This window comes from Salvelinus namaycush, unplaced genomic scaffold, assembly GCF_016432855.1.
Source record: "Salvelinus namaycush isolate Seneca unplaced genomic scaffold, SaNama_1.0 Scaffold127, whole genome shotgun sequence".
In the NCBI taxonomy this organism is placed as follows: Eukaryota; Metazoa; Chordata; class Actinopteri; order Salmoniformes; family Salmonidae; genus Salvelinus; species Salvelinus namaycush.
In genome coordinates, this window is record NW_024057975.1 from 234,386 (window position 1) to 378,564 (window position 144,179).

General features: G+C 43.2%; 3 protein-coding genes across 3 annotated transcripts; all 3 read right to left on the reverse strand.

Annotated features, from left to right (window-relative positions):
* Positions 1–57,149: 57,149 nt before the first annotated feature.
* LOC120036258 (zinc finger protein OZF-like) lies at positions 57,150–72,718 on the reverse strand (the record flags this gene model as incomplete). Its single annotated transcript, XM_038982738.1, has 2 exons — positions 72,497–72,718; positions 57,150–58,559 (listed from the first exon to the last, which is right to left on the reverse strand). Coding segments are annotated over exons 1-2 (1,632 nt in total), but the record flags the coding sequence as incomplete, so codon positions are not given.
* A 1,627-nt stretch (positions 72,719–74,345) lies between these two features.
* LOC120036259 (protein Ycf2-like) lies at positions 74,346–94,419 on the reverse strand. Its single transcript, XM_038982739.1, has 3 exons — positions 93,723–94,419; positions 91,897–91,996; positions 74,346–74,358 (listed from the first exon to the last, which is right to left on the reverse strand). Exons 1-3 carry the CDS (start codon positions 94,171–94,173, stop codon positions 74,346–74,348), a joined length of 564 nt encoding a protein of 187 aa, XP_038838667.1. The 5' UTR covers positions 94,174–94,419.
* A 2,455-nt stretch (positions 94,420–96,874) lies between these two features.
* On the reverse strand, positions 96,875–106,542 carry LOC120036253 (zinc finger protein 3-like). The gene is made up of 2 exons (XM_038982733.1): positions 106,329–106,542; positions 96,875–98,178 (listed from the first exon to the last, which is right to left on the reverse strand). Exons 1-2 carry the CDS (start codon positions 106,498–106,500, stop codon positions 97,658–97,660), a joined length of 693 nt encoding a protein of 230 aa, XP_038838661.1. The 5' UTR covers positions 106,501–106,542; the 3' UTR covers positions 96,875–97,657.
* Positions 106,543–144,179: the final 37,637 nt, after the last annotated feature.

Below are 144,179 nucleotides of genomic sequence, written 5' to 3' on the forward strand. Positions count from 1 at the left end.
ACCAAAACATCAGCCAGGAAGCATAGGAACTGAGAACTGGTCTGTGGTCACCACCTGCAGAACCACTCCTTTATTGGGGGTGTCTTGCTAATTGCCTATAATTTCCACCTTTTGTCTATTCCATTTGCACAACAGCATGTGAAATTTATTGTCAATCAGTGTTGCTTCCTAAGTGGACAGTTTGATTTCACAGAAGTGTGATTGACTTGGAGTTACATTGTGTTGTTTAAGTGTTCCCTTTATTTTTTTGAGCAGTGTATATATATATATGATACATATTTTTTTATATATAAAATCAAATATGTAAATACACAGTATCATTCAAGGGCTTTTATTTATAAAATGTTCTACATTGTAGAATAATAGTGAAGACATCAAAACTATGAAATAACACACATGGAATCATGTAGTAACCCAAAAAGTATTAAACAAATCAAAATATATTTTAAATTGAGATTCTTCAAAGTAGCCACCCTTTGCCTTGATGAGAGCTTTGCACACTCTTGGCATTCTCTCAACCAGCTTCATGAGGCAGTCACCTGGAATGCATTTCAATTAACTGGTGTGCCTTTTAAAAGTTCATTTGTGGAATTTCTTTCCTTCTTAATGCATTTGAGTCAATCAGTTGTGTTGTGACAAGGTATGGGTGGTACACAGAAGATAGCCCTATTTTGTAAAAGACCAAGTCCATATTATGGCAAGAATAGCTCAAATAAGCAAAGAGAAACGACAGTTCATCATTACTTTAAGACATGAAGGTCAGTCAATGCGGAAAATTTCAAGAACTTCTTCAAGTGCAGTCGCTAAAAATATCAAGCGCTATGATGAAACTGGCTCTCATGAGCACCGCCACAGGAAAGGAAGACCCAGAGTTCAGTCTGCTGCAGGAGATAAGTTAATTAGAGTTACCAGCCTCAGATTGCAGCCCAAATACATGTTTCACAGAGTTCAAGTAACAGACACATCTCAACATCAACTGTTCAGAGGAGACATGCATGAATCACTGCAAATAAACCACTACTAAAGGAAACCAATAATAAGACGAGACTTGCTTGGGCCAAGAAACACGAGCAGTGGAAATCTGTCCTTTGGTCTGATGAGTCCAAATGTAAGATTTTTGGTTGCAACCACCGTGTCTTTGTGAGGCGTAGAATAGGTGAACAGATGAATTCCGCATATGTGGTTCCCACCGTGAAGCATGGAGGTGTGATGGTGTTGGGGTGCTTCGCTGGTGACACTGTGATTTATTTACAATTCAAGGCACACTTAAACAGCATGGCTACCACTGTATTCTGCAGTGACACGCCATCCCATCTGGTTTGTGCTTAGCGGAACTAGATGACCTGGCCTCCACAATCACCCAACCTCGACCCAATTGAGATGGTTTGGACCGCAGAGTGAAGGAAAAGCAGCCAACAAGTGCTCAGTATATGTGGGAACTCCTTCACGACTGTTGGAAAAGCATTCCAGGTGACTACCTCATGAAGCTGGTTGAGAGAATGCAAAACTGTCATCAAGGCAAAGGCTGGCTACTTTGAAGAATCTCAAATATATTTTCATTTGATTAACACTTTTTAGATTACTACATGATTCCATGTGTTATTTCATAGTTTTTATGTCTTTACTATTATTCTACAATGTAGAATAACTAACAGAACTCTGTGTAGTGTGGTGGAAATATACCAGTCTATCTTCCTGTCAACTAACAGAACTCTGCTGGTTGTCCTGGTAACAGATACCAGTCTATCTTCCTGTCAACTAACAGAACTCTGCTGGTTGTCCTGGTAACAGATACCAGTGGGCAGATATTTTATTTGTTCAAACTGAACTACAGCACTTACTTTGATGAGTCAAATCTGATCCTTTCTTCTCTTTACTTTTATAAGTTATATTCTCCAAGAATCAATGTCTAGATATGTGCACATTCTCTTCATAGACTTGTCCTCTGCTTTTAACTGCATGCAGCCTCACCTTGTCTGTGACTTAACCCCCCCCACCTACAGGTGATCCCAGCAGTACCTTGTGGGTGCTGGACTTCCTGTATGTCAAGTTCAACAACACAACATCCCTTCTTCTGTGTCGGGGGCTTCAGGGCCTCTATGATACATGGGACAAAGGCCAAGCGCATCAGAGGACACAGAACCTTTTCCTAGGTTTTGAGCTGCGGACCTCCTGAAGGAGATATAAGGTCCCGCTGTTCAGCAAGGATAGGAGCAGGGCAAGTTTCAGTCTGGCAGCCATTAGGCTGCTGAACAGTAGGACAGATGCAGGCCGATCAGGCTGCTGAACAGTGGGACAGATGCAGGCCTATCAGGCTGCTGAACAGTAGGACAGATAGGGGCCCATTAGGCTGCTGAACAGTGGGACAGATGCAGGCCGATCAGGCTGCTGAACAGTAGGACAGATAGGGGCCCATTAGGCTGCTGAACAGTGGGACAGATGCAGGCCGATCAGGCTGCTGAACAGTAGGACAGATAGGGGCCCATTAGGCTGCTGAACAGTGGGACAGATGCAGGCCCATCAGGCTGCTGAACAGTGGGACAGATGCAGGCCCATCAGGCTGCTGAACAGTGGGACAGATGAAGGCCCATCAGGCTGCTGAACAGTGGGACAGATGCAGGCCCATCAGGCTGCTGAACAGTGGGACAGATGCAGGCCTATCAGGCTGCTGAACAGTGGGACAGATGAAGGCCCGTCAGGCTGCTGAACAGTGGGACAGATGCAGGCCCGTCAGGCTGCTGAACAGTGGGACAGATGCAGGCCCATCAGGCTGCTGAACAGTGGGACAGATGAAGGCCCATCAGGCTGCTGAACAGTGGGACAGATGCAGGCCCATCAGGCTGCTGAACAGTGGGACAGATGCAGGCCCATCAGGCTGCTGAACAGTGGGACAGATGCAGGCCCATCAGGCTGCTGAACAGTGGGACAGATGCAGGCCTATCAGGCTGCTGAACAGTGGGACAGATGCAGGCCCATCAGGCTGCTGAACAGTGGGACAGATGCAGGCCCATCAGGCTGCTGAACAGTGGGACAGATGCAGGCCCATCAGGCTGCTGAACAGTGGGACAGATGCAGGCCCATCAGGCTGCTGAACAGTGGGACAGATGCAGGCCCATCAGGCTGCTGAACAGTGGGACAGATGCAGGCCTATCAGGCTGCTGAACAGTGGGACAGATGCAGGCCCGTCAGGCTGCTGAACAGTGGGACAGATGCAGGCCCGTCAGGCTGCTGAACAGTGGGACAGATGCAGGCCCATCAGGCTGCTGAACAGTGGGACAGATGCAGGCCCATCAGGCTGCTGAACAGTGGGACAGATGCAGGCCCATCAGGCTGCTGAACAGTGGGACAGATGAAGGCCCATCAGGCTGCTGAACAGTGGGACAGATGCAGGCCCATCAGGCTGCTGAACAGTAGGACAGATGAAGGCCCAATGCACGGTCAGACAGTAGGCCAGCCAAAGAGATGTGTGACTTGTGTACTAACTTTCCAGTTTTCCATACTGAATGTTTTCTAGTATATTGTGTTTGTGTACCTAAATGAATTATCATGTAAAATGGACAATAAAGTATATGGTATCATATAATTAATTTAAAAGTAAAAAATACATGTACCAATCACAGACAATCCTTCAATATTTCCTCCAGTACTGAACAACATATTCACGTGTAGAACTTCAGTAGAATGCCCCTTTAAAACCACACATTGGTTCAACATCTGCCTGAGTTTGTGGCCCTGTTTTAAAGACCGTACTCACTGGTGTTAATCAGGTCTTCAGTCTCCTCCCCCATTTCTTCCTTTTCTTTCACTCCCAAAATGGCCTCCTTTTTTATTGAGGGAGCCTCCTCTTCCACTCCAAACGGTTCTTTCTCTTCTTTCACTGTAACATCCTCCTCTTCTTCTTCTTTCACAGCAATGTTCAACCCCAGAGCTTCTTTCTCTGTCCAGCAGACCTCTTCTTTCACTGTGATATCCTCCTCTTCCACTGTGACAGCCTCTAACCCCTCTTCCACTCCAAACGGTTCTTTCTCTTCTTTCACTGTAACATCCTCCTCTTCCTCCTTTTTAATTCTGAAAGTTTCTACCTCCTCCTCTTCCTCTTTCATTCCAAACGGTTCTTCCTCTCCTTTCACTGTTACATACTCCTCTTCTTCTTCTTTCACGGCAATGTTCAGCCCCAGAGCTTCTTTCTCTGTCCAGCAGACCTCGTCAAAGGGGGAGTAGTTTAGCGAGCTCATGGTCAGGGATGTTAGCTAGCTAGCATTAGTGACTAGCCTAGTCTAAGTTCAGTATCAATCTTAACAATGTAGTACATTTAACAAGCAAATCACGTTTAAGTTAACTAAGAGACAAGTTGTGTTAAAAACAAATTAATATACAAATGATCAAAGGAGCTTCAATGCATCAGTTTAATGTTGGCTAGTAAGCTACCGAGGTGGCTGAAGTAGTTGCCATTTTGTTTTTAGGAAGAGTCCCGTTCACTAGATTATACGTCACGTAAAAAAAAATAACTGAAAGACTCATATCGCCATCTGCTGACTGGAGTTGGTAAAGCAGTTATTCACGACATTGTTTACTCTGGCAAAAAAAAAAAATAATAATTTCAAAATGAGCAAGTACATTTCAAATGAGAAAATACATTTTCTCTAACCCCTTAGACAATACTTTCCTCATCACAAGATAAGATAATTACTGTTTTCATGCCCATGGGGAAATGTATTGTGTACACACATATCAAACATACAAAAGGACATCAAGACAACTGCAGACAATAAACATGACAATAACAGATGAGCTTCTACTTTAGTCAAATTTACTGTAAAAAGCCTTTACATTTCTTACAAAAATAATAAGTCGTTTTATTGTTAGATTAATCATTTGTTGAATTAGATTAAACAAAGATGTAGGCCTACTCAATAACAAAAATAACTATTTTAGTGGTGACTCACATCTGTAGCCTATAGTACGGTGACTAGTCTAGATAGCTAATTTAGGAACATGTGATATTACTTTTCTTCCCCTTTTTAACATTACAAGTAACAATAGAAATCGACATCTCTGTCTGATTCCATCTCCATCGGTTTCTTTCTTGTAAAGCCTTTCCCATCCTGGAATCGGAGACCTTATGGGAATCTGTGGTAGGGAAGAAAAATTATGACAATTTGGCATAGACACTATACATTACGCCTAGTTATCATCATCATGATTTATATCGTTTAGGCATATAGCTAGTTACCTAGCTAGTGTTTGTGTTATCCAGTTAGCAATAACAGTGCTTGGTAACATTAATACGCTTGCTAGCGTTTAGTTACATCTAAAATGGGCAAACGTTACTCATAGTGTGTTGACCTTTAAGTCTTTACTGAAGACTCATCTCTTCAGTAGGTCCTATGATTGAGTGTAGTCTGGCCCAGGAGTGTGAAGGTGAACGGAAAGGCTCTGGAGCAACGAACCGCCCTTGCTGTCTCTGCCTGGCCGGTTCCCCTCTCTCCACTGGGATTCTCTGCCTCTAACCCTATTACAGGGGCTGAGTCACTGGCTTACTGGTGCTCTTTCATGCCGTCCCTAGGAGGGGTGCGTCACTTGAGTGGGTTGAGTCACTGACGTGATCTTCCTGTCTGGGTTGGCGCCCCCCCTTGGTTTGTGCCGTGGCGGAGATCTTTGTGGGCTATACTCGGCCTTGTCTCAGGTTGGTAAGTTGGTGTTTGAAGATATCCCTCTAGTGGTGTGGGGGCTGTGCTTTGGCAAAGTGGGTGGGGTTATATCCTTCCTGTTTGGCCCTGTCCGGGGGTATCATCGGATGGTGCCACAGTGTCTCCTGACCCCTCCTGTCTCAGCCTCCAGTATTTATGCTGTAGTAGTTTATGTGTCGGGGGGCTAGGGTCAGTTTGTTATATCTGGAGTACTTCTCCTGTCTTATTCGGTGTCCTGTGTGAATTTAAGTATGCTCTCTCTAATTCTCTCCTTCTCTCTTTCTTTCTCTCTCTCGGAGGACCTGAGCCCTAGGACCATGCGTCAGGACTACCGGGCATGATGACTCTTTGCTGTCCCCAGTCCACCTGGCCTTGCTGCTGTTCCAGTTTCAACTGTTCTGCCTGCGGCTATGGAACCCTGACCTGTCCACCGGACGTGCTACCTGTCCCAGACCTGTTGTTTTCAACTCTCTAGAGACCGCAGGAGCGGTAGAGATACTCTTAATGATCGGCTATGAAAAGCCAACTGACATTTACTCCTGATTATTATTTGACCATGCTGGTCATTTATGAACATTTGAACATCTTGGCCATGTTCTGTTATAATCTACACCCGGCACAGCCAGAAGAGGACTGGCCACCTCTCATAGCCTGGTTCCTCTCTAGGTTTCTTCCTAGGTTTTGGCCTTTCTAGGGAGTTTTTCCTAGCCGCCGTGCTTCTACACCTGCATTGCTTGCTGTTTGGGGTTTTAGGCTGGGTTTCTGTACAGCACTTCGAGATATTAGCTGATGTACGAAGGGCTATATAAAATAAACTTGATTTGATCCTGCCTTGCAGTCCATCATCAATATGAATATGTACATTACGGATAAATACTGTTGGAATAGGGATTGTTGTTTCGTTTCACATGTAGATGTGAACCATATATTCCCTTAAAGCCACACTGTAAGATACATAGATGCAACTGAAATGTAAACGATAGATGATGTGTAGAGGAATGAGGTACACTCAGTCACACAGACAAACACATAGAAGACCCAGAGGCAGAGTTTGTAAAGGACCATTTAATCACAGAGAGCGTACAAATTGAAACTGTCGCGCTCGCTATTAAAACTGACATACTTTCATTTTTCAATTCATGTCTTTAGATAAAAAGACTAACACACACATGTAATTGTGGAATAGGCTTTTAAAAGGCCCAGTGTAGTCAAAAAAACGTGTGTTTTTATAAATATTTACACACGAGGTTGGAATAATGATCATGCCTTTTTTAGTGTAAGAGCCGTTTGAAAAGACCGCCTGAAATTTCAGCCTGTTTTGGCAGGATGGCGTTTTGGCGTTCTTGATATCATCAATAGGCAGTAAATTAGTTATCAGATCAATAAGAAAGAGAGTTCAAAAACCTCTCTGCCCGTAACAGCCAGTTCAGTTGTTCCCTCCCCACTCAGTCCTATCAACATTCTTGCTTGAGAAATTGCTTTTTGCTAAGAAGTTATTTTTATTTTGACAATTTTAATTGAAAAGAATCAAAGTAAGGTACCTAATTATTACCCAGAAATGACTTGATATTTAAAAAAACGGCTGCATTTGACCTTTAAAGCTAGAATCCTTAGTTGAAACAATAACTAAACGGGCGCCCTGCCTCTGTTTTGGTAAAAGGCTGAGGGATGGGCCTGGAGAAATGTAACCACTATCAAATTAATAGACAGAGCTATGGATGCAAGTACTGACCATCCATAATATGAAAATTATAGTTTTAACTATGTTTTGAGGCTCTTCAATGTTTGTTTACATTTACATCGTTTACAAACATTGGAGCAAATCAAGCCTGTATTTTGAAATCTGAGTATGACAGTTGAACTAAGCTCTTGAGGCATTTATAAAAGTTATATTCATCAAGAATCAATGAGTATATTTATAAGTTTAAAAAAGTAGGCAGCAACTAAGGATTCTAGCATCGAACCAAGTTGATTTTATGTGACATGAACAAAAAACACATTCTCAGTCAAAAACATAAGTCAGAACATAGCTTCTTCGTTCTCTCATGTGCTTTCAGGCACCACAACCGGGTAAAACTCTTTCCACACCGAGAACAGTGGTATGGCTTCTCTCCCGTGTGTGTCCTCTCATGCTCCTTTAGGCTCCCTAACTGGGTAAAACTCTTTCCACAATGAGAGCACATTGGTTTTTCACCTGTGTGTATTTTTTCATGCGCTTTCAAATGACACCGTTGGATAAATCTCTTTCCACACTGAGAGCATTTAAAAGGCCTCTCTACAGAGTGTGTTCTCTCATGTTTTGTCAGGTCCCATGGTGATAAAAACACATTTTCACATTGGGAGCATTGATACGGCTTCTCTACAGTGTGTGATCTTTTATGCCTTTTTAAGTTCCCTAAATGGGTAAAACTCTTTCCACACAGGGAGCAATAGTAAGGCTTCACTCCTGTGTGTGTCCTCTCATGCTCTTTCAGTTGCCCTGGCCAGCTAAAATTCTTTCCACACTGGGAACAGAGGTATGGCTTCTCCCCTGTGTGTGTTCTCTTATGTGATTTCAGGGCTCCTGATGAAACATATCTATTTTCACACTGGGAGCAGTGGTAGGGCTTCTCCCCTGTATGTGTCATTTCATGCATTTTCAGTTTCCTTAACTGGATAAAACCTTTTCCACACTGGGAGCAGTAATAACACTTCTCCCCTGTGTGCGTTCTCTTGTGTTCTTTCAGGTGGCTTAACCGGATAAAACTCTTTCCACACTGGGAGCAGTGATGAGGCTTTTCCCCTGTGTGTGTCCTCGCATGTTCTTTTAGGTTCCATAACCTTGTAAAACTCTTTCCACACTGCAAACATTCGTAGGGCTTTTCTTCTGTGTGTGTAGTCTCATGCTTTTTAAGGCTCCCATACTTGGTAAAACTCTTTCCACATTGGGAAGAGTTGCGTCGTCTTGCTGGTTTGGATGTCTCTGGTTCTTCTGAAAGACACTTTTCGCTGTCAGCGTGAGAGTCTTGTCTCTCTCCTGCCAAAGACAAAGAGTATTTAGTTAAATACTAAACTGAAGACCTGAAACAAACCTGAATGATACCTAGGGTTTAATCCAGACTAGGTCTCTCAAAATCCTGAGTTCAGTTTGTAGAACATTTTAGAACATCCTGGTTGGGTTCTGGAATGCGTGGCTATATTTGAAATGAACGGACATCTTTTCAAATCATTGTCAACACATAGCCCAATGTTAAGGTGTGAGAGGTTCACTGTAGCGTAATCTGTCCGTTCACACTTCACCTGTGAGGAAGGAACATGGCTGCTCAACACCAGACAACAGAAGGAGTTGGTCACTACTCTCCAAGAGACTGTGAGGAAGGAACATGGCTGCTCTCAACACCAGACAACAGAAGGAGTTGGCCACTACTCTCCAAGAGACTGTGAGGAAGGAACATGGCTGCTCACCACCAGACAACAGAAGGAGTTGGCCACTACTCTCCAAGAGACTGGGAAGGAACATGGCTACTCTCAACACCAGACAACAGAAGGAGTTGGCCACTACTCTCCAAGAGACTGGGAAGGAACATGGCTGCTCTCAACACCAGACAACAGAAGGAGTTGGCCACTACTCTCCAAGAGACTGTGAGGAAGGAACATGGCTGCTCTCAACACCAGACAACAGAAGGAGTTGGCCACTACTCTCCAAGAGACTGGGAAGGAACATGGCTGCTCTCAACACCAGACAACAGAAGGAGTTGGCCACTACTCTCCAAGAGACTGTGAAGGAACATGGCTGCTCTCAACACCAGACAACAGAAGGAGTTGGCCACTACTCTCCAAGAGACTGGGAGGAAGGAACATGGCTGCTCTCAACACCAGACAACAGAAGGAGTTGGCCACTACTCTCCAAGAGACTGTGAGGAAGGAACATGGCTGCTCAACACCAGACAACAGAAGGAGTTGGCCACTACTCTCCAAGAGACTGGGAAGGAACATGGCTGCTCTCACCACCAGACAACAGAAGGAGTTGGTCACTACTCTCCAAGAGACTGTGAGGAAGGAACATGGCTACTCTCAACACCAGACAACAGAAGGAGTTGGCCACTACTCTCCAAGAGACTGTGAAGAAGGAACATGGCTGCTCTCACCACCAGACAACAGAAGGAGTTGGTCACTACTCTCCAAGAGACTGTGAAGGAACATGGCTGCTCTCAACACCAGACAACAGAAGGAGTTGGCCACTACTCTCCAAGAGACTGTGAAGGAACATGGCTGCTCTCACCACCAGACAACAGAAGGAGTTGGCCACTACTCTCCAAGAGACTGGGAAGAAGGAACATGGCTGCTCTCACCACCAGACAACAGAAGGAGTTGGCCACTACTCTCCAAGAGACTGTGAGGAAGGAACATGGCTGCTCTCACCACCAGACAACAGAAGGAGTTGGCCACTACTCTCCAAGAGACTGTGAAGGAACATGGCTGCTCTCACCACCAGACAACAGAAGGAGTTGGCCACTACTCTCCAAGAGACTGTGAGGAAGGAACATGGCTGCTCTCAACACCAGACAACAGAAGGAGTTGGCCACTACTCTCCAAGAGACTGTGCGTGAGGAAATGACCTCTGCCCTCGACTTGCAATTAAAACCTGATTAATTAATCTCTTGCAGTGCTCCCTTCTAAAGTGGATACCTAGTCAACTCAAGGTCTCGCAATGAACTCAAAATGGAATTGGTACTCAAGGGTACTGGATAACACGAATAAAGGCAAATCAACTGGATGGGACAGTATTCCTCCTGAGGTCTATTTAAAACATGTTGGTATCAATTAGGTCCACTATTGCCCAAAATGATTCATACAGCCATTCACAATGGTTCATTTGGGAGAGATGTGAATAAAGCACAAAATGTTCGCTTTTATAATCCTAAAACAATCATATAAATGCAACAATTTTAAAGATTTTACTAAGTTACATTTCATATGAGGAAATCATTCAATTGAAATATCATTCATTAGCCTCAAGAGACCCTGATGAAAGACTCTACTTATGGAATCCACACCGTTTCATATCAGCCCTACAGCCTCTAGAGACCCTGATATAAGACTCTACTTATGGAATCCACACCGTTTCATATCAGCCCTACAGCCTCTAGAGACCCTGATGTAAGACTCTACTTATGGAATCCCCACCGTTTCATATCAGCCCTACAGCCTCAAGAGACCCTGATGAAAGACTCTACTTATGGAATCCCCACCGTTTCATATCAGCACTACAGCCTCAAGAGACCCTGATGAAAGACTCTACTTATGGAATCCACACCGTTTCATATCAGCCCTACAGCCTCAAGACCCTGATGAAAGACTCTACTTATGAAATCCCCACCGTTTCCCATTTAAAGTATTTGGGAGTAGATCTATTTCCTTCCTTAGATAAAACCATTGACAGAAACTTTAACAGAACATTCAAATCAATTCAATCCGAGCTCTTCTAGGCAACTAGCATTTCATCCCCATCCTAAAATGGTGGAGACATGATTATTCTTCCCCTTGGTGATTGAAACATGGTTTCTCCTATTGTCCTGGAAGAGGTGGTCTCCACTGATATATCCCTTAAACAATGTAATATGGTGTCTCCTATTGTCCTGGAAGAGGTGGTCTCCACTGATATATCCCTTAAACAATGTAATATGGTGTCTCCTATTGTCCTGGAAGAGGTGGTCTCCACTGATATACCCCTTAAACAATGTAATATGGTGTCTCCTATTGTCCTGGAAGAGGTGGTCTCCACTGATATATCCCTTAAACAATGTAATATGGTGTCTCCTATTGTCCTGGAAGATGTGGTCTCCACTGATATATCACTTAAACAATGTAACATGGTGTCTCCTATTGCCCTGGGAGAGGTGGTCTCCACTGATATATCCCTTAAACAATGTAATATGGTGACTCCTATTACCCTGGATGAGGTGGTCTCCACTGATATATCCCTTAAACAATGTAATATGGTGTCTCCTATTGTCCTGGAAGAGGTGGTCTCCACTGATATATCCCTTAAACAATGTAACATGGTGTCTCCTATTGCCCTGGGAGAGGTAGTCTCCACTGATATACCCCTTAAACAATGTAATATGGTGTCTCCTATTGTCCTGGAAGAGGTGGTCTCCACTGATATATCCCTTAATGTAATATGGTGTCTCCTATTGCCCTGGGAGAGGTGGTCTCCACTGATATATCCCTTAAACAATGTAATATGGTGTCTCCTATTGCCCTGGGAGAGGTGGTCTCCACTGATATATCCCTTAATGTAATATGGTGTCTCCTATTGTCCTGGAAGAGGTGGTCTCCACTGATATACCCCTTAAACAATGTAATATGGTGACTCCTATTGTCCTGGAAGAGGTGGTCTCCACTGATATACCCCTTAAACAATGTAATATGGTGTCTCCTATTGTCCTGGAAGAGGTGGTCTCCACTGATATATCCCTTAAACAATGTAACATGGTGTCTCCTATTGCCCTGGAAGAGATGGTCTCCACTGATATATCCCTTAAACAATGTAACATGGTGTCTCCTATTGTCCTGGATGAGGTGGTCTCCACTGATATATCCCTTAAACAATGTAATATGGTGTCTCCTATTACCCTGGATGAGGTGGTCTCCACTGATATATCCCTTAAACAATGTAATATGGTGTCTCCTATTACCCTGGATGAGGTGGTCTCCACTGATATACCCCTTAAACAATGTAATATGGTGACTCCTATTACCCTGGAAGAGGTGGTCTCCACTGATATATCCCTTAATGTAACATGGTGTCTCCTATTGTCCTGGAAGAGGTGGTCTCCACTGATATATCCCTTAAACAATGTAATATGGTGTCTCCTATTGTCCTGGGAGAGGTGGTCTCCACTGATATATCCCTTAAACAATGTAATATGGTGTCTCCTATTGCCCTGGAAGAGATGGTCTCCACTGATATATCCCTTAAACAATGTAATATGGTGTCTCCTATTGCCCTGGAAGAGGTGGTCTCCACTGATATATCCCTTAAACAATGTAACATGGTGTCTCCTATTGTCCTGGGAGAGGTGGTCTCCACTGATATATCCCTTAAACAATGTAATATGGTGTCTCCTATTGTCCTGGAAGAGGTGGTCTCCACTGATATATCCCTTAAACAATGTAATATGGTGTCTCCTATTACCCTGGATGAGGTGGTCTCCACTGATATATCCCTTAAACAATGTAATATGGTGTCTCCTATTGCCCTGGATGAGGTGGTCTCCACTGATATATCCCTTAAACAATGTAATATGGTGTCTCCTATTACCCTGGATGAGGTGGTCTCCACTGATATATCCCTTAAACAATGTAATATGGTGTCTCCTATTACCCTGGATGAGGTGGTCTCCACTGATATATCCCTTAAACAATGTAATATGGTGTCTCCTATTACCCTGGATGAGGTGGTCTCCACTGATATATCCCTTAAACAATGTAATATGGTGTCTCCTATTACCCTGGATGAGGTGGTCTCCACTGATATATCCCTTAAACAATGTAATATGGTGTCTCCTATTACCCTGGATGAGGTGGTCTCCACTGATATATCCCTTAAACAATGTAATATGGTGTCTCCTATTGCCCTGGAAGAGGTGGTCTCCACTGATATATCCCTTAAACAATGTAATATGGTGTCTCCTATTACCCTGGATGAGGTGGTCTCCACTGATATATCCCTTAAACAATGTAATATGGTGTCTCCTATTGTCCTGGGAGAGGTGGTCTCCACTGATATATCCCTTAAACAATGTAATATGGTGTCTCCTATTGTCCTGGAAGAGGTGGTCTCCACTGATATATCCCTTAAACAATGTAATATGGTGTCTCCTATTGTCCTGGAAGAGGTGGTCTCCACTGATATATCCCTTAAACAATGTAATATGGTGTCTCCTATTGTCCTGGAAGAGGTGGTCTCCACTGATATATCCCTTAAACAATGTAACATGGTGTCTCCTATTACCCTGGATGAGGTGGTCTCCACTGATATATCCCTTAAACAATGTAATATGGTGTCTCCTATTGTCCTGGATGAGGTGGTCTCCACTGATATATCCCTTAAACAATGTAAACTACTCGTTGGTCCTATTATTGCTCACACTATTTCTATTTTGACGCAAAATCCAAATGTGGAATCCGTATCCTTACCGATATCATGGACAGTAATGGTTTGAGAACATTCCAAGATCTGAAAGATACACGTTACCAGGCAATTCTTGTTTTCTATATATATATTTACAATTTAGGGCAGAATATGGAGTCCTTTGGGAAACCCAACTACCGAACTATCCAATGATGAGATTTAATAAGTCATTTCGGGAGCCCAGATAATTTATCTCTATAATACATAAACAACTTTTGGAAAGCTCATATTCAGCCATTAAAAAAGTATTGTCCACAGATCTAATTTAATCCGATCAACCCTTTAACTGGAACAGAATATAGAAAAATAGGACCTTAGCATCCCGTAATGCGAACCATTAATTTATACATTTTACATTGGTTCAGAGTGTATCTAACAACAAGGAAACGTTTTACTTTGAAATCGTTCACTGTACCTCCTAAATCAGGTAAGCACATTCCTTCATATGATGTGAGAGTACCCTGCAGTTAAATGCTTCTGAGGCAAAGTTACAAATGTATTTCAAAGTGCATGAATATAAATATTCAGCGCTTTGCATGTATTATGTCACTTAACGACGATAGCGCCTTGAATCTCTCAATCACTCCGAAACGATTACTGCTGGCAGGCAGGACTGCTGTGAAAAATGTTTAGGTCTCTAAGATGGAGACCACCTCACACTCTCTTCCCATTTAACCAATGGATACAGTTCCTGTTTGAAGTTATACCATTAGAAATATCTACAGCGAGAATGAATGGTGCTCCTCAACTGAGACCAGGACAAATATACTTGACTCTGTAAAGAACAATCTCAGCTAAAGCCCCACACATACAATCCAGTTATTTAGACTTTGGTACTTTCTTTGCTTTCAGGCCCATGGTGAAGGGGTGTTACAGGGGGGGGGGGGGCCCATGGGGAAGGGGTGTTACAGGGGGGGGGGGGGGGGGGGCGTGGGGAAGGGGTGTTACAGGGGGGGGGGGGGGGGGGGGGGGGAAGGGGTGTTACAGGGGGGGGCAGGCCCATGGTGAAGGGGTGTTACGGGGGGGGGGGGGGCCCATGGTGAAGGGGTGTTACAGGAGGGGCAGGCCCATGGTGAAGGGGTGTTACGGGGGGGGGGGGGGGGGGGGGCAGGCCCATGGTGAAGGGGTGTTACAGGGGGGGGGGGGGGGCGTGGGGAAGGGGTGTTACAGGGGGGGGCAGGCCCATGGTGAAGGGGTGTTACGGGGGGGGGGGGGCCCATGGTGAAGGGGTGTTACAGGAGGGGCAGGCCCATGGTGAAGGGGTGTTACGGGGGGGGGGGGGGGGCAGGCCCATGGTGAAGGGGTGTTACAGGGGGGGGGGGGGGCGTGGGGAAGGGGTGTTACAGGGGGGGGCAGGCCCATGGTGAAGGGGTGTTACGGGGGGGGGGGGGCCCATGGTGAAGGGGTGTTACAGGAGGGGCAGGCCCATGGTGAAGGGGTGTTACGGGGGGGGGGGGGGGGCAGGCCCATGGTGAAGGGGTGTTACAGGGGGGGGGGGGGTCTCTGGTAGTTTTGGAGGGATGTAAGGGGACTGATAAGCTGGGGGGGCTAGGTGGGGAGGGAAACATGGTTTCTGGCTGTGAAGGGAGGATGTGGGCGGGTGGGTGGGGACTGGGTAACGGGTTGGTTATCTTTTCATGCAACTCTTTGATTGTTTTGTATCTGTAACCCTGTCAGATTTTTTGTTTGTTTGTAACAAAATAAAAGTTTGGTCACAAAAATAAGAAACAGTCATAATAATATTAATAATGTGGAGTTTCAACTCTAATCTTGTTCTCATGGAATGTCATGGTTACAGGCTGAGCAGAGCTCTATAATAATAGATAATGTCATGTTTACAGGCTGAACAGAGCTCTATAATAATAGAGAATGTCATGTTTATAGGCTGAGCAGAGCTCTATAATAATAGATAATGTCATGGTTACAGGCTGAGCAGAGCTCTATAATAATAGATAATGTCATGGTTACAGGCTGAGCAAAGCTCTATAATAATAGATAATGTCATGTCTTTAGGCTGAACAGAGCTCTATAATAATAGATAATGTCATGTCTTTAGGCTGAGCAGAGCTCTATAATACTAGATAATGTCATGTCTTTAGGCTGAACAGAGCTCTATAATAATAGATAATGTCATGTCTTTAGGCTGAACAGAGCTCTATAATAATAAATAATGTCATGTTTTAGTCATGTTTTAGGCTGAGCAGAGCTCTATAATACTAGATAATGTCATGTCTTTAGGCTGAACAGAGCTCTATAATAATAGATAATGTCATGTCTAGGCTGAACAGAGCTCTATAATAATAGATAATGTCATGTCTAGGCTGAACAGAGCTCTATAATAATAGATAATGTCATGTCTTCAGGCTGAGCAGAGCTCTATAATAATAGATAATGTCATGTTTATAGGCTGAGCAGAGCTCTATAATAATAGATAATGTCATGTCTTTAGGCTGAGCTAAGCTCTATAATAATATATAATGTCATGTTTTAGGCTGGACAGAGCTCTATAACAATATATATTGATGACTACAGTATTTCAATCAATGTCATTGGATGCATTCGATCCATTGTTTGTGTTTTGTTAGTGGCCCACTGTTTAATGGCATACACATCTTACATTGTAGCTTTAATAATTCCCACAGTAGAGTACACATTGAAGTATAGAACTTCAGTGGAATGCCCCTTTATAACCACACATTGATTTGTGTTTTTAAGATAGTACTCACGTGTGTTAATCAGATGTCCATTCTCACTGGTGTTAATCAGATGTCTATTCTCACTGGTGTTAATCAGATCTTCATTCTTACTGGTGTTAATCAGATCTTCATTCTTCTCGTCTTCCTCCTCTTTCACTGTGACAGTAATCTCATTCTCCTCCTCTTTCACTTTTTCAACTGCAGCCTCTTCTTTGACTGTAACATCCTCCTCTTTCACTCTGAACGCGTCTTCCTCTTCTTCGACAGTAACATCCACCTCTTCTTTCACTGAAACGTCTTCCTCTTTCACCGTAACAGCCTCACCCTCTACTTCCTTTTTAACTGTGACAGCCTCCTCTTCCTTCTCTTTCACGGGAGCTTCTTTCTCTGTCCAGCAGACCTCCTCTTCTTTAGCAGGTGGGGAGTAGGGTAGTGAACTCATGGTCGGGAACGTTAGACTAGCCTAGTGCAAGGCTAACTAAAACTGCTAGCTAGCTGACAACGTAAATATTAAAGTAAATAGAGTAACTAGTAAATTCGCAGACAGTGTGTTTAAAACACTGAGGTTAATATACACACAAATTGTCTAAATTTTACCGGTTTTATGTTTGCTAGCAAACAACCGAGGTGGTTTAATCAGTAGCCTGTTGTCCTTGTTGAAGAAGTGTCCCGTCCCGTCCCGTCCACTAGATTATACGTCACGCAAGGAGCCGTCACCTGAAAGACTCACATCCCCATCTGTTGACTGGAGTGGGTACCGCAGTTAAGGAAAATATTAACTACATTGTTTATATTGGCTAAAATATATAATGAACTGATATGTTTTCTCTTACTTCTTACAGGTAATACTTTCCTAAACACATATATAGAAGATGAATATAAATACATATAAACTGAATAAAAATATAAACACAACGTGTAAAGTGTTGGTTCCGTGTTTCATGAGCTGAAATAAAAGATATCAGAAATGTTTCATATGCACAAAAAAGCTGATTTATTGCACATTAGTTTCCATCCCTGTTAGTGAGAATTTCTCCTTTGTTAACAAAACGAAGGAGCTGATTGTGGACTTCAGGAGACAGCAGAGGGAGCACCCCCCCATCCACATCAATGGGACCACAGTGGAGAAGCCGGAAAGCTTCAAGTTCCTCGGCGTACACATCACTGACAATCTGACATGGTCCACCCACACAGACAGTGTGGCTGAAAAAGTTTGGCTTGGCCCCCAAGAACATCACAAACTTTAACAAAAGCACAATTGAGAACATTCCGTTGCGTGGTATCACCGCCTGGTACGGCAACAGCACCGTCCGCAACCGCAGGGCTCTCCAGAGGGTGGTGCGGTCTGCCCAACGCATCACCGGGGGCACACTGCCTGCCCTGCAGGACACCTACAGCACCCGATGTCACAGGAAGGCCAAAAAGACCAAGGCCATCAACCACCCGAACCACGGCCTGTTCACCCCGTTATCATCCAGAAGGCGAGGTCAGTACAGGTGCATCAAAGCTGGGACCGAGAGACTGAAAAACAGCTTCTATTTCAAGGCCATCAGACTGTTAAATAGCCATCACTAGCCAGCCTCCACCCAGTACCCTGCCCTGGACTTAGTCACTGTCACTAGCCAGTGACCACCCGGTTACTCATCCCTGCACCTTAGAGGCTGGTGCCCTATGTACATAAACATGGAATCACTGATCACATTAATAATGGAACACTGGTCACTTTAATAATGTTTACACACTGTTTTATTAATTTCATATGTATATACTGTATTCTACCCAATGCCACTCAGACATTGCTTGTCCTAATATTTAAACATTTCTTAATTCCATTATTTTACTTAAAAATGTGAGTGTATTGTTGTGAATTGTTAGATACTACTGCACTGTTGGAGCTAGGAACACAAGCGTTTCGCTACACCCGCAATAACAGCTGCTAAATATGTGTATCTGACCAATCAAATTAGATTTAATTTGAAGATAATCCATCCGAAGAGTTCCTACCTGATTCAGGTAATTAAAATGACATCGCACACATACTTATGTGTGCAGAGGCACTAAGTCATTTAGGTCCAGGTCCAGGTATAGCAGGGTTCCTCAACTGGCGGACAGCGGACCTGGTTTTATTTGACCCCCCAAGTTTTCAGAGCAAAATTGTTTTATATATATATATATATTTATATATTTTTTATTACTGTAAAAACACCAGGAAATCAGCTCCAAGGGATTTTAATGTAAGACAATCTGTTCCCAAGTATTCCAATGGATAATAGAGAGACATGTGATTGTATATCAAATGTAAGCAAGGTTTTAAATTATACATTTTTGGTCAAACATATCCGTTTGGGCCTCTTGGGTCATTTTGCAGTCTACAAATTATTTGTAATTATGCTCCGGCCCCGCGACCATCCATTCCAGAAACAAATCGTCCCGCAGCTGAATCCAGTTGAAGTTCCCTGGTGTATAGGTAAGACTTTGTCGTGAAAATAATATTTCAGATTTGCTGAGCACACCTCTGCCAGCCACACCACCACTGCCCTTGACAAGCTTCTCCACTGAGCCCATCAAGAGATGAGGTTCCCGTCTTCATCTTGGACCACGGCCAATGGACAGAGCCCATTAGAGCTGACAGTGATGTCCTACTGGTCAAGCACCACGGGGAGAAAGAGATCCTGAAGTGGGTGGATCTGCTCTGCTCTTAACACCAGCCCAGAGAAGCTCCTAGAGACACACAGCTGTGGTATTATATTACTGTGTGAAACGGTCAGTGTCCCAGTCACGCCCCCCCTGCCACAGCAGAAGGCATCACTAATTCAACAAAACCATTTGAGGATTTTACTGCCACTGCCAACTTTCAATGGGAGCTGGAGGCCTTGAAGCAGAGGGAGGCCGTGAGGAAGAAGCCAACAGAGGAAAGAGAACATCCTCAGAGCAGCATCCCTCCGGCCGTCTGTACATGTTCTGCCACCAGCCGCTGAAACAAGGCCCCAACAGCCATCTGTACAGTTTCTGCCACCAGTCGCTGAAACAAGGCCCCAACAGCCATCTGTACAGGTTCTGCCACCAGCCGCTGAAACAAGGCCCCAACAGCCATCTGTACAGGTTCTGCCACCAGCCGCTGAAACAAGGCCCCAACAGCCATCTGTACAGTTTCTGCCACCAGCCACTGAAACAAGGCCCCAACAGCCATCTGTACAGTTTCTGCCACCAGCCGCTGAAACAAGGCCCCAACAGCCATATGTACATGTTCTGCCACCAGCCGCTGAAACAAGGCCCCGACAGCCATCTGTACAGTTTCTGCCACCAGCCGCTGAAACAAGGCCCCAACAGCCATCTGTACATGTTCTGCCACCAGCCGCTGAAACAAGGCCCCAACAGCCATCTGTACAGGTTTTGCCACCAGCCGCTGAAACAAGGCCCCAACAGCCATCTGTACAGGAGTTGCAGGAAAATACCTACCTCCTAGCCAACGTGTTTTCCCTGTACCTGGCACAGGGCATTGGAGGGAGCTCCAACAGTCTGCCTTTTATGAGACTGAAAAAGGTAGAGGTGGATGGTGGAGAAGGGGGAGTGACTCTACAGGGACACACACAGAAATAAATAGGAGCTGACAATCTATTTCCATTGATGGAAGGTGTTTGGACTGTTGCTGAGTCTGCATGTATTCCCCCGGGTACTGTCCATTCTGTTACATGACTGAACGTACATGGCTGTATATCACTGTATGTATTATCGTTCATTGCCATTTTGTGTAAATGTTGCACAAAGACCAAACATTTTATTCTAATCCCGGTGAATAAATCTTGTATTATAAACCCATTTCTATAGTTAGTGTGTGAATGTATTTTTTGTTCTACAAAGGATTGCGCTACAACAGTAATGTGCTGAAAACTCAATCCAAAGATTAAGACAGAGAATATTTAAGATATAATACAAAAAAATATTGGATCTCCCAGAGTAAATGGTTCCATGTCTCTTATATAGCGAGGTAGATCCCTCTCTGATCTCAGTCAGGGAAGGAGATCCCAGAGTAAATGGATCCATGTCTCTTATATAGCGAGGTAGATCCCTCTCTGATCTCAGTCAGGGAAGGATCTCCCAGAGTAAATGGTTCCATGTCTCTTATATAGCGAGGTAGATCCCTCTCGGATCTCAGTCAGGGAAGGAGCTCCCACAGAGTAAATGGTTCCATGTCTCTTATATAGCGAGGTAGATCCCTCTCTGATCTCTGTCAGGGAAGGAGCTCACAGAGTAAATGGATCCATGTCTCTTATATAGCGAGGTAGATCCCTCTCGGATCTCAGTCAGGGAAGGATCTCCCAGAGTAAATGGTTCCATGTCTCTTATATAGCGAGGTAGATCCCTCGCCACTGCACCAAAACCGCCATAAAAAAAGCCAGACTACGGTTTGCAAATGGACATGGGGACAAAGATCGTACTTTTTGGAGAAATGTCCTCTGGTCTGATGAAACAAAAATAGAACTGTTTGGGCATAATGACCCCCTTTGATGCCATGGAAACCATAAGCATTACCATACATCTGAGGAGTTCTCAGACAGAATTTAAAACCCTCTGGTTTCTGGGAAGTTGGCATTTTACACAGAAAGGGGTGGTCTGAATGTAACTCCTGAAAGGTAATGTAATAATAATAATAATCTGGGGAAAGGGGAGGTTGATCTGAATGTAACTCCTGAAAGGTAATGTAATAATAATAATAATCTGGGGAAAGGGGAGGTTGATCTGAATGGAACTCCTGAAAGGTAATGTAATAATAATAATAATCTGGGGAAAGGGGAGGTTGATCTGAATGGAACTCCTGAAAGGTAATGTAATAATAATAATAATCTGGGGAAAGGGGAGGTTGATCTGAATGGAACTCCTGAAAGGTAATGTAATAATAATAATCTGGGGAAAGGGGAGGTTGATCTGAATGGAACTCCTGAAAGGTAATGTAATAATAATAATAATCTGGGGAAAGGGGAGGTTGATCTGAATGGAACTCCTGAAAGGTAATGTAATAATAATAATCTGGGGAAAGGGGAGGTTGAGCTGAATGTAACTCCTGAAAGGTAATGTAATAATAATAATAATCTGGGGAAAGGGGAGGTTGATCTGAATGGAACTCCTGAAATGTAATGTAATAATAATAATAATCTGGGGAAAGGGGAGGTTGATCTGAATGGAACTCCTGAAAGGTAATGTAATAATAATAATAATCTGAGGAAAGGGGAGGTTGATCTGAATGTAACTCCTGAAAGGTAATGTAATAATAATAATAATCTGGGGAAAGGGGAGGTTGATCTGAATGTAACTCCTGAAAGGTAATGTAATAATAATAATAATCTGGGGAAAGGGGAGGTTGATCTGAATGTAACTCCTCCTGAAAGGTAATGTAATAATAATCTGGGGAAAGGGGAGGTTGATCCGAATGGAACTCCTGGAAGGTAATGTAATAATAATAATAATCTGGGGAAAGGGGAGATTGATCTGAATGGAACTCCTGAAAGGTAATGTAATAATAATAATAATCTGGGGAAAGGGGAGGTTGATCTGAATGGGGAAAGGGGAGGTTGATCTGAATGAGGAAAGAGGAGGTTGATCTGAATGGAACTCCTGAAAGGTAATGTAATAATAATAATAATCTGGGGAAAGGGGAGGTTGATCTGAATGGAACTCCTCCTGAAAGGTAATGTAATAATAATAATAATCTGGGGAAAGGGGAGGTTGATCTGAATGGAACTCCTGAAAGGTAATGTAATAATAATAATAATCTGGGGAAAGGGGAGGTTGGTCTGAATGGAACTCCTGAAAGGTAATGTAATAATACTAATCTGGGGAAAGGTGAGGTTGATCTGAATGGAACTCCTGAAAGGTAATGTAATAATAATAATCTGGGGAAAGGTGAGGTTGATCTGAATGGAACTCCTGAAAGGTAATGTAATAATAATAATCTGGGGAAAGGGGAGGTTGATCTGAATGGAACTCCAAGGCAGTCAGACATGAGAACGGAACACAATCCCCTCACCAAGGCCATCAGGCATGAGAACAGAACACAATCCCCTCACCAAGGCCATCAGGCATGAGAAGGGAACACAATCTCCTCACCAAGGCCATCAGGCATGAGAACGGAACACAATCTCCTCACCAAGGCCATCAGGCATGAGAACGGAACACAATCTCCTCACCAAGGCCGTCAGACATGAGAACAGAACACAATCTCCTCACCAAGGCCATCAGGCATGAGAACAGAACACAATCTCCTCACCAAGGTCATCAGGCATGAGAACAGAACACAATCTCCTCACCAAGGCCGTCAGACATGAGAACAGAACACAATCTCCTCACCAAGGCCGTCAGACATGAGAACGGACCACAATCTCCTCACCAAGGTCATCAGACATGAGAACGGACCACAATCTCCTCACCAAGGCCATCAGACATGAGAACAGAGCTATACAGTACTTCATCATAGTGTCATCCAACAGATGCAGATCAGGGACTGCAGCTGGTGGTGATGCGGGGGTCCTTGTGGGACGGGCCATCACTGCATTATTATGGGAACTAGAACATGCAACAGATGCAGATAGAGGAATCATTGCAATATTTGGTCCAGATAATACTGAACTTTGGAATTGTGTTATATTAATTCAACAAAAGACAATGAGTTAATTTGACAAAAAAAAGGCCAAATCAGTTGAAATCACACTGTGAATGTATTAGACTTTTAGAATTGCATTGTGGGCATTCTTATATTTCACGGGATTGTGGATCAATGAAATGGGGTATCAGCCTACGCAGTAACAACCACAGAACACAACTATGTATAGTTTACACAACTATTAGCCTCGTAGGTCTTATTGCAGGACTTTGACTGTGGGAAATCAACTCAGTTGTGAACATTTCATGGACCTCAGATCCATAGACAAGGCTGTACAATGTTCTATGAAGTCTAATACATCCACAGTGCGATTTCAACTGATTACATTTTTTTTTGGGGGGGGGGGGGGGGGGGGGGAGTAAATTAACAAATGATTGTCTTTTGTTGTATTTATACAACATTCCAAACATGATCTGGTCCAAATATGGTTTGATTACACCATATGAATCTGTTTGCTTCAGTTTCAAAAATGTGGGACTTTTATTTTGAAGGCAAACCACAAACTCTACTATTGTGCAAAAGCAAGCAATCGAGCAAAGAGCTGTGACATTGATCAACCAATGGTGTGTTAGATACCACACACAGACAGACATTGGCTTGACACCCCCTCATTATCATATTGGAGGAAGAAAGACAGAAATAAGATGAATAACATTTATTGGAGATTGAAGAATTAGATAATAGATCATTACGGCAGGTTTTGTCCTCGTGATTCACAAATGGATTATTTTGATTCACATGATTCGATTCACCAGAATCCTAACTAATACAATGGCGAAGTGAATCATTTGTTTGCTACAACAACAAAAAAAACAGTTTAAATGAATCGTCCCAAAAAAAGTTTATAAACTTTGCATGGCCTTAACTCGCAAGTGTCGGTGGAACGTTTTTGGGACATGACGAAACCATGAATAAATGCTAACAGCTAAACAGTTAACGAGCATGAATAAATGCTAACAGCTAAACAGTTAACTAGCATGAATAAATGCTAACAGCTAAACAGTTAACGAGCATGAATAAATGCTAACAGCTAAACAGTTAACCAGATAGATAACTAGCATGAATAAATGCTAACAGCTAAACAGTTAACTAGCATGAATAAATGCTAACAGCTAAACTGTTAACTAGCATGAATAAATGCTAACAGCTAAAGAGTTAACCAGATAGCATTCATTCATGCTAGTTATCTAAAAGCTAAATTGATAACTAGCCAGGTTACAATATATGTTTTAAATTGGCTACCTGTTCTCTCATATTCTATAGGCCAACCTGCTGCTGCAACGTGCTACTGTCTCTCTCCCCTTGAGGGCCACTCCACAGTGCACGTGCAGGTGATGCGGTCACACGGCATTAAAGCATTCTGATCCTGGTTGATATGGTGATTTGTATGTGATTAATAAAATATTTACAAACTATGCCTAAATAAATGGCTAACAGAAGTTATTAAATTAACTTCCATTGACTTTTTGAAAACTTTTCAGATTTGATCCTTTTCCAAAACTTTCCCAGGCCTAGAAAACACAACAACAAAATCCATGACTTTTCCCCAGATTTTCATGACCGAACGAACCCAGAAAAACACCTTCCCAGTCCCCCCCCAAAAAAGTGTGGGAGCACTGTGTGTGTTATGAGATGTGAAAAATCTCTTTCCACACTGGGAGCAGTGGTAAGGCATCTCCCCGGTGTTTGTTCCCTCGTGGTCTTACAGGTTCCCTAACTAGGTAAATACCTTTCCACACTGGGAGGAAAATATATTTATCTTGTGTATTGTCTGTATTGAGTTTATTTCATCGAGGACCACGTTGGAAACAAGTCATTTTCCCTTTAACGCGTTATCCCCTGGGTTGTACTCGTACTCAGTGCATCCCCCCCCCCCCAATAAATTAATCAATAGTTGTTAATGGATATATTTTCAGGTGTACAAACCGTTTTTTTTCACACTGGGAGCATTGGAAATGCTGATCTCCTGTGTGTACTCTTATGTGTTTTTAGTGTGCTTAACCTGGTAAAACCCTTTTCACACTGAGAGCATTGGAACGTTTTTTCTCCTGTGTGTGTTGTCGTGTGATCTTTCAGATGTGATGACTGGATGAATCTCTTTCCACACTGAGAGCATTGGAACGGCCTCTGCCTCTCTACTAAGTGGGTTCTTTCATGTGATTTCAGGTCCCTTAATGTGGAAAAAGTATTTTGACACTGGGAGCAGTGATATAGCTTCTCTCCAGTGTGTGTCCTCTCATGCGTTTTCATGGACCCTAACTGGGTAAAAGTCTTTTCACACAGGGAGCAGTGGAAATGCTTCTCTCTTGTATGTGTCCTCTCGTGTTTTTTCAGGGCCCCTAACTGGGTAAAACTCTTTCTACACAGGGAGCAGTGGAAATTCTTCTCTCCAGTGTGTGTTCTCTCATGTGTTTTCAGGGCCCCTAACTGGGTAAAACTCTTTCCACACAGGGAGCAGTGAAAAGGCTTCTCTCCTGTGTGTATTCGCTCATGTGTTTTCAGGGACCCTATCCGGGTAAAACTCTTTCCACACAGGGTGCAGTGGAAATGCTTCTCTCCTGTGTGTGTCCTCTCATGTGTTTTCACGGCAACTAACTGGGTAAAACTCTTTCCACACAGGGAGCAGTGGAAAGGCTTCTCTCCTGTGTGTATTCTCTCATGCATTTTCAGATTCCCTAACTGAGTAAAACTCTTTCCACACTGTGAGCAGTGGAAAGGCTTTTCTCCTGTGTGTACTCTTTCATGAACTTTTAGGCTCCTTAAATTAATAAAACTCTTTCCACAATGGGAGCAGTGGTGTGGTCTCGCTGGTTTGGCCATCTTTGGGTCTGGGTGCCCTGAAGTACTCTGTCCGCTGTCCGAGTGGGAGTCTGGTCTCGCTCCTGCCAAAGACAAAAAAAGTATTTCGATTAATACTAAACATGGATGTTTTGTGACTATACAGTGTTTGTTTAAAATTACAAGCTTATATTTGAGGTTCTGAGATGTATACTACGACACTAGAGAGATCTAGTCAGGGTTTTCTAAAGCTAGCCAGCTTCAGTTAGCTTCACATTCCAGCTCAGGCTTCATCCCATATTACAAAAGGTGAATATTGATCCTGCAGCTGCCATGCACAAAGACCATAACACAAACAACTTTTAATGAATTATCTGAAAGCTGGTTAACATTTGCTGTACTCTTATTGCTGTTAATTAGCTCAACTTGTCTTTCTAAAGCCTGTTTCCAATCTCCCTCATCTACTCTTGTATTAGAGATGTACAGGTGGTGAAACACCCCAATAAACAGAATGGATGAAGGAAGGACAACAACCTAACAACTAACTGCCATGAGTAGTCGGCCAGTAGTCATCTTCTTGTCCTTCATTTGTTTGCCCACCACTTGTAGATCTTCTATCTCCCCCCCTGATATCCTTCAACCCTGATCTTCTTCTTCTCTCTCTGCATCAACAACTACCTGTCTACTCCAAACGGGTTGCAGAGAATACAGAGGTTTCTAGTTGTTCTTAATGATTTAATATAAAGGATCACTATGAATAATATGCATAACTGTAGTTTGAGTACTTTAATCAACTTAAATCTGAAGGAAAAATAATAATTGATGCTCAGGTTGATTGAATATTAGGTGATAAAACAGTTATCTCCATGTGTTTCAATGCATACTGGGCTTAATAGGAGCATACTGGGCTTAATAGGAGCATACTGGGCTTAATAGGAGCATACTGGGCTTAATAGGAGCATACTGGGCTTAATAGGAGCATACTGGGCGTAATAGGAGAACAGCAATGATTTATGGCATTAAAAGAAATACAGAATATCAAAATGTACTTAAAATATTTGGAAACCATTGGTCTGGGGTATAAATATACACTATATATTACAACATTACGCAAAGTTAGTATTGATCGTATTGAACATTATTTATTTATTTTTAATTTCCATTTTGTATAGTGTGCTTTTGTGCTACTGTACCCTTTAAGCCCACCTGAGATACATGTCTAATCTACACACAATACCCCACAATGACAAAGCAAAAACAGGTTTTTAGAAATTATTGTAAATGTATTTTTAAAAATACAAAAAAATACAGAAATACCGTATTTATATAAGTATTCAGACCCTTTGCTATGAGACTTGATATTGAGCTCAGGAGCATCCTGTTTACATTGATCATCCTTGAGATGTTTCTACAACTTGATTGGAGTCCACCTGTGGTAAATTCAATTGATTGGACGTGATTTGGAAAGACACACACCTGTCTGTATAAGGTCCCACAGTTGACAGTGCATGTCAGAGCAAAAGCTGATGCATGAGGTCGAAGGAATTGTCCGTAGAGCTCAGAGACAAGATTGTGTCAAAGCACAGATCTATGGAAGGGTACCAAAACATTTCTTCATTCTAAAATGGAAGAGGTTTAGAACCACAAAGACTCTTCCTAGAGCTGGCCACACTGAGGAATCAGGGGAGAAGGGCCTTGATCAGGGAGGTGACCAAGAACCCAATGGTTATTCTGGCATGGGATGGGAGAACCTTCCAGAAGGACAACCATCTCTGCAGCACTCCACCGATGAGGCCTTTATGGTAGAGTGGCCAGATGGAAGCCACTCCTCAGTAAAAGGCACATGACAGCCCGCTAGGAGTTTGCCAAAAGGTACCCAAAGACTCTCAGACCATGAGAAACAAGATTATCTGGTATGATGAAACCAAGATTGAACTCTTTGGCCTGAATGCCAAGCATCACATCTGGAGGAAACCTGGCACCATCCCTATGGTGAAGCATGGTGGTGGAAGCATCATGCTGTGGGGATGTTTTTCAGTAGCAGGGACTGGGAGACTGGTCAGCATCAAGGTAAAGATGAACGGAGCAAAGTACAGAGAGATCCTTGATGAAAACCTGCTCCAGAGCTCTCAGGATCTCAGACTAGGGATGAAGGTTCACCTTCCAATAGGACAATGACCCTAAGCACACAGCCAATACAACGCAGGAGTGGCTTCGGAACAAGTCTCTGAACTTGAGCCCGATCTCTGAAGAGACCTGAAAATAGCTGTGCAGCAACGCTCCCCATCCAACCTGACAGAGCTTGAGAGGATCTGCAGAGAAGAATGGGAGAAACTCCCCAAATACAGGTGTGCCAAGCTTGTAGCGTCATACCCAAGAAGACTCGAGGCTGTAATCGCTGCCAAAGGTGCTTCAACAAAGTACTGAGTAAAGGGTCTGAATACTTATGTAAATGTGATATTTCCTGTTCTATTTATTTTTATATACATTACCTAAAATTAAAATAACAGTTTTTTGCTTTGTCATTATTGGGTATTGTGTGTAGATTGATGAAGGAAAAAAAATCATTTAAATCAATTTTATAACAAGGCTGTAATAGTTAGTTGAACTAAGCTCATTGGGCATTTATCAGTTATATTCTCCAATAATCAATAGCTAGGCCAATATATTATTAATTAAAAAGTCAAAAAAATGCATGTACCAATGGCAGATTGCCCTTAAACAATTTCTACAGCACTGAATAACCTATTCAAGTATAGCACTTCAGAAGAACACCTATTTAAAACGACATATTACTTCACAAGTGCTAAGTTTGTGCCCCTGTTTTTAAGACAATACTCACTGGTGCTAATCCGATCTTCAGTCTCCTCTTCCTCCTCCTCCTCCTCCTCTTTCACTCCCAAACCGTTTTCCTCCTCTTTTACTGAGATAGCCTCCTCTTCCTCTTTCACTCTAAAAGGTTCTTCCTCTTCTTTCATTATAATATCCTCTTCTTCTTTCAATGTGAAAGCCCCTTCCTCCTTTTTCATTATCGAAGCATCTACCTCCTCTTCCACTGTGACAGCCTCTATCCCCTCCTCCTCTTTCACTGTGACAGCCTCTATCCCTTCCTCCTCTTCCACTGTAACAGCCTCTATCCCCTCCTCCTCTTTCACTGTGACAGCCTCTATCCCCTCCTCCTCTTCCACTGTGACAGCCTCTATCCCCTCCTCCTCTTCCACTGTGACAGCCTCTATCTCCTCTTCCTCTTTCACTGTGACAGCCTCTATCCCCTCCTCCTCTTCCACTGTGACAGCCTCTATCCCCTCCTCCTCTTCCACTGTGACAGCCTCTATCATTTCTTCCTCCTTCACTACAATGGGTTCTTTCTCTTCTTTCACTGTAACATCATCCTCATCTTTTAATATAACAGCCTCTTCTTCCACTCCAAAAGGTTCTTTCTCTTCTTTCACTATAACATCTTCCTCTTTCAATGTGATGCTGATAGACTCCTCTTCCTCCTTTTTAATTCTGGAAGCTTCTTCCTCTACTTTCACTGAGATATCTTCCTCTTCTTCTTTTATGACAACGTTCAGTCCGAGAGATTCTTTCTCCGTCCAACATATCGCCCCTTCTTTAGCTGGGGACGAGTAGCTTAGAGAGCTCATGGTTGTGGATGCTAGCTAGCTAGCTAGCATTAGCGACTAGCCTAGTGCTAGGCTCAGTATCAATCTGAACAAGTTTGCAAATGTAACAAGTACATTACGTTAAAGTTAACCAGTAGATACCTCAACAGAATAGTTTTTAAAACAACGAGATTAATATTCACAAAAATGGTCTAAAGAGCTTCAATGTTTCGGTTGCATGTTGGCTAGCAAGCTACCGAGGTGTTTTAAACAGTAGCCGTGTTGTGGTTCTTGAGCGTCCTGTCCACTAGATTATACGTCACGCAAGAAGCATTACCTGAAAGACTCACGTCGCCATCTGCTGCCTGGAGTTTAATTAAGCAATTTGACAGCAATTATGGCTGTGAGTCTTTGGGAAAATCTCTAAGAGCTCATTGTCCATTGTTTTGTTTTTTATTCTTCAAGCTCTGTCAAATTGGTTGTTAATCATTGCTAATGAACCGTTTGCAGGTCTTGCCATAGATTTTAAAGTAGATTTAAGTCAAAACTGTAATCGGTCAATCAGGAACACTCACTGTCTTCTTAGTAAGCAACCCCAGTGTAGATTTGGCCTAGTGTTTTAGGTTGTTGTCCTGTTGAAATGTGAATTAATCTCCCAGTATCAGGTGGAAAGCAGACTGAACCAGGTTTTCCTCTAGGATTTTGCGTGTTTAGCTCCATTCAGTTAATTTTTTTATTCTGAAAAAACTCCCCAGTCCTTAACGCTATGCTTGAAAATATGGAGAGTGGTACTCAGATTTGCCTCAAACATAACACTTTGTATTCAGGACAAAAAGTTAATTGCTTTGCCACATGTTTTGCAGTATTACTTCTGTGGCTTGTTGCAAATAGGATGCGTATTTTGGAATATTTATAAATATTTCAAATATTTGTAGTCTGTACAGACTTCCTTCTTTTCACTCTGCCAATTAGGTGGGTATTGTAGAGCAACTACAATGTTGTTGATCATCCCTGTCCCCAGCTCTCCTGGCACAGCTATAAAACAGTTACAGAGTTTAAAAGTCACCATCCCTGAGCAGTTTCCTTCCTCTCCGGCAACGGAATTAGGAAGGACGCCTGTATCCTAATTAATAACTTCACTATGCTCAAAGGGATATTTAATCTCAGATGTTAGATTATTTTTTTCTACCAATAGGTGTCCTTCTTTGTGAGGCATTGGTTGAATCTGTGATTGAAATTCACTACTTGACTGAGGGACCTTACAGATAATTGGTTTGTATGGGGTACAGAGATGAGGTAGTCATTCAAAAATCATATTAAACACTATTATTGCACACAGTGAGTCCATGCAACTTCTCATGTGACTTGTTAAGCAAATCTTTACTCCTGAACTTATTTAGGCGTTGCCATGACAAAGGGGTTGAATACTTATTGACTCAAGACATTTCAGCTTTTCATTCTTTTTATTTATTTATTTTTCCTTTTTTTATTGAATATCCGAAACATACAACATACTTGCAGTGAAGCCGATCAACAACTACACCATACCAGTCATCCAACAGACTCCCATTCAGAGATCAACAACTACACCCTACCAGTCATCCAACAGACTCCCATTCAGAGATCAACAACTACACCATACCAGTCATCCAACAGACTCCCATTCAGAGATCAACAACTACACCCCACCAGTCATCCAACAGACTCCCATTCAGAGATCAACAACTACACCATACCAGTCATCCAACAGACTCCCATTCAGAGATCAACAACTACACCCTACCAGTCATCCAACAGACTCCCATTCAGAGATCAACAACTACACCATACCAGTCATCCAACAGACTCCCATTCAGAGATCAACAACTACACCATACCAGTCATCCAACAGACTCCCATTCAGAGATCAACAACTACACCCTACCAGTCATCCAACAGACTCCCATTCAGAGATCAACAACTACACCCTACCAGTCATCCAACAGACTCCCATTCAGAGATCAACAACTACACCATACCAGTCATCCAACAGACTCCCATTCAGAGATCAACAACTACACCATACCAGTCATCCAACAGACTCCCATTCAGAGATCAACAACTACACCCTACCAGTCATCCAACAGACTCCCATTCAGAGATCAACAACTACACCCCACCAGTCATCCAACAGACTCCCATTCAGAGATCAACAACTACACCATACCAGTCATCCAACAGACTCCCATTCAGAGATCAACAACTACACCATACCAGTCATCCAACAGACTCCCATTCAGAGATCAACAACTACACCCTACCAGTCATCCAACAGACTCCCATTCAGAGATCAACAACTACACCATACCAGTCATCCAACAGACTCCCATTCAGAGATCAACAACTACACCATACCAGTCATCCAACAGACTCCCATTCAGAGATCAACAACTACACCCTACCAGTCATCCAACAGACTCCCATTCAGAGATCAACAACTACACCCCACCAGTCATCCAACAGACTCCCATTCAGAGATCAACAACTACACCATACCAGTCATCCAACAGACTCCCATTCAGAGATCAACAACTACACCCTACCAGTCATCCAACAGACTCCCATTCAGAGATCAACAACTACACCCTACCAGTCATCCAACAGACTCCCATTCAGAGAGACACAACTACACCATACCAGTCATCCAACAGACTCCCATTCAGAGATCAACAACTACACCATACCAGTCATCCAACAGACTCCCATTCAGAGAGACACACAGAAGCATCCAGGGTCAAGGCTCTGCTCAAGGGCACGTTGACAGATCTCCCACCAGGCCAAAAAACGTGAACACAAACCCTCCAAGATCCCCCCCCACAGTTCCCCAATAGCTGTCCCTCAACCAATCGAGACTCCTCCCACAGTCGTCGCCCCCCCCCCCCAAAGAAGAAAAATGTAAGTTAAAACTACAATTCATTCATATCAAAATTAAAAATACAATTAATTCCATCTGCATCGGTGTGTCCAGACAGCTAAGAACATTTTAAAGCAACAAGATTCCTTTGTGTGGTGTGCTTCCAATGGTTCCGGTTGTCAATAAAAATGGCTCCATCTGCATCGGTGTGGGCCTACAGCGGCTAAATGAGGGGTGTGTGAGGAAATACGCACTGCTAACGTTGGATGACGTCATTCCATTACAGGAGCCAAAGTGTTTTCTGGCTGGGTTCTGTGGGTTCTGTGGGTTCTGGCTGGGTTCTGTGGGTTCTGGCTGGGTTCTGTGGGTTCTGGCTGGGTTCTGTGGGTTCTGTGGGTTCTGGCTGGGTTCTGTGGGTTCTGGCTGGGTTCTGTGGGTTCTGGCTGGGTTCTGTGGGTTCTGTGGGTTCTGGCTGGGTTCTGTGGGTTCTGGCTTCCCCCTGGGTGAAACTAGCAAGAAGCTAACAACCTCCATTAAACCATTTTAAGGAGATACTGTTTTCACATACTTCTCTTTTGGAATAAATCAGTGCACCTGCAATATTCCAAAAGAAGATAACGGGAGCTGTTGATTGGCCTGGACGGAGTGAAATGCTACATGGACGACATTTTAGTTTATGGACGCTCAAAAGGAGGAGCACAACCGATAGGCTAGCAGAAGCCTTCAGAGTGATGAAAGCTTCAGGACTGAAGTTGAACAAGGAGAAATGACATCTAAAACCAAAGTGGGCACCGGATCTGCAAGGTTTGTTTTGTCAGCCCTGACCCAGAGACAGTAAGGGCAATGCAAGAACTGGTAAAACCACAGAACGTTACAGAGCTGAAAACGGATACTAGGCATGGTTAACTACCTAATGCAGATACTTACCAAAAACAGTTCCACTGAGCTGCAGCCACTCAACAAACTTCTGAAGCAAGATGTCGTCTTGTCCTGGGGAAGAAGCCAAGACCTTTAGAACAGTAAAGGGCATGCTAGTGTCAGCACTAGGGCTGCAACATTCCAGGACCTTCCCCCAAAATTCTCTGGTTTTCCAGAAAGCCTGGTTGGAGAATTCTGGATTTCCTGCTTATTCTGGGAAATCTCTAACCGGGACTTTGGGAAAATCTGAGAATTTATTGTCATTTTGCAACCTTAGTCATCACCAATATTAGGATGCTAAGATGTTTCGAGCGAGCGTTGATGCCAGCAGTTATGGCATTGGAGGGGTACTGTTACAAGAGCATGAAAGGAAAATGCTGCCCGTGGCCTTCTGCTCATGTACCCTCTCTTCTGCTGAGAGAAGGTGTGCCTAGATAGAGAAGGTATGCCTAGATAGAGAAGGTGTGCCTGAATAGAGAAGGTGTGCCTAGATAGAGAAGGTGTGCCTGAATAGAGAAGGTGTGCCTGGATAGAGAAGGTGTGCCTGGATAGAGAAGGTGTGCCTGGATAGAGAAGGTGTGCCTGGATAGAGAAGGTGTGCCTGGATAGAGAAGGTGTGCCTGGATAGAGAAGGTGTGCCTGAATAGAGAAGGTGTGCCTGGATAGAGAAGGTGTGCCTGGATAGAGAAGGTGTGCCTGGATAGAGAAGGTGTGCCTGGATAGAGAAGGTGTGCTTGGCGTCTGTTTGGGCTTGTGAGAAGTTCTCACGTTACCTGTGCGGCCTGGAGTCTTTAAAACTGCTAAACGGTCCACAAACCGTTTGGTGCCGTTAACTACGAAAATCTGGATGAGGTCCCTGTGCGCTGCCAGCGATCGCTTATCAGAATGATGAGGTTCAGCCCCCAAAGCTGAATATACCGCAGGCAAAACGCTGCTCATTGCCGACACACTCTCAAGACAACCGTCGGTCTGCCTGGAAAACTCAGACCTGGAAGAAGTCGCAGCCTTCGTTGACGCAGTGAACGAGCACAGACCAGTTTCATCACATTAATATGGAGTTGATCCCACTTTTTATTTTTAAAAGGAACATTGACAATTAAATGGACAATTGAAGAAAAGTTGAATGTTGGGACTTTAATTTTAGTTTGAAATGAATGCTCAGAAAGTTACTGTTGTTGTTATTTAAACTATGAAGAGACTCACAGTTTTAGTTCAGCATCCTGACAAGTTATTAAGTTTAATTTAATGTAAAGAATGTCATTATTTGCCAAGAGTGTGCAAAGCTGTCATCGAGGCAAAAGGGCGGCTACTTTGAAGAATCTAAAATATATTTTGATTTGTTTACCACTTTTTTGGTTATTACATGACTCCATATGTTATTTCATAGTTTTGATGTCTTCACTATTATTCTACAATTTAGAAGATAGTAAAAAAAATAAAAAATAATTGAATGAGTAGGTGTGTCCAAACTTTTCACTGGTTCTGTATATAAAGAACAGACTAGGTCTATACTGCTCCTACATGGTGTAACAATACATAGATGCATATAATGAACAGACTAGGTCTATACTGCTCCTACATGGTGTAACAATACATAGATGTATATAATGAACAGACTAGGTCTATACTGCTCCTACATGGTGTAACAATACATAGATGCATATAATGAACAGACTAGGTCTATACTGCTCCTACATGGTGTAACAATACATAGATGTATATAATGAACAGACTAGGTCTATACTGCTCCTACATGGTGTAACAATGCATAGATGTATATAATGAACAGACTAGGTCTATACTGCTCCTACGTGGTGTAACAATACATAGATGTATATAATGAACAGACTAGGTCTATACTGCTCCTACGTGGTGTAACAATACATAGATGTATATAATGAACAGACTAGGTCTATACTGCTCCTACATGGTGTAACAATACATAGATGTATATAATGAACAGACTAGGTCTATACTGCTCCTACGTGGTGTAACAATACATAGATGTATATAATGAACAGACTAGGTCTATACTGCTCCTACATGGTGTAACAATACATAGATGTATATAATGAACAGACTAGGTCTATACTGCTCCTACATGGTGTAACAATACATAGATGTATATAATGAACAGACTAGGTCTATACTGCTCCTACATGGTGTAACAATACATAGATGTATATAATGAACAGACTAGGTCTATACTGCTCCTACGTGGTGTAACAATACATCATGTAGATGTATATAATGAACAGACTAGGTCATTACTGCTCCTACATGGTGTAACAATACATCATGTAGATGTATATAATGAACAGACTAGGTCATTACTGCTCCTACATGGTGTAACAATACATCATGTAGATGTATATAATGAACAGACTAGGTCTATACTGTTCCTACATGGTGTAACAATACATCATGTAGATGTATATAATGAATGTCCACTAGTGACTAACACAGTTAAAACATATTCATTATCTTTTATCACATTTACGACTAAAGGTTCTAACAGGAGGGGCTTTAGCACTATGTTCCACCATACTGGCCAACTGACCCCCCCGCGCCCCCAAAGTTCACCTTGCCCTCAAATGTTCGATCCGCTGCAGCTGATCCGGGTTCAAAGTTGACCTTGCCCTCAAATGTTCGATCCGCTGCAGCTGATCCGGGATCAAAGTTCACCTTGCCCTCAAATGTTCGATCCGCTGCAGCTGATCCGGGTTCAAAGTTCACCTTGCCCTCAAATATTCGATCCGCTGCAGCTGATCCGGGTTCAAAGTTCACCCTACCCTCAAATGTTTGATCCGCTGCAGCTGATCCGGGTTCTGCATAGGGGGGGGGGGGTCCCTGTGCTGCAGCTGATCCGGGTCACGGCACCAATATGTTGCTGTCTTCATATGTACCACAGAAGAACCACCCAGAAACGAAGAAAGACTCCACTGCTGTCTTTTAGGGGTTTATTTAGTGTAGATCTGCACAACTACATGTCCCATAATGCATCAGTCTCCAATGATGATATATGAAGAGACTGGAACACATCAGTCTCCAATGATGATATATGAACAGACTGCGATGCACCATCTGAAAGGGTTGTTCTATAGAGGTGCATGAAGAAAGGTATCACATATCCTGTCTCTCATCTCCAATACATTGCTAGGTGCTTTCAGTGTTGACAGTATTAAAATACAACAACTCACGTACAGAAACACTAATACAACCAAGCTACAACGTGAAACTGCATTTATCCCCATTCAGACCTACGAGAGCTAAAAACTACATCTCCTATAATGCAACGCTAGCAAACCAGCCCGGCTAGCCATCGGCAACATGAAAGTCAAGCTAAAAACAGCAAGCTAGGCTAGCAATACATTTTAGCATTCTGTTAAACTCTGAAAGTTACATTGTTCTAGTCTCACAAACGTGTCTTACGATGCCCATAGCATTAACCTTGGGATGCTTTATTTACTAACTTTATGGACTTATAACAGGAGCGATTTGCAATACATACACTACATGACCAAAAGTGCTCGTCGAACATCTCATTCCAAAATCACAGGCATTAATATGGAGTTGATCCCACATGTGCTGCTACAACAGCCTCCACTCTTCTGGGAAGGCTTTCCACCAGATGTTGGAACATTGCTGCAGGGGACTTGCTTCCATTCAGCTACAAGAGCATTAGTAAGGTCGGACACTGATGTTGGGCAATTAGGCCTGGCTCGCAGTCGGCGTTCCAATCCATCTCAAATTTGTTCGATGGGGTTGAGGTCAGGGCTCTGTGCAAGCCAGTCAAGTTCTTCCACACACCGATCTGGACAAACCATTTATGTATGGACCTTGCTTTCTTCACAGGGGCATTGTCATGCTGAAACAGGAAAGGGCCTTTCCCAAATTGTTGCTACAAAGTTGGAAGCACAGAGTCGTCTAGAATGTCATTGTATGCAGTAGCGTTAAGAATTCCCTTCACTGGAACTAAGGTGCCCAAACCATGAAAAACAGCCCCAGACCATTAATCCTCCTCCCCTAAAGTTTACAGTTGGCACTATTCATTCAGGCAGGGAGTGTTCTCCTGGCATCCGCCAAACCCAGATTCGTCCGTCGGACAGACAGATTCATCAGTAAGGAAGTGCGATTCATCCCTCCAGAGAACGCGTCTCCAAAGTCCAATGGCGGTGACCTTTACACCATTCCAGCCGAAGCTTGACATTGCGCATGGTGATCTTAGGCTTGTGTGTGGCTGCTCGGCCATGGAAACCCATTTCATGGAAACCCATTTCATGAAGCTCGCGACGAACAGTTATTGTGCTGACGTTGCCTCCAGAGGCAGTGTTGCAACCAAGGACAGATGATTTTTACACGCTTCAGCACTCGGCGGTCCCGTTCTATGAGTTTGTGTGGCCTACCACTTTGCAGCTGAGCCATAGTTGCGCCTATATGTTTCCACTTCACAATACCAACACTTACAGTTGACCGGGGCAACACTAGCAGGGCAGAAATTTGACGAACTGACTTGATGGAAAGCTGGCATCTTATGACGATGCCACGTTGAAAGTCACTGAGCTCTTCAGTAAGGCCATTATACTGCCAATGTTTGTCTATGGAGATGGCTGTGTGCTGTGTGCTTGATGACTGTGTGCTTGATGGCTGTGTGCTTGATTTGATACACCGGTCAGCAATGGGTGAGGCTGCCTCTTAAACATCATCAGGCAGTACCAGAAGATCAACAAATACAAATAGAAACCAGAAGTAAAGTTCCTGGTGATCACAGTGATCTGGTTTCACCTTCGGTCTGAACTGGGAATATTCCTGTTTGTGGGCCACTGACCCTTGACCTGGGTGTTCTGTTCTATGGTTCTAAATAGGAATAACTTGACATTTGATAAAATAACAATGTTAACTCTCCTACACAGAAACGCAAACACAGTTAAGATTATATTTATATTTTTTGTTTTTGTTTTGTTGAATTTTTACCCCCCTTTTTCTCCCCAATTTCGTCCAATTGTTAGTAATTACTATCTTGTCTCATCGCTACAACTCCCATACGAGCTCGGGAGAGACGAAGGTCGAAAGCCATGCGTCCTCCGAAACACAACCCAACCAAGCCGCCAGCCGCACCAATATGTCGGAGGAAACACTGTGCACCTGGCGACCTTGGTTAGCGTGCACTGCGCCCGGCCCGCCACAGGAGTCGCTGGTGCGCGATGAGACAAGGATATCCCTACCGGCCAAACCCTCCCTAACCCGGTGTGTGATTTGTATTTAGTCTCTCATGCGTTTCCAGTTCACCTGACAAGTTAAAACTATTTTCATACTGAGAACAGTCTTAAGGTTTCTCTCCGGTGTGTATTGTCTCATGCATTTTCAGGTTCCCTAACTGGGTAAAACTCTTTCCACACTGGGAACAGTGGTAAGGCTTCACTCCAGAATGTATTCTCTCATGTTGTTTCAGGGAATTTAATGAGAAACATTTCTTTTCACACTGGAAGCATTGGAATGGCCGCTCTACTGAGTGTATTCTCTCGTGGATATTCAGCTTCCATAACTCTGTAAAACTCTTTCCACAATGAGAGCAGTGGAAAGGCCTCTCTACAGAGTGTGTTTTTTCATGCTTTTTCAGGGCCCCTGATGAGAAAAAACTCCTTTCACACTGGGAACAGTGGTAAGGTTTATCGCCGGTGTGTGTTGTCTCATGCATTTTCAGGTTCCCTAACTGGGTAAAACTCTTTCCACACTGGGAACAGTGGTAAGGCTTCACTCCAGAATGTATTCTCTCATGTTGTTTCAGGGAATTTAATGAGAAACATTTCTTTTCACACTGGAAGCATTGGAATGGCCGCTCTACTGAGTGTATTCTCTCGTGGATATTCAGCTTCCATAACTCTGTAAAACTCTTTCCACAATGAGAGCAGTGGAAAGGCCTCTCTACAGAGTGTGTTTTTTCATGCTTTTTCAGGGCCCCTGATGAGAAAAAACTCCTTTCACACTGGGAACAGTGGTAAGGTTTATCGCCGGTGTGTGTTGTCTCATGCATTTTCAGGTTCCCTGACTGGGTAAAACTCTTTCCACACTGGGAACAGTGGTAAGGCTTCACTCCAGAATGTATTCTCTCATGTAATTTCAGGTTTCCTAACTGGATAAAACTCTTTCCACACTGTGAACAGTGGTAAGGCTTCACTCCAGAATGTATTCTCTCGTGGATTTTCAGCTGCGCTAATTGGGTAAAACTCTTTTCACACTGGGAGCATTGGAAAGGCCTCTCTGCAGAGTGTGTTTCCTCATGCTTTTTTAAGCCCCCTGATGAGAAAAAACGATTTTCATACTGGGCACAGTGGTATGGGTTCTTGCTTGTGTGTGTTTTCTCATGCCTTTTCAGGTTTCCTAACCGACTAAAAGTATTTCCACATTCAGAGCATTGATGAGGCTTTACTCCAGACTGTGGCTTCTTTCTTGTGTGTATTCTCTCATGCATGCTCAGGTTCCCTAACCGGGCAAAACTCTTTCCACAGTGGGAGCAGTGGTATCTTCTCACTGGTTTGGGCGTCGCTGGCTCTGGTTCTCCTGAAGGCCTCTTCCCGCTATCAGAATGAGAATCTGGTCTCTCTCCTGCCAAAGAGAAAACAGAGACCTGAATGAAACCCCCCACATGATAAAAATGTATTTGTAGTATCTTAGGATGCTTCTTAGATTGATGACACCGGACAAGTAAGTATGTTTAGTATTCAAGTAATAGAAAGTGAGAGCGCAGACGCAGAGCAGAGCGGTCTCAATGTACAGTGTACATGGGGGCGAGTATGAACAAGGTGAATCCTTTCATTGTGGAAATGGGACTAAATGGACTTAAGGAACCGTTTTGAAATAAGACACAGGATGTAGCATCACACTGATTAACAGGTCCCAATTCAATGACAAGTGGAAAAAAGTTTAAGTGCCTAAACTGAGAGACACCCCTATTTAAACTCAAAAACATTACACGGGGGAGAAGATCACTGTGACTGGAGTTGCTGATGTTCAAGTGGAAAATCAAGGACAAAATAAATAAAAAAGTCTGCCTCTCTTAGTAGTGGAAGGTACTGGCCCCGGCTTACTAGGGAGAGGGTGGTTGAAGGAAATCAAATTGAACCGGGATTAAAATCAAACAGGTCACCAACAGAGATATTGACACTACAGCAGGTGCTTTTCAAAGCATGAGAGTGTTTTTAAAGAACAGCTAGGGACATTAAAAAAGGGGTCCAAGCTACCATTCATGTTGCTGCAGATGCTACTCCCAGATTCTATAGGGCAAGATCAGTTCCATATGCCATGAAGCCTAAAGTGGATGTGGAAATTGACAGACTCTTAGCAGAGGATTCAAGTTCTCTGATTGGGCAGCACCAGTTGATCCCATCCTCGTCGGCAAATATGTAGTATCTTAGGATGCTTCTTAGATTGATGACACCGGACACGTAAGTACATTTAGTATTTAATTGTAACTTAGAATAACATTCCTGGACCTGGCGTAAACTACTGGAGGTTTTCTCAAGCATGGTTATATGGCAGACGTAGAAAACGGCCACGAATAGCGGGAAAGCAAACCCCGTATTGAGTCCATACTGCCATCTATTGGAAAACATAATACTTAACATAAATATACCAGGTTGTTACAGTATTCTTATGAGGTTTAATCCAGACTAGGTTCCTCAATAAAAGAGCAGTGTGTGTCATCACATTAAACAACAAAAAAGCTGGTCATCTTTGTTTCTGTATTAAGCTGTGTGTTGGAGAAATGTAACCAGTGTGAATTACGAGGGAGCCTGAATGAGACCATGAGCTCTCTAAAGCTAATAGAAGCCAAACTATAGGAGGGTCTTAATATAGAACCTTTAACTGAGACACGGGGGGGTCTTAATATAGAACCTTTAACTGAGACACGGAGGGGTCTTAATATAGAACCTTTAACTGAGACACGGAGGGGTCTTAATATAGAACCTTTAACTGAGACACGGAGGGGTCTTAATATAGAACCTTTAACTGAGACACGGAGGGGTCTTAATATAGAACCTTTAACTGAGACACGGAGGGGTCTTAATATAGAACCTTTAACTGGAGACACGGAGGGGTCTTAATATAGAACCTTTAGCTGGAGACACGGAGGGGTCTTAATATAGAACCTTTAACTGGAGACATGTAGGGGTCTTAATATAGAACCTTTAACTGGAGACACAGAGGGGTCTTAATATAGAACCTTTAACTGAGACACGGAGGGGTCTTAATACAGAACATTTAACTGGAGACCCGTGCCTTTGGGAGGGGTCTGTTAATACAGAACATTTAACTGGAGACCCGCGTCTTTGGGAGGGGTCTGTTAATACAGAACCTTTAACAGGAGACCCGTGCCTTTGGGAGGGATCTTAATTTAGAACATTTAAATATAAAATGGACTGTTTGAAAATGTGAAGACAAATGTGAATACAGGCATTCCCAGTTTGAGAATACCTGTAATAGAAGAAAGATAATTGGTTTTGTCCAAAAAACTATTAAAACCTCACTAACTAGCTAGTTAGCATAACACAGAGACTTAAGGTAATTCCAGCTAACTAGTTTTATAAGACGAGGTATAAATAATATTATAGTGTATAGCTAGTATCAACAATATAGCCAGGAATAAATAGTATTATATAGTGTATAGCTAGTATCAACAATATAGCCAGGAATAAATAGTATTATATAGTGTAAAGCTAGTATCAGCAATATAGCCAGGTATGCATAATATTATAGTGTAAAGCTTGTATCAACAATATAGCCAGGAATGAATAATATTATAGTGTATAGCTAGTATCAACAATATAGCCAGGTATGAATAATATTATAGTGTATAGCTAGTATCAATAATATAGCCAGCTATGTTCATTACCTGGCTGTGTATGAACAAAAATATAAACACAACATGTAAAGTTTCGCTTCGCTCCACAGGTAGTATTACATTTCATTTCATTTCATTACAGTACAACGGTTTGATTTGTCTGATCTTAGCTAGCTACATAGCCGTCTTTGTATCAAAGATAATTGTGTAGTTTAGAGTAATTATCGAGGTTAGCTAGCCAGCTATTTTCGCACTTCTAACGTAATCAACACTGCTAGCTAGCCAGCTAGCCAACTTCTACCGAAGTTGCTATTCTCCTGAATAGCAGCACTGTAGAAACTATTACATTACAACGGAACGACTTGATTAGTGTAGTGTTAGCTAGCTACATAGTTGTCTTTGCTGTCTTTGTATCTAAGATAATTGTGTAGTTTAGAGTAACTATCGAGGTTAGCTAGCCAGCTATTTTCGTCCGCCGCGCCACCGTTCTCCTACCTAGTCAACACTGCTAGCCAGCCAGCTAGCCAACTTCTACCGAATAGCAGCACTGTAGAAACTATTACATTACAACGGAATGACTTGATTAGTGTAGTGTTAGCTAGCTACATAGTTGTCTTTGCTGTCTTTGTATCTAAGATAATTGTGTAGTTTAGAGTAATTATCGAGGTTACCTAGCCAGTTATCGAGGTTACCTAGCCAGCTACACTTTCAAACAAAGTCAACAACGCAGCCACTGCTAGCTAGCCTACTTCACCAGTCAGCAGTACTGCATCATTTTTATCATTTTAGTCAATAAGATTTTTGCAACGTAAGCTTAACTTTCTGAACATTCGAGACGTGTAGTCCACTTGTCATTCCAATCTCCTTTGCATTAGCGTAGCCTCTTCTGTAGCCTGTCAACTATGTGTCTGTCTATCCCTGTTCTCTCCTCTCTGCACAGACCATACAAACGCTTCACACCGCGTGGCCACGGCCACCCTAACCTGGTGGTCCCAGCGCGCACGACCCACGTGGAGTTCCAGGTCTCCGGCAGCCTCTGGAACTGCCGATCTGCGGCCAACAAGGCAGAGTTCATCTCAGCCTATGCTTCCCTCCAGTCCCTCGACTTCTTGGCACTGACGGAAACATGGATTACCACAGATAACACTGCTACTCCTACTGCTCTCTCCTCGTCTGCCCACGTGTTCTCGCACACCCCGAGAGCTTCTGGTCAGCGGGGTGGTGGCACTGGGATCCTCATCTCTCCCAAGTGGTCATTCTCTCTTTCTCCCCTTACCCATCTGTCTATCGCCTCCTTTGAATTCCATGCTGTCACAGTTACCAGCCCTTTCAAGCTTAACATCCTTATCATTTATCGCCCTCCAGGTTCCCTTGGAGAGTTCATCAATGAGCTTGATGCCTTGATAAGCTCCTTTCCTGAGGACGGCTCACCTCTCACAGTTCTGGGTGACTTTAACCTCCCCACGTCTACCTTTGACTCATTCCTCTCTGCCTCCTTCTTTCCACTCCTCTCCTCTTTTGACCTCACCCTCTCACCTTCCCCCCCTACTCACAAGGCAGGCAATACGCTTGACCTCATCTTTACTAGATGCTGTTCTTCCACTAACCTCATTGCAACTCCCCTCCTAGTCTCCGACCACTACCTTGTATCCTTTTCCCTCTCGCTCTCATCCAACACTTCCCACACTGCCCTTACTCGGATGGTATCGCGCCGTCCCAACCTTCGCTCTCTCTCCCCCGCTACTCTCTCCTCTTCCATCCTATCATCTCTTCCCTCTGCTCAAACCTTCTCCAACCTATCTCCTGATTCTGCCTCCTCAACCCTCCTCTCCTCCCTTTCTGCATCCTTTGACTCTCTATGTCCCCTATCCTCCAGGCCGGCTCGGTCCTCCCCTCCTGCTCCGTGGCTCGACGACTCATTGCGAGCTCACAGAACAGGGCTCCGGGCAGCCGAGCGGAAATGGAGGAAAACTCGCCTCCCTGCGGACCTGGCATCCTTTCACTCCCTCCTCTCTACATTTTCCTCTTCTGTCTCCGCTGCTAAAGCCATTTTCTACCACTCTAAATTCCAAGCATCTGCCTCTAACCTTAGGAAGCTCTTTGCCACCTTCTCCTCCCTCCTGAATCCTCCTCCCCCCCCCCCCCCCCCCTCCTCCCTCTCTGCAGATGACTTCGTCAACCATTTTGAAAAGAAGGTCGACGACATCCGATCCTCGTTTGCTAAGTCAAACGACACCGCTGGTTCTGCTCACACTGCCCTACCGTGTGCTCTGACCTCTTTCTCCCCTCTCTCTCCAGATGAAATCTCGCGTCTTGTGACGGCCGGCCGCCCAACAACCTGCCCGCTTGACCCCATCCCCTCCTCTCTTCTCCAGACCATTTCCGGAGACCTTCTCCCTTACCTCACCTCGCTCATCAACTCATCTTTGACCGCTGGCTACGTCCCTTCCGTCTTCAAGAGAGCGAGAGTTGCACCCCTCCTGAAAAAACCTACACTCGATCCCTCCGATGTCAACAACTACAGACCAGTATCCCTTCTTTCTTTTCTCTCCAAAACTCTTGAACGTGCCGTCCTTGGCCAGCTCTCCTGCTATCTCTCTCAGAATGACCTTCTTGATCCAAATCAGTCAGGTTTCAAGACTAGTCATTCAACTGAGACTGCTCTTCTCTGTGTCACGGAGTCGCTCCGCACTGCTAAAGCTAACTCTCTCTCCTCTGCTCTCATCCTTCTAGACCTATCGGTTGCCTTTGATACTGTGAACCATCAGATCCTCCTCTCCACCCTCTCCGAGTTGGGCATCTCCGGCGCGGCCCACGCTTGGATTGCGTCCTACCTGACAGGTCGCTCCTACCAGGTGGCGTGGCGAGAATCTGTCTCCGCATCACGTGCTCTCACCACTGGTGTCCCCCAGGGCTCTGTTCTAGGCTCTCTCCTATTCTCGCTATACACCAAGTCACTTGGCTCTGTCATATCCTCACATGGTCTCTCCTATCATTGCTATGCAGACGACACACAATTAATCTTCTCCTTTCCCCCTTCTGATAACCAGGTGGCGAATCGCATCTCTGCATGTCTGGCAGACATATCAGTGTGGATGACGGATCACCACCTCAAGCTGAACCTCGGCAAGACGGAGCTGCTCTTCCTCCCGGGGAAGGACTGCCTGTTCCATGATCTCGCCATCACGGTTGACAACTCCATTGTGTCCTCCTCCCAGAGCGCTAAGAACCTTGGCGTGATCCTGGACAACACCCTGTCGTTCTCAACTAACATCAAGGCGGTGACCCGTTCCTGTAGGTTCATGCTCTACAACATTCGCAGAGTACGACCCTGCCTCACACAGGAAGCGGCGCAGGTCCTAATCCAGGCACTTGTCATCTCCCGTCTGGATTACTGCAACTCGCTGTTGGCTGGGCTCCCTGCCTGTGCCATTAAACCCCTACAACTCATCCAGAACGCCGCAGCCCGTCTGGTGTTCAACCTTCCCAAGTTCTCTCAGGTCACCCCGCTCCTCCGCTCTCTCCACTGGCTTCCAGTTGAAGCTCGCATCCGCTACAAGACCATGGTGCTTGCCTACGGAGCTGCGAGGGGAACGGCACCTCCGTACCTTCAGGCTCTGATCAGGCCCTACACCCAAACAAGGGCACTGCGTTCATCCACCTCTGGCCTGCTCGCCTCCCTACCTCTGAGGAAGTACAGTTCCCGCTCAGCCCAGTCAAAACTGTTCGCTGCTCTGGCACCCCAATGGTGGAACAAACTCCCTCACGACGCCAGGTCAGCGGAGTCAATCACCACCTTCCGGAGACACCTGAAACCCCACCTCTTTAAGGAATACCTAGGATAGGATAAAGTAACCCTTCTAACCCCCCCCCCCCCCTTAAAAGAGTTAGATGCACTATTGTAAAGTGGTTGTTCCACTGGATATCATAAGGTGAATGCACCAATTTGTAAGTCGCTCTGGATAAGAGCGTCTGCTAAATGACTTAAATGTAAATGTAAATGTTGTTCCCATGTTTCATGAACAGAAATGATCCATATGCACAAAAATCTTAATTCTCTCAAAATGTTGTGCACAAATTTGTTTACATCCCTGTTAGTGAGTATTTCTCCTTTGTCAAGATAATCCATCCATCTGACAGGTGTGGCATATCAAGAAGCTGATTAAACAGCATGATCATTACTCAGGTGCAGCTTGTGCTTGGGACAATAAAAGGCCACTCTAAAATGTGCAGTTTTGTCACACAACACATTGCCACAGATGTCTCAACTTTTGAAGGAGCGTGCAGTTGGCACGACGACGGCAGGAATGTCCACCAGAGGTGTTGCCAAAAAGCATTCATTTCTCTACCATAAGCCGCCTCCAACGTTGTTTTCGATAATTTGTCAGTACATCCAACCGGCCTCACAACCGCAGACCATGTGTGTACCACACCAGCCCAGGACCTCCACATCCGGCTTCTTCACCTGCTGGAACGTCTGAGACCAGCTTATGAAATTGTGGGTTTGCACAACCAAAGAATTTCTGCACAAACTGTCAGAAACCATCTCAGGGAAGCGCATCTGTGTGCTCATCGTCCTCACCGGGGTGTTGACCTGACTGCAGTTTGGCGTCATAACCGACTTCAGTGGGCAAACTCTCACCTTCGATGGCCACTGGCACGCTGGAGAAGTGTGCTCTTCACGGATCAAATCACGGTTTCAACTGTACCGGGCAGATGGCAGACATTGTGTATGGCCTCGTGTGGGCAAGCGGTTTACTAATGTCAACGTTGTGAACAGAGTGCTCCATGGTGGCGGTGGGGTTATCGTATGAGCAGGCATGAGCTACGGACAACAAACACGCATTTTATCGATGGCAATTTGAATGAACAGCAATATCGTGACGAGATCCTGAGGCCCATTGTCATGCCATTTATCCGCCGCTATCACCTCATGTTTCAGCATTATAAATATACGCATGGATCTGTACACAATTCCTGGAAGCTGAAAATGTCCCAGTTCTTCCATGGCCTGCATACTGAGCAGACATGTTACCCATTGAGCATGTTTGGGATGCTCTGGATCGACATGTATGACCGCCTGTTCCAGTTCCCGCCAATATCCAGCAATCAACAACCTGATCAACTCTATGCGAAGGAGACGTCGCGCTGCTTGAGGCAAAGGGTGGTCACACCAGATACTGACTGGTTTTCTGATCCACGCCCTTACCTTTTTGTAAGGCATCTGTAATTCCCATTCATGTGAAATCTTAAATCTATTTCCTTATATGAACTATAACTCAGTAAAAGCTTTGAAATTGTTGCATGTTGCGTTTATTTTTTTGTTCTGTTTAATAGTTAGGACGTTACATAAATGTTCGTAACAGTACTGTAGGGTCTGCTAAATGACTCAGTACTGCAAGTCTCTCTGGATAAGAGAGTCTGCTAAATGACTCAGTACTGTAAGTCTCTCTGGATAAGACTGTCTGCTAAATGACTCAGTACTGTAAGTCTCTCTGGATAAGAGAGTCTGCTAAATGACTCAGTACTGTAAGTCTCTCTGGATAAGAGAGTCTGCTAAATGACTCAGTACTGTAAGTCTCTCTGGATAAGACTGTCTGCTAAATGACTCAATGTAAATGTGCATAGTGTAGGTCTAAGCTCATTGGGCATTTCTAAGTTGTATTCTCCAAGAACCAAAGCCTAGGCTATATCATTCATTTAAAAGTAAATCAATGCATGTACCAATCGCAGATTGCCCCTTTATAAATGAATACAGTACTGAACAACATATTCAAGTGTAGAACGTCAGTAGAAAGCTCCTTTAAAAACACACAGCCTAGTTCAACAACTGCATAGTTTGTGTCCCCTGTTTTTATGACAGTACTCACTGGTGTTAACAGGATCTTCAGTCTCCTCTTCCTCCTCCTCTTTCACTCCCAAAACGTCTTCCTCCTCTTTTATTGAGATAACATTTTGGAGTAAAAGAGGCTCTTCCTCTTCTTTCACTATATTCTCTTCTTTCAATGTGATATCTTCCTCTTCCTCATTTTTAATTCTGAAAGCTTCTACCTCCTCTTTCACTCTAAAATGTTCTTCCTCTTCTTTCACATTAACATCGTCCTCGTATTCTTCCAATGTGATATCCTCCTCTTCCTCCTGTTTTATTCCGAAAACGTCTTCCTCTCCTTTCACTGTAATATCCTCCTGCTCTTCTTTCACGATAATGTTGAGCCCCAGAGCTTCTTTCTCCGTCCAGCAGACCTCCTCTACTTTAGCAAGGGGGGAGTAGCTTAGTGAGCTCATAGTGATGTTAGCGAACTAGCTAGCATTAGCCCAGTGCTAGACTCAGTATCAATTGAACACATTTGCAAAATGTCATTTAACAATGAAATTACGTTTAAATTAACAAGTAGATACGTAAACATAATTATGTTCAAAACACTAAGATTAATATGCACAAGATTGGTCTAAAGAGCTTCAATGTTTCGTTTTTATTTTTGCTAGCAAGCTACCGAGGTGGTTGAATCACTAGCCTGTTGACGCTGTTGAAGAAGCCTCCCGTCTCGTCCATTAGATTACACGCAATACGCACATCGCCATCTGCTGACTGGAGTGGGTAACGCAGATTGGAAAAATATGTATTACATTGTTTAATCTGGCAAACAATGTCATGAGAAGTAATTTAAAAACAACCAGATGTTATGTTTTCTCTTACTTCTTACAGCCAATACTTTCCTCCAGGGCTGGCCTGTCCATTAGGTAGGATTAGGTGACATATTGAAGAGGGTGGCATATTCCGAGCTAAATTGACCAAGACGGACCGCCAACAACACCTGCACAAAAACAATGAAAGCTTCTCTCACGGAGGGGCATGTTGCCGCCACACGAAGCAGTGCCCACTTTGCCATAGTTTTTTTAACGTGTATATGTTTTTTTGTCGGAGTTGTTCTGAACCCAGTGCCCCACGTCGTCGTTAAATTCGCCTGAGTGATTTGTATTTTCCTTCAACTTTCTGAAGAGGAAACAGAGCGTAAATGCCCCTGTCTGTGTGTGTGCGCGTTTATCTACCACGGTGTGTAGCTGTTAGCAATGATGCTAATTACAACCATCTTCTGGTGGACGGAAAGGCTTTCCCAAAAACCTTGTCAATTAAATGTTAACTACAAAGTTGTCTTTGCCTACCTGGCGGAATGATATCATTGTCATCAATCAAGTGGTGATTTGTTCAGCAGACTCTGCAATCACATGTGCGCTATAGAGACACCACTAACCAAGCAAGGCTCTTGCTGGTGCCACTTGAATTTATGGGTATCTACACACAAAAATGAAAATCTCTTAGATTTTTCTGTCTTCAAAAGTGGTCTCCTGATGTGGTTTTATGTATTGCTGTGGACTTACAACATCCAATTTTGTTGTTTTTCTGTTAAGTGGGATTTTGAGATAGCGAAAAACAGAAAAACAGGGACACATCAGAAACCTCCAAAAAACAACTCGTTAATACGAAATTAGACAAAACAATTAAAATCAGATTTGATAGGGCCCTAAAAATTCTATTAAATTTCTCTCATTACTGGATTATCTAGGGATTGTGTAGAGCAGCAGCTGTATCCTTTAGTGACCTTTAACCTCCCTGCTCCTCAAAACTTCTTCCACTGGATCAAAGCTTCAGTCATGGTAGGATACATGATAGTGGCAACACATGGAGTTGGGTTGGATATAGTCATGTTAGGATACATGATAGTGGCAACACATGGAGTTGGGTTGGATATAGTCATGGTAGGATACATGATAGTGACAACGCATGGAGTTGGGTTGGATATAGTCATGGTAGGATACATGATAGTGGCAACACATGGAGTTGGATATAGTCATGGTAGGATACATGATAGTGGCAACACATGGAGTAGGGTTGGATATAGTCATGGTAGGATACATGATAGTGGCAACACATGGAGTTGGATATAGTCATGGTAGGATACATGATAGTGGCAACACATGGAGTTGGGTTGGATATAGTCAAGGTAGGATACATGATAGTGGCAACACATGGAGTAGGGTTGGATATAGTCAATGTAGGATACATGATAGTGGCAACACATGGAGTAGGGTTGGATATAGTCATGGTAGGATACATGATAGTGGAAACACATGGAGTAGGGTTGGATATAGTCATGGTAGGATACATGATAGTGGCAACACATGGAGTTGGGTTTGATATAGTCATGGTAGGATACATGATAGTGGCAACACATGGAGTATGGTTTGATATAGTCATGGTAGGATACATGATAGTGGCAACACATGGAGTTGGGTTTGATATAGTCATGGTAGGATACATGATAGTGGCAACACATGGAGTTGGGTTTGATATAGTCATGGTAGGATACATGATAGTGGCAACACATGAAGTATGGTTTGATATAGTCATGGTAGGATACATGATAGTGGAAACACATGGAGTAGGGTTGGATATAGTCATGGTAGGATACATGATAGTGGAAACACATGGAGTTGGGTTGGATATAGTCATGGTAGGATACATGATAGTGGAAACACATGGATTTGGTTTGGATGTAGTCATGGTAGGATACATGATAGTGGCAACACATGAAGTATGGTTTGATATAGTCATGGTAGGATACATGATAGTGGCAACACATGGAGTATGGTTTGATATAGTCATGGTAGGATACATGATAGTGGAAACACATGGAGTAGGGTTGGATATAGTCATGGTAGGATACATGATAGTGGAAACACATGGAGTAGGGTTGGATATAGTCATGGTAGGACACATGATAGTGGCAACACATGGAGTTGGGTTGGATATAGTCATGGTAGGATGCATGATAGTGGCAACACATGGAGTTGGGTTGGATATAGTCATGGTAGGATACATGATAGTGGCAACACATGGAGTTGGGTTGGATATAGTCATGGTAGGATACATGATAGTGGTAACACATGGAGTTGAGTTGGATATAGTCATGGTAGGATACATGATAGTGACAACACATGGAGTTGGGTTGGATATAGTCATGGTAAGTTATAGTATTCTATTTTAACTGCAATTGTGTTGGTCATTGTTACTAAGTGCAGCATTTATTCCAGTTCAAAATAGTTTTGCTAAATACTTTAGTCATCAGATTGTGCTGCTTTCTGTTCCTGGATCTTTTTTGGGGGGTTTGTGTAAAAACAGAAACACAGCTCCTCAGTTCAGGTAGTTATAGTGGAGCTCTGTGCTGTGTGTCTGACACAACTCTTCAGTTCCGGTAGACATAGTGGAGCTCTGTGCTGTGTGTCTGACACAGCTCTTCAGTTCAGGTAGACATAGTGGAGCTCTGTGCTGTGTGTCTGACACATCTCTTCAGTTCAGGTAGTTATAGTGGAGCTCTGTGCTGTGTGTCTGACACATCTCTTCAGTTCCGGTAGACATAGTGGAGCTCTGTGCTGTGTGTCTGACACAGCTCTTCAGTTCCGGTAGACATAGTGGAGCTCTGTGCTGTGTGTCTGACACAGCTCTTCAGTTCAGGTAGACATAGTGGAGCTCTGTGCTGTGTGTCTGACACAACTCTTCAGTTCAGGTAGACATAGTGGAGCTCTGTGCTGTGTGTCTGACACAGCTCTTCAGTTCCGGTAGACATAGTGGAGCTCTGTGCTGTGTGTCTGACACAGCTCTTCAGTTCAGGTAGTTATAGTGGAGCTCTGTGCTGTGTGTCTGACACAGCTCTTCAGTTCAGGTAGACATAGTGGAGCTCTGTGCTGTGTGTCTGACACAGCTCTTCAGTTCAGGTAGACATAGTGGAGCTCTGTGCTGTGTGTCTGACACATCTCTTCAGTTCAGGTAGTTATAGTGGAGCTCTGTGCTGTGTGTCTGACACAGCTCCTCAGTTCAGGTAGACATAGTGGAGCTCTGTGCTGTGTGTCTGACACAGCTCCTCAGTTCAGGTAGTTATAGTGGAGCTCTGTGCTGTGTGTCTGACACAGCTCTTCAGTTCCGGTAGACATAGTGGAGCTCTGTGCTGTGTGTCTGACACAGCTCTTCAGTTCAGGTAGACATAGTGGAGCTCTGTGCTGTGTGTCTGACACATCTCTTCAGTTCAGGTAGTTATAGTGGAGCTCTGTGCTGTGTGTCTGACACAACTCTTCAGTTCCGGTAGACATAGTGGAGCTCTGTGCTGTGTGTCTGACACAACTCTTCAGTTCCGGTAGACATAGTGGAGCTCTGTGCTGTGTGTCTGACACAGCTCCACTGTGGTTCTGAGAATATTGTAACATTGTGTCAACATAGTGGTTCTGAGAATATTGTAACATTGTATCAACATAGTGGCTCTGAGATTATTGTAACATTGTATCAACATAGTGGCTCTGAGAATATTGTAACATTGTGTCAACATAGTGGTTCTGAGAATATTGTAACATTGTATCAACATAGTGGCTCTGAGAATATTGATATTGCAACATAGTAGCCAGCGAGGAAGCAGCTCACTCAAATTTTCCCCCCTGGTCACCTTGTCTCTTGTCAGATTATTGTGTTTCCTATGCACTATCTAGGTTCTCATTTGTGATGACCCTCCCACTCTGTCTGCCGAATTCTTTCTCTTTGTTTATCCTTTAATAGGATGTCGGTGGGCGGAGCTGGGAAGGTCGTCAGCAAAATGGGACACACCTGGGCCCGGGGATAAATACACCTTTCCCCCCCATACATCGAGGAGACTCTCTCCACACAGACACACTGTTGTTTTTTGTTGTAGCAATTTGGGGCTTCTTTGTGTTCATTTGTTTTGTGCAACATCCCTCATTATCACCAGGGAGGTGACCAAGAACCTGATGGTCACTCTGACAAAGCTCCAGAGTTCCTCTGTGGAGATGGGAGAACCTTCCAGAAGGACAACCATCTCTGCAGCACTCCATCAATCAGGCATTTTATAGTAGAGTGGCCAGACAGAAGCCACTCCTCAGTAAAAGGTACATGACAGCCCACTTGGAGTTTGCCAAAAGACGCCTTACTCTTCTCTCCTCGTTGGATATCATGTTGTGTTCCATTCATCTGTTCATTATATACAGTGCATTTGGAAAGTATTCAGACATATATCTTTAGAGATTTCACCAAGCTGTTGCTGACTAAGACATTTATTATGTCATGTTTAATGAAAACCTGCTCCAGGACCTCAGACTAGAACCTCAGACTGGGGCCGTTTCATAGGAAAACAGAACAATGACCCTAAGCACACAGCCAAGACAACACAGGAGTGGCTTCGGGACAAGTCTCTGATTGTCCTTGAGTGGCCCAGCCAGAGCCCGGACTTGAACCCGATCAAACATCTCCGGAGAGCCCTGAAAATAGCTGTGCAGCAACGCTCCCCATCCAACCTGACAGAGCTTGAGAGGATCTGCAGAGAAGAATGGGAGAAACTCCCCAAATACAGGTGTGCCAAGATGGTAGCGTCATACCCAAGAAGACTCGAGGCTGTAATCGCTGCCAAATATGCTTCAAAACAGTACTGAGTAAAGGGTCTGAATACTTACAATATCAGTCAAAAGATTGGACACTGAATACTTAAATGAATGTCATATTTCAGATGTTTATTTTTAATACATTTGCAAAACATTTTAAAAACTAGTTTTTGCTTTGTCATTATGGGGTATTGTGTGTAGATTGAGAGGGAAAACTATTTAATACATTTTACTGTAACTGTAACGTAACAAAATGTGGAAAAAGTCAAGGGGTCTGAATACTTTCCAAATGCACTGTATATAATGAACAGACTAGGTCTATACTGCTCCTACATGGTGTAACAATACATCATGTAGATGTATATAATGAACAGTCTAGGTCTATACTGCTCCTACATGGTGTAACAATACATCATGTAGATGTATATAATGAACAGACTAGGTCTATACTGCTCCTACATGGTGTAACAATACATCATGTAGATGTATATAATGAACAGACTAGGTCCATACTGCTCCTACACGGTGTAACAATACATCATGTAGATGTATATAATGAACAGACTAGGTCTATACTGCTCCTACATGGTGTAACAATACATCATGTAGATGTATATAATGAACAGACTAGGTCCATACTGCTCCTACATGGTGTAACAATACATCATGTATATAATGAACAGACTAGGTCCATACTGCTCCTACATGGTGTAACAATACATCATGTAGATGTATATAATGAACAGACTAGGTCTATACTGCTCCTACATGGTGTAACAATACATCATGTAGATGTATAGTCTGTTGTAGTCTGTTCTACAACATTCGCAGAGTACGACCCTGCCTCACACAGGAAGCGGCGCAGGTCCTAATCCAGGCACTTGTCATCTCCCGTCTGGATTACTGCAACTCGCTGTTGGCTGGGCTCCCTGCCTGTGCCATTAAACCCCTACAACTCATCCAGAACGCCGCAGCCCGTCTGGTGTTCAACCTTCCCAAGTTCTCTCACGTCACCTCGCTCCTCCGCTCTCTCCACTGGCTTCCAGTTGAAGCTCGCATCCGCTACAAGACCATGGTGCTTGCCTACGGAGCTGTGAGGGGAACGGCACCTCCGTACCTTCAGGCTCTGATCAGGCCCTACACCCAAACAAGGGCACTGCGTTCATCCACCTCTGGCCTGCTCGCCTCCCTACCTCTGAGGAAGTACAGTTCCCGCTCAGCCCAGTCAAAACTGTTCGCTGCTCTGACACCCCAATGGTGGAACAAACTCCCTCACGACGCCAGGTCAGCGGAGTCAATCACCACCTTCCGGAGACACCTGAAACCCCACCTCTTTAAGGAATACCTAGGATAGGATAAAGTAATCCTTCTAACCCCCCCCCCCTTAAAAGATTTAGATGCACTATTGTAAAGTGGTTGTTCCACTGGATATCATAAGGTGAATGCACCAATTTGTAAGTCGCTCTGGATAAGAGCGTCTGCTAAATGACTTAAATGTAAATGTAAATGTATATAATGAACAGACTAGGTCTATACTGCTCCTACATGGTGTAACAATACATCATGTAGATGTATATAATGAACAGACTAGGTCTATACTGCTCCTACATGGTGTAACAATACATCATGTAGATGTATATAATGAACAGACTAGGTCTATACTGCTCCTACATGGTGTAACAATACATCATGTAGATGTATATAATGAACAGACTAGGTCTATACTGCTCCTACATGGTGTAACAATACATCATGTAGATGTATATAATGAACAGACTAGGTCTATACTGCTCCTACATGGTGTAACAATACATCATGTAGATGTATATAATGAACAGACTAGGTCTATACTGCTCCTACATGGTGTAACAATACATCATGTAGATGTATATAATGAACAGACTAGGTCTATACTGCTCCTACATGGTGTAACAATACATCATGTAGATGTATATAATGAACAGACTAGGTCTATACTGCTCCTACATGGTGTAACAATACATAATGTAGATGTATATAATGAACAGACTAGGTCTATACTGCTCCTACATGGTTTAACAATACATAATGTAGATGTATATAATGAACAGACTAGGTCTATACTGCTCCTACATGGTGTAACAATACATCATGTAGATGTATATAATGAACAGACTAGGTCTATACTGCTCCTACATGGTGTAACAATACATCATGTAGATGTATATAATGAACAGACTAGGTCTATACTGCTCCTACATGGTGTAACAATACATCATGTAGATGTATATAATGAACAGACTAGGTCTATACTGCTCCTACATGGTGTAACAATACATCATGTAGATGTATATAATGAACAGACGAGGTCTATACTGCTCCTACATGGTGTAACAATACATCATGTAGATGTATATAATGAACAGACTAGGTCTATACTGCTCCTACATGGTGTAACAATACATCATGTAGATGTATATAATGAACAGACTAGGTCTATACTGCTCCTACATGGTGTAACAATACATCATGTAGATGTATATAATGAACAGACTAGGTCTATACTGCTCCTACATGGTGTAACAATACATCATGTAGATGTATATAATGAACAGACTAGGTCTATACTGCTTCTACATGGTGTAACAATACATCATGTAGATGTATATAATGAACAGACTAGGTCTATACTGCTCCTACACGGTGTAACAATACATCGATGTAGGTGTATAAAATTAACATCCACACAGTTAAAAAAAAATATCCCTTTTACTTTTATTCAGATAAATGTTGAAATAATCAAATCATTTTTACAAATCAGCACCTGTGTTGTATCTGATGGAACAGTACTGATGGCCCACTACATTGAGGTAGTAAATGTTTTATCAATGTCAACAACTTTATCAATGTTATCAGAACAATGTCATCTAATTATCACACACGTTGAGCTGGATAACTACTACACAAATGAACTCAATGATAAACACAACGACTAAATTCAAGAGGTTTAAGGTCAGAATCAAGAAAAGCACATTAATGATTAATTACATTTATTTTTTTAAATAACAATATCCAAATCATATAATGAACACTAAGGGTTTATATTTGTCAATAAAAATTCATAATCAAAATCAAATACATGCAAAATATATTCTAATTTTAGATGTGAACATGTTTCGAGAAAAAATTAACTAAGAACAAAAGTAAGCCTATTTTTTTTTCTTACATACAATTTTATTTAATGTAGCATAAACCAAAGCACAAAAAAGTTTGTCAAAACTATAAGTCAGAACACAGCCTCTATTCTCTTATGTGATTTCATGTCCTCTGACTGGGAAAATGTCTTTCCACACTGAGGACACTGGAAAGGATTCTATCCTGTGTGTGTTGCTTCATGCCTTTTCAGGTTCACTAACTGGGTAAAACTCTTTCCACATTGGGAGCATTGGAAAGGCTTCTCTCCTGTGTGTGTCATCTCATGCTTTTTCAGTGTCCCTAAAAAGGTAAAACTCTTTCCACACAAGGAGCAGTGGAAAGGCTTCTCTCCTGTGTGTATTCTCTCATGCATTTTCAAGTTCCCTAACCAGGCAAAACTTTTTCCACACTGAGAGCATTGGAAAGGCTTATCTCCTGTGTGTGTTCGCTCATGTGATTTCAGGTCCCCTAGCTGGATAAATCTCTTTCCACAGTCAGAGCAGTGGTATGGCTTCTCACCTGTGTGTGTTCTCAAATGCATATTCAGATTCCCTAACCGGGTAAAACTCTTTCCACACTGAGAGCATTGAAAAGGCCTCTCTACAGTGTGTGTTCTCTCATGTGATTTCAGGTCCCCTGATGAGAAAAATTTACTTTCACATTGGGAGCATTGATATGGCTTCTCTCCAGTGTGTGTTCTTTCGTGCACTTTTAGATGCCCTGAGTGTCCAAAACCCTTTCCACACTGGGAACAGTGAAAAGGCTTATTTCCTGTGTGTGTCATCTCATGCATTCTCAGGTTCCCTAAATGGGTAAAACATTTTCCACAGAAGGAGCAGTGGAAAGGCTTCTCTCCTGTGTGTGTCATCTCATGCGTTTTCAAGTTCCCTAAACGGGTAAAACTTTTTCCACAATGAGAGCATTGGAATGGTTGTTCGCCTGTGTGTATTCTCTTGTGTTTTTTCAGATGTGATGACTGCATAAATCTCTTTCCACACTGAGAGCATTGGAAAGGCCTCTCTACTAAATGTGTTCTCTCATGTTTTTTCAGGTCCCCTGGTGAGAAAAAACCCTTTTGACACTGGGAGCATTGATACGGCTTCTCTCCAGTGTGTGTTCTTTCATGCACTTTTAAATGCCCTGAGTATCTAAAACCCTTTCCACACTGAGAGCATTGGTAAGGCTTCTCTCCTGTGTGTATTCTTTCATGCTCTTTCAGATGCGATGACTGGATAAATTTCTTTCCACACTGAGAGCATTGGAAAGGCCTCTCTAAAGACTGTGTGTGTGTTCTCTCATGTGACTTCAGGTCCCCTGGTGAGAAACATTTCTTTTCACACTGGGAGCATTGATACGGCTTCTCTCCAGTGTGTCTTCTTTCATGCACTTTTAGATGCCCCGACTGTCCAAAACCCTTTCCACACTGGGAGCAGTGAAAAGGCTTCTCCCCTGTATGTGTTTTCATATGTTCTTTCAGGTGCCCTAACCGTATAAATCTCTTTCCACACTGGGAGCAGTGGTGTGCTCTTGCTGGTTTGGATGTCTCTGCGTCTGGTTCTTCTGAAGGACTCTTCCCGCTTTCAGAATGAGAGTCTGGTCTCTCTCCTGTCAAAGAGAGTATTTGGTTAAACAGAGAGACCGGAATGAAACCTCCACATGATAAAACTGTCTTCCTATGAGGTTTAATCTAGACTAGATCTCAATAAAAGGGCATCACAGAGTGGCTGTAGCGCTTTGAGGCTAATATAAACACTATTACATATATTGGTGTTATGCATTTATTAGATAAATAGACTAGTCAGTATAGGATACATGTATTAGACCTAATGGATAAATAGACTAGTCAGTATAGGATACATGTATTAGACCTATTGGATAAATAGACTAGTCAGTATAGGATACATGAATTAGACCTAATGGATAAATAGACTAGTCAGTATAGGATACATATATTAGACCTAATGGATAAATAGACTAGTCAGTATAGGATACATTATTGTTATTTGGCAGGCTACTAGACCGAAAGGGGCAATCTGCAGTTCAAACAACATCCTGCCACAAAGTGGGCACCCTGACAGTTTTGGTATAAAACAACATCCTGCCACAAAGTGGGCACCCTGACAGTTTTGGTATAAAACAACATCCTGCCACAAAGTGGGCACCCTGCCAGTTTTGGTATAAAACAACATCCTGCCACAAAGTGGGCACCCTGCCAATTTTGGTATAAAACAACATCCTGCCACAAAGTGGGCACCCTGCCACAGTTTTGGTATAAAATAGCATCCTGCCACAAAGTGGGCACCCTGCCAGTTTTGGTATAAAACAACATCCTGCCACAAAGTGGGAACCCTGACAGTTTTGGTATAAAACAACATCCTGCCACAAAGTGGGCACCCTGCCACAGTTTTGGTATAAAGCTGAGGGATGGGGGTTAGAGAAATGTAACCACTCAAATTCATTGACAGCGCTATGGATGCAAAATTATAGTTGTAACCATGTTGAGTGAATAAGTCTTTGTTTACAATTAGGCCTACATTGTTTACAAATAATGGAGTAAAACAAGCTTAGGGTCAGTGTACCTATTAAGCCCACTTCCAACTTTGGATTCAAATAAATAAATAAAAAAATATTAAAATGTTCTTCTATTTCATGTTTCAACCAGTTAATGTGGTTGTTGTATCCATACCAGTTTTTAATTCTAAGCCAATCAGATGTTTTATTATTAAGTTATTGACAGTTGTGTATGTTTCTACTCGTTGACAATTTCAAAGCTGAAAAAAAAGAAACTTGTGTTGTGGTGACACTCAAGATAAACACATTTTCCAGATATTTTTAGAACCTTGTCAGAAGAGTGATAACACTTGATATAAAATGAAGATATGAATGTGTTGATATATATGCACATGATGACATACTACTTCCTTTCCCTTTCACTTGGGCAATGACTATTTCCTGCTCATTGAACAGATGGGTTTTTCATGCTAGCAGTCGTACCACGTGTCAGTCAATACAGTAGCAACATAACTTGGTGAACCACAACAAAATAATAGATCTACTTCCTTCCCCTTCCATCTTTTTTGCTGTAATGCTGAGAAAGCTTCTGCCTTGATTGGACCAATTCGTTTCAACATTTACAATAATCATCATTATAGATTTTTGCTCTTCTCACTAACAGCTAAATGATTGCATCTTGTTATTATATCGATCTATTATGGCTCTAGCCATTAGTTTGGCGTTTTCTGATTTATTCTACAATTCAAACATGGTGATGATCCCAAACTGCCGTTCCACCGACACCGGAAGACGTGGATGGAAAGCTTCCCTTTCATATTGTGCCGGACACAAGCAGGGATGATGAGTGTAATCTATATGAGATAGTGGATGGAAATCTTCCCTTTCATATTGTGCCGGACACAAGCAGGGATGATGAGTGTAATCTATATGAGATAGTGGATGGAAAGCTTCCCTTTCATATTGTGCCGGACACAAGCAGGGATGATGAGTGTAATCTATATGAGATAGTGGATGGAAATCTTCCCTTTCATATTGTGCCGGACACAAGCAGGGATGATGAGTGTAATCTATATGAGATAGTGGATGGAAAGCTTCCCTTTCATATTGTGCCGGACACAAGCAGGGATGATGAGTGTAATCTATATGAGATAGTGGATGGAAAGCTTCCCTTTCATATTGTGCCGGACACAAGCAGGGATGATGAGTGTAATCTATATGAGATAGTGGATGTATCAGTAGTAGGGGGGCACAGAAAATGACACGTTTGACTTGTTTCAATTGGAGAGGACTTCCTTTTTGTCCATGTGAACGCACGGAGCCTGCTGCCGAAATGAGAGGAATTAAAACTCCTTGCTTCTAACTCCCGGGATGAAGTAGTTGCTGTGACTGAGACATGACTCGACGGGTCAACTGAGGACGATGAGGTTGAGCTGCCGGGTTGTAGCGTTCGTAGAATTGACCCGAAAACGAAACAGTGGCGGCGTGTGTTTTTTTTTTTAACTAGGAAGGATGTGCATTTTAACCCTCGTTCAGATCTGAAAACGGATGGTCTTGAGGTTGCATGGGTAGAAATACTTCTTCCTAAATGTCGTCCTATACTTGTTGGTGTTTGCTATCGGCCTTCTAAGCAGAATCATTTCTATGATTTACTTGAATCGAATTGCTGTGATCACAATGTATTGGCTGATAGGGAATGTATTCTGCGTGGCGATTTCAATACAAATGTGCAGTTACCACCTAGGAAAAGTACACTAGTAAATGCCCTGTATAACTTTAAATCAGTTATTTGGACTAAAACAACTGATTGTTGAGCCAACCCGGGAGTGTATTGACAGTAAATCAACTTTGGATTTGATTATTGTATCAGATCAAGAGAACGTCTGTCAGTCAGGAGTCTTAAATATTGGTTTTAGTGATCGTATGGTAACCTACTGTACCTGTAAGACATCCAAAATACTACTACAGGCAGGTAATAAATACATGAAGGTCTATGAAACAATACTCAAAAGAACGTTTTCTAGAGGTCCTTGGAATTTTGGATTGGTCTCATGTACTAAACTGTGACGATGTCGATTAAGCTTGGTATCTTTTTAAAGATCTGTTTCTGTCTGCACTCGACTCTCTGGCTCCGGTGAAACAAATTAGAATCAAACAGCGGTCAGGGAAATGGATCACTTCCGAGACCTTAGACCTCATAAGGAAAAGGGATCGCTACCTGGCCAGATTCAGAAGGACAAAATCTACAACAAGATTATGACGGTTATATTAACTGTAGAACCGAGGGAAGATACAAAATGGATAAGGCCAAATCAGGGAAGATACAAAATGGATAAGGCCAAATCAGGGAGATACAAAATGGATAAGGCCAAATCAGGGAGATACAAAATGGATAAGGCCAAATCAGGGAGATACAAAATGGATAAGGCCAAATCAGGGAAGATACAAAATGGATAAGGCCAAATCAGGGAAGATACAAAATGGATAAGGCCAAATCAAAAACACCATATAGACGCCGTTAATGACACCTTACATCAGCCTCGTAAACTGTGGAACATTTTAAAGGACATTGGCTCAAAAACTCCCCATAAGGTAAAATCCTGTAGTATTGGCCTGGATATTAATGGTGTTTTATGTTATGACCAGGCAAAGGTGAAAATGTAAAACATTAAAAATGTTTTTACCACTATAGCCTCATCTCTGGGGTAACTTCTTAACATCTGCTCTGGAAACTATTGCCAGTCTTTCATTAACAACTTTTACCATAGCAAAGGTATCACAACGGATTTGTTTGAGCTGTGCATGATAACAGAGGACAAAGTTAACAATCTACTATGCTTAAAGAGCACCAACAAAGCAACTGGGCTGGATAACCTTCCTGCAAGATTCATAAAGGATAGTGCTTGGTGTCACTGCTAAAATGATAACGCATATTGTAAAACCTTTCTATTAGAAGTGATACATTTCCCAAGGATCTCAAAAACAGCCCCTGGGTGGTTCCGCTCCACAAGAAGAGCAGTAAAACAAAATGTAGGAAACTACAGGCCTGTGTCAAACCTCAGCACCTTATCTAAAGTTGTTGAGAGATTTTTAATCAACTTGAGGGATACCTTCTTGAGCACCAAACTTCTTTATGACCTCCAATCTGGTTTTAGAACAGCTCATTCCACGGATACTTGCCGTATCCACCTTTTGACCTCATTAAGCAGGAAAGTGAGAAGGGGGAACTATACAGGTATGGTCATGTTAGACTTTCAGAAAGCTTTTGACACTTTGGACCATGATATTCTCCTGATGAAACTGACATGCATGGGTCTAAGTGATGTAGCAGTGAATTGGTTTAGGTCTTATCTGACCAATAGAACACAAGTATGTAATGTTGGTGATGTTCTGTCAGAGGCCAAATAAATATCCTGTGGAGTACCGCAGGGATCAATTTTAGGGCCTTTCTTATTTCTTATATACTTAAATGATATGCCAGATACAGTAAAATTTATACTGATGATTCAGCCATACTGGTATCAGGGAAGGATACAGTTTACATAGAGGAGACCCTGAGTAAGGAATTGCATTTTGTTTGAAATTGGTTGTCCGACAACAAATTGTCACAAAATTTTGGAAAAACTGAATCAATATTGTTTGGAACAAAATGTAGATTGCTTAGGGCTGACAAGATAACAGTAAACTGTGCAGGCAAGGAGATTGAATTTAAAACAAGTGTATCTTATCTTGGTGTGTCCCTAGATCAATCCCTTTCTGGAGACCTGATTGCTGCTAAAATTCTTTCTAAAAATGGCAAACAAATTGAAATTTTTATATTGTAACACTAGACACTTTAACATTAAAGTTAAGAAACTGCTTGTCTCAACCTTGACTCAGTGTCATTGTTATTATGCCTGCTCTGCTTGGTATAGTGGGCTATCATAAAAGCAGAAAAAGAGAATGCAGGTTGTGCAAAATAATAATATCAGGTACAGTTGAAGTCTGAAGTTTACATACACCTTAGCCAAATACATTTAAACTCAGTTTTTCACAATTCCTGACATTTAATCCTAGTAAAAATTCCTGGTCTTTGGTCAGTTAGGATCACCACTTTATTTTAAGAATGTGAAATGTCCGAATAATAGCAGAGAGAATGATTTATTTCAGCTTTTATTTATTTCATCACATTCCCAGTGGGTCAGAAGTTTACATACACTCAATTAGTATTTGGTAGCATTGCCTTTAAATTGTTTAACTTGGGTCAAACGTTTCGGGTAGCCTTCCACAAGCTCCCCACAATAAGTTGGGTGAATTTTGGTCCATTCCTCCTGAGAGAGCTGGTGTAACTGAGTCAGGTTTGTAGGCCTCCTTGCTCGTACACGCTTTTTCAGTTCTGCCCACAAATGGTCTAAGGGATTGAGGTCAGGGCTTTGTGATGGCCACTACAATACCTTGACTTTGTTGTCCTTAAGCCATTTTGCCACAACTTTGGAAGTATGCTTGTGGTCATTGTCCATTTGGAAGACCCATTGCGACCAAGCTTTAACTTCCTGACCGAAGTCTTGAGATGTTGCTTCAATATATCCACATAATTTTCTTTCCTCATGATGTTATCTATTTTGTGAAGTGCACCAGTCCCTCCTGCAGCAAAGCACCCCCACAACATGATGCTGCCACCCCCGTGCTTCACGTTTGGGATGGTGTTCTTCGGCTTGCAAGCCTCCCTCTTTTTCCTCCAAACATAACGATGGTCATTATGGCCAAACAGTTCTATTTTTATTTCATCAGACCAGAGGACATTTCTCCAAAAAGTACGATATTTGTCCCCATGTGCAGTTGCAAACCGTAGTCTGGCTTTTTTTATGGTGGTTTTGGAGCAGTGGCTTCTTCCTTGATGAGCGGCCTTTCAGGTTATGTCGATATAGGACTCGTTTTACTGTGGATATAGATACTTTTGTACCTGTTTCATCCAGCATCTTCACAAGGTCCTTTGCTGTTGTTCTGGGATTGATTTGCACTTTTCTCACCAAAGTACGTTCATCTCTAGGACACAGAACGTGTCTCCTTCCTGAGCGGTATGACGGCTGCGTGGTCCCATGGTGTTTATACTTGCGTACTATTGTTTGTCCAGATTAATGTGGTACCTTCAGGAGTTTGGAAATTGCTCCCAAGGATGAACCAGACTTGTGGAGGTCTTGGCTGATTTCTTTCGATTTTCCTATGATGTCAAGCAAAGAGGCACTGAGTTTGAAGGTCTTGAAATACATCCACAGGTACACCTCCAATTGACTCAAATGTCAATTATCCTATCAGAAGCTTCTAAAGCCATGACATCCTTTTCTGGAATTTTCCAAGCTGTTTAAAGGCGCAGTCAACTTAGTGTATGTAAACTTCTGACCCACTGGAATTGTGATACAGTGAATTAGAAGTTAAATAATCTGTCTGTAAACAATTGTTGGAACAATTACTTGTGTCATGCACAAAGTAGATGTCCTAACCGACTTGCCAAAACTATAGTTTGTTAACAAGAAATTTGTGGAGTGGTTGAAAAACGAGTTTTAATGACTCCAACCTAAGTGTATGAAAACTTCAACTGTATATGCTGAATGTCCCTCCTAGGACCCACATAATGTTATCTGGTATATGCTGAATGTCCCTCCTAGGACCCACATAATGTTATCTGGTATATGCTGAATGTCCCTCCTAGGACCCACATAATGTTATCTGGTATATGCTGAATGTCCCTCCTAGGACCCACATAATGTTATCTGGTATATGCTGAATGTTCCCCCTAGGACCCACATAATGTTATCTGGTATATGCTGAATGTCCCCCCTAGGACCCACATAATGTTATCTGGTATATGCTGAATGTCCCTCCTAGGACCCACATAATGTTATCTGGTATATGCTGAATGTCCCTCCTAGGACCCACATAATGTTATCTGGTATATGCTGAATGTCCCCCCTAGGACCCACATAATGTTATCTGGTATATGCTGAATGTCCACCCTAGGACCCACATAATGTTATCTGGTATATGCTGAATGTCCCTCCTAGGACCCACATAATGTTATCTGGTATATGCTGAATGTCCCTCCTAGGACCCACATAATGTTATCTGGTATATGCTGATTGTCCCCCCTAGGACCCACATAATGTTATCTGGTATATGCTGAATGTTCCCCCTAGGACCCACATAATGTTATCTGGTATATGCTGAATGTCCTCCCTAGGACCCACATAATGTTATCTGGTATATGCTGAATGTCCCCCCTAGGACCCACATAATGTTATCTGGTATATGCTGAATGTCCCTCCTAGGACCCACATAATGTTATCTGGTATATGCTGAATGTCCTCCCTATGACCCACATAATGTTATCTGGTATATGCTGAATGTCCCCCCACGGACCCACATAATGTTATCTGGTATATGCTGAATGTCCCCCCTAGGACCCACATAAAGTTATCTGGTATATGCTGAATGTCCTCCCTAGGACCCACATAATGTTATCTGGTATATGCTGAATGTCCCCCCTAGTACCACATAATGTTATCTGGTATATGCTGAATGTCCCTCCTAGGACCCACATAATGTTATCTGGTATATGCTGAATGTCCCTCCTAGGACCCACATAATGTTATCTGGTATATGCTGAATGTCCCCCCTAGTACCCACATAATGTTATCTGGTATATGCTGAATGTCCCCCCTAGGACCCACATAATGTTATCTGGTATATGCTGAATGTCCTCCCTAGGACCCACATAATGTTATCTGGTATATGCTGAATGTCCTCCCTAGTACCCACATAATGTTATCTGGTATATGCTGAATGTCCCCCCTAGGACCCACATAAAGTTATCTGGTATATGCTGAATGTCCTCCCTAGGAGCCACATAATGTTATCTGGTATATGCTTAATGTCCCCCCTAGTACCACATAATGTTATCTGGTATATGCTGAATGTCCCCCCACGGACCCACATAATGTTATCTGGTATATGCTGAATGTCCCCCCTAGGACCCACATAAAGTTATCTGGTATATGCTGAATGTCCTCCCTAGGACCCACATAATGTTATCTGGTATATGCTGAATGTCCCCCCTAGTACCACATAATGTTATCTGGTATATGCTGAATGTCCCTCCTAGGACCCACATAATGTTATCTGGTATATGCTGAATGTCCCTCCTAGGACCCACATAATGTTATCTGGTATATGCTGAATGTCCTCCCTAGGACCCACATAATGTTATCTGGTATATGCTGAATGTCCTCCCTAGTACCCACATAATGTTATCTGGTATATGCTGAATGTCCCCCCTAGGACCCACATAAAGTTATCTGGTATATGCTGAATGTCCTCCCTAGGAGCCACATAATGTTATCTGGTATATGCTTAATGTCCCCCCTAGTACCACATAATGTTATCTGGTATATGCTGAATGTCCCCCCTAGGACCCACATAATGTTATCTGGTATATGCTGAATGTACCCCCTAGTACCCACATAATGTTATCTGGTATATGCTGAATGTCCTCCATATTACCCACATAATGTTATCTGGTATATGCTGAATGTCCCCCCTAGTACCCACATAATGTTATCTGGTATATGCTGAATGTCCCCCCTAGGACCCACATAATGTTATCTGGTATATGCTGAATGTCCTCCCTAGGACCCACATAATGTTATCTGGTATATGCTGAATGTCCTCCCTAGTACCCACATAATGTTATCTGGTATATGCTGAATGTCCACCCTAGGACCCACATAATGTTATCTGGTATATGCTGAATGTCCCCCCCTAGGACCCACATAATGTTATCTGGTATATGCTGAATGTCCTCCCTAGGACCCACATAATGTTATCTGGTATATGCTGAATGTCCTCCCTAGGACCCACATAATGTTATCTGGTATATGCTGAATGTCCTCCCTAGGACCCACATAATGTTATCTGGTATATGCTGAATGTCCTCCCTAGGACCCACATAATGTTATCTGGTATATGCTGAATGTCCCCCCCTAGTACCACATAATGTTATCTGGTATATGCTGAATGTCCTCCCTAGGACCCACATAATGTTATCTGGTATATGCTGAATGTCCTCCCTAGGACCCACATAATGTTATCTGGTATATGCTGAATGTCCTCCCTAGTACCCACATAATGTTATCTGGTATATGCTGAATGTCCCCCCTAGGACCCACATAAAGTTATCTGGTATATGCTGAATGTCCTCCCTAGGAGCCACATAATGTTATCTGGTATATGCTTAATGTCCCCCCTAGTACCACATAATGTTATCTGGTATATGCTGAATGTCCCCCCACGGACCCACATAATGTTATCTGGTATATGCTGAATGTCCCCCCTAGGACCCACATAAAGTTATCTGGTATATGCTGAATGTCCTCCCTAGGACCCACATAATGTTATCTGGTATATGCTGAATGTCCCCCCTAGTACCACATAATGTTATCTGGTATATGCTGAATGTCCCTCCTAGGACCCACATAATGTTATCTGGTATATGCTGAATGTCCCTCCTAGGACCCACATAATGTTATCTGGTATATGCTGAATGTCCCCCCCTAGTACCACATAATGTTATCTGGTATATGCTGAATGTCCTCCCTAGGACCCACATAATGTTATCTGGTATATGCTGAATGTCCCCCCTAGTACCACATAATGTTATCTGGTATATGCTGAATGTCCCTCCTAGGACCCACATAATGTTATCTGGTATATGCTGAATGTCCCTCCTAGGACCCACATAATGTTATCTGGTATATGCTGAATGTCCCCCCCTAGTACCACATAATGTTATCTGGTATATGCTGAATGTCCTCCCTAGGACCCACATAATGTTATCTGGTATATGCTGAATGTCCTCCATATTACCCACATAATGTTATCTGGTATATGCTGAATGTCCCTCCTAGGACCCACATAATGTTATCTGGTATATGCTGAATGTCCCCCCTAGGACCCACATAATGTTATCTGGTATATGCTGAATGTCCCCCCTAGGACCCACATAATGTTATCTGGTATATGCTGAATGTCCCCCCTCGGACCCACATAATGTTATCTGGTATATGCTGAATGTCCCCCCTAGGACCCACATAATGTTATCTGGTATATGCTGAATGTCCCCCCCTAGGACCCACATAATGTTATCTGGTATATGCTGAATGTCCTCCCTAGGACCCACATAATGTTATCTGGTATATGCTGAATGTCCTCCCTAGGACCCACATAATGTTATCTGGTATATGCTGAATGTCCTCCCTAGGACCCACATAATGTTATCTGGTATATGCTGAATGTCCCCCCTAGTACCACATAATGTTATCTGGTATATGCTGAATGTCCCCCCTAGGACCCACATAATGTTATCTGGTATATGCTGAATGTCCCTCCTAGGACCCACATAATGTTATCTGGTATATGCTGAATGTCCCCCCTAGGACCCACATAATGTTATCTGGTATATGCTGAATGTCCCCCCTCGGACCCACATAATGTTATCTGGTATATGCTGAATGTCCCCCCTAGGACCCACATAATGTTATCTGGTATATGCTGAATGTCCCCCCTCGGAGCCACATAATGTTATCTGGTATATGCTGAATGTCCCCCCTAGGACCCACATAATGTTATCTGGTATATGCTGAATGTCCCCCCTAGGACCCACATAATATTATCTGGTATATGCTGAATGTCCCCCCTAGGACCCACATAGGGGAACAGGAGTTCCGGGAAATGGGCTTGTTGCCTTTGGAGTCCAGAGTGGACCAACTTAAACTTGATCATATGTTTGACATCTTAAAATGACCGTGCCCCAGGTTACATGGAAAAAGAACATTGATATGGATGGTCAATAACCAACACAGTCAAAATACCAGAGCTGGTGTTATGTCTTGTAAAATCCCAAGAACATTGATATGGTCTATAACCAACACAGTCACAATACCAGAGCTGGTGTTATGTCTTGTAAAATCCCAAGAACATTGATATGGTCAATAACCAACACAGTCACAATACCAGAGCTGGTGTTATGTCTTGTAAAATCCCAAGAACATTGATATGGTCAATAACCAACACAGTCACAATACCAGAGCTGGTGTTATGTCTTGTAAAATCCCAACAGTAAACAGTACTGCGAGGAGAATTTTTTTTTCCATACAGGCATTTGTCTGTGGAACAGCCTCCCCTTGGAGATCAAGCAAAGAAATAGTTAAAATAGCAGGCAAATTTTTTCACTTGGACAAGGTTGTCTAAGTAAGAGAAACCACTCCACTGACCCTTGTGCCCCTATGGCTGGTCAGGTGGATTATTTGAAGGATTGGTATGATGTGCAATTAATAGATTGTTTTAATGTGAAATGAATATGGTTGATTTTTAAGGTTAGGGAGAAGTAAAAGTGGACAGTGTCACTTTTTAGGATGTCAATATAAATGAATATATTTATGGTTGTTTGTAATTTTGTCTTGTCTTTTAATCATTATATGTTATTGTTTTTACCATTGAGGAACACTTTGGAAATAGGCGTTTCAATTAATACTTTCAAGTGATATCACATTTTTAAACATTTTTATTTCACCTTTATTTTAACTAGGCAATAACAAATTCTTATTTACAATGACGGTCTACACCAGCCAAACCCGGACGACGCTGGGCCAATCGTGCGCCGCCCATTGGGACTCCCAATCACGGCCCGTTGTGATACAACCTGGATATAGATAAACAGTAGCAACGTAACTTATTATACGTAAACCACAACAAGATAATAGATCTCAGGCTTAAATGGTTGTATGCATTTTGACTTATTTTACTGTTAAATAAGCCTTGCATTGTTATACATAGATGCCTTTTTTTTGTAAATTTGACAATTCTCTCAGGTGGGCTTAAAGGGTACAGGAGCACAAAAAGCAGCCTCTATACAGAATGTAAATTACAATAAATAAATCATTGCCGTTCCTATTAAGCCCAGTATGCTCCTATTAAGCCCAGTATGCTCCTATTAAGCCCAGTATGCTCCTATTAAGCCCAGTATGCTCCTATTAAGCCCAGTATGCTCCTATTAAGCCCAGTATGCTCCTATTAAGCCCAGTATGCTCCTATTAAGCCCAGTGTGCTCCTATTAAGCCCAGTATGCTCCTATTAAGCCCAGTATGCTCCTATTAAGCCCAGTATGCTCCTATTAAGCCCAGTATGCTCCTATTAAGCCCAGTATGCTCCTATTAAGCCCAGTATACCCCTATTAAGCCCAGTATGCTCCTATTATGCCCAGTATGCTCCTATTAAGCCCAGTATGCTCCTATTAAGCCCAGTATGCTCCTATTAAGCCCAGTATGCTCCTATTAAGCCCAGTATGCTCCTATTAAGCCCAGTATGCTCCTATTAAGCCCAGTATGCTCCTATTAAGCCCAGTTTGCTCCTATTAAGCCCAGTATGCTCCTATTAAGCCCAGTATGCTCCTATTAAGCCCAGTATGCTCCTATTAAGCCCAGTGTGTTCCTATTAAGCCCAGTATGCTCCTATTAAGCCCAGTATGCTCCTATTAAGCCCAGTATGCTCCTATTAAGCCCAGTATGCTCCTATTAAGCCCAGTATGCTCCTATTAAGCCCAATATGCTCCTATTAAGCCCCGTTTGCATTGAAACACATGGAGATTGTGTGTTGATATAAACCTGAGCATGAATGTCTTTACTTCAGATGTAAGTTGTTTAAAATACACAAACTACAGTTATGATTACTATGGATAGACTCAATGCCGTTACCAATATTAAAAACAATTAAGAACAACTAGAAACCTCTGTACTCTCTCCAAGACGTTTGGAGTAGACAGGTAGTTGTTGATGCAGAGAGAGAAGAAGAAGATCAGGGTTGAAGGATATCAGGGGAGATAGAAGATCTACAACGACTGAAACAGGATGACATTAGGAATGGTAGCTCTGAACGGCTGAAACACGATGACATTAGGAATGGTAGCTCTGAACGCCTGAAACAGGATGAGATTAGGAACGGTAGCTCTGAACGGCTGAAACAGGATGACATTAGGAATGGTAGCTAGGATTTAAGCTCCCTCTAATGTTCCATGTACATAAACACAGTCTGTTACTGTGCACTTTGCACTTTGACCAACCAATATGCAGACTGAATCCTAGTGTAAACACAGGGTGGTATCTTTCCCCATGTGTTGAACTCTCCTCATTCTCACCGAGCCTTAACAAACTATATGAACCCTGAACACCAACTACACCAGAAAAATAAACATGTAAGGTTCCAAAAGGGGGGGTTTCCCGCTAGCTAACATACAGGGGATTTCAACTCTCCAAAGTAGACTCTTAAGTCTGCGTAAGCACTCTATAGCCTCGTCGTTTATACATATGATAAACCAATGGGGCAGCAGGCAGCCTAGTGTAACCGAAAGGTCGCAAGATTGAATCCCCGAGCTGACAAGGTAAAAATATGTCGTTCTGCCCCTGAACAAGGCAGTTAACCCACTGTTCCTAGGCCGTCATTGTAAATAAGAATTTGTTCTTAACTGACTTGAATAAAGGTTCAAAATATTTAAATAAAAAAAATAAAAAGAAGATTGGGGCTCCTCCACCAAGCCTGGGCACCAATATAGATTAGCACAGATCTCAGTCTGAGCTATGGTGGCCATTACTGTAGCAAGACAAATAATACAAATGTTCCTGAACAAGAGCACCTGAGAACTCACATCACTGCTTCATGACCCACTTGAACTCACATCACTGCTTCATGACCCACTTGGACTCACATCACCGCTTCATGACCCACTTGAACTCACATCATTGCTTCATGACCCACTTGAACTCACATCACTGCTTCATGACCCACTTGAACTCGCATTACTGCTTCATGACCCACTTGAGAACTCACATCACTGCTTCATGACCCACTTGAACTCACATCACTGCTTCATGACCCACTTGAGAACCTCACATCACTGCTTCATGACCCACTTGAACTCACATCACTGCTTCATGACCCACATCACTGCTTCATGACCAGGTTTGAATAAAAAAGTTATCCAATGCTGCAAAGGTGCAGAGTTATTTACCCGAGAGAGTCAATAAACACAGCAGCCTCTTCAGGTGTGTAAAGCTTCTTAGGCGTTCCGTTGACCATAATCTTCAATGTGGCCGGGTACAGCAGTGCGTAGTCCATCTTCATTCTCTTGAGTTGAGCCTTTACCTCATCAAATGCCTTGCGTCTTCGTACAACCGCTGCGGAGTAATCATTGAAGAATGAGACCCTTGGACCTTGAATATCGTCAGAACCAATGCATCTGGCCGTGTCCATGATGCGCTGCTTGTCGGTGAAGTTGTGGAACTTTCTAACCACTGGTCGTGAGCGCTGGTTGGGACCGAGGTATCGATGTTTCAGAGCGATGAGCTCTATCCAGCTTCACACGTCCAGCCTTAGTATCCATTTGTAGGTAGCCAGGAATCCATTCCTCAAAAGAATTTAACCGAATGTGTCCCTTCAGTATTTTCCGGGAGTCCCACCACACGGATATTGCATCTGCGTCCTCAGTTATCCAAGAAGTCTTCAATGTGCGCGGGCCATTTTGCGCACCTGTTTCTCAAGCGCCTTTATCTTAGTGTCCATTGATGTAGTGGAAGTTTCCACAGTAGCAACTCTTCCGCCTCATCAACACGCTTGACAACTTCCTGTAGTTCGGCTGAATGGCCTGCTATTGCTTCCAAGACCGTTCCTATCTTGATATCGATCACTTTAGTAATGTTATCAGTCATCTTTTGAATCACCAGGTCCATTGTGCCTGGATACGCAATGGTATTAGCTTCGCTAGCGTTAGTTATCCCCTCCTGCACATCTACAGGGGTGGTGGTATTAGCTTGGCTAACGTTAGTTATCCCCTCCTGCACATCTACAGGGGTGGTGGTATTAGCTTCGCTAACGTTAGTTAGCCCCTCCTGCACATCTACAGGGGTGGTGGTATTAGCTTCGCTAACTTTAGTTATCCCCTCCTGCACATCTACAGGGGTGGTGGTATTAGCTTTGCTAACTTTAGTTATCCCCTCCTGCACATCTACAGGGGTGGTGGTATTAGCTTCGCTAACTTTAGTTAGCCCCTCCTGCATATCTACAGGGGTGGTGGTATTAGCTTCGCTAACGTTAGTATAATGTACTTTCAGATCACTGAAACCCCACCTGATGTGGTGGAAGTAGTGGAACCAGATCAGAACACCTTCGAGTACGTCCTTCAGGCACGGGCTGAGAAGGATGTGGAGGTTTTTGACCAGGTAAAAATGATTGCCCGCTGTTCATTTATTTTTAGAACACTGCACTAATCCATCAAATTTTCTCACCAGTAAAGTGTAACCGATGTGTTTGCTTGTTTACGTCTCTGTCTCCTACCCTGTTCCCTTCAACTCTGCTCCTGTTCTCCAGGACCTGGGGGTTCTGCCCAAAACCCAGACGTGGATCCACCTGATGTCCTCCACTACCTGTTCTCCAGGACCTAGGGGTTCTGCCCAACACCCAGACGTGGATCCACCTGATGTCCTCCACTACCTGTTCTCCAGGACCTGGGGGTTCTGCCCAACACCCAGACGTGGATCCACCTGATGTCCTCCACTACCTGTTCTCCAGGACCTAGGGGTTCTGCCCAACACCCAGACGTGGATCCACCTGATGTCCTCCACTACCTGTTCTCCAGGACCTAGGGGTTCTGCCCAACACCCAGACGTGGATCCACCTGATGTCATCCATTACCAACCACCCTCCAACTTTGCATTACATCATCTACAGCTACTGTTGTTGTCATTATCTGCTGAGAAAGTTTTCTTGCTCTATCATACTGGGCACATACTATGTGAGATACACAGATGTACTAAAAACTACTAGCACTGCAAACACTCAGAACAAAGAGAGCAGCAATGTCTGGACTTTTCTGTCTCCCTCTTCAAGTCCCCCTTCTGAGAACAAGTGACAGGCAGAATTCCACACTCCAGAATTCAGTATTTTAGTCTGATTGCCATGTGAGTGCACAAAAAAAATCTGTGAAAATAAATGAATGACACAATACCAAAAACGATCAAAGTTTATGTATTAAAATCTTATATTTTGCTAGGTTGGTTTTCACAGCTGTTTCACAAGGTGTTCATTACTGTAAGTTGTAAGGTATCCTTATATGTTCCACATTATTCATTGTTTTATCCTGGGACCTACAATAGATACATATATGAGCTATGCGAGATCAATTTGTTTCTATCATAATAGAGGACTAGTGAAATTATATTATTTCAGTGTAGATAAGGGAAGGTCAGGTTAAAATAAAACATGACAACCAGACAAGCCATTGTATGAATGAAATGGATTTGCATATGAATGGAGTGGAAATTAGCCGACTTCCTGGTCTGTAAGGTAAGTCACTTTAATGTGTCAACCGGAGTACACGGTTTCTTTGCCATTTACAAAACGGAGCAACGTTTAAGACATGGACTTCATGTTGAAATGTTAACAACGTACCAGAAAATAGTCTGAATTCATGTTTTCATTTTATTAGCTAAACAAAACTTGTTTAAACGGCAAAATTGTAGCGGAAATCAGCCTTGTTTGCATAGCTGTCACGTTCCTGACCTGTTTTCTGTTAGTTTTTGTATGTGTTAGTTGGTCAGGACGTGAGTTTGGGTGGGCAGTCTATGTTTTCTGTTTCTATGTTGGTTTAAAGGGTGACCTGATATGGCTCTCAATTAGAGGCAGGTGGTTTTCATTTCCTCTGATTGAGAGTCATATTAAGGTAGGTGTTTTCACACTGTTTGTTGTGGGTGGTTGTCTCCTGTGTCTGTGTCTGTAGGTTACGCCACACGGGACTGTTTTCGGTTTTGTTTGTTCGTTCGTTTTATGTAGTCAGTTTTCCTGTTATTGCGTTCTTCGTGTTTCATGTAAGTTCGTCGTCCAGGTCTGTCTACGTCGTTTATTGTTTTGTAGGTTGTTTAAAGTGTTGTCGTGTTTTTCCGTTTTGTAAATAAATATTATGTCAAATCGAAACGCTGCATTTTGGTTCAATCCCTGCTCCTCCTCTTCGGATGAAGAGGAGGAGGAAAGCCGTTACAATAGCGATGATGAAAAGAACGTCATTTAGGCTGTAATGATCTCCAAAATTCTAATCATTAGGTCATCACACCGTTGATATAGCAACGGACGCTAATAGTTTATCGAATCCCATTGTGACGTAGAGGGGGACACTATTTGACGCGACAGGCCCTTTATTACTGCTGATTGTTCTAGAACTCACCATTAGGTTTATTACTGCTGATGGTTCTAGAACTCACCATTGGGCCCTTAGGTTTATTACTGCTGATGGTTCTAGAACTCACCATTGGGCCCTTAGGTTTATTACTGCTGATTGTTCTAGAACTCACCATTGGGCCCTTAGGTTTATTACTGCTGATTGTTCTAGAACTCACCATTGGGCCCTTAGGTTTATTACTGCTGATGGTTCTAGAACTCACCATTGGGCCCTTAGGTTTATTACTGCTGATGGTTCTAGAACTCACCATTGGGCCCTTAGGTTTATTACTGCTGATGGTTCTAGAACTCACCATTGGGCCCTTAGGTTTATTACTGCTGATGGTTCTAGAACTCACCATTGTATTTCGTATCAAAAAGTGGGTTGGGCCTCTTTGTATGTAAGGAGAGTGCAGCATTAACTTGTGTTTATCTACAAACCACTCATGTAGAAACTTCCTATGTTACTATCATCATTAATTCAATTTAGACTAACAAAATGACCAAACCTGGTCTCAGGCTTGGATAACCCTGGAGGCTCCTTCGGTCTCAACAGAGTTGGGTAAAGCTGATTTTACTTGTTTTGCACCCTTCATGTGGAACAACTTCCAGAACTCTCTGAAATGAGATGTTCTTATCCACAGAGGGCCAGTGGTGGTTCTTATCCACAGAGGGCCAGTGTGGTGGTTCTTATCCACAGAGGGCCAGTGGTTCTTATCCACAGAGGGCCGGTGTGGTGGTTCTTATCCACAGAGGGCCAGTGGTTCTTATCCACAGAGGGCCGGTGTGGTGGTTCTTATCCACAGAGGGCCAGTGGTTCTTATCCACAGAGGGCCAGTGTGGTGGTTCTTATCCACAGAGGGCCAGTGTGGTGGTTCTTATCCACAGAGGGCCGGTGTGGTGGTTCTTATCCACAGAGGGCCAGTGTGGTGGTTCTTATCCACAGAGGGCTGGTGGTTCTTATCCACAGAGGGTCGGTGTGGTGGTTCTTATCCACAGAGGGCCGGTGCGGTTGCAGATTTTTGTTCTAACCAATCAGTAACAACTAATCAAGTCTTGATTGAAGTCTATGATTGGTTTATAAGTTGAATCGCGTGTGTACTGGTTGGCAAGAACGAAAGCCCGGTCTCAAATTGATCTCTGCGGATATGATTGGACACCCCTTGTTATGAGTGCTACTTCCATGATGAATAGTAATAAATAAATGATTTCAATAACTTGCTTATCATTCAAGATCACATTACAAAATGTCTGTTTTTAACAATTGGAAATTATTTAAAATGTATTATTTAATGGGTATATTCTGTACCTATTAAGCCCAGTCCGGACATTTCACATATTTTATTTATAAAACTAAACATGAACGATTCATCTTAAATTTTAGCTCCACTTTCTTTTAGGAACATTAGGGGTGTATACGTTAGAAATGTCTACATTTAGATTTGTGTGGGCTTAATGTACACTTAACCTATATTTTGGGTTCTGAGGGGGTGTGGTGTATGGCCAATATACCACGGCTCTGGGCTGTTCTTAAGCACGACGCAACGCTGAGTGCCTGGATACAGCCCTTAGCCGTTGTATATTGGCCATGTACCACAAACCCCCGAGTTGCCTTGTTGCCATTATAAACTGGTTACTAACATAATTTGAGCAGTAAAATGTATGTTTTGTCATACCCGTGGTATACCACGGCTTTCAGCAAATCAGCATTCAGGGCGCCAACCACCCAGTTTATAATCCCCAAGAAAGAATGGCTTGGCCTATATATCACTAATTTAAAAGTTTAAAAAAATGCAAGAACCAATCGCAGAATCCTTCAGTAAAGAACAACATTCATGTGTAGAACGTCAATAGAATGCCCCTTAAAAAACAACACAGTTTAACAACTGCAGAGTTTGTGCCCCTGTTTTTAAGACAATACTCACTGGTGTTAATCTGATCTTCTGTCTCCTCCTCCTCCTCCTCCTCTCCTTCTTCCTCCTCATCATCCTCTTTCACTCCTAAAACGTCTTCCTCCTCCTCTTTTATTGAGATAGCCTCCTCTTCCTCCTTCACTCCAAAAGGTTCTTTCTCTTCTTTCACTGTAACATCCTCCTCCTCTTCTTTCAATGTGATATCTTCCTCTTCCTCCTTTTTGATTCTGAAAGCTTCTACCTCCTCTTCTTCCACTATGACAGCCTCTATCCCCTCTTCCTCTTTCATTCCAAAGGGTTCTTTCTCTTCTTTCACTGTAACATCCTTCTCCTCTTCTTTCAATGTGATATCTTCCTCTTCCTCATTTTTGATTCTGAAAGCTTCTACCTCCTCCTCTTCCACTATGACAGCCTCTATCCCCTCTTCTGGTCCAAAATGTTCTTTCTCTTCTTTCACTGTAACGTTCTCTTCTTCTTTCACTGTAACACCCTCCTCCTCTTCCTCCTTTTTAATTATGAAATGTTCTTTCTCTCCTTTCACTGTAACAACCTCATCTTCTTCTTTCACGACAATGTTCAGCCCCAGAGCTTCGGTCTCCGTGCAACAGACCACCTCTTCTTTAGCAGGGGAGGAGTAGCTTATTGAGCTCATGGTCGGGGATATTAGCTAGCTAGTTAGCATTAGCGACTATCCTAGTGCTAGGCTCAGTATCAATCTTAACAGGTTTGCAAATGTATTAAGCAAATTGGGTTAAACTTAACCAGTAGATAAGTAAACAGACGTGTGTTTAAAACACTAAAATTAGCGTATGTTCACAAAAATGGCCTAAAACCGTCAATGTTTCGGTTTAATGTTGGATAGCAAGCTACTGAGGTGGTTGAAAGAATAGCTTTGTTGACCGCTGTGAGGCAGGCAAGAAGACATAAGTACGTCCGGGTCACAGATTTTTGGATTCCTTTAGGATAAGAGTCCCATCCTGTTTACTTTGAAAATTAATAATTTGGGCGAAAATGATGTAAAATGTGCACAATTGTGGATATATTTTGTACTATCTGTCATGAAAAGACTAATCAGTGTTGAGTTCGAGACCGACTCAAGACCAAGACCGGAGGGGGGGCGAGTGGTCCGAGACCGAGTCGAGACCAGAAAAATGTGAGTCCAATTCAGGACCATGATTGTAATTTTGTAAAATCGCCACCATAATAAGGAGTTCAAAATGTCCAGTGTTTCTGTGTTCATATTTCAGAAGAACGTGAATTCTTTCGATGTTCAGAATGTTGAAAAAAAAGGCAAATAGAGCCGCTCTACAAATTATTACTAACCGAAACACAGTGGCGAACAATGATGGCATTTTCCGCTGTCAGAGAAAGGCTAAGGATTTATAAAATACAATTAAAAATAATAATTATATTATTATTTTCAATGATGTTCTGATTCTTCCGTTTTTTGTTAGAAAGGAAATGGTTAACACTGAAGAGAAAAAATATCCAATCAGGATTTTTCTTTGGTGGTCTCTGGGGAGATAAATCTAGCTAGCTAAGTCAGCCATTGGCTAAGGCCTGTGGATCCCAAACTTTTTATAGTCCCGTACCCTTTCAAACATTCAACCTCCAGCTGCGTACCCCCTCTAGCACCAGGGTCAGCGCACTATCAAATGTTGTATTTTACCATCATTGTAAGCCTGCCACACACACACTATATGATACATTTATTAAACATAAGAGTGAGTGTGAGTTTTTATTTCAACCCGGCTCGTGGGAAGTGACAAAGAGCAGGACCAGGGCACAAATAATAATATAATAATAATCAATAATTTTGCTCTTTATTTAACCATCTTACATATAAAACCTTATTTGTTCATCTAAAATGGTGAATAACTCACCACGGGTCAATGAGAAGGGTGTGCTTGAAAGGATGCACATAACTCTGCAATGTTGGGTTGTATTGAAGAGAGTCTCAGTCTTAAATAATTTTAAATAAAATGTTATTAGTCACATGCGCCAAATACTTACAGTGAAATTCTTATTTACGAGCCCCTAACCAACAATTCAGTTTAAAAAAAATATTGATAAGAATAAGAGATAAAAGTAACAAGTAATTAAAGAGCAGCAGTAAAATAACAATAGTGAGACCATATACAGGGGGATACCGGTCCAGAGTCAGTGTGCTGTGGCACCGGTTAGTTGAGGTAGTATGTACATGTAGGTAGAGTTATTAAAGTGACTATGCATAGATGACAACAGAGAGTAGCAGTGGTGTAAAGAGGGGGGGGGGGGGGGGGGGGGGGGGGGGGGGTGCAATGCCAATAGTCTGGGTAGCCATTTGACTAGATATTCAGGAGTCTTATGGCTTGGGGGTAGAAGCTGTTTAGAAGCCTCTTGGACCTAGACTCGGCACTCAGGTACCGCTTGCCGTGCGGTAGCAGAGAGAACAGTCTATGACTAGGGTGGCTGGAGTCTTTGACAATTTTTAGGGCCTTTCTCTGACATCACCTGGTATAGAGGTCCTGGATGGCAGGAAGCTTGGCCCCAGTCATGTACTGTACTTGCGGTCAGAGGCCGAGCAGTTGCCATACCAGGCAGTGATGCAACCAGTCAGGATGCTCTCGATGGTGCAGCTGTAGAACCTTTTGAAGATCTGAGGACCCATGCCAAATCTTTTCAGTCTCCTGAGGGAGAATAGGTTTTGTCGTGCCCTCTTCACAACTGTCTTGGTTTGCTTGAACCATGTTAGTTTGTTGGTGATGTGAACACCAAGGAACTTGAAGCTCTCAACCTGCTCCACTGCAGCACTGTCAATGAGAATGGGGGCGTGCTCGGTCTTCTTTTCCTGTAGTCCACAATCATCTCCTTTGTCTTGATCACGTTGAGGGAGAGGTTGTTGTCCTGGCACCACACGGCCAGGACTCTGACCTCCTCCCTATGGGCTGTCTCGTCGTTATCGGTGATCAGGCCTACCACTGTTTTGTCGCCTGCAAACTTAATGATGGTCTTGGAGTTGTGCCTGGCCGTGCAGTCATGAGTGAACAGGGAGTACAGGAGGGGACTGAGCATGCACCCCTGAGAAGCTTCTGTGTTGAGGATCAGCGTGGTGGATGTGTTGTTACCTACCCTTACCACCTGGGGGCGGCCCGTCAGGAAGTCCAGGATCCAGTTGCAGAGGGAGGTGTTTAGTCCCAGGGTCCTTAGCTTAGTGATGAGCTTTGAGGGCACTATGGTGTTGAACACTGAGCTGTAGTCAATGAATAGCATTCTCACATAGGTGTTCCTTTAGTCCAGGTGGGAAAGGGCAGTGTGGAGTGCAATAGAGATTGCATCATCTGTGGATTTTTTTATTAATTTTTATTTCACCTTTATTTAACCAGGTAGGCCAGTTGAGAACAAGTTCTCATTTACAACTGCGACCTGGCCAAGATAAAGCAAAGTGCGACAAAAAACAACAACACAGAGTTACACGTGGGATAAACAAAAGTACAGTCAATAACACAATAGAAAAATCTATATACAGTGTGTGCAAATGGAGTAAGGAGGTAAGGCAATAAATAGGCCATAGTAGCGAAGTAATTACAATTTAGCAGATTAACACTGGAGTGATAGATGAGCAGATGATGATGTGCAAGTAGAGATACTGGTGTGCAAAAGAGCAAAAAAAGTAAATAAAAACAATATGGGGATGAGGTAGGTAGATTGGATGGGCTATTTACAGATGGGGTGTGTACAGCTGCAGCGATCGGTGAGCTGCTCAGATAGCTGATGCTTAAAGTTAGTGAGGGAGATATAAGTCTCCAACTTCAGCGATTTTTGCAATTCATTTCAGTCATTGGCAGCAGAGAACTGTAAGGAAAGGCGGCCAAAGTAGGTGTTGGCTTTGAGGATGACCAGTGAGATATACCTGCTGGAGCGCGTGCTACGGGTGGGTGTTGCTATGGTGACCAGTGAAATGAGATAAGGCAGAGCTTTACCTAGCAAAGACTTGGAGATGACCTGGAGCCAGTGGGTCTGGCGACGAATATGTAGCGAGGGCCAGCCGACGAGAGCATACAGGTCGCAATGGTGGGTGGTATATGGGGCTTTGGTGACAAAACGGATGGCACTGTGATAGACTGCATCCAGTTTGCTGAGTAGAGTGTTGGAGGCTATTTTGTAAATGACATCGCCGAAGTCGAGGATCGGTAGGCTAGTCAGTTTTACCAGGGTATGTTTGGCAGCGTGAGTGAAGGAGGCTTTGTTGCGAAATAGATTACATTTTTGATTGTAGATGCTTAATATGAGTTTGGAAGGAGAGTTTACAGTCTAGCCAGACCTAGGTATTTCTAGTTGTCCACATATTCTAAGTCACAACTGTCCAGAGTAGTGATGCTAGTCGGGCGGGCGGGTGCGGGGAGTGATCGGTTGAAGGGTATGCATTTAGTTTGACTAGCGTTTAAGAGCAGTTGGAGGCCACGGAAGGAGTGTTGTATGGCATTGAAGCTTGTTTGGAGGTTTGTTAACACAGTGTCCAAAGAAGGGCCAGATGTATACAGAATAGTGTCGGATCTTTTGGGGCGGTATGCAAATTAGAGTGGATCTAGGGTTTCTGGGATGAGGTTTCTGGGATCATGTGAGCCATGACCAGCCTTTCAAAGCACTTCATGGCTACAGGCGTGAGTGCTATGGGTCAGTAGTCATTTAGGCAGGTTACCTTTGTGTTCTTGGGCACAGGCACTACGGTGGTCTGCTTAAAACATGTTAGTATTACAGATTTGGAAGTGGGGGAGGTTGTAAATGTCAGTGAAGACACTTGCCAGTTGGTCAGCGCATGCTCGCAGTACACGTCCTGGTAATCCGTCTGGCCCTGCGGCTTTGTGAATGTTGACCTGTTTAAAGGTCTTACATTGACTGCGGAGAGCGTGATCACACAGTCTTCCAGAACAGCTGGTGCTCTCATGCATATTTCAATGTTATTTGCCTCGAAGCGAGCATAGAAGTAGTTTAGCTCATCCGGTAGGCTTGTGTCACTGGGCAGCTCATGGCTGTGCTTCCCTTTGTAGTCTGTAATAGTTTGCATGCCCTGCCACATCCGACGAGCATCAGAGCCAGTGTAGTACGATTCGATCTTAATCCTGTATTGGCTCTTTGCCTGTTTGATGTTTTGTCGGAGGGCATAGCGGGATTTCTTATAAGCTTCCGGGTTAGAGTCCCGCTCCTTGAAGCGGCAGCTCTAGCCTTTAGCTCAGTGCGGATGCTGCCTGTAATCCATGGCTTCTGGTTGGGGTATGTACGTATGGTCACTGTGGGGGCGACGTCATCGATGCACTTATTGATGAAGCCAATGACTGGTGGTGTACTCCTCAATGCCATGGGAGGAATCCCGGAACATATTCCAGTCTGTGCTAGCAAAACAGTCCTGTAGCTTAGCATCTGCTTCATCTGACCACTTTTTTATTGATCTAGTCACTGGTGCTTCCTGCTTTAATTTTTGCTTGTAAGCAGGAATCAGGAGGATATAATTATGGTCAGATTTGCCAAATGGAGGGTGAGGGAGAGCTTTGTATGCATCTCTGTGTGTAGAGTATAGGTGGTCCAGAGTTCTTTTTCCTCTGGTTGCACATTTAACATGCTGATAGAAATTTGGTAAAACGGATGTAAGTTTCCCTGCACACACAGTCTGTGCCTGTATTTAGTTTTCATGCTAGTGAGGGTCGAGAAACACTCTCACATAGGTACGTGGTTGCAAAGGGCATCAGTGTCTTAACAGCGCGATTTGCCAAGGCAGGATACTCTGAGCGCAGCCCAATCCAGAAATCTGGCAGTGGCTTTTGATTAAATTCAATTTTCACCGAACCGCTTGTTGCAATTTCGATGAGGCTCTCTTGTTCAGATATCGGTAAGTGGACTGGAGGCAGGACATGAAAGGGATAACGAATCCAGTTGTTTGTGTCATCCGTTTCGGGAAAGTACCTGCGTAATTGCGCACCAAACTCACTCAGGTGCTTCACTATATCACATTTGACATTGTCCGTAAGCTTGAGTTCATTTGCAGACAAAAAAAACATACAATGATGGAAAGACCTGTGTGTTGTCCTTGTTAATGCAGACAGAGAAGAGCTCCAACTTCTTAATCATAGCCTAAATTTTGTCCCGCACATTGAATATAGTTGCGGAGAGTCCCTGTAATCCTAGATTCAGATCATTCAGGCGAGAAAAAACATCACCCAGATTGGCTTGTCGTGTGAGAAACTCGTCATCATGCAAGCGGTCAGACAAGTGAAAATGATGGTCAGTAAAGAAAACTTTAAGCTCGTCTCTCAATTTTAAAAAAAAAGGTCTATACTTTCCCCCTTGATAACCAGCGCACTTCTGTATGTTGTAAAAGCGTTACATTGTCGCTGCCCATATCATTGTATAGTGCAGAAAATACACGAGAGTTCAGGGGCCTTGCTTTAACAAAGTTAACCATTTTCACTGTAGTGTCCAAAACATCTTTCAAGCTGTCAGGCATTCCCTTGGCAGCAAGAGCCTCTCGATGGATGCTGCAGTGTACCCAGGTGGCGTCGGGAGCAACTGCTCGCACGCGCGTTACCACTCCACTATCTCTTCCTGTCATAGCTTTTGCGCCATCAGTACAGATACCAACACATCTTGACCACCAAAGTCCATTTGATGTTACAAAGCTGTCCAGTGCTTTAAAAATATCCTCTCCTGTTGTCCTGGTTTCCAGTGGTTTGCAGAAGAGGATGTCTTCTTTAATTGAACCCCCATAAACGTAACGGACATATACCAGGAGCTGTGCCAGACCCGCCACGTCTGTTGACTCATCCACCTGTAACGCATAGAATTTACTGTCTGTAATTGTTTCATAACATCTCCTGCCGTGTCACTGATGCGTCGTGAAACAGTGTTGTTTGATGAAGACATTGTCTGTATATTTTTTGGGGGGCCATTTTCCTCCAGCATTGTCCCAGCCATATCCGCGGCAACAGGAAGAATTAAGTCCTCCACTATAGTATGGGGCTTGCCTGTCCTAGCCACTCGGTAGCTCACCATATAAGCCGCTTCTAGCCCCTTCTTATTAATGATATCTGTTGCTTTTATACATGTCTTACTACGCGAAAGTCGTCTTAATTCTCGCTCAAAAAAATCCTGTGGCTTATTTTTCAAACTGGGATGTTTTGTTTCTAAATGTCTGCGCAAGAGTGAAGGTTTCATCGAGTTGTGAGATAGTACTTTTGCTCATATAACACACTGTGGCTGAGGAAAGGCACTACTCCCAATATAAGTAAACCCCAAATCAATGTAGTTATTATCATATTTGCGCCTCTATGATGGTCCAACGTCCCTGTCTGTTGGTCGGTGCTTTCCCGGGTAAGGGGGCAGTCGCTCTTCGGCTGCATCAGATTCACAACTGTCAGTGTCCGTGCTAGCTGTGCTAACAACAAATGTAGAATTACTGATGCTAGCATTGGATGTGCTCGTGGAAGCAGAACAACTTGTGTGTTCGTCAGGTGCAGGTACTGCTGGTAGTAGCAGTTTGGGAATACCTGGGCTAGGCCATCAGATGCTTGATAGAAAGCATCTGCCATTCAATAGTATTAGGGCAACATTTGGGAGGGACAGTGGAATCAACCAATCACATTGACTTGTAATGGGAGGGACAGTGGAATCAACCGATCACATTGACTTGTAATGGGCGGGACAGTGGAATCAACCGATCACATTGACTTGTAATGGGCGGGACAGTGGAATCAACCAATCACATTGACTTGTAATGGGAGGGACAGTGGAATCAACCAATCACATTGACTTGTAATGGGAGGGACAGTGGAATCAACCAATCACATTGACTTGTAATGGGAGGGACAGTGGAATCAACCAACCACATTGACTTGTAATGGGAGGGAGCGTTTTTACTAAAAACATATGTAAACTGCCTTCTCGAGGCTACTAGACATCTCTTTGAAAATAACTTCAGTGTGTGAAACGTTGTTGCATTTAAACTTTAGGTCACTGGTTATTTTTGTGTGCTGAGAGTGAAGTGTTTTTTTGCAATGGGAAGTAATAGTTTTATTGTACATTTCTATTGGGAAATGCTGAGGCTAATGGTTGTGTTTCTGTATTCTTCTGATTGGGAAATGCTAAGGCTAATGGTTGTGTTTCTGTATTCTTCTGATTGGGAAATGCTTAGGCTAATGGTTGTGTTTCTGTATTCTTCTGATTGGGAAATGCTAAGGCTAATGGTTGTGTTTCTGTATTCTTCTGATTGGGAAATGCTGAGGCTAATGGTTGTGTTTCTGTATTCTTCTGATTGGGAAATGCTGAGGCTAATGGTTGTGTTTCTGTATTCTTCTGATTGGGAAATGCTGAGGCTAATGGTTGTGTTTCTGTATTCTTCTGATTGGGAAATGCTAAGGCTAATGGTTGTGTTTCTGTATTCTTCTGATTGGGAAATGCTAAGGCTAATGGTTGTGTTTCTGTATTCTTCTGATTGGGAAATGCTAAGGCTAATGGTTGTGTTTCTGTATTCTTCTGATTGGGAAATGCTAAGGCTAATGGTTGTGTTTCTGTATTCTTCTGATTGGGAAATGCTAAGGCTAATGGTTGTGTTTCTGTATTCTTCTGATTGGGAAATGCTGAGGCTAATGGTTGTGTTTCTGTATTCTTCTGATTGGGAAATGCTAAGGCTAATGGTTGTGTTTCTGTATTCTTCTGATTGGGAAATGCTGAGGCTAATGGTTGTGTTTCTGTATTCTTCTGATTGGGAAATGCTAAGGCTAATGGCTGTGTTTCTGTATTCTTCTGATTGGGAAATGCTGAGGCTAATGGTTGTGTTTCTGTATTCTTCTGATTGGGAAATGCTGAGGCTAATGGTTGTGTTTCTGTATTCTTCTGATTGGGAAATGCTGAGGCTAATGGTTGTGTTTCTGTATTCTTCTGATTGGGAAATGCTAAGGCTAATGGTTGTGTTTCTGTATTCTTCTGATTGGGAAATGCTTAGGCTAATGGTTGTGTTTCTGTATTCTTCTGATTGGGAAATGCTGAGGCTAATGGTTGTGTTTCTGTATTCTTCTGATTGGGAAATGCTGAGGCTAATGGTTGTGTTTCTGTATTCTTCTGATTGGGAAATGCTGAGGCTAATGGTTGTGTTTCTGTATTCTTCTGATTGGGAAATGCTAAGGCTAATGGTTGTGTTTCTGTATTCTTCTGATTGGGAAATGCTAAGGCTAATGGTTGTGTTTCTGTATTCTTCTGATTGGGAAATGCTAAGGCTAATGGTTGTGTTTCTGTATTCTTCTGATTGGGAAATGCTGAGGCTAATGGTTGTGTTTCTGTATTCTTCTGATTGGGAAATGCTGAGGCTAATGGTTGTGTTTCTGTATTCTTCTGATTGGGAAATGCTGAGGCTAATGGTTGTGTTTCTGTATTCTTCTGATTGGGAAATGCTAAGGCTAATGGCTGTGTTTCTGTATTCTTCTGATTGGGAAATGCTGAGGCTAATGGTTGTGTTTCTGTATTCTTCTGATTGGGAAATGCTGAGGCTAATGGTTGTGTTTCTGTATTCTTCTGATTGGGAAATGCTAAGGCTAATGGTTGTGTTTCTGTATTCTTCTGATTGGGAAATGCTTAGGCTAATGGTTGTGTTTCTGTATTCTTCTGATTGGGAAATGCTAAGGCTAATGGTTGTGTTTCTGTATTCGTATGATTGGGAAATGCTGAGGCTAATGGTTGTGTTTCTGTATTCTTCTGATTGGGAAATGCTGAGGCTAATGGTTGTGTTTCTGTATTCTTCTGATTGGGAAATGCTGAGGCTAATGGTTGTGTTTCTGTATTCTTCTGATTGGGAAATGCTGAGGCTAATGGTTGTGTTTCTGTATTCTTCTGATTGGGAAATGCTAAGGCTAATGGTTGTGTTTCTGTATTCTTCTGATTGGGAAATGCTAAGGCTAATGGTTGTGTTTCTGTATTCTTCTGATTGGGAAATGCTGAGGCTAATGGTTGTGTTTCTGTATTCTTCTGATTGGGAAATGCTGAGGCTAATGGTTGTGTTTCTGTATTCTTCTGATTGGGAAATGCTGAGGCTAATGGTTGTGTTTCTGTATTCTTCTGATTGGGAAATGCTAAGGCTAATGGTTGTGTTTCTGTATTCTTCTGATTGGGAAATGCTGAGGCTAATGGTTGTGTTTCTGTATTCTTCTGATTGGGAAATGCTAAGGCTAATGGTTGTGTTTCTGTATTCTTCTGATTGGGAAATGCTAAGGCTAATGGTTGTGTTTCTGTATTCTTCTGATTGGGAAATGCTGAGGCTAATGGTTGTGTTTCTGTATTCTTATGATTGGGACCTACTGGCTTATTATGTCAGAGTGAATAGACTCCTTATCCTTTAACATCATGCTGTGTGTGACTGCTGTCTTTCCATCAGGGGTGTAGTGGTGATTTAACATCATGTTGTGTGTGACTGCTGTCTTCCCATCGGCCCTATGCAGTGGTGTAGTGGTGCTTTAACACCATGCTGTGTGACTGCTGTCTTCCCTGTAGTGGTGATGTAACACCATGCTGTGTGTGACTGCTGTCTTCCCTACAGTGGTGTAGTGGTGCCTGAAGAAGTGTGTCCTGTGTGTGACTGCTGTCTTCCCATCGGCCCTATGCAGTGGTGTAGTGGTGATTTAAACACCATGTTGTGTGTGACTGCTATCTTCCCATCAGTCCTATGCAGTGGTGTAGTGGTGCTTTAACACCATGCTGTGTGACTGCTGTCTTCCCTGTAGTGGTGTAGTGGTGATTTAACACCATGCTGTGTGTGACTGCTGTCTTCCCATCAGTCCTATGCAGTGGTGTAGTGGTGATTTAACACCATGCTGTGTGTGACTGCTGTCTTCCCATCGGCCCTATGCAGTGGTGTAGTGGTGATTTAAACACCATGTTGTGTGTGACTGCTGTCTTCCCATCAGCCCTATCCAGTGGTGTAGTGGTGATTTAAACACCATGTTGTGTGTGACTGCTGTCTTCCCATCAGCCCTATGCAGTGGTGTAGTGGTGATTTAACACCATGCTGTGTGACTGCTGTCTTCCCTGTAGTGGTGATGTAACACCATGCTGTGTGTGACTGCTGTCTTCCCTACAGTGGTGTAGTGGTGATGTAACATCATGCTGTGTGTGACTGCTGTCTTCCCTACAGGGGTGTAGTGGTGATGTAACATCATGCTGTGTGTGACTGCTGTCTTCCCTACAGTGGTGTAGTGGTGATGTAACACCATGCTGTGTGTGACTGCTGTCTTCCCTTCAGGGGTGTAGTGGTGCCTGAAGAAGTGTGTCCTGTGTTAAGGAAAGGGACCACGTGGGAACAATCCTATGTTTTCCTACAGATTTACTATACAATTTTCCCCCCCAAAAATAAATTGAAATTGACCAAAGTATTTGGTCTCCACAGAACCTTTGTTTTTGATTCAGAACTTTATATAGAACTTTATATATTCATTTAAATCAGAAAATAAACAGATATTTTGACAAAATTATTGACACTCTAGATTTAATATTTGGTAGCACAGCCTAACTGCAATCAAGCGCTTCCTACAACCATCGATGAGCTTCCTGCACCTCTGTACTGGCAGTTTGGCCCACTCCTCTTCCTGCACCTCTGTACTGGCAGTTTGGCCCACTCATCTTCCTGCACCTCGGTACTGGCAGTTTGGCTCCTCCTCTTCCTGCACCTCGGTACTGGCAGTTTGGCTCCTCCTCTTCCGGCACCTCTGTACTGGCAGTTTGGCTCCTCCTCTTCCTGCACCTCTGTACTGGCAGTTTGGCTCCTCCTCTTCCTGCACCTCTGTACTGGCAGTTTGGCTCCTCCTCTTCCTGCACCTCGGTACTGGCAGTTTGGCTCCTCCTCTTCCGGCACCTCTGTACTGGCAGTTTGGCCCACTCCTCTTCCTGCACCTCTGTACTGGCAGTTTGGCTCCTCCTCTTCCGGCACCTCTGTACTGGCAGTTTGGCTCCTCCTCTTCCTGCACCTCTGTACTGGCAGTTTGGCTCCTCCTCTTCCTGCACCTCGGTACTGGCAGTTTGGCTCCTCCTCTTCCGGCACCTCTGTACTGGCAGTTTGGCTCCTCCTCTTCCTGCACCTCTGTACTGGCAGTTTGGCTCCTCCTCTTCCTGCACCTCTGTACTGGCAGTTTGGCTCCTCCTCTTCCTGCACCTCGGTACTGGCAGTTTGGCTCCTCCTCTTCCGGCACCTCTGTACTGGCAGTTTGGCCCACTCCTCTTCCTGCACCTCTGTACTGGCAGTTTGGCTCCTCCTCTTCCGGCACCTCTGTACTGGCAGTTTGGCTCCTCCTCTTCCTGCACCTCTGTACTGGCAGTTTGGCTCCTCCTCTTGTGACAACTGCTCCAGTTCTCCCAGATTTTAAGTGTGCCTTCTACCAACTGCTGTTTTCAGATCTCTCCACAAGTTTTCAATGTGATTTAGATCTGGACTCACTGCTGGCCACTTCAGAACAGTCCAGCGTTTTGTCTTGAACCCTTCCTGGGTGCTTTTTGAAGTGTGTTTGGGGTCGTTGTCCTGCTGGAAGACCCACGACCTTTGACGGAGTAAAGGCCGTAAAAGAAACTCCAAAACATCACTGAACCTCCTCTGTGTTTGACTGTATTTTCTGTAAACACAGAGATGGTATGCTTTACCAAAAAGCTCTAATTTGCTCTCATCTGTCCACAGGACATTCTCACAGGTATATAAAATCGAGCACACAGCTATGCAATCTCCATAGACAAACATGGGCGGCAGAATGGCCTTCCTGAAGAGCTCAGTGAGTTTCAACGTGACACCGTCATACGATGCCACCTTTCCAACAAGTCAGTTCGTCAAATTTCTGCCCTACTAGAGCTGCCCCAGTCAACTATAAGTACTGTTATTGTGAAGTGGAAAAGTCTAAGAGCAAAAACGGCTCAGCTACGAAGTGGTAGGCCACACAAGCTCACAGAACGGGACCGCCGAGTGCTGAATCGCGTAGTCCTTAAAAATCCTCTGTCCTCGGTTGCAACACTCACTACCGAGTTCCAAACTGCCTCTGGAAGCAACATCAGCACAATAACTATTCGTCGTGAGCTTCATGAAATGGGTTTTCATGGCCGAGCAGTGTCGTGGAAATTCTAATCAAGTTAGAGAGCATTTGTAATTTCTTCAAACAATCCATCTTTGATATCGATTAACTATTTCAATAATGGAGCTGGTCAACGTCCCACAGTGAGGCAAAGTTTATCACTACGACAAAGATAAACTGTGAAACCCAAGTCTAGTTTAATGTACATAATATAACTATTACATCACAGCTGAAGAGGAGCTCAGACAACATATCAAGGAGCTGTGTTTGTTCTACTCCATCCACAGCGACTGATGGACAAGACTCTGTCCAGGACTCTATATTTAATGTTCCACTCCATCCACAGCGACTGATGGAGAAGAATGTCCAGGACTCTATATTTAATGTTCCACTCCATCCACAGCGACTGGTGGACAAGACTTTGTCCAGGACTCTATATTTAAATGTTCCACTCCATCCACAGAGACTGATGGAGAAGACTCTGTCCAGGACTCTATATTTAAATGTTCCACTCCATCCACAGAGAACGTATACATAAAAACTGAGGTACTCTGTATTCAATTCAAGTATTGAAATTGTAAAAAAAAAAAAAAAAAAAACATACAAAGATATTTTTATTAGGTTTTATTGAAGTTGTCATTAACAAAAACACATTCTCACTCAAGAACATAAAGAACATAGCTTCTTCTTTATCTCGTGTTTTTTCAGGCCCCCTGATTGGCTGAAACTCTTTCCACAATGGGAGCATTTGAAAGGCTTCTCTCCTGTGTGCATTCTCTTATGTCTTTTCAGTTTTGCTGATTGGGAAAAACTCTTTCCACAATGGGAGCATTGGTAGGGCATTTCTCCCGTGTGCATTCTCTCATGTCTTTTCAGGCTCACTAGATGGGTAAAACTCTTTCCACAATGTGAGCATTGGAAAGGCTTTTCTCCTGTGTGTGTCCTCTCATGCTCCTTCATGTTTGCAGACGACCTAAAACTCATTTCACAATGGGAACAGTGATAAGGCTTCTCTCCAGAGTGTACTCTCTCATGCCTTTTCAGGGACCTTAACTGGGTAAAACTCTTGCCACACTGAGAACATTGGTAAGGCTTTTCTCCTGTGTGTATTCTCTCATGCCTTTTCAGGTTAGTTAACACGGTAAAACTCTTTCCACACTGGGAACATTGGAACGGCTTTTCTCCTGTGTGTGTCCTCTCATGCTCTTTTAGATTCCGTAACTTAGTAAAACTCTTTCCACACTGGGAGCAGTGGTGTCGTCTCGCTGGTTTGGACGTCTCTGGGTCTGGTTCCACTGAAGGACTCTTCCTGCTGTCAGAGTGAGTGTCTGGTCTTGCTCCTGCTAAAGACAAAAAATAGTATTTCATTAACTACTAATCAGAGACCAGAATGAAACCAGCACATGATAAAACTGTCTACCTATGAGGTTTAATCCAGAAATGTATCCTCATTTAAAGAAAAACTTGGTGGCTGCTATAACAATAATAATAATGTAGAGCTTCAAATCTAATCTGCTTTCATGGAATGTCATGTTCACAGGCTGAGCAGAGCTCTATAGTAATAGATAATGTCGTGTTTACAGGCTGAGCAGAGCTCTATAGTAATAGATAATGTCATGTTTACAGGCTGAGCAGAGCTCTATAGTAATAGATAATGTCGTGTTTACAGGCTGAGCAGAGCTCTATAGTAATAGATAATGTCATGTTTACAGGCTGAGCAGAGCTCTATAGTAATAGATAATGTCATGTTCATAGGCTGAGCAGAGCTCTATAGTAATAGATAATGTAATGTCTTCAGGCTCATCAGAGCTCTATAATAATAGATCATGTCATGGTTATAGGCTGAGCACTATAATAATAGATAATGTCATGTTTTATGGCTGAGCAGAGCTCTATAACAATAGATAATGTCATGGCTACAGGCTGAGCAGAGCTATATAATAATAGATAATGTCATGTTTTTAGGCTGAGCACTATAATAATAGATAATGTCATGTTTTTAGGCTGAGCAGAGCTCTATAATAATAGATAATGTCATGTTTATAGGCTGAACAGAGCTCTATAATAATAGATAATGTCATGTTTATAGGCTGAGCAGAGCTCTATAATAATAGATCATGTCATGTCTTTAGGCTGAGCAGAGCTCTATAATAATAGATCATGTCATGTCTTTAGGCTGAGCAGAACTCTATAATAATAGATAATGTCATGTTTTAAGGCTGAGCACTATAATAATAGATAATGTCATGTTTTATGGCTGAGCAGAGCTCTATAACAATAGATAATGTCATGGCTACAGGCTGAGCAAAGCTATATAATAATAGATAATGTCATGTTTTAAGGCTGAGCACTATAATAATAGATCATGTCATGTTTATAGGCTGAGCAGAGCTCTATAATAATAGATAATGTCAAGGTTACAGGTTGAACAGAGCTCTATAATAATAGATAATGTCATATTTTTAGGCTGAGCAGAGCTCTATAATAATAGATAATGTCAAGGTTACAGGCTGAACAGAGCTCTATAATAATATATTATGTCATATTTTTAGGCTGAGCAGAGCTCTATAATAATAGATAATGTCATGTTTATAGGCTGAACAGAGCTCTATAATAATAGATAATGTCATGTTTTAAGGCTGAGCAGAGCTCGATAATAATAGATAGTCATGTTTATAGGCTGAGCAGAGCTATATAGTAATAGATAATGTCATGTCTACAGGCTGAGCACTATAGTAATAGATAATGTCATGTTTACAGGCTGAGCAGAGCTCTATAATAATGGATAATGTCATGGTTACAGGCTGAGCAGAGCTCTATAATAATAGATAATGTCATGTTTACAGGCTGAGCAGAGCTCTATAATAATAGATGATGAGGACTACAGTATTTTGATCAATGTCATAGGATGCATTGTTAACGGCCCTCTGTTTGATGGTGTTCCCTATCTGACAGTGTAGCTGTAACCATTTCCACAGTACAGAACAACACATTCAAGTATATAACTTCAGTAAAACAATACTTTAACAGCTGCATAGTCTTTACTTCTGTTTTTGAGACGGTACTCACTGGTGTTAATTACATCTCCGATCTCTTCTTTTTCCTCCTCCTCCCCCTCCTCCTTCACTCCAAAGACGGCATCCTCCTCTTTCACTCTGAAAATATCTTCTTCTTTCACCGTGACAGTCAATTCCTCCTCTTTCACTCCCAAAGCGGCACCGTCTTGTTTCTCTTCCTCCACAGTAACATCCACCTCCTCTTTTACTATGAAAGCTTCTTCCTCTAGTTTAACTGTAACAGCTTCACCCTCTTCTTCCTCTTTCACTGCAACAGCTTCACCCTCTACGTCTTGTTTAACTGTAACAGCTTCACCCTCTACGTCTTGTTTCACTGTAACAGCTTCACCCTCTACTTCTTGTTTAACGGTGACAGCCTCCTCTTCCTCTTTCACCGGGGCTTCTTTCTCCGTCCAGCAGCTCTCCTCTTCTTTAGCAGGTGGGGAGTAGCTTGGTGAGCTCATGGTCGAGGATGTTAGCGAGGTAACGTTAGCTAGCTATCATTCATTAGCTTCTAGGCTACTGCTAATTTAACCACCCATCTAGATGGCTAACAAAAACATAAATATAGAAATTAAGGGTAACTAGATACGACATAAATGTGTTTTAAACTAACTGAAACTAACTGAAACGATTTAATGTATCGCTTTTATGCAGGCTGCCGAGGTGGTTGAATCAGTAGCCATGTTGTTGAAGAAGCGTCCCGTCCGGTCCCGTCCACTAGATTATACGTCACATTAGCGACATCTCATTAAAGGCGGATATCACCATCCGCTAACTGGAGTTGGTTACGCAGTTGAAGAAAATGTTTATTTGAATTGTATTCATTAAATAATATTTTAAATAAAGACATACAAAGGAAACTGTGTTGAATGATTAGTTCAGAATTTTCACGAGTGATAATTTAAAATATACTTTAAGGCAATTTCTTATAGATTCATTTTTTAATTTTTTAACTCAGATAAAAATAGCAAAGGCATCACATTTTCATACACCTTTAGCTTGATGACCACTGCACAAATGAAGCAATTGAAACAACTTAAAATTAAGAGTTCTCAAGGTATATATATATATATATATATATATATATATCAAATCCAATACATTTTGCAAAATCCAAATCATATATCATATCAAATTAATTTGCAAAATCAAATTCAAGAGATTTGAATGTTAGAATCAACAAAATGCTAATTCTATTCAGCTGTTTTTTCATTTTACATTTTGAAAATATCATTGACAACATTGAAGGGTTTATACTCAAACTATTGGCTAAAGGTTGCTTCCTAAATTCTAAGACACTTCATGGAACGCCAAATACAGGTTTAGTTCCATACACCTTCCATTGATAAGATGAGAGGCTGTTGTTGCTCCAATTCCCTGTCCTAATTAGTGTCGCGGTGTCAATCTTACCCACAACCCTCAATGCTATTCTCATAGAGATAGATAGAGGACTCTAGTGGCGAAAAGTCTGTTTTAGCATGGGCTATTCTCATAGAGATAGATAGAGGACTCTAGTGGCGAAAAGTCTGTTTTAGCATGGGCTATTCTCATAGTCTGTTTTAGCATGGACTATTCTCATAGAGATAGATAGAGGACTCTAGTGGCCAAAATGTCTGTTTTAGCATGGGCTATTCTCATAGTCTGTTTTAGCATGGGCTATTCTCATAGAGATAGTCTGTTTTAGCATGGGCAGCACCATTGTCATTGAGGACTTTCACCATTTTGAAGTAGTCAACTGGATGGGACTTCCTATTGGTTAAGGAAGGATCACATGATTCCATCCAGGTCATCAAGAGGGTTAAGCCAATTAATTATACTTACTTACTGCCAGTGTACCTGTTCAAACCCTCTAGGGGGCAGTATGCACCCTTTCAGTTTGTTTACCAACTCATAGAAGTAGTGGAAGACCAACTAATTCAAAACGGAGATGGCCTCCATGGCTCTGGCCATATGCTCTCACAGACGCCTTTATGAGACAGATACAATGATGCCCTGTCTATCTATACGGAACAAAAATATAAATGCAATATGCAACAATTTCAACTATTTTACTTAGTTACAGTTCAGATAAGGAACTTAGTCAGTTGAAATACATTTATTAGGGCCTAATCTATGGGCATGGGTGCAACCATGGGTGGACAGGGAGGCCCAGCCAGGCCCAGCCAATCGGAATGAGTTTTTCCCCACAAAAGGGCTTTATTACAGACAGAAATACTCCTCAGTTTCATCAGCTGTCCAGGTGGCTGGTCTCAGACGATCCCGCAGGTGACGAAGCCGGATGTGGAGGTCCTGGGCTGGCACGTGGTCTGCGGTTGTTTGGCCAGTTGGACATACGGACAAATTCTCTAAAACAACATTGGAGGCGGCTTATGGTAGAAAAATGAACATTCAATTATCTGGCAACAGCTCTGGTGGACATTCCTGCAGTCCGCATGCCAATTGCGTGCTCCCTCAAAACTTGAGACATCTGTGGCATTGTGTTGTGTGACAAAACTGCACATTTTAGAGTGGCCCTGTATTGTCCCCAGCACAAGCTGCACCAGTTTAATCAGCTTCTTGATATGACACACTTGTCAGGTGGATGGATTATCTTGGCAAAGGAAAAAATGCTCACTAACAGGGATGTAAACAAAATTTGTGCACAAAATGTGAGAGAAATAAGCTTTTTGTGTGTATGTAATTCTATATTTCTTTTCCCTCTAATCATAAATCAACCAAATAACTTTTCTATACATTTCCATGACATGTTCTTTTTCACATGGGGAATGTGTGAAACTCACTTTTCAGCCTGAAGTGTCCCCACTTGCGTGGAAGAATTGATAGCTTTACTGTAGTAAGACGCTTTGGGAGAGCGATCATGAGATCATGTGTTCTGTGTTATTAAAGGTCAGAGTTTATACTTGTATCACAGTCAAAACAAAATAAAACATTTTTTTATGTTAATCTTAAACGTTTGCACAACAAAGAGACGTTGCAGAGGTCCTGGATTTACTCAAATCAAATCGTATTTGTCACATGCGCCGAATACAACAGGTGTAAACCTTACAGTGAAATGCTTACTTACAAGCCCAAGGGACCACCAGACTGCTAATTAACCAATAATCTGATAAATCATATTTTACCAAAGGACACACAGAGTGACAGAGTATTTCGGATATCGAATGTAACAAATGAATGATTGTGTAGTTATGCCTTTCACTATGCTCTGTGTAATGAATTTCAGATACTCCCCAGCAATGATAAATATGAGGTTATTACCATGTCAAATATGGTACCTATGGAACCCCAAGGAAATTACATGAACATTGAAATAGGTTTTATTTCTGCACAAAGAAGGTACAGAAAGTTATGGATATAATTATTTATGAACAGAATCTTACTCAATGGCTGCGTTTAAACAGAATTCTAAATTTTAAAAAAATCCACAAAATGTTGATTATTTTGACCACTTAGATCAGCTCTGAAAAGAAATATCTGATGTGATTGGTCATAAGACCAATTAGTGGAAAATAGATTAGGGGCTTTGTAAAATGCAACCAACCACACCTTCTTTCACACATGGACTGAAGTGGGAATGACTGACCCGAAGCTCGACAAATCAGAGGTCAAGTACACTGACAGTTACCGCCTCCTCTGGAAGAACTATAAAATACTTTTGACTGACGTTCATTTGTCTTCAGAAAACTGTCTACGTCCCAACGGGAACAAGGTCCACGAGCGTTCTTCTATTATCAGTCAGCAAATCAAATCAAATCAAATTATTTATATAGCCTTTCGTACATCAGCTAATATCTCAAAGTGCTGTACAGAAACCCAGCCTAAAACCCCAAACAGCAAGCAATGCAGGTGTAGAAGCACGGTGGCTAGGGAAAAAAGCAGGCGGTTTTAGGCTGGCGGCAAATGTGATGAACAGCGTCTAGCATGAACAAAGACACAAATTCTCAGTCAAAAACATAAGTCGGAACACAGCCTCGCTATTCTCTCATGTGATTTCAGGTCCTCTGACTGGGAAAATGTCTTTCCGCAATGAGAACAGTGGTAGGTCTTCTCCTGTATCTTTGTGTGTTTTAATTCATGCTCTTTCAGGGTACCTAACTGGGTAAATCTCTTTTCACATTGGGAGCATTGGTAGGGCTTTTCTCCTGTGTGTATTCTCTCATGCGTTTTCAGGGCCCCTAACTGGTTAAAACTCTTTCCGCACTGGGAGCATTGGTAGGGCTTCTCACCAGTGTGTGTTCTCTTATGTTCTTTCAGGTGCCCTAGCTGGGTAAATCTCTTTCCACAGTCTGAGCAGTGGTAAGGCTTCACTCCAGAGTGTATTCTCTCATGTATTTTCCGGTCCCATAACCGGGTAAAACTCTTTCCACACTGGGAGCAGTGGTGTGGTCTTGCTGGTTTGGGTGTCTCTGGATCTGGTTCCCCCGAAGGACTCTTCCTGCTATCAGAGTGAGAGTCTGGTCTCTCTTCTGCCAAAGACAAAAAGAGTAATTGGTTAAACAGAGACATGAATAAAACCTCCACTTGATCAAACTGTATTCCGATGAGGTTTAATCCCCACTAGACTTTGGCGGTATACCATATACAGTGCCTTGCAAAAGTATTCATCCCCCTTGGCGTTTTTCCTATTTTGTTGCATTACAACCTGTAATTTAAATGGATATTTATTTGGATTTCATGTAATGGACATACACAAAATAGTTCAAATTGGTGAAGTGAAATGAAAAAAAGTATTTATTTCAAAAAATTATAAAAAAATCTAAAACGGATAAGTGTTGCGTGCATATATATTCACCCCCTTTGCTATGAAGCCACTAAATAAGATTTGGTGCAACCAACTACCTTTAGAAGTCACATAATTAGTTAAATAAAGTTCACATGTGTGCAATCTAAGTGTCACATGATATCAGTATATATATATATATACCTGTTCTGAAAAGCCCCAGAGTCTACAACACCACTAAGCAAGCGGCACCATGAAGACCAAGGAGCTCTCCAAACAGGTCAGGGACAAAGTTGTGAAGAAGTACAGATCAGGGTTGGGTTATAAAAAAATATCAGAAACTTTGAACATCCCACGGAGCACCATTAAATCCATTATTAAAAATGGAATGAATATGGCACCAGAACAAACCTGCCAAGAGAGGGCCGCCCATCAAAACTCACAGACCAGGCAAGGAGGGAATTAATCAGAGAGGCAACAAAGAGGCCAAAGATAACCCTGAAGGAGCTGCAAAGCTCCACAGCGGAGATTGGAATATCTGTCCATAGGACCACTTTAAGCCATACACTCCACAGAGCTGGGCTTTACGGAAGAGTGGGCAGAAAAAAATCCATTGCTTAAAGAATAAAATAAGCAAGCATGTTTGGTGTTCACCAAAAGGCATGTGGGAGACTCCTCAAACATATAGAAGAAAGTATTCTGGTCAGATGAGACAAAAATTTAGCTAAAGGGCCATCAAGGAAAACACTATGTCTGGCGCAAACCCAACACCTCTCATCACCCCGAGAACACCATCCCCACAGTGAAGCATGGGGGGAGGTGAATTTTGATTTTGGGGGGGTGAATAGTTATGCATGCTCAAGTTCTTAGCTTTTTTGTCTTATTTCTTGTTTGTTTCACAAGAAAAAATATTTTTCATCTTCAAAGTGGTATGCATGTTGTGTAAATCAAATGATACAAACCCCCCCAAAATCTATTTTAATTCCAGGTTGTAAGGCAACAAAATCAGAAAAATGCCAAGGGGGGTGAATACTTTCACAAACCACTGTACCAAGAGCGAGAGAGGCAGACAGAGAGCGAGGGAGGGGTTGTCCAGACTGTTTTAACAGAGTGAAAAGGAGAGAGAGAGGGGCAGACAGAGAGAAAGGGAGAGGCAGACAGAGAGAGAGGGAGGGGTTGTCCAGACTGTTTTAACAGAGAGAAAGGGAGAGAGAGAGAGGCAGACAGAGAGAGAGAAAGGGAGAGAGAGAGAGAGGGGTTGTTCAGACTGATTTAACAGAGTGAAAAGGAGAGAGAGAGAGGCAGACAGAGAGAAAGGGAGAGAGGGGGAGGGGCAGACAGAGAGAAAGGGAGAGAGAGAGAGAGGCAGACAGAGAGAAAGGGAGAGAGGGGGAGGGGCAGACAGAGAGAAAAAGAGAGAGGGGGAGGGGCAGACACAGAGAAAGGGAGAGGCAGACAGAGAGAAATGGAGAGAGGTTGTCTAGACTAAGACTGTTTTAACACTCTTGTTTTGACAACCAGACAACAGAAAGACTAAGAAAACAGCTATGAGCTGAACATAACAGTCAGTGGAAGAGAGGACAGTAACAGGAGACACTATGAGCTGAACATAACAGTCAGTGGAAGAGAGGACAGTAGCAGGAGACACTATGAGCTGAACATAACAGTCAGTGGAAGGGAGGGAGGACAGTAACAGGAGACACTATGAGCTGAACATAACAGTCAGTGGAAGAGAGGACAGTAACAGGAGACACTATGAGCTGAACATAACAGTCAGTGGAAGGGAGGACAGTAACAGGAGACACTATGAGCTGAACATAACAGTATGTCAGTGGAAGAGAGGACAGTAACTGGAGACACTATGAGCTGAACATAACAGTCAGTGGAAGAGAGGACAGTAACAGGAGACACTATGAGCTGAACATAACAGTCAGTGGAAGAGAGGACAGTAACAGGAGACACTATGAGCTGAACATAACAGTATGTCAGTGGAAGAGAGGACAGTAACAGGAGACACTATGAGCTGAACATAACAGTCAGTGGAAGAGAGGATAGTAACAGGAGACACTATGAGCTGAACATAACAGTATGTCAGTGGAAGAGAGGACAGTAACAGGAGACACTATGAGCTGAACATAACAGTCAGTGGAAGAGAGGACAGTAACTGGAGACACTATGAGCTGAACATAACAGTCAGTGGAAGAGAGGACAGTAACATGAGACACTATGAGCTGAACATAACAGTCACTGGAAGAGAGGACAGTAACAGGAGACACTATGAGCTGAACATAACAGTCAGTGGAAGGGAGGACAGTAACAGGAGACACTATGAGCTGAACATAACAGTCAGTGGAAGAGAGGACAGTAACAGGAGACACTATGAGCTGAACATAACAGTCAGTGGAAGAGAGGACAGTAACAGGAGACACTATGAGCTGAACATAACAGTCAGTGGAAGAGAGGACAGTAACAGGAGACACTATGAGCTGAACATAACAGTCAGTGGAAGAGAGGACAGTAACAGGAGACACTATGAGCTGAACATAACAGTCAGTGGAAGAGAGGACAGTAACAGGAGACACTATGAGCTGAACATAACAGTCAGTGGAAGAGAGGACAGTAACAGGAGACACTATGAGCTGAACATAACAGTATGTCAGTAGAAGAGAGGACAGTAACAGGAGACACTATGAGCTGAACATAACAGTATGTCAGTGGAAGAGAGGACAGTAACAGGAGACACTATGAGCTGAACATAACAGTATGTCAGTGGAAGAGAGGACAGTAACAGGAGACACTATGAGCTGAACATAACAGTATGTCAGTGGAAGAGAGGACAGTAACAGGAGACACTATGAGCTGAACATAACAGTCAGTGGAAGAGAGGACAGTAACAGGAGACACTATGAGCTGAACATAACAGTATGTCAGTAGAAGAGAGGACAGTAACAGGAGACACTATGAGCTGAACATAACAGTATGTCAGTAGAAGAGAGGACAGTAACAGGAGACACTATGAGCTGAACATAACAGTCAGTGGAAGAGAGGACAGTAACAGGAGACACTATGAGCTGAACATAACAGTATGTCAGTGGAAGAGAGGACAGTAACAGGAGACACTATGAGCTGAACATAACAGTATGTCAGTGGAAGAGAGGACAGTAACAGGAGACACTATGAGCTGAACATAACAGTCAGAGGAAGAGAGGACAGTAACAGGAGACACTATGAGCTGAACATAACAGTCAGTGGAAGAGAGGACAGTAACAGGAGACACTATGAGCTGAACATAACAGTCAGTGGAAGAGAGGACAGTAACAGGAGACACTATGAGCTGAACATAACAGTCAGTGGAAGAGAGGACAGTAACAGGAGACACTATGAGCTGAACATAACAGTCAGTGGAAGAGAGGACAGTAACAGGAGACACTATGAGCTGAACATAACAGTCAGTGGAAGAGAGGACAGTAACAGGAGACACTATGAGCTGAACATAACAGTCAGTGGAAGAGAGGACAGTAACAGGAGACACTATGAGCTGAACATAACAGTCAGTGGAAGAGAGGACAGTAACAGGAGACACTATGAGCTGAACATAACAGTCAGTGGAAGAGAGGACAGTAACAGGAGACACTATGAGCTGAACATAACAGTCAGTGGAAGAGAGGACAGTAACAGGAGACACTATGAGCTGAACATAACAGTCAGTGGAAGAGAGGACAGTAACAGGAGACACTATGAGCTGAACATAACAGTCAGTGGAAGAGAGGACAGTAACAGGAGACACTATGAGCTGAACATAACAGTATGTCAGTGGAAGAGAGGACAGTAACTGGAGACACTATGAGCTGAACATAACAGTCAGTGGAAGAGAGGACAGTAACAGGAGACACTATGAGCTGAACATAACAGTCAGTGGAAGAGAGGACAGTAACAGGAGACACTATGAGCTGAACATAACAGTATGTCAGTGGAAGAGAGGACAGTAACAGGAGACACTATGAGCTGAACATAACAGTCAGTGGAAGAGAGGATAGTAACAGGAGACACTATGAGCTGAACATAACAGTATGTCAGTGGAAGAGAGGACAGTAACAGGAGACACTATGAGCTGAACATAACAGTCAGTGGAAGAGAGGACAGTAACTGGAGACACTATGAGCTGAACATAACAGTCAGTGGAAGAGAGGACAGTAACATGAGACACTATGAGCTGAACATAACAGTCACTGGAAGAGAGGACAGTAACAGGAGACACTATGAGCTGAACATAACAGTCAGTGGAAGGGAGGACAGTAACAGGAGACACTATGAGCTGAACATAACAGTCAGTGGAAGAGAGGACAGTAACAGGAGACACTATGAGCTGAACATAACAGTCAGTGGAAGAGAGGACAGTAACAGGAGACACTATGAGCTGAACATAACAGTCAGTGGAAGAGAGGACAGTAACAGGAGACACTATGAGCTGAACATAACAGTCAGTGGAAGAGAGGACAGTAACAGGAGACACTATGAGCTGAACATAACAGTCAGTGGAAGAGAGGACAGTAACAGGAGACACTATGAGCTGAACATAACAGTCAGTGGAAGAGAGGACAGTAACAGGAGACACTATGAGCTGAACATAACAGTATGTCAGTAGAAGAGAGGACAGTAACAGGAGACACTATGAGCTGAACATAACAGTATGTCAGTGGAAGAGAGGACAGTAACAGGAGACACTATGAGCTGAACATAACAGTATGTCAGTGGAAGAGAGGACAGTAACAGGAGACACTATGAGCTGAACATAACAGTATGTCAGTGGAAGAGAGGACAGTAACAGGAGACACTATGAGCTGAACATAACAGTCAGTGGAAGAGAGGACAGTAACAGGAGACACTATGAGCTGAACATAACAGTATGTCAGTAGAAGAGAGGACAGTAACAGGAGACACTATGAGCTGAACATAACAGTATGTCAGTAGAAGAGAGGACAGTAACAGGAGACACTATGAGCTGAACATAACAGTCAGTGGAAGAGAGGACAGTAACAGGAGACACTATGAGCTGAACATAACAGTATGTCAGTGGAAGAGAGGACAGTAACAGGAGACACTATGAGCTGAACATAACAGTATGTCAGTGGAAGAGAGGACAGTAACAGGAGACACTATGAGCTGAACATAACAGTCAGAGGAAGAGAGGACAGTAACAGGAGACACTATGAGCTGAACATAACAGTCAGTGGAAGAGAGGACAGTAACAGGAGACACTATGAGCTGAACATAACAGTCAGTGGAAGAGAGGACAGTAACAGGAGACACTATGAGCTGAACATAACAGTCAGTGGAAGAGAGGACAGTAACAGGAGACACTATGAGCTGAACATAACAGTCAGTGGAAGAGAGGACAGTAACAGGAGACACTATGAGCTGAACATAACAGTCAGTGGAAGAGAGGACAGTAACAGGAGACACTATGAGCTGAACATAACAGTCAGTGGAAGAGAGGACAGTAACAGGAGACACTATGAGCTGAACATAACAGTCAGTGGAAGAGAGGACAGTAACAGGAGACACTATGAGCTGAACATAACAGTCAGTGGAAGAGAGGACAGTAACAGGAGACACTATGAGCTGAACATAACAGTCAGTGGAAGAGAGGACAGTAACAGGAGACACTATGAGCTGAACATAACAGTCAGTGGAAGAGAGGACAGTAACAGGAGACACTATGAGCTGAACATAACAGTCAGTGGAAGAGAGGACAGTAACAGGAGACACTATGAGCTGAACATAACAGTCAGTGGAAGAGAGGACAGTAGCAGGAGACACTATGAGCTGAACATAACAGTCAGTGGAAGAGAGGACAGTAACAGGAGACACTATGAGCTGAACATAACAGTCAGTGGAAGAGAGGACAGTAACAGGAGACACTATGAGCTGAACATAACAGTCAGTGGAAGGGAGGACAGTAACAGGAGACACTATGAGCTGAACATAACAGTCAGTGGAAGAGAGGACAGTAACAGGAGACACTATGAGCTGAACATAACAGTCAGTGGAAGAGAGGACAGTAACAGGAGACACTATGAGCTGAACATAACAGTCAGTGGAAGAGAGGACAGTAACAGGAGACACTGTGAGCTGAACATAACAGTCAGTGGAAGAGAGGACAGTAACAGGAGACACTATGAGCTGAACATAACAGTCAGTGGAAGGGAGGACAGTAACAGGAGACACTATGAGCTGAACATAACAGTCAGTGGAAGAGAGGACAGTAACAGGAGACACTATGAGCTGAACATAACAGTCAGTGGAAGAGAGGACAGTAACAGGAGACACTATGAGCTGAACATAACAGTATGTCAGTGGAAGAGAGGACAGTAGCAGGAGACACTATGAGCTGAACATAACAGTCAGTGGAAGAGAGGACAGTAACAGGAGACACTATGAGCTGAACATAACAGTATGTCAGTGGAAGAGAGGACAGTAACAGGAGACACTATGAGCTGAACATAACAGTATGTCAGTGGAAGAGAGGATAGTAACAGGAGACACTATGAGCTGAACATAACAGTATGTCAGTGGAAGAGAGGACAGTAACAGGAGACACTATGAGCTGAACATAACAGTATGTCAGTGGAAGAGAGGACAGTAGCAGGAGACACTATGAGCTGAACATAACAGTCAGTGGAAGGGAGGACAGTAACAGGAGACACTATGAGCTGAACATAACAGTATGTCAGTGGAAGAGAGGACAGTAGCAGGAGACACTATGAGCTGAACATAACAGTCAGTGGAAGAGAGGACAGTAACAGGAGACACTATGAGCTGAACATAACAGTCAGTGGAAGGGAGGACAGTAACAGGAGACACTATGAGCTGAACATAACAGTCAGTGGAAGAGAGGACAGTAACAGGAGACACTATGAGCTGAACATAACAGTCAGTGGAAGGGAGGACAGTAACAGGAGACACTATGAGCTGAACATAAGTCAGTGGAAGAGAGGACAGTAACAGGAGACACTATGAGCTGAACATAACAGTCAGTGGAAGAGAGGACAGTAACAGGAGACACTATGAGCTGAACATAACAGTCAGTGGAAGAGAGGACAGTAGCAGGAGACACTATGAGCTGAACATAACAGTCAGTGGAAGGGAGGACAGTAACAGGAGACACTATGAGCTGAACATAACAGTCAGTGGAAGAGAGGACAGTAACAGGAGACACTATGAGCTGAACATAACAGTCAGTGGAAGAGAGGACAGTAACAGGAGACACTATGAGCACTTTCCATGTGGTTGATACCGCTCCATTGACTCCATTCCAGCCATCGTCCTCCCATCAGCAGCCTCCACTGCTGTACAGTCATTTTGAATTTGTGAAATTATTTTTGATGTGATATGAAAGAAGAGAGATTCAGGTTTCCAGAACCGTACCGCAACTGGAATCGATTTACAACTGGAATCGATTTACAACTGGAATCGAATTACAACTGGAATCGATTTACAACTGGAATCGATTTACAACTGGAATCGATTTACAACTGGAATCTAAATAAATACTGGAGTACTTGGCTGTGTTGGCTTCCAGAGCCAATCCCCCTTCAAACAGAACATGTTAGGTCCTTGGCCTAAGGAGTAACGTTGGACTCCTATAGTCCAATACCAGGCTACTCCTATAGTCCAATACCAGGCTACTCCTATAGTCCAATACCAGGCTACGAGGGAAGCATTTGATCCGTTGTTAACCTTTTGTTGGTGCACCCCCAGTCTTTATAGCTTCAACAATTCCTACAGTACTGAACAACATATTCAAGTGCAGAACTTCAGTATAATGCCCCTTAAAAAAACACATTAGTTCAACAACTACATAGTTTGTGTCCCTGTTTTTAAGACAGTACTCACTGGTGTTAATCAGATCTCCAGTCTCCCCCTCCTCTTCATCATCATCCCCCTCATCTTTCACTCTCAAAGCTTCTTCCTCCTCTTTCACACCAAAAACATCCTCTTCTTCCTTCACTAAAACATCCTCTTTCAACCTGAAACCTTCTTCCTCCTCTTTCACTGTGACAGTCATGTCCTTCTCCTCCTCTTTCACCCTGAAACCTTCTTCCTCCTCTTTCACTGTGACAGTCATGTCCTTCTCCTCCTCTTTCACCCTGAAACCTTCTTCCTCCTCTTTCACTGTGACAGTCATGTACTTCTCCTCCTCTTTCACTGTGACAGTCATGTCCTTCTCCTCCTCTTTCACCCTGAAACCTTCTTCCTCTCCTTTCACTGTGACAGACATCTCCTCCTTCACTCTAAAAACGGAGTCCTCTTCTATCTCCACTTCTGTCGTTGTAACATACATCTCCTCCTTCACTCTAAAAACGGAGTCCTCTTCTATCTCCACTTCTGTCATTGTCACATACATCTCCTCCTTCACTCTAAAAACGGAGTCCTCTTCTATCTCCACTTCTGTCATTGTCACATACATCTCCTCCTTCACTCTAAAAACGGAGTCCTCTTCTATCTCCACTTCTGTCATTGTCGCATACATCGCCTCATTTACTCCAGAACCTTCTTCTACCGTGACATTATCATCTTCTTCTTTCAATGTGATAGCCTTCTCCTCCTCTTCTTTCAGTCCGAACGCTTCTTTTTCCTCCTCTTCCTCTATCACGACAATGTTCAGGCCATGCGCTTCTTCTTTAGCAGGGTGGGAGTCATTTAGTGAGTTCATGTCCTGAGATGTTAGCTAATTCGCATTATCGACTAGCCTAGTGCTCGGCTATTTTAACCAGCTAGCTGACTAACAGCGTCAGTACGAAATGGAGTAACTTTATACGCAGACAGCGTGTTTAAAACACTGATGTCTATACACACGTAATGGTCCAACGCGCTCCAATGTTTTGGTTTTATGTTGCTAGGGAGCTACGGATGTGGTTGAATCATTAACCGTATTGTTGTTATCCGGTCCCGTCCACTGGATTATACGTCACGCCTGAAGCTTCACTTGAAAGACGCACACCGCCATCTGCTGACTGGAAAGTGTAACGCAGTTTAGGAAAAGTATTCACGACATTGTTTAATCTGGCAAATAATGTCACAAGTCATTTCAAAACAACTTTTCTCTTCTTACAGAGCTGTAAGAAGTAAGTTAAGAGAACACACGATAGAGTCCAGTCAGTGTGTGGGTAGAGTCTAGTCTAGTGAGTGTGTGGGTAGAGTCTAGTCTAGTCAGTGTGTTGGTAGAGTCTAGTCTAGTGAGTGTGTGGCTAGAGTCTAGTGAGTGTGTTGGTAGAGTCCAGTCAGTGTGTGGGTAGTCTAGTCAGTGAATGTGTGGGTAGAGTCTAGTCAGTGTGTGGGTAGAGTCCAGTCAGTGTGTGGGTAGAGTCTAGTCAGTGTGTGGGTAGAGTCTAGTCAGTGTGTGGGTAGAGTCTAGTCAGTGTGTGGGTAGAGTCTAGTCTAGTCAGTGTGTGGGTAGAGTCTAGTCAGTGTGTGGGTAGAGTCTAGTCAGTGTGTGGGTAGAGTCTAGTCAGTGTGTGGGTAGAGTCTAGTCAGTGTGTGGGTAGAGTCTAGTCAGTGTGTGGGTAGAGTCTAGTCAGTGTGTGGGTAGAGTCTAGTCTAGTCAGTGTGTTGGTAGAGTCTAGTCTAGTGAGTGTGTGGGTAGAGTCTAGTCTAGTGAGTGTGTGGGTAGAGTTTAGTCTAGTCAGTGTGTGGGTAGAGTCTAGTCTAGTCAGTGTGTGGGTAGAGTCTAGTCTAGTCAGTGTGTGGGTAGAGTCTAGTCTAGTCAGTGTGTGGGTAGAGTCTAGTCTAGTGAGTGTGTGGCTAGAGTCTAGTGAGTGTGTTGGTAGAGTCCAGTCAGTGTGTGGGTAGAGTTTAGTCAGTGAATGTGTGGGTAGAGTCTAGTCAGTGTGTGGGTAGAGTCTAGTGAGTGTGTGGGTAGAGTCTAGTGAGTGTGTGGGTAGAGACTAGTCAGTGTGTGGGTAGAGTTTAGTCAGTGAATGTGTGGGTAGAGTCTAGTCAGTGTGTGGGTAGAGTCTAGTGAGTGTGTGGGTAGAGTCTAGTGAGTGTGTGGGTAGAGTCTAGTCTAGTCAGTGTGTGGGTAGAGACTAGTCAGTATGCGGGTAGAGTCCAGTCAGTGTGTGGGTAGAGTTTAGTCAGTGTGTGGGTAGACTCTAGTCAGTGTGCGGGTAGAGTCTAGTCTAGTCAGTGTGTGGGTAGAGCCTAGTCTAGTCAGTGTGTGGGTAGAGTCTAGTCTAGTCAGTGTGTGGGTAGAGTCTAGTCTAGTCAGAGTGAGTGTAGAGTCTAGTCTAGTCAGTGTGTGGGTAGAGTCTAGTAAGTGTGTGGGTAGAGTCTTATGGGTTGGGGGGGTAGAAGCTGTTCAGAAGCCTTTTGATCCCATACTTGGTACTCCAGTACTGCTTGCTGTGCTTTAACAGAGAGAACGGTCTATGACTTGGCGTAGCTGGAGTCTTCGACAATTTTGAGGGCCTTTCTTGGACACCGCCTGGAGGTCCTGGATGGGAGTTCGGCCCCAGTGATTAACTCTCTGTAGCGCTTTTGCGGTTGAATGCTGAGCAGTTGCTTTACCAGGCGGTGATGCAGCCAGTCAAGATGCTCTCAATGGTGCAGGTGTAGAACCTTTTGAGGATCTGATGGACCCATGCCAAGTCTTTTCAGCCTCCTGAGGGGGAATAGGTGTTGTCATACCCTCTTCATGACTGTGTTGGTGTGTTTGGACCATGATGTGGGTAGAGTCCAGTGAGTGTGTGGGTAGAGTCCAGTGAGTGTGTGGGTAGAGTCCAGTGAGTGTGTGGGTAGAGTCCAGTGAGTGTGTGGGTAGAGCCCAGTGAGTGTGTGGGTAGAGTCCAGTGAGTGTGTGGGTAGAGTCCAGTGAGTGTGTGGGTAGAGCCCAGTGAGTGTGTGGGTAGAGTCCAGTGAGTGTGTGGGTAGAGTCCAGTGAGTGTGTGGGTAGAGCCCAGTGAGTGTGTGGGTAGAGTCCAGTGAGTGTGTGGGTAGAGTCCAGTGAGTGTGTGGGTAGAGCCCAGTGAGTGTGTGGGTAGAGTCCAGTGAGTGTGTGGCTAGAGTCTAGTGAGTGTGTTGGTAGAGTCCAGTCAGTGTGTGGGTAGTCTAGTCAGTGAATGTGTGGGTAGAGTCTAGTCAGTGTGTGGGTAGAGTCCAGTCAGTGTGTGGGTAGAGTCTAGTCAGTGTGTGGGTAGAGTCTAGTCAGTGTGTGGGTAGAGTCTAGTCAGTGTGTGGGTAGAGTCTAGTCTAGTCAGTGTGTGGGTAGAGTCTAGTCAGTGTGTGGGTAGAGTCTAGTCAGTGTGTGGGTAGAGTCTAGTCAGTGTGTGGGTAGAGTCTAGTCAGTGTGTGGGTAGAGTCTAGTCAGTGTGTGGGTAGAGTCTAGTCTAGTCAGTGTGTTGGTAGAGTCTAGTCTAGTGAGTGTGTGGGTAGAGTCTAGTCTAGTGAGTGTGTGGGTAGAGTCTAGTCTAGTCAGTGTGTGGGTAGAGTCTAGTCTAGTCAGTGTGTGGGTAGAGTCTAGTCTAGTCAGTGTGTGGGTAGAGTCTAGTCTAGTCAGTGTGTGGGTAGAGTCTAGTCTAGTGAGTGTGTGGCTAGAGTCTAGTGAGTGTGTTGGTAGAGTCCAGTCAGTGTGTGGGTAGAGTTTAGTCAGTGAATGTGTGGGTAGAGTCTAGTCAGTGTGTGGGTAGAGTCTAGTGAGTGTGTGGGTAGAGTCTAGTGAGTGTGTGGGTAGAGACTAGTCAGTGTGTGGGTAGAGTTTAGTCAGTGAATGTGTGGGTAGAGTCTAGTCAGTGTGTGGGTAGAGTCTAGTGAGTGTGTGGGTAGAGTCTAGTGAGTGTGTGGGTAGAGTCTAGTCTAGTCAGTGTGTGGGTAGAGACTAGTCAGTATGCGGGTAGAGTCCAGTCAGTGTGTGGGTAGAGTTTAGTCAGTGTGTGGGTAGACTCTAGTCAGTGTGCGGGTAGAGTCTAGTCTAGTCAGTGTGTGGGTAGAGCCTAGTCTAGTCAGTGTGTGGGTAGAGTCTAGTCTAGTCAGTGTGTGGGTAGAGTCTAGTCTAGTCAGAGTGAGTGTAGAGTCTAGTCTAGTCAGTGTGTGGGTAGAGTCTAGTAAGTGTGTGGGTAGAGTCTTATGGGTTGGGGGGGTAGAAGCTGTTCAGAAGCCTTTTGATCCCATACTTGGTACTCCAGTACTGCTTGCTGTGCTTTAACAGAGAGAACGGTCTATGACTTGGCGTAGCTGGAGTCTTCGACAATTTTGAGGGCCTTTCTTGGACACCGCCTGGAGGTCCTGGATGGGAGTTCGGCCCCAGTGATTAACTCTCTGTAGCGCTTTTGCGGTTGAATGCTGAGCAGTTGCTTTACCAGGCGGTGATGCAGCCAGTCAAGATGCTCTCAATGGTGCAGGTGTAGAACCTTTTGAGGATCTGATGGACCCATGCCAAGTCTTTTCAGCCTCCTGAGGGGGAATAGGTGTTGTCATACCCTCTTCATGACTGTGTTGGTGTGTTTGGACCATGATGTGGGTAGAGTCCAGTGAGTGTGTGGGTAGAGTCCAGTGAGTGTGTGGGTAGAGTCCAGTGAGTGTGTGGGTAGAGTCCAGTGAGTGTGTGGGTAGAGCCCAGTGAGTGTGTGGGTAGAGTCCAGTGAGTGTGTGGGTAGAGTCCAGTGAGTGTGTGGGTAGAGTCCAGTGAGTGTGTGGGTAGAGTCCAGTGAGTGTGTGGGTAGAGCCCAGTGAGTGTGTGGGTAGAGTCCAGTGAGTGTGTGGGTAGAGTCCAGTGAGTGTGTGGGTAGAGCCCAGTGAGTGTGTGGGTAGAGTCCAGTGAGTGTGTGGGTAGAGTCCAGTGAGTGTGTGGGTAGAGTCTAGTCAGTGTGTGGGTAGAGTCTAGTCAGTGTGTGGGTAGAGTCTAGTCAGTGTGTGGGTAGAGTCTAGTCTAGTGAGTGTGTGGGTAGAGTCTAGTCAGTGTGTGGGTAGAGTCTAGTCAGTGTGTAGGTAGAGTCTAGTGAGTGTGTGGGTAGAGTCTAGTCAGTGTGTGGGTAGAGTCTAGTGAGTGTGTGGGTAGAGTCTAGTGAGTGTGTGGGTAGAGTCTAGTGAGTGTGTGGGTAGAGTCTAGTCAGTGTGTGTGTAGAGTCCAGTGAGTGTGTGGGTAGTGTCCAGTGAGTGTGTGGGTAGAGTCCAGTGAGTGTGTGGGTAGAGTCTAGTCAGTGTGTGGTTAGAGTCCAGTGAGTGTGTGGGTAGAGCCCAGTGAGTATGTGGGTAGAGTCCAGTGAGTGTGTGGGTAGAGTCCAGTGAGTGTGTGGGTAGAGTCCAGTGAGTGTGTGGGTAGAGCCCAGTGAGTGTGTGGGTAGAGTCCAGTCAGTGTGTGGGGGTAGAGCCCAGTGATTGTGTGGGTAGAGTCCAGTGAGTGTGTGGGTAGAGCCCAGTGAGTGTGTGGGTAGAGTCCAGTGAGTGTGTGGGTAGAGTCCAGTGAGTGTGTGGGTAGAGTCCAGTGAGTGTGTGGGTAGAGTCCAGTGAGTATGTGGACACCGAGGAACTTGAAGCTCTCTCCACTGCAGCCCCGTCGATGTGAATGGGTTAGGCTTTCCGTTTCCTGTAGTCCACGATCAACTCCTTTGTCTTGCCCACGTTGAGGGAGAGGCTGTTGTACCTTGCACCACACTGCCAGGTCTCTGAGAGGTTGAAAATGTTTGAGTATGCCTCTGGTCATACGGTTCTGCGGCATTGTGAATGTTAACCTGTTTAAAGGTTTTACTCCAGGGTTTCCCAAACTCAGGCCTTGGGTCCTCAAGGGGTGCACGTTTTGTTTTTGCCCTCCTAGCACTCCACATTTGATTCAAATAATCAACTAATCATCAAGCTTTAATCATTTGAATCAGCTGTGTAGTGTTAAGGGTAAAAAAACAAAACGTGCACCCCTTTGTGATCCTGAGGACCAAGTTTGGGAAACGCTGTCTTACTCATATCGGCTATGGAGAGTGTGATCATACAGTCGCCCGGAACAGCTGGTGCTCTAACGTATGGTTTAGTGTTGCTTGCCTCGAAGCGAGCATAGAAGGCATTTATCTCGTCTGGTAGGCAATCATCTCTGGGCAGCTCTCGTCTGGGTTTCCTTTTGTAATGCCTGATAGATTCAACAGCAGGATCAATGAGTTAGTTAGCTAACTTGCCCAAATATATATACACTATATACCAAAGGTATGTGGACACCTGCTCGTCGAACAACTCATTCCAAAATCATGTGCATTAATATGGAGTTGGTCCCCCCTTTGCTGCTATAACAGCCTCCACTGGGAAGGCTTTCCACTAGATGTTAGAGCATTGCTGCAGGGACTTGCTTCCATTCAGCCAAAAGAGCATTAGGGAGGTCTGGCAGTGATGTTGGGCGATTAGGCCTTGCTCGCAGTCGCCGTTCCAATTCATCCCAAAGGTGTTTGATGGGGTTGGGGTCAGGGCTCTGTGAAGGTCAGTCAAGTTCTTCCACACCGATCTCGAAAAAACAATTTCTGTATGAACCTCGCTTTGTGCACGGGGGAATTGTCATGCTGAAATAGGAAAGGGGCTTCCCCCAAACTGTCGCCACGAAGTTGGAAAAACAGCCCATGAAAATGATTCCTCCTCCACCAAACTTTACAGTTGGCACTATGCATTTGGGCAGGTGGTGTTCTCCTGGCATCCGCCAAACCCAGATTCGTCTATCAGAATGCCAGATGGTGAAGTGTGATTCATCACTCCAAAGTCCAATGGGCTGAGCGCTTTACATCACTCCAGAGTCCAATGGGCTGAGCGCTTCACATCACTCCAGAGTCCAATCGCTGAGCGCTTCACATCACTCCAGAGTCCAATGGGCTGAGCGCTTCACATCACTCCAGAGTCTAATGGGCTGAGCGCTTCACATCACTCCAGCCGACGCTTGGCATTGAGCATCTTACAGTGCATTCAGATAGTATTCAGTCCCCTTGGTTTCTTCCACATTTTGTTACGTTACAGCCTTTTTATAAAATTGATTAAATTGTTTTTCCCCCTCATCAATCTAGACACAATACCCCATAATGACAATGCAAAAACAGTTTAGAAATGCAAATTTATTACAAATAAAAAACTTAAATATCACATTTACATTATCACCAGTCTGGAGAGGTGTGGCCACTTGGAGACACCAGTTAGACCTCTCATATATCCGTAACCAACACTACCACTAAACCAGGTTCATATCCTGTATCCAACCCTACCCACTAAACCAGGTTCATATCCTGTATCCAACCCTACCCACTAAACCAGGTTCATATCCTGTATCCAACCCTACACACTAAACCAGGTTCATATCCTGTATCCAACCCTACCCACTAAACCAGGTTCATATCCTGTATCCAACCCTACCCACTAAACCAGGTTCATATCCTGTATCCAACCCTACCCACTAAACCAGGTTCATATCCTGTACCCAACCCTTAACCAGGTTCATATCCTGTACCCAACAGTAAACCAGGTTCATATCCTGTATCCAACCCTACCCCCTAAACCAGGTTCATATCCTGTATCCAACCCTACACACTAAACCAGGTTCATATCCTGTTACCAATCCAACCCTCTCTTTATTTTTATGATCTTCTTTACATCTTTTAAACCAAATAAAGTTTGTTTTAATTAAATCAAGCCAAGGTCCCTTGTCCAACCCCAAACCTGATCTGGAAACAGAGAAGAGGGACAGAAGAGGGAACGAAGCCCTGAGTTGTCCCTACAAGACCTGATCCAGAAACAGAGAAGAGGGACAGAAGAGGGAACGAAGCCCTGAGCTGTCCCTACAAGACCTGGTCTGGAAACAGAGAAGAGGGACAGAAGAGGGAACGAGGTCCTGAGCTGTCCCTACAAGACCTGATCCAGAAACAGAAGAGGGAACAAAGTTTTGTCTCTCTCAGGAAAATGTATTATTAAAAAATACATGTTGGAGTTATATATAAAAATAAACACACACAGTGATTTATTTAACATAAAGTTACAATTTAAAAATACATTTAAAAGACAGCATGGGGGTTTAAAGACACATTTCCACATGTAAATAATAAAGCATATACAGTGGGCTGCAAAATTACTGGCACTCCTGACTGGCAATGCACAAACAATGCTTAAAATAATATAAACAATATAATTATACAGATAAACTCAAAATACCAACATGTGAGAAATACTGTACTTTATTAATGTTTCAATGGAACCAACCAAAATAATTTATTGATTTAATTAAAAATCAATGTCCTCCAAATCAAGGTTTCACAATTAATGGCAAGATTATTGTAAATAACATATACCAAAATTAAACCACAAATTAAATTCCACTTATTTAAGTTTATCTAAGTCTTAAGGAACTATATTGAGCCATTACATCACTTCCTGTTTCACGAGGGTATAAAAATGAGGTAACACACATGCAATATCCCGCTGTCATCCAACACCATGAAGAAAAGAACTGGCAATTCAAAAGAGACAGATGGTCGTAGACCTTCATAAATCTGGTAATGGCTACAAGAAGATCCACAAACGATTGAATATACCCCTGAGCACTGTCAGGGCAATTATAATACAATTCAAAAGATATGGAACAGTTGAAAACCTCACGGGTAGAGGACACAAATGCATTTTGCCCCCCAGGATAGGGAGGAGGATCGTGAGAGAAGCAACAAAATCCCCAAGAATCACTGTGAAAGAATTGCAGGCCTTGGTGGCGTCTTGGGGTCACCAGGTTTAAAAAAGCACCAACAGACGCCACCTCCACAATCACAGGCTCTTTGGAAGGGTTGCCAGAAGAAAGCCCTTTCTGACCCCAAGACACAGACGCAAGCGCTTGGAGTTTGCCAAACGTCATTTAAAATATTGATTGGAAGGTGTTTTGGTCAGATACAGCATCGGCATGTTTGACGTTGAAACAGAGATGCAGACAAGGAGAGGCACCTCATACCCACGGTGAAACAGAGATGTAGACAAGGAGAGGCACCTCATACCCACGGTGAAACAGAGATGTATACAAGGAGAGGCACCTCATACCCACGGTGAAACAGAGATGTATACAAGGAGAGGCACCTCATACCCACGGTGAAACAGAGATGTAGACAAGGAGAGGCACCTCATACCCACGGTGAAACAGAGATGCATACAAGGAGAGGCACCTCATACCCACGGTGAAACAGAGATGCATACAAGGAGAGGCACCTCATACCCACGGTGAAACAGAGATGCAGACAAGGAGAGGTACCTCATACCCACGGTGAAACAGAGATGCATACAAGGAGAGGTACCTCATACCCACGGTGAAACAGAGATGCAGACAAGGAGAGGTACCTCATACCCACAGTGAAACAGAGATGTATACAAGGAGAGGCACCTCATACCCACGGTGAAACAGAGATGGAGACAAGGAGAGGCACCTCATACCCACGGTGAAACAGAGATGCATACAAGGAGAGGCACCTCATACCCACGGTGAAACAGAGATGCATACAAGGAGAGGCACCTCATACCCACGGTGAAACAGAGATGTATACAAGGAGAGGCACCTCATACCCACGGTGAAATATGGAGGGGGGGTCAGTGATGTTTTGGGGCTGTTTTAATTCCAGAGGTCCAGGGACATTGGTTAAGATTGACGGCATAATGAATTCCACCAAGTATCAGGCAATTTTGGCTGACAATCTGGTTGCCTCTGCCAGAAGGCTGGGACTTGGCCGTAGGTGGACTTTCCAACAAGACAATGACCCGAAACATACCTCAAGATCCACACAGAAATAATTCTGTGACAACAAAATCAATGTTCTGCCATGGCCATCTCAGTCGCCGGACCTCAATCCAATCGAAAACCTGTGGGCTGAGTGGTGGAAGAAGGCAGTTGATAAGCACAAACCCAAGAATGTGAAGGATCTTGAAAGGATCTGCATAGAGGAATGGTCCAAAATCCCTCCAAATGTGTTCCTTAACCTTGTCAAACATTACAGGAAAAGACTCCATGCTGTTATCCTTGCCAGAGGTGGTTGCACTAAGTACTAAATGAGGAGTACCAATAATTATGAAACCTTGATTTTGGTTAAATATATTTTGTATTAAATAATTGCATGATTTTGGTTGGTTCCATTGAAACATTAATAAAGTACAGTATTTCTCACATGTTGGTATTTTGAGTTTCTCTCTATAATTATATTGTTTATATTTTTTAAAGTATTGTTTGTGCATCGCCAGTCAGGGGTGCCAGTAGCTTTGGAGCCCACTGTACATCACAAGCAAATACTGTAGCACTTGATTAACACACACACACATACACACAACACACACACACAGACACACACACACAGAGAGACAGAGTAAAAACCAATTTAATCACAGTTTGTACACTGAATCTACATAGAAACGGACATACTCCATATTCAATTCATATCTTGGGATTACATTTTTTTTTATTTCTGAGTAGGCTTTCTCCAATCGGATTTTCATATGGCAATCAGGGCATAAACAAAACCACAAAGCACCAACTTTCAGTCAAAAATGTGAGACATGTGGGAGCACTGTGTGTCAACTCATAAATTGTAAGTTTGTGAAATATCTCTCTCCACACTTGGAGCAATGGTAGGAAAACTCCCCTGTGTGTGTTACCAATGCTTCCAGTTAGGACCATGAGGTAAGGTTTCTCTCCGGTGTGGATTCTTTCATGTAATTTCAGTTGCTTTAACCAGGTACATGTCATTCCACAGAGGCAGCAGTTCAAAAAGGCTGCTCCCTAGTGTGTATTTTCATGCTGCTTCAGTTTCCCTAACTTCTTAAAACTCCTTCCACAATGAGAACACTGGAAACGCTTCTTTACAGAGTGTGTTAGCTCATGTTTTTTCCAGTTACTTGAGTCAGTGAAATTCTTTCCACACTGGGAGCAATGGTAAGGCTTTTCTCCCGTGTGTGTCCTCTTATGCTTTGTCAGGGCCCGTGATAGGATAAAACTCTTACCACAGTGGGAGCAGTGATAAGGCTTTTCCCCTGTGTGTATTCTCTTATGTACTTTCAGGTTATATAACCGGTTAAAAGTTTTTCCACAATGAGCGCATTTGTGAGGCTTATTTCCTGTATGCATTCTCTCATGTGCTTTCAGGTTCCATAACTGGGTAAAACTCTTCCCACACTGAGAGCAGTGGTGGTAAGGTTTCTCTCCAGTGTGTGTTCTCTCATGCGCTTTCAGTTGCCTTGACCAGCTAAAACTCTCTTCACAATGGAAACAGTGGTAAGGCTTTTTCCCAGTGTGTACTCTTTCATGATCTTTCAGATTACTTAACCGCTTAAAAGTATTGCCACATTGAGAGCATTTGTGAGGCTTATCTCCTGTGTGTATTCTCTCATGTGATTTCAGGGAACTTAACTGTGAACATCTCTTTCCACACTGGGAGCATTGGTAAGGCTTCTCACCTGTGTGTATTCTATTATGTAATTTTAGGGTCCCTAACTGGGTGAACTGCTTTCCACACTGGGAGCATTGGTAGGGCTTCTCTCCTGTGTGTATTCTATTGTGTATTTTCAAGCTCCCTAACTTCGTAAAACTCTTTTCACACTGGGAGCATTGGTGTCGTCTTGCTGGTTTGGACGTCTCTGGCTCTGGTTCCTCTGAGTCTTGTCTCTCTCCTGCCAAAGACAAACAAAGTATTTCATGTAACAGAAATTGGTATCGTATTCACAAGAAACGAATGAAAACAGACGGGAAATGGGGAGGGACGAGTAGCGAAACTTGTCCAATAAGAAACGCTTATTTTTTTATTTTCCGTTGCAAAACATTTTGCTACGTTTTTCCACTAATGAACACGACCTTGAATGAAACCTCCACATGACAAAACCGTCTTCCTATTTAAAGGGGTTTAATACAAATCAGATCGATCAACCTGAGGTCAAGTTAATCACTATGACAAAGTCAAGCTGTACTACAGCTGGAAACCAAGTCAGGTCTAGAAAAGTCTGAAAGGTCTCCTATAATCAGATACATTTGATCCATTGTTACGTTTTTTGTTGGTGACAAATGATTGGTTAAAGAGTATCGATGACAGGAAGTTAGTTGGTGCAGTGTTGCTAGATTTCAAAGCTGCTTTACTTACTAAATACATTGTGTAATTTGTGTTTTTTTGGTGGTAATTTTTTTGTGGGGGGAAATCCTAGCTTTTCTTGGCATCCATGAATACACGCCACTGGCTGGGGGACTTGTTGACCCGGGATCATTGATAGCCAGAAACCCCTGGAAGGTAACCCCAATCATGACCATTAGGACAATTCAGATGGGGGCAACGTTCCAATTCTCATTTGGTAGGACACTTTCATTCAACATGTGCCATCGCCAGACTGCAGTGAAACATCTAAAATGTTGTCAGTCACCTTTTGCACTCCCGTAATAAAACAAATATGTAGTGAACTCTTAAAGAAATAATGTTGTCTAATGCAGAAATGTTTTTCTAGAGGCAGATGATCACCATCGCTTGGAGGTTAAGACCTGCAGGAGACTTGTCTTAACAGGATGACGGTCAGCTCGCTACATCTGCAGCAGAACAGGAGGGAAGATTGTGTCACTGACCCGGGTCGGAGGTCAAAGACAAAATGAGGCTGAGCATGCAGGAGAAACTGAGCCATGGAATTTCATGAGCTCAAACTAAATGTATTTAAAAGAAGAGCATGATATGAAGATGTGAATTCTTCATGTTGAGTTGAAGGAGGAGAGGACCATGAACATTTGTACTGCTGCTGCTTCGTGTTGAGTTGAAGGAGGAGGAGGACAGGAACATGAAGCAGCTGCAGTACCAATGTTGTTCATGTTGAGTTGAAGGAGGAGGAGGACAGGAACATGAAGCAGCTGCAGTACCAATGTTCTTCATGTTGAGTTGAAGGAGGAGGAGGACAGAAACATGAAGCAGCTGCAGTACCAATGTGCTTCATGTTGAGTTGAAGGAGGAGGAGGAGGACAGAAACATGAAGCAGCTGCAGTACCAATGTGCTTCATGTTGAGTTGAAGGAGGAGGAGGAGGACAGAGACATGAAGCAGCTGCAGTACCAATGTGCTTCATGTTGAGTTGAAGGAGGAGGAGGAGGACAGAAACATGAAGCAGCTGCAGTTGTTTGAGGTCATTGTGAGGATCTGGGCAGCCATGTTGTTTGAGGTCATTGTGAGGATCTGGGCAGCCATGTTGTTTGAGGTAATTGTGAGGATCTGGGCAGCCATGCTGTTTGAGGTCATTGTGAGGATCTGGGCAGCCATGTTGTTTGAGGTCATTGTGAGGGATCTGGGCAGCCATGCTGTTTGAGGTCATTGTGAGGATCTGGGCAGCCATGCTGTTTGAGGTCATTGTGAAGCACTGCTGTTACAATTATGAAAATGCAGCATCTTCTTGGTTGAACGCCCAATGTGTATCTGAGACACCAGAAATGACTCTTCTATACGCCAAACATGCGCTCCGCTACTCCTCTGGTGCGGATATGAGCCTGGTTGTACCGTTGTTGCTCAGGTCCTATTGCATGAAGATAAGGAGGTGAACAAGAAGCTGGTCTCTGCATACCCACTGTCACCATGGATACCCACTGTCACCATGGATACCCACTGTCACCAAGTATGATACCACTATGTCGTCCTCCGTCAACAGGAGCATACAAAGCAGAGGTTTGGTAAAATCCTTGAGTCATGATTTGTACCTTTCCAACGTGCAACAATGTTGGAGACCTGCACACTGTGAGTACACACACATACACACCTTGTACATTTATTGGAGAACCAGATTGTAATATTTCTGTACTCCTCAGCATCTGCTGTAGAGGGACACCTGATGGGAATATGACATACATCTATACAGCCAATGACTCCAGGGAAGTTACCATATTCATAGAAGTCTACCTGGTAGTTGGTTTGGGAAGCAGCATCATATTCATAGTAGGGTGGGTTTTACTAGTAGGGTAGGTTTTACTAGGGTCTACTAGTCTACTAGGGTCTACTAGTCTACTAGGGTTTTACTAGTAAGGTAGGTTTTACTAGGGTCTATTAGTCTACTAGGGTTTTACTATGGTTTTACTAGCAGGGTAGGTTTTACTAGGGTTTATTAGTCCACTAGGGTTTTACTAGTAGGGTAGGTATTACTAGGGTTTTACTAGGGTCTACTAGGGTTTTACTAGTAGGGTAGGTTTTACTAGGGTTTATTAGTCCACTAGGGTTTTACTAGTAGGGTAGGTTTAGTCTACTAGGGTCTACTAGTCTACTAGGGTTGTAATGTCCATAGAACTGGAATCACCCATAACTTCAGTAAAAATACCCTTTAAAATCACATTAATTCAACAGAAAGAGATATTCAGAGACATGGATTCAACAACTACATAGTTTGCGCCCCAGTTTAAGACAGTACTCACTGGTGTTAATCAGATCTCCATCATTCTCTTCTTCCTCCTCTTCTTCTTCCTCCTCCTCCAATGTGACAGTAATCTCCCCCTCCTCCTTCACTCCAAAAACTTGTTCCATTTCTTTTACTAATACAGTCATATTCTCCTCCTCCTCCTCAACAAAAACGACATTCTCTTGTTTATCTTCCTCCTGTTTCACTCCGAAAGCTTCTTCTTCTTCTTTCACTGTAACAGCCTCACCCTCTACTTCTTGTTTAACTGTGACATCCTCCTCTTCCACCTCCTCTTTCACGAGAACTTCTTTCTCCGTCCAGCAGACCCCCTCATTTTTAGCAGTAGGGGAGTAGCTTATTGAACTCATGGTCGGGGATGTTAACTAGCTAGTTAGCATTAGCGACTAGCCTAGTGCTAGGCTAATTTAACCAGTCAGCTAGCTGACTAACAATGTACATATTAAATGTAGTAACTAGTAAAGATGCAGACAGTATGTATAAAACACTGAAGTTAATACAAAAACAATGATCTACAGACCTTCAATGTTTCGGTTTTTTGTTAGCATGCAAGCTACCGATGTGTTTGAATCAGCCGTTTTGTTGTTGAGGAAGCGTCCTGTTCCGTCCACTAGTTTATACGTCACGCAAGAAGCGCCACCCGAAAGACGCATATTGCTATCTGTTGACTGGCGTGGGTAACGCAGTTTAGGAAAATATTCCCTACATTGTGTTTGTTCTGGCAAGCAATATCAGGGCATGCAATATCATAACAAGTAATTTCAAAATCAGTTGTTTATTGTATTTTTGTTTGTTTTGCCAATTGTAATACTCAAATGCTAGTTGTACTGTTCAGCATGTTGCTGCCATTTGTACAATGTTCTGTTGAAAAAAAAACTGTAAAAAACAACATTCCTTCTCTCGCTCCCTCTCATCTCTCATCTCTCTCTATATGTATATATATATATATATATATATACACTGCTCAAAAAAATAAAGGGAACACTAAAATAACACATCCTAGATCTGAATGAATGAACTATTCTTATTAAATATTTTTTTCTTTACATAGTTGAATGTGTTGACAACAAAATCACACAAAAATTATCAATGGAAATCAAATTTATCAACCCATGGAGGTCTGGATTTGGAGTCACACTCAAAATTAAAGTGGAAAACCACACTACAGGCTGATCCAACTTTGATGTAATGTCCTTAAAACAAGTCAAAATGAGACTCAGTAGTGTGTGTGGCCTCCACGTGCCTGTATGACCTCCCTACAACGCCTGGGCATGCTCCTGATGAGGTGGCGGATGGTCTCCTGAGGGATCTCCTCCCAGACCTGGACTAAAGCATCCTCCAACTCCTGGACAGTCTGTGGTGCAACGTGGCGTTGGTGGATGGAGCGAGACATGATGTCCCAGATGTGCTCAATTGGATTCAGGTCTGGGGAACGGGCGGGCCAGTCCATAGCATCAATGCCTTCCTCTTGCAGGAACTGCTGACACACTCCAGCCACATGAGGTCTAGCATTGTCTTGCATTAGGAGGAACCCAGGGCCAACCGCACCAGCATATGGTCTCACAAGGGGTCTGAGGATCTCATCTCGGTAACTAATGGCAGTCAGGCTACCTCTGGCGAGCCCATGGAGGGCTGTGCGGCCCCCCAAAGAAATGCCACCCCACACCATGACTGACCCACCGCCAAACCGGTCATGCTGGAGGATGTTGCAGGCAGCAGAACGTTCTCCACGGTGTCTCCAGACTGTCATGTCTGTCACATGTGCTCAGTGTGAACCTGCTTTCATCTGTGAAGAGCACAGGGCGCCAGTGGCGAATTTGCCAATCTTGGTGTTCTCTGGCAAATGCCAAACGTCCTGCACGGTGTTGGGCTGTAAGCACAACCCCCACCTGTGGACGTCGGGCCCTCATACCACCCTCATGGAGTCTGTTTCTGACCGTTTGAGCAGACACATGCACATTTGTGGCCTGCTGGAGGTCATTTTGCAGGGCTCTGGCAGTGCTCCTTCTGCTCCTTCTTGCACAAAGGCGGAGGTAGTGGTCCTGCTGCTGGGTTGTTGCCCTCCTACGGCCTCCTCCACGTCTCCTGATGTACTGGCCTGTCTCCTGGTAGCGCCTCCATGCTCTGGACACTACGCTGACAGACACAGCAAACCTTCTTGCCACAGCTCGCATTGATGTGCCATCCTGGATGAGCTGCACTACCCGAGCCACTTGTGTGGGTTGTAGACTCCGTCTCATGCTACCACTAGAGTGAAAGCACCGCCAGCATTCAAAAGTGACCAAAACATCAGCCAGGAAGCATAGGAACTGAGAAGTGGTCTGTGGTCACCACCTGCAGAACCACTCCTTTATTGGGGGTGTCTTGCTAATTGCCTATAATTTCCACCTGTTGTCTATTCCATTTACACAACAGCATGTGAAATGTATTGTCAATCAGTGTTGCTTCCTAAGTGGACAGTTTGATTTCACAGATGTGTGATTGACTTGGAGTTACATTGTGTTGTTTAAGTGTTCCCTTTATTTTTTTGAGCAGTGTATATATATATATATATATATATATATATGTGGCTGTAACTAAGAATATTTGACTGTAGATATGCCAAAAACGCATATCTAAGTTTCCTAATGAACCAGAAAAATCAACAGATATCTTCTAATTCTTTATTAAAGTTAGCTGGTTTATCTTATTGATCCAAATAGCACAATTATCCGAATGACACATAGACATGGATGCGCGCGTACACCACACACACACACACACGAAACAAAGTGTGAAAATGACCTCTCTTTTTGCAAGTCACAGGCCAGATGTCCCATCCCCTTCTGACGTCTGCAACATCGTGAATTGTCCAAATCACCGGAAGTAATGCTGCTCGTTATCTCACGCAATTTGTAAATCGCAGTGCATGGAGAATTGTGTTATTTATATCGAGAGAAAAAAAAGAAAGTAGATGTTTTTCCATTTTTGCTCAACTTTATTCATGGTTTCCTCGCACGTAAAGGTGGTGGAATTATGAGGGAATGAAGTCAAGGTCAGAATACACTTATCTATAGACACACCCCTGCCACGCCTCCATTGCTGCGATCTCCACTACAAACGAAACAGTTCAACGTCAGAATGTGTGAGGAAACTGCGTGAAAAGGGAATGAGGTTCCATTTCCGTGTGTGTTTGTCAGGTCTGAATTCCCTCCATAATTAATAAATACTCATTGTTTTTTCAAAGTTATTTTTAACATCTCGATGTTGCCCTGACCGTATCAATGAAAGGAATCGCTGGACCACGTCATATAATGGATATTTATAACAAACACATGGTAGGGGTGGCAATGAGAAGGCCTCCTCCTGGTGACATCTTATTTTACCTTTATTTAACTAGTCAGTTAAGAACAAATTCTTATTTACAATGACGTCCTACCGGGGAACAGTTTGTCAACTGCCTTGTTCAGGGGCAGAAGAACAGATTTTTACCTTGTCAGCTCTGGAATTCGAACTAGCAACCTTTCGGTTACTGGTCAATAGCTCTAACCACTAGGCTACCTGCCACCCCTAGTCTTAAATAAAGATAACTTGATGAAACATAATAGAACCTATCACTTCTCAATATACCAACTGACCACATACCTTTTACTGCAGTCAATTTAACACAGTGAACCTTTCTGTTTTCACACGTAAGAACGTTTTCTAAACTTCACCACCTTAGTTATGTAACAGTATAACTTTAGACCGTCCCCTCGCTCGAACCAGGGACCCTCTGCACACATCAATAACAGTCACCCACGAAGCGTCGTTACCCATCGCTCCACAAAAGCCGCGGCCCTTGCAGAACAAGGGGAAACACTACTTCTAGGTTTCAGAGCAAGTGACGTAACTGATTGAAACGCTATTAGCGCGTACCCGCTAACTAGCTAGCCATTTCACATCCGTTACAGTTAGATAGAAATCTATTGGTTGTAGTACCTACCTCACCTTTCTAAATCCACCCTTACAGTGGGATCAAGATAATCCTGATTTTCAGCATTAAAACTATCCTAATCTCTATCTTTTTGCAAAATGCAAAAACAGCATTTAAATCCTGATTAAAGGGCAATGGAAACACTAGCTGTTCTTCACTTCAGTCACATACACAGTCTCCTGGGGGAGGATCAGGTGGGAAGCAGAGTCCAGGATGGTGTAAGAGCCAAAGGAAGAACAGTCTCCTGGGGAAGAACAGTCTCCTGGGGGAGGATCAGGTGGGAAGCAGAGTCCAGGATGGTGTAAGAGCCAAAGGAAGAACAGTCTCCTGGGGGAGGATCAGGTGGGAAGCAGAGTCCAGGATGGTGTAAGAGCCAAAGGAAGAACAGTCTCCTGGGGAAGAACAGTCTCCTGGGGGAGGATCAGGTGGGAAGCAGAGTTCAGGATGGTGTAAGAGACAAAGGAAGAACAGTCTCCTGGGGGAGGATCAGGTGGGAAGCAGAGTCGAGGACGGTGTAAGAGCCAAAGGAAGAACAGTCTCCTGGGGGAGGATCAGGTGGGAAGCAGAGTCGAGGACGGTGTAAGAGACAAAGGAAGAACAGTCTCCTGGGGGAGGATCAGGTGGGAAGCAGAGTCGAGGACGGTGTAAGAGCCAAAGGAAGAACAGTCTCCTGGGGGGGATCAGGTGGGAAGCAGAGTCGAGGACGGTGTAAGAGCCAAAGGAGGCACAATGGCCTGGCGAATCACACCGTGCGTCTCCAGATACGATGAGTGGACTGTCACCAATTGTAGCCAGAATTGCCTCCGTGTGCTGGGTCCACATGTGGCTAACATCTTGCACAATGTAGATGCGCTGTTGTTTTGAGAATTGTCGCAGCAATATGGACACCAGGCTGAGGAAGTGACATGTTTCCACGAAAGTGGAGTGGGAGCCCGCCAGTAAGGAAGACCGCTGATTGCACCAACAGATTCCCTGCAAACAACTTTCCCACTCCGGTCTGGGACTCCCACTTTCTCCTGTGGCCCACAACACACTCTGTCTCCATGGTGATGGCAAAACCATTTATTTTCAGGGTTGAACTGATGACATCTTGCTCAACATTCTGGCTCATGGCAGACATTGAACAACTCCTTCAGCTTGGTATCAAAGACTATCTATGTTGGATCTTGCACACACACACTCTTTGATAGTATATCTTGGCTTCGCGCTGTAATGATTGGGATTCTGAGCTCTCTGGTTTTCATACAGCGAGTTCTAGCCTTCACTGATCTCACTCTCCGTCAGCTTCCATCTGTTGCGTAGAGGGGCAGGACTCGGTTCTAGCCTTCACTGATCTCACTCTCCGTCTGCTTCCATCTGTTACGTAGAGGGGCAGGACTCTGGTTCTAGCCTTCACTGATCTCACTCTCCGTCAGCTTCCATCTGTTGCGTAGAGGGGCAGGACTCGGGTTCTAGCCTTCACTGATCTCACTCTCCGTCAGCTTCCATCTGTTACGTAGAGGGGCAGGACTCGGGTTCTAGCCTTCACTGATCTCACTCTCCGTCAGCTTCCATCTGTTACGTAGAGGGGCAGGACTCGGGTTCTAGCCTTCACTGATCTCACTCTCCGTCAGCTTCCATCTGTTGCGTAGAGGGGCAGGACTCGGGTTCTAGCCTTCACTGATCTCACTCTCCGTCAGCTTCCATCTGTTACGTAGAGGGGCAGGACTCGGTTCTAGCCTTCACTGATCTCACTCTCCGTCAGCTTCCATCTGTTGCGTAGAGGGGCAGGACTCGGTTCTAGCCTTCACTGATCTCACTCTCCGTCAGCTTCCATCTGTTACGTAGAGGGGCCGGACTCGGTTCTAGCCTTCACTGGTCTCACTCTCCATCAGCTTCCATCTGTTACGTAGAGGGGCAGGACTCGGTTCTAGCCTTCACTGATCTCACTCTCCGTCAGCTTCCATCTGTTACGTAGAGGGGCCGGACTCGGTTCTAGCCTTCACTGGTCTCACTCTCCGTCAGCTTCCATCTGTTACGTAGAGGGGCAGGACTCGGTTCTAGCCTTCACTGATCTCACTCTCCGTCAGCTTCCATCTGTTACGTAGAGGGGCAGGACTCGGGTTCTAGCCTTCACTGATCTCACTCTCCGTTAGCTTCCATCTTTTACGTAGAGGGGCAGGACTCGGTTCTAGCCTTCACTGATCTCACTCTCCGTCAGCTTCCATCTGTTACGTAGAGGGGCAGGACTCGGTTCTAGCCTTCACTGATCTCACTCTCCGTCAGCTTCCATCTGTTACGTAGAGGGGCAGGACTCGGTTCTAGCCTTCACTGATCTCACTCTCCGTCAGCTTCCATCTGTTACGTAGAGGGGCAGGACTCGGGTTCTAGCCTTCACTGATCTCACTCTCCGTCAGCTTCCATCTGTTGCGTAGAGGGGCAGGACTCGGGTTCTAGCCTTCACTGATCTCACTCTCCGTCAGCTTCCATCTGTTGCGTAGAGGGGCAGGACTCGGGTTCTAGCCTTCACTGATCTCACTCTCCGTCAGCTTCCATCTGTTGCGTAGAGGGGCAGGACTCGGGTTCTAGCCTTCACTGATCTCACTCTCCGTCAGCTTCCATCTGTTGCGTAGAGGGGCAGGACTCGGGTTCTAGCCTTCACTGATCTCACTCTCCGTCAGCTTCCATCTGTTGCGTAGAGGGGCCGGACTCGGGTTCTAGCCTTCACTGATCTCACTCTCCGTCAGCTTCCATCTGTTGCGTAGAGGGGCAGGACTCGGTTCTATACTGATGGCCGTCTAGCTGGGGCCTCGAGCTCTTTAGTGATGGTCCCGGTGGACCTCCTCTCCACTGCAGCACAGGAACAGTCTGTCACCCAGGGGTCAGTTTGGCATGCTGTACTAACCCTTCTTTCCTGTTGGTAGAAAACAATTAAGGCATTTATTAGGCTATAGAACTATCAAAAATCACTGTATATTGTCCATTTTAAATCCAAAATGGCCTCAGGGATGACAGATTGTGTGTTGAAATAAACAATAGCCTTAGAAATACCATGGATTTGCTTGTACGTCCTCTGCTTCCTCCTGCACAGTCTCCTCCTGCACAGTCTCCTCCAGGATGAAAACCTTTCCAGGCATGAAGATGTCATCCTGAAACCAAACAAACGTTTTGTTAAAACAACTGATATATAAGTTGCCGTTAACAAGCGACCTGTCCTGTGTACTTTGTCAACACACACACACACACACACACACACACACACACACACACACACACACACACACACACACACACACACACACACACACACACACACACACACACACACACACACAGCAAATAAAGGGACATTTTTTTCAGCAAATATTAGCCATGTCAACTTCAGTCGAGCTAAATAAGGTGGAGTAAACAAAACATTTAAAAAACGAATCTGTCAACAAAATGTATTACAGTAACGTTACTTGACTATCTGAGGTGGAAGCTAGCTCCAGAGTAACTACCTAATAACAGGGCTACACGGAGAAACTGTGTTGCAATTAGTTGCCGTCGAGTTAACGTTACACAAAACACTTCAGTCGCAATTAGCTTGTTGGCTTCAACTAGAGTTGCAACAAAGTTATCCAGCCACTGTAAACAATAGAGCATCATGGAAACAGCACTTGGAAACAGCACTTGGAAACCTTGGAAACAGCACTTGGAAACCTTGGAAACAGCACTTGGAAACCTTGGAAACAGCACTCTTTGCCAGAGTTGAAGAAAAGGACCATTTAATCACAGTCTGATGTACTCTACATTCAAACTGACATACTATTTATTCAATTAAATGTTGAAATAAAAAATATAAAAAACATACAACTGTATTTTTTTTATAGAAATGTGATTTCATATGGCACAAACAAAAGCACAACTTTTCAGTAAAAAATATGAGACAATGGAAGCAATGTGATGGTAAATATATTTTACACACTGGGAGCAGAGGGAAGGCAACTGCCCTGTGTGTTTCCTTGTGTTCATTTAGGCTGTATCACAACCGGCCATGATTGGGAGTCCCATTGGGCGGCGCACAATTGGCCCAGCGTCGTCCGGGTTTGGCAGGTGTAGGCCATCATTGTTCTTAACTGACTTGCCTAATTAAATACAATGTTAAATACAAAAAATAACAAAATACACATTCAGTCATCAAGTCTTCTCTTTTATTTATTTATATGGGCTCGAGGATGGAACAACTGTTGAATTGCCTACATCATTACACATATTATTCATCAATAGTGGGAATATGAATTAAGATATGCAACATCATTTTGTATATATAGTGTATGCAAGATTACCCCTTAAAATGAGTGGATTCAGCTATTTCATCTAGTTAGCATTGGCTCACAAAACTACCTCAAACTTCCCCCATTCTGGACACAGACACATAAAAATGGGAATCCACTAGTTCATCTGACTCTGGTAAGGTAGATAAAGGGCCTCATTGTCAAAATCATAAAGTATCCCTTTAATGACTTGTATATATGCCCACAACATTCTGTAGTTGGGATACGCACACCATTCCAACACAGAAAAGCTACCCTTTTTAACATACTTAATTACCATTTTCTTGGAAAACGATTTCACTCATATTGTAATTATTTATACGTCATAGAAATCTGGGAAAGCCACACTTACTCACTCCATATTCAATTTATATTTTAAAATAAAAATAAATCATACAAATGTATTTTTGAGTCCACTTTCTATAATTAGATTTTATGTAGCATAAACAAAAACACATTCAAGTCTCAGTCAAAAATATGAGACAATTGTGGGAGCACAATGTGTGTTTTCTGATGAATTTTAAGTCCATGTGAGGTACTATATCTCTTTCCACACTGGGAGCATTGGTAAGGCTTCTCCCCTGTGTGTGTTACCTCATGGACTTTCAGGTGCCCTAACTGCATAAATATCTTTCCACACCGGAGGCACTGATAACTTTTCTCTACGATGTGGATTCTTTCATGCTCTTTAAGTTGTTGAAACCACGTAAATTTAATTCCACAGTGGGAGCAGTGGAAAGGCTTCTCCATTGTGTGTCTTTGCTCATGTTCTTTCAGGTTCCATACATTCTTAAAACTCTTTTCACAATGAGAACAGTGGAAAGGTTTTTCCACAGAGTGTGTCCCCTCATGTCTTTTCAAGGACCCCGATGAGAAAAAATTCCTTTCACACTGTGAGCAGTGGTAAGGCTTCTCTCCTGTGTGTGTCCTCTCATGTGATTTCAGGTCCCCCCGTTGGGTAAAACTTCTTTCACACTGGGAGCAGTGGTAAGGCTTAGAGTGTATTTTTTCATGTTTTTTCATATATTCTGATGAATTAAAATTCTTTCCACACTGAATGCATTGGTAGGGTCTCTCCTTTGTGTGTGTCCTCTCATGTCGTTTCAGGTTCGCAAACCAGCTAAAACTCTTTCCACACTGAGAGCAGTGTCGTCGTCTTTCTGGTTTGGACGTCTCTGGGTCTGGTTCCCCTGAAGCACTCTTCAAGCTGTCACAGTGAGAGTCTGTGTCTGGTCTCTCCCCTGCTGAAGACAAACAGAGAGTTTAGTTATTAAACAGAGAGACCTGAATGAAACCTCCACATGATAACACCGTCTTCCTATGAGGTTTAATCTCGACTAGAGCTTGTCATCACAGAGTGGCTGTAGTGTTTTGTAGGCTAATAAAAACACTATTAAACTTAGTGGTGTTATGCATGTATTAGACCTAATGGGTAAATAGACTAGTCAGTATAGGATACATGTATTAGACCTATTGGATAAATATACTAGTCAGTATAGGATACATGTATTAGACCTAATGGGTAAATAGACTAGTCAGTATAGGATACATGTATTAGACCTAATGGGTAAATAGACTAGTCAGTATAGGATACATGTATTAGACCTATTGGATAAATATACTAGTCAGTATAGGATACATGTATTAGACCTAATGGGTAAATAGACTAGTCAGTATAGGATACATGTATTAGACCTAATGGATAAATAGACTAGTCAGTATAGGATACATGTATTAGACCTAATGGGTAAATAGACTAGTCAGTATAGGATACATATATTAGACCTAATGGATAAATAGACTAGTCAGTATAGGATACATGTATTAGACCTAATGGGTAAATAGACTAGTCAGTATAGGATACATGTATTAGACCTAATGGGTAAATAGACTAGTCAGTATAGGATACATGTATTAGACCTAATGGATAAATAGACTAGTCAGTATAGGATACATGTATTAGACCTAATGGGTAAATAGACTAGTCAGTATAGGCATACATGTATTAGACCTAATGGGATAAATAGACTAGTCAGTATAGGATACATGTATTAGACCTAATGGGTAATATAGACTAAGTCAGTATAGGAATACATGTATTAGACCTAATGGGTATATATTACTAGTCAGTATAGGATACATGTATTAGACCTAATGGATAAATAGACTAGTCAGTATAGGATACATGTATTAGACCTAATGGGTAAATAGACTAGTCAGTATAGGATACATGTATTAGACCTAATGGGTAAATAGACTAGTCAGTATAGGATACATGTATTAGACCTAATGGGTAAATAGACTAGTGATGGTATTAATGACAATTTTAAAAGCGTCTATGTAAATCTATATAAATCTGAATTAAACAACCGTTGGACTGTTCCTACGGCCTTATTAGACTCAATACCCCTGAAGCAACTATCAGCAGACAAAACAATATAATCCCCAAAAAACATCAGACACTTTTAAAACATTCACGTGGAGAGAAGGACCAGGACTGCTTTGCCATAGAATTGTATTTAACATTCTGGGACAAAGTAGCAACTCAGATTAACAACACACATGCAATTCAATTCAACTCAACAAAAATATGAACGCAACATGTAAAGTGTTGGTCACATGTTTCATGAGCTAAAAATAAAAGATTCTCAAAACTTGCCATACGCACAAAAAGCTTATTTCTCTTAAATGTCGTGCACAAATTTGTTTACATCCCTGTTAGTGAGTATTTCTACTTTGCCAAGATAATCCATCCACCTGGCAGGTATGGCATATCAAGAAGCTGATTGAACAGCTTGATTATTACACAGGTGCACCTTGTGATGGGGCCAATAAAAGCCACTCTAAAATGTGCAGTTTTGTCACAACACAATACCACAAATGTCTGAAGTTTTGAGGGGGAGTGGAATTGGCATGCTTACTGCATGAATATCCACCAGAGCTGTTACCAGATAATTGAATGTTAATTTCTCTACCATAAGCCACCTCCGACAGTACGTCCAACAGGCCTCACAACCACAGACGTCGTTTGGGCGAGTGGTTAGCTGATGTCAACGTTGTGAACAGAGGGTCCCATGGTGGCGTTGGGGTTATGGTATGGGCAGGCTATAAGCTACGGACAACGAACAAAAACTGAATTTTATCGATGGCAATTTGAATGCATGAAAATGCACGGCTCAATGTCGCAAGGATCTGTACACAATTCCTGGAAGATAAAAATTTCCCAGTTCTGGCCTGCATACTCACCCAGAACATCACCCAGTTTTACTTCACATTATGGGGCATGCATTACTTTGCTTCAAAGTAGCCGAGGCAATATCTAACCATAGAAACATGGAGCCATTATGTCATTGAAACCAGCATTTCACTCCTATTCTATTGGTTTTCATTTCGTTGTCCAGACGTCAAAGGCACAATCCTAGACATATTAGCAACCCATCCTAGTTGTTCTCTTCACATTTACCTTCTTCTTAAACGCCACAATAGACAGAATTCTGGTGGCAGAAATTCGAACGGTTCGCCTAATTTCCGTTTGTGGCAAAACAAGCGATGAATAGCGTAGAGGATCATTGTAGCATCTAAACCGCTGTGAAACATATTTTCATGAACTAAAAATATTGTATTTTCAGTTGTTCGAAGCTGGTGTGCGAAACTTGAAAGTAAAACGAGCAAAAGCGAGAAACTTAAGAGCGAGGAAAAGCATAGAAATAGATCATGTCGAACAGATCTACCGCTTCTTAGACTTGCTTTAAATGAGAATGGATTTATATTTCTATGTGAATTTGGTCGGGGTGCCTAAAAAGCTTCCTACTGCCCCTTTAAGTTTCTAACAAAGATTTTCATATCTGTCACATACACTGAGGAAGAAAACATTAGAAATGCTCTTTTCATGACATAGACTGACCAGGTGAATCCAGATAAAAGCTATGATCCCTTATTGATGTCACTTGTTAAATCCACTTCAATCAGTGTAGATGAATGGGGGGGGCAGGTTAAATACGGATTTTTAAGTTTCGAAACAATTGAAACATGGATTGTGTACAGAGCCTTCAGAAAGTATTCACACCCCTTGACTTATTCCACATTTTGTTGTGTTACAGCCTGAATTCAAAATGGTTTAAATATTATTTTGCTCTCACACATCTATCTACACACAATACCCCCATAACGACAAAGTAATTTGACGACAAAGTAATTTTTTTGTTGACATTTTAGCTAATTTATTGAAAATGAAATATCTCATTTACATAATTATTCACACCCCAGAGTCAATACATGTTATAATCACATGTGATTACAGCTGTGAGTCTTTCTGGGTACATCTCTAAGAGCTTTGTATTGGATTTGCCCCAAACATAACACTTCGTATTCAGGACCCTTTCTTCTTTAAGGTTGCTGCCCCTATCATCTTCAACTTGTTTAACCTCTCTCCTCTCTGGGGACGTTCCCATTGCTTGGAAGGCAGCCACAGTTCGTCCTTTATTTAAAAGGGGGAGATCAAGCTGATCCTAACTGTTATAGGCCTATTTCTATTTTGCCCTGTTTATCAAAAGTGCTTATTTATAAAACCTTCTTAGGCCTCCCTCCCCACTATCTGAGATATCTACTGCAGTCCTCATCCTCCACACACAACACCCGTTCTGCCAGTCACATTCTGTTAAAGGTCCCCAAAGCACACACATCCCTGGGTCGCTCGTCTTTTCAGTTCGCTGCAGCTAGCGACTGGAAGGAGCAGCAACAAACACTCAAACTGGACCGTTTTGTCTCAATCTCTTGTATTGTTGTCTCTACCGCCTTGACCTTTGTGCTGTTGACTGTGCCCAATAATGTTTGTACCATGTTTTGTGCTGCTACCATGTTGTGTTGCTACCATGTTGTGTTGTCATGTGTTGCTGCCTTGCTATGTTGTTGTCTTAGGTCTCTCTTTATGTAGTGTTGTGTTGTCTCTCTTGTTGTGATGTGTGTTTTGTCCTATATTTATATTGTATTTATTTATTTGAATCCCAGGCCCCCGTCCCCACAGGAGGCATTTTGCCTTTTGGTAGGCCGTCATTGTCAATAAGAATTTGTTCTTAACTGACTTGCCTAGTTACATATAGGTTGGCTCATCGCGCTCTTTAGTGACTCCTTGTGGGGGGCCAGACGCCTGCAGGCTGACTTCGTTCGTCAGTTGAACGGTGTTTCCTCTGACACATTGGTGCAGAGTTAAGCGGGCAGGTGTTAAGGAGCGCGGTTTGTCAACAAGACAGTGGGCACAAGACGTTGACATTAATACATGTCAATGTATTGTAAGTAAGCATTGTTGGTTAGGGGTTTGTAAGTAAACATTTCACTAAGGTGAAACACCTGTTGTATTTGGCGCGTGTGACTAATAACATTTGATTTGGCGCTAATAGCTAAATAGTTAACTAGATGATTTGAATTGGCTATCTAGTTCCTCTGTTGTCTGACTATAAAAATAAAAAAACTTGTGCCAGGCAAGCGGACAAAGTGTTAATATCGAAGCCCTGCCTATTTAAAAAAAAAATTATAAATTATTTAACCTTTATTTAACTAGGCAAGTCAGTCAATAACAAATTCTTACTTACAATGACGGCCTACTGGGGAAAAGTGGGTTAACTGCCTTGTTCAGGGGCAGAATGACAGATTTTCGTCAGCTCGGGGATTCGGTCTAGCAACCTTTCGGTTACTGGCCCAACGCTCTAATCACTAGACTACCTGCCGCCCCAAAAGCCTTCCGCATGCTTTGGTTCAGCTGGCGAACCTAACGAGTGTGCTCACATAGGCTACTCCCTTTTAATAGTACTTAAAACTGCAATAGTACTGTTTGTTCGTCTTGAGACGCCGTAGGCAGTATACAGTTCTTCAAAATGGTCAGAATTAATCTAAGATATGCTGTTTATACAAAAGTATGTGGACACCACTTCAAATTTGTGAATTTGGCTATTTCTGTGAGTCTCTCTGGATAAGAGGGTCTGCTAAATGACTCAGTACTGTAAGTCTCTCTGGATGAGAGTGTCTGCTAAATGACTCAAAAGTAAATGTGCTTCTACACCTGCATTGCTTGCTGTTTGGGGTTTTAGGCTGGGATTCTGTACAGCACTTCGAGATATTAGCTGATGTACAAAGGGCTATATAAAATAAACTTGATTTGATAAATAGGCCTACCCCTGGGGTACGACAGTTGAACTAAGCTCATTGGGCCTTTATAATTCTCCTAGAATCAATGGCTAGGGCTGTTGGCCACAGAACTTAGTTAAACAAAACAGGCATGTACCAATGGCCGTCTTCTCCTTTAACAACTCATACAGTACTGAACAACATATTCAAGTGTAGAACGTCAGTAGAATGCCCCTTTAAAAACACACACAGCCTAGTTCAACAACTGCAGAGCTTCTGTCCCCTGTTTTTAAGACAATACTCACTGGTGTTAACAGGATCTTCAGTCTCTTCCTCCTCTCCATCTTCCTCCTCCTCTGTCACTCCCAAAACGTCTTCCTCCTCCTCTTTTATTGAGATAGCCTCCTCTTCCTCTTTTACTCCAAAAAGTTCTTCCTCTTTTTTCACTAAATTCTCTTCTTCTTTCAATGTTACGTCATCTTCCTCCTTTTTGATTCTGAAAGCTTCTACCTCCTCCTCTTCCACTGTGACAGCCTCTATCCCCTCTTCCTCTTTCACTACAAATGGTTCTTTCTCTTCCTTCACTGTAACACCCTCCTCTTTTTCTTTCAATGTGATATCCTCCTCTTCCTCCTTTTTCATTCTGAAAGCTTCTACCTCCTCCTCTTCCACTGTGACTGCCTCTATCCCCTCTTCCTCTTTCACCCCAAAATGTTCCTTCTCTTCTTTCACTGTAACAGCCTCCTCTTCCTCCTGTTTTATTCTGAAAGCTTCTTCCTCTCCTTTCACTGTAATATTCTCCTCTTCTTCTTTTACAATAATGTTCAGCCCCATTGCTTCTTTCTCCGTCCAGTAGACATCCTCTTCTTTAGCAAGGGGGCAGTAGCTTAGTGAGCTCATATTAGCTAGCTAGCTAGTTAGCATTAGCAACTAGCCAAGTGCTAAGCTCAGTATGAATTTAACAAATGTGCTTATTTAAGTAAACAAGCAAATTGCATGTAAGTTGAGTAGTGTATACGTAAACAGAATTGTGTTTAAAACACTGAGATTCATATAAACACAAATGGTCGAAAGCGCTTCTATGTTTAGGTTTTATGTTTGCTTGCAAGCTAGCGAAGTGGTTGAATCAGTAGCCGTGTTGTCGTTGAAGAAGCGTCCCGTCCACTAGAATACACGTCACCAAGAGACATCACCTGAAAGACACGTCGCGATCTGCTGACTGTAGTGGGTAACGGTGTTTCAATTAAATTAAATAAATTCTGGCAAACAACGTTACAAAAAAAATATTTGGAAAATAACCAGATATTTTTTCTCTTACTTCTAAGTACCTCGACACAGATGTAGAAGCTGAATATGAATATGTACAGATTTAATAAATCCTGTTATGAAAAGATAATGTCTTAAATAATGATCTGTTATTGTTGTTGTTTATGTTTTCACCTCCAGAGTTTTTATCTGGATGAGAGTATTTTATTACTTTACAGGGGCAATCTGTAGTTCAAACAATAACACGCCCCTACCCCGCCACGGTTTTGGTTAAAAAAAAGGAGGGGTTATAGTTTTAACCAAACTGTGAGAATATACGGCGTTTGTTTAGAATTACATTGTTTACAAACAACGAGGTAAAAACAGGTTTTTAAGTTCTGATGGGGTACAACAGTTGAACTAAGCCCATGAGGCCTGTATATTATAGCTGGGTTCTGATGGGGTACAACAGTTGAACTAAGCCCAGGAGGCATGTATATTATAGTTGGGTTCTGATGGGGTACAACAGTTGAACTAAGCCCAGGAGGCAGGTATATTATAGCTGGGTTCTGATGGGGTACAACAGTTGAACTAAACCAACGAGGCATGTGTATATTATAGTTGGGTTCTGATGGGGTACAACAGTTGAACTAAGCCCAGGAGGCATGTGTATATTATAGTTGGGTTCTGATGGGGTACAACAGTTGAACTAAGCCCAGGAGGCATGTGTATATTATAGTTGGGTTCTGATGGGGTACAACAGTTGAACTAAGCCCAGGAGGCATGTATATTATAGTTGGGTTCTGATGGGGTACAACAGTTGAACTAAGCCCAGGAGGCATGTATATTATAGCTGGGTTCTGATGGGGTACAACAGTTGAACTAAGCCCAGGAGGCATGTATATTATAGTTGGGTTCTGATGGGGTACAACAGTTGAACTAAACCCACGAGGCATGTATATTATAGCTGGGTTCTGATGGGGTACAACAGTTGAACTAAACCCACGAGGCATGTATATTATAGTTGGGTTCTGATGGGGTACAACAGTTGAACTAAGCCCGCGAGGCATGTGTATATTATAGCTGGGTTCTGATGGGGTACAACAGTTGAACTAAGCCCATGAGGCATGTGTATATTATAGTTGAGTTCTGATGGGGTACAACAGTTGAACTAAGCCCAGGAGGCATGTGTATATTATAGCTGGGTTCTGATGGGGTACAACAGTTGAACTAAACCCAGGAGGCATGTATATTATAGCTGGGTTCTGATGGGGTACAACAGTTGAACTAAGCTCAGGAGGCATGTGTATTATAGCTGGGTTCTGATGGGGTACAACAGTTGAACTAAGCCCATGAGGCATGTATATTATAGTTGGGTTCTGATGGGGTACAACAGTTGAACTAAGCCCAGGAGGCATGTATATTATAGCTGGGTTCTGATGGGGTACAACAGTTGAACTAAGCCCATGAGGCATGTATATTATAGTTGGGTTCTGATGGGGTACAACAGTTGAACTAAGCCCAGGAGGCATGTATATTATAGTTGGGTTCTGATGGGGTACAACAGTTGAACTAAGCCCAGGAGGCATGTATATTATAGCTGGGTTCTGATGGGGTACAACAGTTGAACTAAGCCCAGGAGGCATGTATATTATAGTTGGGTTCTGATGGGGTACAACAGTTGAACTAAGCCCATGAGGCATGTGTATATTATAGCTGGTTTCTGATGGGGTACAACAGTTGAACTAAGCCCATGAGGCATGTATATTATAGTTGGGTTCTGATGGGGTACAACAGTTGAACTAAGCCCATGAGGCATGTGTATATTATAGTTGGGTTCTGATGGGGTACAACAGTTGAACTAAGCCCAGGAGGCATGTATATTATAGTTGGGTTCTGATGGGGTACAACAGTTGAACTAAGCCCAGGAGGCATGTATATTATAGTTGGGTTCTGATGGGGTACAACAGATGAACTAAGCCCAGGAGGCATGTGTATATTATAGTGGGGTTCTGATGGGGTACAACAGTTGAACTAAGCCCAGGAGGCATGTGTATATTATAGTGGGGTTCTGATGGGGTACAACAGATGAACTAAGCCCAGGAGGCATGTGTATATTATAGTGGGGTTCTGATGGGGTACAACAGTTGAACTAAGCCCAGGAGGCATGTATATTATAGTTGGGTTCTGATGGGGTACAACAGTTGAACTAAGCCCAGGAGGCATGTGTATATTATAGTTGGGTTCTGATGGGGTACAACAGTTGAACTAAGCCCATGAGGCCTGTATATTATAGCTGGGTTCTGATGGGGTACAACAGTTGAACTAAGCACAGGAGGCATGTGTATATTATAGCTGGGTTCTGATGGGGTACAACAGTTGAACTAAGCCCATGAGGCCTGTATATTATAGCTGGGTTCTGATGGGGTACAACAGTTGAACTAAGCCCAGGAGGCATGTATATTATAGTTGGGTTCTGATGGGGTACAACAGTTGAACTAAGCCCAGGAGGCAGGTATATTATAGCTGGGTTCTGATGGGGTACAACAGTTGAACTAAACCAACGAGGCATGTGTATATTATAGTTGGGTTCTGATGGGGTACAACAGTTGAACTAAGCCCAGGAGGCATGTGTATATTATAGTTGGGTTCTGATGGGGTACAACAGTTGAACTAAGCCCAGGAGGCATGTGTATATTATAGTTGGGTTCTGATGGGGTACAACAGTTGAACTAAGCCCAGGAGGCATGTATATTATAGTTGGGTTCTGATGGGGTACAACAGTTGAACTAAGCCCAGGAGGCATGTATATTATAGCTGGGTTCTGATGGGGTACAACAGTTGAACTAAGCCCAGGAGGCATGTATATTATAGTTGGGTTCTGATGGGGTACAACAGTTGAACTAAACCCACGAGGCATGTATATTATAGCTGGGTTCTGATGGGGTACAACAGTTGAACTAAACCCACGAGGCATGTATATTATAGTTGGGTTCTGATGGGGTACAACAGTTGAACTAAGCCCGCGAGGCATGTGTATATTATAGCTGGGTTCTGATGGGGTACAACAGTTGAACTAAGCCCATGAGGCATGTGTATATTATAGTTGAGTTCTGATGGGGTACAACAGTTGAACTAAGCCCAGGAGGCATGTGTATATTATAGCTGGGTTCTGATGGGGTACAACAGTTGAACTAAACCCAGGAGGCATGTATATTATAGCTGGGTTCTGATGGGGTACAACAGTTGAACTAAGCTCAGGAGGCATGTGTATTATAGCTGGGTTCTGATGGGGTACAACAGTTGAACTAAGCCCATGAGGCATGTATATTATAGTTGGGTTCTGATGGGGTACAACAGTTGAACTAAGCCCAGGAGGCATGTATATTATAGCTGGGTTCTGATGGGGTACAACAGTTGAACTAAGCCCATGAGGCATGTATATTATAGTTGGGTTCTGATGGGGTACAACAGTTGAACTAAGCCCAGGAGGCATGTATATTATAGTTGGGTTCTGATGGGGTACAACAGTTGAACTAAGCCCAGGAGGCATGTATATTATAGCTGGGTTCTGATGGGGTACAACAGTTGAACTAAGCCCATGAGGCATGTATATTATAGTTGGGTTCTGATGGGGTACAACAGTTGAACTAAGCCCATGAGGCATGTGTATATTATAGCTGGGTTCTGATGGGGTACAACAGTTGAACTAAGCCCATGAGGCATGTATATTATAGTTGGGTTCTGATGGGGTACAACAGTTGAACTAAGCCCATGAGGCATGTGTATATTATAGTTGGGTTCTGATGGGGTACAACAGTTGAACTAAGCCCAGGAGGCATGTATATTATAGTTGGGTTCTGATGGGGTACAACAGTTGAACTAAGCCCAGGAGGCATGTATATTATAGTTGGGTTCTGATGGGGTACAACAGATGAACTAAGCCCAGGAGGCATGTGTATATTACAGTGGGGTTCTGATGGGGTACAACAGTTGAACTAAGCCCAGGAGGCATGTGTATATTATAGTGGGGTTCTGATGGGGTACAACAGATGAACTAAGCCCAGGAGGCATGTGTATATTATAGTGGGGTTCTGATGGGGTACAACAGTTGAACAAAGCCCAGGAGGCATGTATATTATAGTTGGGTTCTGATGGGGTACAACAGTTGAACTAAGCCCAGGAGGCATGTGTATATTATAGTTGGGTTCTGATGGGGTACAACAGTTGAACTAAGCCCATGAGGCCTGTATATTATAGCTGGGTTCTGATGGGGTACAACAGTTGAACTAAGCACAGGAGGCATGTGTATATTATAGCTGGGTTCTGATGGGGTACAACAGTTGAACTAAGCCCATGAGGCCTGTATATTATAGTTGGGTTCTGATGGGGTACAACAGTTGAACTAAGCCCAGGAGGCAGGTATATATTATAGTTGGGTTCTGATGGGGTACAACAGTTGAACTAAGCCCAGGAGGCATGTATATTATAGCTGGGTTCTGATGGGGTACAACAGTTGAACTAAGCCCATGAGGCATGTATATTATAGCTGGGTTCTGATGGGGTACAACAGTTGAACTAAGCCCAGGAGGCATGTATATTATAGCTGGGTTCTGATGGGGTACAACAGTTGAACTAAGCCCAGGAGGCATGTATATTATAGTTGGGTTCTGATGGGGTACAACAGTTGAACTAAGCCCAGGAGGCATGTATATTATAGCTGGGTTCTGATGGGGTACAACAGTTGAACTAAGCTCAGGAGGCATGTGTATTATAGCTGGGTTCTGATGGGGTACAACAGTTGAACTAAGCCCATGAGGCATGTATATTATAGTTGGGTTCTGATGGGGTACAACAGTTGAACTAAGCCCAGGAGGCATGTATATTATAGCTGGGTTCTGATGGGGTACAACAGTTGAACTAAGCCCATGAGGCATGTATATTATAGTTGGGTTCTGATGGGGTACAACAGTTGAACTAAGCCCAGGAGGCATGTATATTATAGTTGGGTTCTGATGGGGTACAACAGTTGAACTAAGCCCAGGAGGCATGTATATTATAGCTGGGTTCTGATGGGGTACAACAGTTGAACTAAGCCCAGGAGGCATGTATATTATAGTTGGGTTCTGATGGGGTACAACAGTTGAACTAAGCCCATGAGGCATGTGTATATTATAGCTGGGTTCTGATGGGGTACAACAGTTGAACTAAGCCCATGAGGCATGTATATTATAGTTGGGTTCTGATGGGGTACAACAGTTGAACTAAGCCCATGAGGCATGTGTATATTATAGTTGGGTTCTGATGGGGTACAACAGTTGAACTAAGCCCAGGAGGCATGTATATTATAGTTGGGTTCTGATGGGGTACAACAGTTGAACTAAGCCCAGGAGGCATGTATATTATAGTTGGGTTCTGATGGGGTACAACAGATGAACTAAGCCCAGGAGGCATGTGTATATTATAGTGGGGTTCTGACTGGGGTACAACAGTTGAACTAAGCCCAGGAGGCATGTGTATATTATAGTGGGGTTCTGATGGGGTACAACAGATGAACTAAGCCCAGGAGGCATGTGTATATTATAGTGGGGTTCTGATGGGGTACAACAGTTGAACTAAGCCCAGGAGGCATGTATATTATAATTGGGTTCTGATGGGGTACAACAGTTGAACTAAGCCAAGGAGGCATGTGTATATTATAGTTGGGTTCTGATGGGGTACAACAGTTGAACTAAGCCCATGAGGCCTGTATATTATAGCTGGGTTCTGATGGGGTACAACAGTTGAACTAAGCCCAGGAGGCATGTGTATATTATAGCTGGGTTCTGTTGGGGTACAACAGTTGAACTAAGCCCATGAGGCCTGTATATTATAGTTGGGTTCTGATGGGGTACAACAGTTGAACTAAGCCCAGGAGGCAGGTATATATTATAGTTGGGTTCTGATGGGGTACAACAGTTGAACTAAGCCCAGGAGGCATGTATATTATAGCTGGGTTCTGATGGGGTACAACAGTTGAACTAAGCCCATGAGGCATGTATATTATAGCTGGGTTCTGATGGGGTACAACAGTTGAACTAAGCCCAGGAGGCATGTATATTATAGCTGGGTTCTGATGGGGTACAACAGTTGAACTAAGCCCAGGAGGCATGTATATTATAGTTGGGTTCTGATGGGGTACAACAGTTGAACTAAGCCCAGGAGGCATGTATATTATAGCTGGGTTCTGATGGGGTACAACAGTTGAACTAAGCCCATGAGGCATGTATATTATAGTTGGGTTCTGATGGGGTACAACAGTTGAACTAAGCTCAGGAGGCATGTGTATTATAGCTGGGTTCTGATGGGGTACAACAGTTGAACTAAGCCCATGAGGCATGTATATTATAGTTGGGTTCTGATGGGGTACAACAGTTGAACTAAGCCCAGGAGGCATGTATATTATAGCTGGGTTCTGATGGGGTACAACAGTTGAACTAAGCCCATGAGGCATGTATATTATAGTTGGGTTCTGATGGGGTACAACAGTTGAACTAAGCCCAGGAGGCATGTATATTATAGTTGGGTTCTGATGGGGTACAACAGTTGAACTAAGCCCAGGAGGCATGTATATTATAGCTGGGTTCTGATGGGGTACAACAGTTGAACTAAGCCCAGGAGGCATGTATATTATAGTTGGATTCTGATGGGGTACAACAGTTGAACTAAGCCCATGAGGCATGTGTATATTATAGCTGGGTTCTGATGGGGTACAACAGTTGAACTAAGCCCATGAGGCATGTATATTATAGTTGGGTTCTGATGGGGTACAACAGTTGAACTAAGCCCATGAGGCATGTGTATATTATAGTTGGGTTCTGATGGGGTACAACAGTTGAACTAAGCCCAGGAGGCATGTATATTATAGTTGGGTTCTGATGGGGTACAACAGTTGAACTAAGCCCAGGAGGCATGTGTATATTATAGCTGGGTTCTGATGGGGTACAACAGTTGAACTAAGCCCAGGAGGCATGTATATTATAGCTGGGTTCTGATGGGGTACAACAGTTGAACTAAGCCCAGGAGGCATGTGTATATTATAGCTGGGTTCTGATGGGGTACAACAGTTGAACTAAACCCAGGAGGCATGTGTATATTATAGCTGGGTTCTGATGGGGTACAACAGTTGAACTAAGCCCACGAGGCATGTATATTATAGCTGGGTTCTGATGGGGTACAACAGTTGAACTAAGCCCAGGAGGCATGTGTATATTATAGCTGGGTTCTGATGGGGTACAACAGTTGAACTAAGCCCAGGAGGCATGTGTATATTATAGTGGGGTTCTGATGGGGTACAACAGATGAACTAAGCCCAGGAGGCATGTGTATATTATAGTGGGGTTCTGATGGGGTACAACAGTTGAACTAAGCCCAGGAGGCATGTATATTATAGTTGGGTTCTGATGGGGTACAACAGTTGAACTAAGCCCAGGAGGCATTTGTATATTATAGTTGGGTTCTGATGGGGTACAACAGTTGAACTAAGCCCAGGAGGCATGTATATTATAGTTGGGTTCTGATGGGGTACAACAGTTGAACTAAGCCCAGGAGGCATGTATATTATAGTTGGGTTCTGATGGGGTACAACAGATGAACTAAGCCCAGGAGGCATGTGTATATTATAGTGGGGTTCTGATGGGGTACAACAGTTGAACTAAGCCCAGGAGGCATGTATATTATAGTTGGGTTCTGATGGGGTACAACA

Bases quoted from the DNA above. Each gene is read 5' to 3' on its own strand.
- LOC120036259 (XM_038982739.1), bottom strand. From the start codon at position 94,173: ATGAGCTCACCAAGCTACTCCCCACCTGCTAAAGAAGAGGAGAGCTGC. The intron at 91,997-93,722 runs GTGAGTACCGTC...TTTTGTCTTTAG, and splicing joins CGGAGATGTAATTAACACCA to CAGGAGCAAGACCAGACACT.
- LOC120036253 (XM_038982733.1), bottom strand. From the start codon at position 106,500: ATGACTGTCACAGTGAAAGAGGAGGAAGAAGGTTTCAGGTTGAAAGAG. The intron at 98,179-106,328 runs GTGAGTACTGTC...TGTCTTTGGCAG, and splicing joins TGGAGATCTGATTAACACCA to AAGAGAGACCAGACTCTCAC.